The sequence below is a fragment of the Schistocerca serialis genome, chromosome 5 (genome assembly GCF_023864345.2).
Source record: "Schistocerca serialis cubense isolate TAMUIC-IGC-003099 chromosome 5, iqSchSeri2.2, whole genome shotgun sequence".
Classification (NCBI taxonomy): Eukaryota; Metazoa; Arthropoda; class Insecta; order Orthoptera; family Acrididae; genus Schistocerca; species Schistocerca serialis.
The window spans coordinates 398639856-398784034 of record NC_064642.1 but is presented as its reverse complement, the minus strand read 5'-3'; the positions used below and the strand labels follow the sequence as shown (position 1 = coordinate 398784034).

At 40.3% G+C, this 144179-nt stretch overlaps 1 protein-coding gene across 1 annotated transcript; it reads right to left on the bottom strand.

Annotated features, from left to right (window-relative positions):
- Positions 1-48813: 48813 nt before the first annotated feature.
- On the bottom strand, positions 48814-104942 carry LOC126481476 (DDB1- and CUL4-associated factor 13). Its single transcript, XM_050105254.1, has 9 exons — positions 104785-104942; positions 101329-101528; positions 84965-85162; positions 69153-69321; positions 68929-69076; positions 63889-64042; positions 56900-57046; positions 49111-49274; positions 48814-48954 (listed from the first exon to the last, which is right to left on the bottom strand). Exons 1-9 carry the CDS (start codon positions 104852-104854, stop codon positions 48867-48869), a joined length of 1338 nt encoding a protein of 445 aa, XP_049961211.1. The 5' UTR covers positions 104855-104942; the 3' UTR covers positions 48814-48866.
- Positions 104943-144179: the final 39237 nt, after the last annotated feature.

Below are 144179 nucleotides of genomic sequence, written 5' to 3'. Positions count from 1 at the left end.
GCGCCAGGTGGAAATGGCATGGCAAGCCGTTCCACAGGACTACATCCAGCATCTCTACGATCGTCTCCATGGGAGAATAGCAGCCTGCATTGCTGCGAAAGGTGGATATACACTGTACTAGTGCCGACATTGTGCATGCTCTGTTGCCTGTGTCTATGTGCCTGTGGTTCTGTCAGTGTGATCATGTGATGTATCTGACCCCAGGAATGTATCAATAAAGTTTCCCCTTCCTGGGACAATGAATTCACGGTGTTCTTATTTCAATTTCCAGGAGTGTAGTAATAAGCATCCCTGGCGTAGAGAAACAAGTGAAAGATTTAAAAGCAAATAAGTCACCAGGTCCGGGCGGAATCCCAATTCGGTTTTACAGTACTCTACAGCATTGGCCCCTTACCTAGCTTGCATTTATTGTGAATCTCTCGTCCAGGACAAAGTCCCAAGCAACTGGAAAAAAGTGCAGTGACTCCTGTATTTAAGAAGGGTAAAAGAACGGACCCACAGAATTACAGACCACTATCCCTAACTTGGGTTTGCTGCAAAATCCTTGAACACATTCTCAGTTCGAAGATCATAAGATTTCTTGAGACTGAGAAGCTTATGTCTACGAATCAGCACGGTTTCAGAAAGCATCGCTCGTGTGAAGCTCTGCTTGCCCTTTTCTCACGTGATATACTGCGAACTATGGATGAAAGGGAACAGGCAGATTCCATACTTTTAGATTTCCAGAAAGCATTTGACATGGTGTGCCACTGCAGGCTGTTAACTAAGGTTTGAGCATATGGAATAAATTCACAGATATGTGAGTGGCTCGAAGACTTCTCAAGTAATAGAACACAGTACGTTGTCCTCGGCGGTGAGAGTTCATCAGAGACAAACTTATCATGAGGAGTGTCCCAGGGTACGACCGCCGTTGTTCTCTGTACACATAAACGATTTGGCGGTCAGGGTGGGCAGAAATCTGCAGTTGTTTGCTGATGACGCCGTGGCGTAAGGTATTGAAGTTGAGTGACTGTAGGAAGACACAAGACGACTTAAACGTAATTTGTAGCTGGTGTTATGAATGGCAGCTAGCTCCAAATGTGGAAAAATGTAATGCGGATGAGTAACAAGAACAAACCTGTAATGATCGGATACCATTTTACTCGTATCCTGCTTGATACGGTCAAGTCGTTTAAATATCTGGGCGTAAAGTTGCAAGGCAATTTGAAATGAAACAAGCATGTGAGAACTGCGGTAGGGAAGGCGAATGGTGAACTTCAGTTTATTGGGAGAATTTTAGGAAAGTATGGTTCACCTGCAAAGGAGGCCGGATATAGAAAACTGGTGAGACCTATACTTGAGTACTGCTCCAGAGTTTGGAATCCATACCAGATCGGAATGAAGGAAGACATCGAAGCGATTCAGAGGTGGGCAGCTAGATTTGTTACCGGCAGGTTCGAACAATGCGTAAGAATTATGGAGATGCTCCGGCAACTCAAATGGGTATCCCTGCAGGGAAGGCGCCGTTCTATTCGAGAAACACTATTAGAAACTTTAGAGAACCGGCTTTTGAATCTGACTGCCGACGATTCTACTGCTGGAAACATACAATGTGCGTAAGCACCACGAAGATGAGATTCGAGAAATTAGAGCTCGTCTGGAGTCATACAGACAGTCATTTTACCCTCCTCTATTTGCGAGTAAAACAGGAAAGTAGTGGTACAGGGTACCCTCCTCCACGCACCGTACGTGGCCTGCGGGGTATCTACACTACTGGCCATTAAAATTGCTACACCACGAAGATTTCGCGTCTGTAGCACGCGAAATTTAACCGACAGGAAGAAGATGCTGTGATATGCAAATGATTAGCTTGTCAGAGCATTCACACAAGGTTGGCGCCGGTGGCGACACCTACAACTTGCTGACATGAGGAAAGTTTCCAACCGATTTCTCATACACAAACAGCAGTTGACCGGCATTGCCTGGTGAAACGTTGTTGTGATGCCTCTTATAAGGAGGACAAATGCCTACCATCACGTTTCCAACTTTGATAAAGGTCGGATTGTAGCCTATCGTGATTACAGTTTATCGTATCGCGCCATTGCTGCTCGCGTTGGTCGAGATCCAATGACCGTTAGCAGAATAAGGAATCGGTGGGTTCAGGAGGGTAATGCGGAACGCTGTGCTGGATCCCAACGGCCTCGAATCACTAGCAGTCGAGATGACAGGCATCTTATCCGCATGGCTGTAACGGATCGCAGCCACGTCTCGATCCCTGATTCAACATATGTGGACGTTTGCAAGACAACAACCATCTGCACGAACAGCTCGACGACGTTTGCAGCAACATGGAGACCATGGCTGCGGTTACCCTTGACGCTCCACCACAGACAGGAGCGCCTGCGATAGTGTACTGAACGACGAACCTGGGTGCACGAATGGCAAAACGTCATTTTTTCGGATGAATCCAGGTTCTGTTTACAGCATTATGATGCTCGCATCCGTGTTTGGCGACACCGTAGTGAACGCACATTGGAAGCGTGTATTCGTCATCGCCATACTGGCGTATCACCCGGCGTGATGGTATGGGGTGCCATTGGTTACACGTCTCGGTCACCTCTTGTTCGCATTGACGGCACTTTGAACAGTGGACGTTACATTTCAGATGTTACGACCCGTGACTCTACCCTTCATTCGATCCCTACGGGCCTTTCTGGATACAGAAAATGTTCTACTGCTGCCCTGGCCAGCACATTCTCCAGATCTCTCACCAATTGAAAACGTCTGGTCAATGGTGGCCGAGCATCTGGCTCGTAACAAGACGCCAGTCACTACTCTTGATGAACTGTGGTATCGTGTTGAAGCTGCATGGGCAGCTGTACCTGTACACGCCATCCAAGCTCTGTTTGACTCAATGCCCAGGCGTATCAAGACCAGAGGTGGTGGTTCTGGGTACTGACTTTTCAGGATCTATGCACCCAAATTGCGTGAAAATGTAACCACATGCCAGTTCTAGTATAATATATTTGTCCAATGAATACACGTTTATCATCTGCATTTCTTTTTGGTGCAGCAATTTTAATGGCCAGTAGTGTAGGTAGGTGCAGATGTAGATGAATTCGGTTAATCGTTGCTGTTAACCCAGGTCCACGGAAAAGTAGTTGTAGAAACTAGCATTTTACTATGTGTTTATCAGTTCTTGGTTCAGTAACATGTGTCTCCTGGCACAGTAAGTCAGCTTGATGACGGATTGTCGCAGATCGCTCACAAACCGAACTTGCAAAACATCGGCTAGCGCCGGACAACCGTGCTTCTGTCATGTCACCGGCGAACAGCCTTAGGAAGACGGCCACCTGGCTCACAGAGCACGTGATTCAGTTGCCCGCACGCTGGCTCTTCTTAGCTAATTTAAAACCTGCCGCTCTGCGGCCATCGCGGGAACGTGTCTGCCTTCAATCCAATGAACAATTGCAGGTACTGAAGGGCCTAGTCTGCAGGTAATTTCGCTACCTATTGAGGCGCCTCCGTGCAGACAACGGGCCGCTGATTGCTTCTTCTCCGTGGCGCCGTCGAACGCCCTTGACCGCTGCCAGGCTCCTTGTCCTCCTCACGGCCCGCAGCTCGCCTGCCCTAAGCGCACAAACACCACACACGCTACCGAACCCAGAGCTGCGGCAGTAATTTTAACGCAACAAAGTCCGCGTGAAGCGTGGAATGCGTCTTCATTGTCGCATATAACTTTCGGGACCCGAACAGACGTCCTCCACCTCTCCAGAATATCTAACTGTCTGTGTGCTCTCTTCTAGCATAATTTCCTTTTATTATTCAATTGAAGATGCCTGCACAATATGGTTCCTATTCGTGGGTGATTTTCCTTTACTTTTAAGTCATTAACCAGGTCCAGATTTACTGTAAGAGATGGTCCGAGGGCGAAAAGAGACTTCGATCGGCTCTTGTATTTTCCATTTTACGTAGGCTTGGTTTTAAAAAATGCATGTAATTTGAAGATATTGTTAGGCCATGTGATGACCAGAACCACACGCAAACAGGTAGTGCATCTACTGTACGCAAAAAAGTGAGTCACTTACAAGATAGTGATCGACAGGTGATGGAAAATATACTGCTACGATTCATAGATTTAATACAAATGATCCGTTACCAGCAAAGGGTCTTAGACCCACCGATGTTAACAGTTCAGTCTATTGGAAACCATTCAGTGTACCATGGCATCTTCAGCCGTTAATGGAGGAATTCACTGGGTAGCAATTAGCATAGGGAATAGTGGAACATAGTGATAGACCACGAGCTGCAGTTGTAGTCTTTCTCCCCATGAAATCAGTAGGGGGCACTAAAACATGCATATTCTATTGCGACTTACGTTCTCGTGAACACAAAAAAACCATCACTGACGTATGTGCCATTCCAAATATTACTGAGACATTTGACAACTTAAGTCAACAATGGACCTGATGAGCGGATGTATCAGCTTGCAGTAGTTCCAGAACACTTCTGCATTCACACTCAAGAAAAAGCCTAAGAAATGTATGGTATACATGGACGACATGGAAGGCAAGCTAGCGCCAGTGACGTCAGCGTAGCTTTTGACTCATTATTGATTTCAGTTGGTGGGCGATTTTTAATGTCGCTGGCCACAACCGCTGAACAGTAGTGTTTCGCTTCGATTCGACAATTGCCGACGGCAGAACGCGGAATTAAGCTTTGTTTACATACTGATGGGGCCGAAGGCAACCGATAACACTCGATACTACACAAAATACGCACGTGGGTCGCCATTGTACAGTCACTTTATTGTCAAAGAGCATCACTACTGCTGTGTATTCTTAGTGTCTGCTGAAATGGACAGTGATCGCGCAAATATGCGTTATCGAGGAGTACGCTCAGACAGAAAAGTCTTTATTAAGAATGTAGTTCATTTCTGACAAGAAGAAAAATGGAAAGGTTTGCTAATACCGTTAGAGACAACTGTAGAGAGAGCAGCAGCCACAGTAAGGAAGAGTATAAGGACAGTGCATAATGCTGTGAACGGTGTTAAGAAAGATACACGGAGTGTTCAGAAAATTGTGACACCAAGGAAGAAGTGACCGAGGAAGGAAACGAAGTGTCTCGACGACTTTGATAAGTGTTTACTGAAAAGAAATTTCTTGGAATATTACGACGTTAAAAGAGAAATACCCACCCTTCGAAAGCTTCACAGTTGGGTGAAGGAGGATAAAGACATTAATTTCACCGAAAAACGAACCACTTTCTGGAAAATTTTGAAGAATATGTGGTTTCGTTTTAAAAAATATAAAAATAGACGAATACTTCTGGTTGAGAGGGAGGGCATTGCAGCATGGCATGTATGGTTTCATAGAACTTTGAGAGAAAACGAGAAAGGTGCGAAGAAAGCCGTCGTGAATACTGATGAAACGTATGCATACACGCTATATTGAGTATAGACTGGCACCACAGTGACGCACCAGCTGTCCAGAAAAATGAAAGTTCTGGACAAGGAGCAATAGTGGTTCGTGCGGGAGGAGAATTGGGGGTTCATTGAGGGTGCAGAGCTCATCTATGATTCGAGATCAACATCGGAAGATTATCGCGATGAAATGAACAGTGAAAATTATATAAAATGATTGCAAGACCACCTAATACCAAATATTGCCCGCCCGGTTAGCAATGCGGTCTAACGCACGGCTTTCCGGGCTGGGAAGGAGCGCCTGGTCCCCGGCACGAATCCGTCCGGTGGAGTTGTGTCGAGGTCCGGTGAGCCGGCCAGCCTGTGGATGGTTTTTAGGCGATTTTCCATCTGCCTCGGCGAATGCGGGCTGGTTCCCGTTATTCCCCCTCAGCTATACTATGTCGGCGAGTGCTGCACAAACAGGTTCTCCACGTACGCGTACACCACCATTACTCTACCACGCAAACATAAGGGTTGCACTCGTCTGGTGTGAGACTTTCCCTGGAAGGGAGGAGGAGGGGGGGGGGGGGAGGGGTCCACCGGGGGTCGAACCACACAATAGCCCTGAAAGCGTGGTTCGGTGTGGGGCGGCGGAGGGGTGAAGTGGACTGCGGTAGCCGTCGTGGGGTTGTCGACCACTGCGGCTGCGGCGGGGATGGAGCCTCTCCGTCGTTTCTAGGCCCCCGATTAACATACAACAATACCAAATATTCTTGGTGAAAGTATTGTGGTATTAGACAATGCACCCTAGCATTGTGTTCACATAAATAAAGCGCTTAACACATCTTCTCGTAAAGCAGATACACAATCATGGCTGACTAAGCATAAAATTCTGTTCGGTGCGGATTTAACACGCAACGCGGTTTTAGAAGGTAAAATGTTACAAGTCCGAGCCGGAATAAGCAGTAGATGGAGTACTGAAAGAATCTGAGAAATTACTTAGTGTTCCAATCTTACAACTACGATTTGAACCCTATCGAACTCATATGGAATTTAATGAAACAGAAAGTTTCATCGAATAATGTCAGCAGTGTTACCCTTTTCCAACTTAAACAAATGACTACGGTTGCAATACAGAGCATTACGAAAGATGACTGGAAGAAGGCACGTGATAAAGCGAAAATTATTTTGGACGAATAATGGCATAGAGACGCACTGTTGGACTGAGTAATTAAGAGCGTTATTAATCAACTTCAGCCAGTGACAGTGAAATTTCGTTACGCGGTTCTGGGGATATATCGGACGAGGCAGATTCAGGGTCGACAGAGAGAGCTGCTTCGAACATCAGCAACAGCGCTACAGAGTCAGCAGATGAGGCAGAATCGAGTGTTCAGCTCTTCCAATTTTTCAATATTTCACGTTTTTTGTTCCTAGCCTTTTTCCATTGGGAATCCTTGTGTATCCGATATTTTAATTATTTTTATTTATCCATCATCATATTTGAATGTTTGAATATGCTGATTTATTTAGTATAGAATAATCTGATTCTATGGGTTGCGCAGCGCCGTCAAAAATGTATTTTTCGCTACAAGATTTAATAATATATTGATAAAAGTATTTTCGATACAGATATGAAAATAAAAAAAATGTTACAGCACCTGATAAGACTACCCATAACCTCTTGCACAGTAGGCAGACGTGTTATCCAATGCACTACTCCGGCTGACAGTATGTGCTCTCTATTTAATGGTATAGATTCTCGCACGAAATTCCGATTTTTTCTTTTCTTTTTTAGTCCATTACTTGCAAACAAGGGCCACTAGGGTGAATCGCTCCAGCATGTGATACATGGAAACCTAACCTAGACCACTGTACATATCTTTTCTAAAGTCGATGCCTCCATTGGGGACTTCTCTTGGTTAGTTATCAAATTGTACGTCAAACTTTATATTTCATTTTCATTTCTTATGCTTTCCTGTAGAATAATGTATTAACACCAAACATATTTTTATCTGCTGCACACCCAGCTCAAGTTATAAGATCCAAAAACCACATTTTTATTTTTATTTCTCTGTAGAAGAATGTGTTGATGGCAAATGCATTACGATTCCGTTTCAGTTATTAGATCGTAAGACACTTTTTTACTTTCTTACATTTTACTGTAGAAGAATGCATTAAAAGCGAATGTACCATTGTCTCCTAAACGCACACATTGCTGCATTCTTTGACCATAAAACAACCATTTCATTGTATTATTGTTCATTTCGATTGTTTTTCTGTACAAGAATGTGTTAACAGGGTGTGTGTATGTCTCATCTGCTGCACTTATACTAGTACATTTCACGAACCGTGTTACATTTTCATTGAGCGCTCGTTCGTACCAGGACTGTTGATATTTTTAAAAATACCGAGAACCCGATATATCAATATTCATAAAAACGTCACTGTCGGTGGTCACTATATGTAAGTCCGTTGTCGATATATCGACGGGAGAACATCGACGTAGCGGCCAAAACAAATATATCGGCTGCACACTGTAAATATACTGCCAGTTTTAGACCTGTATATCTAAATATTGATTTATTATTAGATATTCTGTACATCTACAAGCTAGTAACCTGCTTATCCCCCCTCAGAGCGAGAACCGAAAGTAAAACGATGCACGTTCACGCTTGGCGATAACCACTTGTTAACAACGGTAACTGCAGGTAAGTGGCACAATAAAAATGTCTGATGGGTCCGTCGTTCGGTTTCGTCACATATCGGATTTGTCCGGATCATTTCATGTCGACTACTCTGTCTTTTCATTTCTGCAAACGCAGCGACCTAGCAGTTGTAGTGTCAAAACTGCGTGGTGAACTTAAACGTTGCAATTTCTGTTGGTAGCACCGATCGCCGATTACGTCAGCATTTCCCCTCACTCGTCTCCGCCCACCACAAAGACCAATCTTGTCATTTTTCATCAGTTTCAGCAACTATTTCCGAAGAATGCTGATGTCAAAAAAAAGCACACTAGTTGCGCTAAAAACTGTTTTTTAACGCAGCTGGTGTGCTACTTCTTAACATCAGAAATCTTGTTATTCCATTCACACCGCCATCCCCAATGAATTGGACTTCTTCTTTGTGTCATCTATACTTGCTTCAGACAGCCAAAGAGAAAGAACGGATGTGATGAAATCTCAAAAAGTAGTAAGACTCCCTTACACAATGAAAGTAAAAATTGTGTTCTACTACAATTTCAAAAGAACAACTTCAAATATTCATCGAAAATTGCGAAAAAAGCGTAATATAAAATATCGGCGCTCTTTATTGTTAATTTGATATCAATATATCGGCGGAGAAATTATAGCCAATATATATCGTTATTTTTTGGGGGAACAATACCGATATTCTATCAATAGCCCTAGCTCGTGGGTCATCCAGTAGCAGCACACGTCAATAGTTCGCAGCGCGCCCAGCTAAAGCTGAAATTGCTTTTGTTGTCATTTGTAATCACTCCACATTCAGGCTACTATTCTTTTTAAAACAGTAATCTATCCTATACGTTGACTGGCGTGAAGAAGCTAAGCGGTGCACAACATAGGTGATCTACTATTGTACGAGGAAAAGAACATGTCGATCAAACTAAAAACAAAGGCATTTTTTTTTCTAACTGTGAAATTTTCATCCGGACGATCAGTAGTAACATTTACAGTCAAGTCAATTAAACATGTAGCACCGAGAGAGGTGGCGTAGTGGTTGGCACACTGGACTCGCATTTGGGAGGGCGACGGTTCAAACCTGCGTCCGGCCATCTTGATTTAAGTTTTCCATGATCTTCCTAAATCGCTTTAGGCATATGCCGGAATGGTTCCTTTAAAAGAGCAGGGCCCACTTCCTTTCCCAATCCGCTGGTACCGATGACGTCGCTGTTTGTTCCCCTCCCCGAAATCAACCCACCAACCGCATGTTAATATGTAGCTACACACGCTGAGTAGCACTGTTAACTGCAATAGGCAGAAGAAGTGCTTTGTTGGTGCTGCACATCTATCTAAATTTGACTGAGGTAAACCACGCTGCAGTGTTCTTCTTCGGTACGCCAGTGTACAACTTGGCACAGAAACAGCTAGGAAAAAAAATCGTGTAATTCGCATGTATATTTACATGCAAAAATCCGAATTCGGAATTTTCCTTTGTGTGAGACCCCGTGTACAAAATTCGTGTGTCGATTTGAAATTCTAGATTTGCGTATTTTACAGTCGCGTCTCTCCTGTATCACTTTCATTGACTGTATCAAAACTCATTTGTACTATGATAAACTGAGATTTGGAACACTCGCGAATACCGCGATAAAGTCCTACTGTTATCAATTCTACGCTAAAACTTATTTGTGCCCTTTCCAAATTTTTGAGAACAGTAGGCCTATCCTCGTTCAAAATAATCGTTCTCTAATTTCACAGTGTAATTACATGAGAAATAGGTTATTTTTTTAGGTTTTAGAAGGCTTACAAAACTATATTTTCGTAAGTTACCCGTAATAGCAGTTTTGGATAAATTATTTCGTAGAATATCAGCGTTTTTGGTTCACAGTTACTGCCAAAGAATACATCACCGCGAATTCCATTGTATATCATCACAAATAAACGTGCATTCTTGAGAAGTTTCAAAAGTTACCGTTGTCCTGTGCATAATCTAATTTGTAGTAAATCGGCGTTTGTGATTTAATTATGGCAGCAGATAATCTAACTAACATATTGTTTTACATCTAGTTTTCCCTTAAGAAGGAGTATATAGGGTGAAGCGAAATTCGCACACTCGGGCTTCGAAGCACGATTCCTCACATACCAGCGATAAAAAAATGTCTCTCACAAAATTTCGTCCGGCGAGTACATCAGCAGAAAAAGGACGTTAAAGAGTAGCAATCTGGCAACACTGTAAACTAATGTATGGTAAGTACCTCTGTCAGAAAACACTAGTTTGCTGTACAATTTGTGCAATGGTTAAAGTTTTGAGTTAGCATGCAGGAGGTCGAGGGTTGAATCCTAGATTGAGGTATATGTTTTTTATTTGGTAAATGTAGTTCAGGTGATACGGTACCTAGTATCTTAATCATTAACAGCGATTGCGGCGGGTCCTCTAGAAAACATTTGCACTTACATACTACAAGCATAGAAATGGAAGATTGGTCAGCTTTGAAAGAAGTGAATTTATTCGCACCACTTCATCTACAAGATGCGAAACCTGTTTTCTTTGTACCCTCCTCCAATGGTCCCATAGATTAGTACCAACTATTAATCTTGCCTCGGTCGGGTCCATTATATTTCGTTAGTGTCTTACGTTACCAGTAGGTCTGGGAACGTGCTTTGTGAACAAACTCGGTTACTATTTGTATGTGTTATCAACATGGTCCCACTAATTATGCCTTTCAACATTGAGACTGGTAACCACATGCTGTTTAGGATGTATCTCAATGTATTATTATTATTATTATTATTATTTATATTGATGGGATTGTGGAAACATCATGTCTGTTACCGTTAGGAAAACAGTGTAATTCGAAACCGAACATTTCACAATTAGTGGTGTCGGGATGAATCATGCAGAGCAACATTTGTCAAAGGTGTAATGCATGTTAGGTGGAACAGCATGCAGGACTGACGGCGTATTTATACTATATACACTGTCCGCCAGACAGGGACTAGTTGCGAGCGAAGTAATGCGCCTGTGACAGATTCCAATGTACACTCTTTGACATAAAACTCGACTGGCGGCCGGCCGCTGCAGAGGCTAAGTCCGCGCCGATCGCTAATTCTGGAAGTCCAGCAATCTGCACAATCTGGCAACGCTGTAGACCGCGGCACTTCCTGGAGGAAGTCTTGTCCCACATAAGAGGAACTGTACACCGTTTACGCCCGTGGTATAACGGTACCGTGCGTTGTTTCTGCCTAAAATGTCTGTGGATCAAAGCTAGCTGGTGCAAAAAATTTTTATAGCTTCTTCCAACTGAATGCTGAAGACATGAATGTAATGGTAATGCAGATTCAATCTATTTCACTTTCTATCACACCGATAACAAACTTTTATCCAGTAACCATTTTGCGGCAGATTTCTTGCAGAAAAGAAAAAAAAACGTCCTCTGGACGTCGCATGCGGCAAAGCTCCGGGATCCATTTGCTGGCTACTGGCAGCGGCCGTGGCGACAGCAGCGGCGCAGCACTCCCCCGTTCTTTATCGAAAGCGCCTGCTACCGCTCATCGCTTTTGATAATTTAAAACGCCTTATTGTTATTAAATGTTGCTCCATAGAAGATTTCTACGATTTCCATTCACGCTCGAAAGCAACATAGATCGATGCCCTACTGTATTACACTCAAAAATGTTCAAATGTGTGTGAAATCTTATGGGACATAGTTGCTACGGTCATCAGTCCCTAAGCTGACACACTACGCAATCTAAATTATCCTAAGGACAAACACACACACCCATGCCCTAGGGAGGACTCGAACCTCCGCCGGGACCAGCCGCACAGTCCATGACTGTATTACATTAATCGGCAAGAGCTGCGTATGGTCCGAATTTAATTTGACAGACTTAGACGAAATTAAACCACCTCACTACATTTGATGAATTTATAAATGCTTCATACCCTTTCTTTTCCTTTCAAAGTCCATTATTTCTACATCTACATCTACATCCATACTCCGCAAGCCACCTGACGGTGTGTGGCGGAGGGTACCCTGAGTACCTCTATCGGTTCTCCCTTCTATTCCAGTCTCGTATTGTTCGTGGAAAGAAGGATTGTCGGTATGCTTCTGTGTGGGCTCTAATCTCTCTGATTTTATCCTCATGGTCTCTTCGCGAGATGTACGTAGGACGGAGCAATATACTGCTTGACTCCTCGGTGAAGGTATGTTCTCGAAACTTTAACAAAAGCCCGTACCGAGCTACTGAGCGTCTCTCCTCCAGAGTCTTCCACTGGAGTTTATCTATCATCTCCGTAACGCCTTCGCGATTACTAAATGATCCTGTAACGAAGCGCGCTGCTCTCCGTTGGATCTCCTCTATCTCTTCTATCAACCCTATCTGGTACGGATCCCACACTGCTGAGCAGTATTCAAGCAGTGGGAGAACAAGCGTACTGTAACCTACTTCCTTTGTTTTCGGATTCTTCCAATGAATCTCAGTCTGGCATCTGCTTTACCAACGATCAACTTTATATGATCATTCCATTTTAAATCACTCCTAATGCGTACTCCCAGATAATTTATGGAATTAACTGCTTCCAGTTGCTGACCCGCTATTCTGTAGCTAAATGATAAGGGATCTATCTTTCTATGTATTCGCAGCACATTACACTTGTCTACATTGAGATTCAATTGCCATTCCCTGCACCATGCGTCATTTCGCCGCAGATCCTCCTGCATTTCAGTACAATTTTCCATTGTTACAACCTCTCAATACACCACAGCATCATCTGCAAAAAGCCTCAGTGAACTTCCGATGTCATCCACAAGGTCATTTATGTATATTGTGATAGCAACGGTCCTATGACACTCTCCTGCGGCACACCTGAAATCACTCCAACTTCGGAAGACTTCTCCCCATTGAGAATGACACGCTGCGTTCTGTTATCTAGGAACTCTTCAATCCAATCGCACAACTGGTCTGATAGTCCATATGCTCTTACTTTGTTCATTAAACGACTGTGGGGAACTGTATCGAACGCCTTGCCAAAGTCAAGAAACACGGCATGTACCTCTGAACCCGTGTCTATGGCCCTCTGAGTCTCGTGGACGAATAGCGCGAACTGGGTTTCACACGACCGTCTTTTTCGAAACCCATGCTGATTCCTACAGAGTAGATTTCTAGTCTCCAGAAAAGTCATTATACTCGAACACAATACGTGTTCCAAAATTCTACAACTGATCGACGTTAGAGATATAGGTCTATAGTTCTGCACATCTGTTCGACGTCCCTTCTTGAAAACGGGGATGACCTGTGCCCTTCTCCAATCCTTTGGAACGCTACGCTCTTCTAGAGACCTACGGTACACCGCTGCAAGAAGGGGGGCAAGTTCCTTCGCGTACTCTGTGTAAAATCGAACTGGTATCCCATCAGGTCCAGCGGCCTTTCCTCTTTTGAGCGATTTTAATTGTTTCTCTATCCCTCTGTCGTCTATTTCGATATCTACCATTTTGTCATCTGTGCAACAATCTAGAGAAGGAACTACAGTGTAGTCTTCCTCTGTGAAACAGCTTTGGAAAAAGACATTTAGTATTTCGGCCTTTAGTCTGTCATCCTCTGTTTCAGTACCATTTTGGTCACAGAGTGTCTGGACATTTTGTTTTGATCCATCTACCGCTTTGACATAAGACCAAAATTCCTTAGGATTTTCTGCCAAGTCAGTACATAGAACTTTACTTTCGAATTCATTGAACGGCTCTCGCATAGCCCTCCTCACACTACATTTCGCTTCGCGTAATTTTTGTTTGTCTGCAAGGCTTTGGCTATGTTTATATTTGCTGCGAAGTTCCCTTTGCTTCCGCAGCAGTTTCCTAACTCGGTTGTTGTACCACGGTGGCTCTTTTCCATCTCTTACGATCTTGCTTGGCACATACTCATCTAACGCATATTGTACGATGGTTTTGAACTTTGTCCACTGATCCTCAACACTATCTGTACTTGAGACAAAACTTTTGTGTTGAGCCGTCAGGTACTCTGTAATCTACTTTTTGTCACTTTTGCTACACAAAAAAATGTTCCTACCTTTTTAAATATTTCTATTTACGGCTGAAATCATCGATGCAGTAACCGCTTTATGATCGCTGATTCCCTGTTCTGCGTTAACTGTTTCAAATGTTCGGGTCTGTTTGTCACCAGAAGGTCTAATATGTTATCGCCACGAGTCGGTTCTCTGTTTAACTGCTCAAGGTAGTTTTCAGATAAAGCACTTAAAAAAATTTCACTGGATTCTTTGTCCCTGCCACCCGTTATGAACGTTTGAGTCTCCCAGTCTATATCCGGCAAATTAAAATCTCTACCCAGAACTATAACATGGTGGGGAAATCTACTTGAAATATTTTCCAAATTATCCTTCAGGTGCTCAGCCACAACAGCTGCTGAGCCAGGGGGCCTATAGAGACATCCAATTACTGTGACCTTGACCCAAATTATTTCACATTTCGGATCTCCATCAATTTCCTTCGATACTACTGCACTTCGTATCGCTGTAAACACGCCTCACCCTTCACTGTCCAGCCTGTCTCTGCGGTATACATTCCAATCTGAGTTCAAGATTTCATTACTGTTTACGTCTGGTTTCATCCAACTTTCTGTCCCTAGTACTATATGGGCATTGTGACCGTTTATTAAATAGAGCAGTTCTGGGACCTTTCTATAGACGCTCCTGCAGTTTACTATTAGCACATTAATATTGTTATTCCCTTTTGCATTTTGCCTACTCCTACCTTGCCGTGTCTCAGGAGGCGTCTTGTTGGGCCTAGGGAGGGAATCCTCTAACCTAAAAAACCCCCATGTGCACTCCACACGTCCTCCGCTTCCCTTGTAGCCGCTTCCGGCGTGTAGTGCAAGCCTGACCTATTCAGGGGGGTATGCTCTATTATATACTAAGTAGCCTGATCATTGTTTCCGTGATGTTATCCTCTTGTTTGGCCCCTAAACGATGAACAGATTCCAAATGCATGTCTCTGCATGAAAATAGTTGTTCGAATCCTTCCTGAGTTGTTTTTGTGTATTTGCTTGGAATTCATTAAGCAGACGCCCTCGTGGGTTAGGTCTCAAAACTAAACTGTCTTTTATCCACTGGCATAATTTATTGAGACAGCATCAGCACAAGACATCAAACAAAGCCTTTCATTTAAAGGTGCAACACTCTTACCAGCAGCTGACGCAAGAGTAATTCACGGTCATGGTCCGAAATTAGCAGTTCTCTGCTAATGTGGCATAGTCTGTACTACATTTTTGATTCCGCCGTACCAGTTTATCTGGTAACACTGTTAAATCAACAGGAGTAGTTGTCGAGTTCTGCCAGCGTATCTGTTGTCCTATTGACATCTTCATGTATCTCACTTCTCCTGAAGCGTTGATCACGAGGTAACGAAGTAAATAAGTGTATTCTGCATGACGTAACATTCATTATTCCCTTCCTTCATAGCCAGTCTTCATGTGCATCGATACCAAATAGGGATGTGAAAACTCTTGCGAATGGGAGAATGACAATAATAATCGTAACAAGAACAAGCAAGAAAAGAATGAAATTCATTGCAATGGAGAACGAGAATAGCTGTGAAAATAAAAATCTATAAAAATAGGCTGATCGTTGAGCTGGCACAATGCAAATATCTTCTTAGTATTTTGTTACTGAATTTAGTTCTGGATATTTGCAGAGAAAAAGGAAAATTCGGTACTTCTCGCTAGTGTAATATAATGTGAACCAGCAACTACCTTTTTCTTAGAACACGACTCAAGCAGGTCCCCAAGTAGTTACCAAGGTACTGCTGCGTTCTGCTCCCTAACACTGTTCTGATGACGATTAATGTAGATAGTTCTGATTATGAAATACAAAACATATTGCAGGTTAGTTCCTAGGATCGTAATATTAAATTTGCGTTGTAGATGGCACTTGAACATGACGACTAACCAGATGACTCATCAATATAAAAAGACAATATTATGACAATTTAGCAGGATTACTCAACATGAATTCTGAAATTGGGTGACTGACCGCAAAGGTGCTAAACGTCGTCAAGAATATACGAAGTCTCAATCGCACTAACAATATGAAGATCGCCTTCGACAGCTCGCCACTTTCACATTGCTATATCCACCCCATTCTAGACAGCCCTCGGTGGAGCTGCACTAAGTTGCCGATGTAATTGAAGGCCTTCAAACCGACAACAGACCACAGATTGAAAAATACAAGCGAATTCTCTTGCAGCGTAAGCTTATTTTAACTAAACCTCAAATGATTGTCCTATGCAAAAAAGGAAAATGTTACACACTGTAGACGTCAAACGGACATTATCTATATTCTGTCTTGTGTCCTACTCATCTATATTATCAGATGTACTATCTAAATGGTTAGATATAATGGTTGCTAATGTAAAGCGTTGATACCAGATGGTGGGTTCACAACAATATTGATGCAAAAATAGAACACAAGTTCGCAAAAGGGCAGTTGTGCATTTTCACCTCCAGATCTACCACAGATAATGCATACTAACGAACTTGGTCATTGTCCCTGTAATTTTTGCCGTCTTATTTCAGACCGAGTTGATGAACAAAGTAAAATTCGTGACTCTCATTGATGCTTTGAATCTGTTCAGTAATTTTATCAGTAATTTTGATGTGACTTAAGATTAGTGAGGTCTACGATCATGGCAACTCCTGCCAGTTTGCTAGGACACACTTACATGTGACAGGTAGCACCTAGTTTAAAACTTACCGAAAGGAATTGATAAGACACATCTTTTGCAGCAAACCTGGAACTGCTTTCGGAGGCAACTACCGTTTTATATTGTCTACTTTACAACTATGATGCCAAAGGAATTCCTGCATAAACTCACTCATTCGCGGCCGCAGGTAGATAACTGATAACTCACAATGTGAAGGATGAGACAAGGGATAGATTCTGCATGAAATGGCCGTGTACTCACAAAATATTACTAACTCAATAAGATATCATCAGAAGGAATATTCACAGTATTTCATACAGATCACAAGAAAATGTCAGGCGAATTTAGCAGGATAAATCAGTCCCACAGCTGCAAATCATTGTTATGCCAACAGGGTTGCCAAAGGATGCCTACAACATTGCAGTCTGGACCACGCTGACAGCAAGAAGAACGTGTTTTCGTAGCCTGACTATTTCATGATGGGATCCAGACATCCAATCTATCGCGAGAGAGTCTGCTCTCCAAATTTTAGATATGTGGTGTGGCCATGTGCCTACAATTTAGTAATAACCCTCTGACTGTTATTCCCATTTATGTGATTCGGATGACGAGAAAGCTCTACCATGGGTTATCTATATGTTTACTGAAAGCAAGCGACATAACGTAATAGCAGGAAGCCTGTCATATACATTCAGATAAGGTTTCCTGAGCGTCAGATATATGACATTAGCATCCTTACCCCATAAAAAGGATTTCTTGTTATTGAATTTTACATACATTTTACTACTGAAGGCCTCAGGTTTCTTGCTTCCCACATAGCAAACAATGGCTGCCACTCTCGCTGCCGCATGTCATAACCTAATTCCTTCAGTATCATCTGGTTTAACTTTGACTACAGTTCGTTATCCTTAAACATATGCCTTTACTTCAAAAACTACAAGTATCATCTCTAGGTAATGTTCAATGCGGGATTACTCAAGAAGCTTTACGAATAGAAGCGAAAATCGTTTAGCGGATGAGAATTTTATTTCGTGGTACACCTCAGAACGAAAGAAACAAAATAACAGTAAGAGCAGCAGGCTCATCATATCGATCGTGGGCACCGTCAACGCAGCGCCCTGAATTTGGCCATATTCCTCCGAATTTACTTCTTGATAGCCCAAAGGCGCTGTACTTCATAAATATCAGCCTATTCGCACGGGAATCACTATTCACATGTAATTGCTAGAATATCTTGCTACGTCAGGTATCTGTTATCAGACGCTCGATCTGAGCTGTTGATTTTTATTGAACCAACCTGCTGTGTTTAGGAAATTGATCAGAGCAACAGGATGAGTTTATTATTTTGGTATAATGTATGAAAACCCGCTTTTCCCACTTATCTTACCCTAAATAGTCCACGATTGGGTTGAGAGCAAGGTAAATAGTATGCATTGTGGATAGAATGGGAGTGAATATTGAAACGAAATTATTAGAATCATGGGAAGGTAATGATGTATCGATATGCAGTGACATGAGAGTTTTCTGTGTTAAACGTGTGTCTCTTACATTAGAGAGAAGGGGGCTAGGTTTGTCTGTATTCTTACGTTAAGTTCATTGAGTAGAAAAGCGCGGGCAGATTTCATTGTGTGCTGGGAAGAAGACAGCCGGGAATTTCAAATGCTTGAAATTCTGGAGCCTTGATTGGCCTGGGTGCACGCCACCCTCTCCGTAGGCAGGGAGAGAGCGGTGGCATGGCAAGAGAAAGGCACTTGCCTGGGGACGACTGAAGCAGCCGGATGGACTGAGGAAGTGGCGGAGCAAAATGCTCTCCACAAAGGGAAAGGAAATGAGTTATTTAAGTCTCTAATGTTCCACCTTACGTGGTAACATTCTCTTTCAGAGTATATTTAATTTAATATAATATTTTGAGGAAACCAAATTGTTTATAGACAGGTAAAAGATTGGCAAATGTGAGAATACTATGTCGCGACCGCGAAGAGTAACTTGAAAGTTAACGGAATTTGATATTTCGATTGAGTAATTCGGTGAACAGTTAAGTGTTAGAATTCAATTGTAAAGCAGCTACGATACAAATAAGATACATGTGACGAGCTATTATAGTCTAAAGACCTGGCACTCACCACATGGGGATGATGAAGAAAATGATGAAGAGTGGATGACTGAGTGCTAGGAACCATTAGTTTATAAGTAGGAATGTGTTGATTTACCATAATTCTTTTTAGTAATGGTCAATTTAAACTGAGGATTCTGGTTAGTTTGTTTCAAACTCTGATGTGGAAGTGTAGGAAAATATTATCTCGTGGCTTTAACTAATCAAGTTGCTAACAGAAATTCATGGTAGAAAGTAATGCTCTTAGTTTTGATCTGAAAGAATTAGTTTTCAAAGAAGCCATTTGTAGCTTGAGTGTGTTTTATTTGTAATTTGACGAGTGTCTGAAATTCATGGATAAAGGCAAGGTTGCTAATTTAATATGAAAGAATAAGAAGTCACCTTTTGTGGAATGAGTCAGCAGAAATTTACGTGTGAAGCTGATTTTTAGAACAACTGGATTTGAAAGATACGTGAGAATCACTGAAATCGCTTTCCTGAATTAAAAAAAGGGGAAACAGCATAATATTAATTCGTGTTGACATGCTATCCACGCTATACACGAATTGTAAGTACTGTGAAAAGTTCTGTGTGTGTATTTATGTATCTTTTGGAGGGGAGGCTTTGGATGGTATATTATTTCATGGTGCCGATATATAATTAGGAAATAGGTCTAGGTAACCTGTGGAGGGCATTTTTTCAGTTGAAAAAACGTGCCGCGCACGAATATGAAGGAAACGTAAATTTCGGAATCGCGACCGCGTGAACTTTCCAGCCACGCAGGACTTAGTTAACATTCGAGGCACGTCAATAAATGAGAGGTTTGATTGAAGAAGTTAGACTTTTTCTAGTACTGGTCCGCGTAGAGATATGATCATTGCTTTGCCCAATGGTAATCAGAGTGATAGTGTGTTGCTGTCACGTTATGAATCAATCATTGTGGGCTATCCTCCATTCCTTCCCGTGGGTGAGAAACCATAGGAAATAAAATATCTTTAAATGTGCTGTTACAAGATCAGCTGTTAGGAAATTTTTTCCTGTATGTTACTGGTAATACCGTTATTATGTTTTGAGAGATGGAAGTAAGACAGAATGAAAAGAAATAGCTTACAGAACGGAGGAGGAATTATTATGCAGGCCCAGTTACGATTTCTGTTACTTACGTATTTTCTTTAAACACAGTCGGGTGATTAACAGTGTACAAAATTTGGGGTTAATACTGAAAAATTAAACATTTATCCGTTGCGCGTGCATTTGTTTATTTATTTCTTTGAGTAAATAATTAAATTAGTAGTTATGTGTAAGAATCACATAGTGACACATTTAATGAGAATACACATGGACCATTTAGCATTAGTAGGTTTGCGGAACACTTTAGGACCTCGCAACTGGTTCATCTTTTATTTTTCTTTCAGTACCCTACACATCCTCCCTCGTTGTCTATGATTGCTCGAAGGTGTCGGGGAAATGATAAGGCTAAATTCATCGAGAGATTGTGATGATCGTTTATCTCCCACCATGTATACTCTATATTTTTCCACAGAGTTTCTGAATTCCTTGACCCAGGTGGTAACGACCTCGTAACCTCCGCCCACATATTTCCGCCGGCCGTTGTGGCCGAGCGTTTCTAGGCGCTTCAGTCTGGAACCGCGCGACCGCTACGGTCGCAGGTTCGAATCCTGCCTCGGGCATGGGTGTTTGTGATGTCCTTAGGTTAGTTAGGTTTAAGTAGTTCCAAGTTCTAGGGGATTGATGACCTCAGATGTTAACCCCCATAGTGCTCAGAGCCATTTTTGAACCACACATTTTCAGTGGGGTTGAGGTATGGTGATTTTGGGGCGAAAGGAAGAAGTTTTATTCTCTGCTGACCTTGGAACCAGTTCTGGACGGCTCTGCTATTATGAATCGGACTATGGTCCTGTAAAGAAATGATCATCCACTAACTTAGAAATTAAATACTTCTGACTAATATTGTGAATTTCCATACTGTGAAAAAATTCGACAACTGCATTGGGTGTGTAGTCTAAGCTACAGTTTTATAAATTATTCGGAGGATTCCACATTGCACAATCCTTTGCTGATAGCTGTTGACAAAAACCTAGATTGACAATGGTAGGGTGCTGGGACAGAGATCAGAATACAGTTTAAGGCGTGAGTCATAAGACGCAGGTACGACTTCTTTCAGAATATGCCGTCCTCCTATGCTTTGGTAATGATGAGGTGGGGTGTAAGTTGTTCAATACAGTGCAGCAGTCTGTTGAACTGTTGGACTCTGTTGCATGGTTGTAAAGCTAATCTGTTTCGCTTATTCAAAACGATTGCTAGCCTTCACTATACAATTCTTTTTTCTATCTCTCCACTGACAAAGATATATAGAAGAAAGAAATCCGTTTTATAGCGAGATATTCTCTACGGACTTTACACGTGCTCGTTCGCTCAATGTGTTGCATTTACTGTAGGAGAGCGTGGCCGCTGACGTCGCCTGTTCACACCTCGTGTCAACGGGGCCCGCGCTCGGAGTAAACGCCTACAGCTGATTTCATGAATGTTAGTGAAATAAGTCATCCCTTCATATTAGTGAGAACTAAATACCACTACGAGTACGTATCTTTATGTAATACTCATTGCTCAAGAGCAATTCGTGTATTCAGCGTTGCTGTTATGACTAACGTCATAAAATTTGTAAATCGTAATCCAATTCATATATTTGCATGCGCCTACGGAATATTAAACATGAAAACAATTTGTTTCTTTGTCATATCATTTTTAATCAAGGCAATGCAGGCAGTTGTCAGCTGATATCAAAATTGAATGTAAAGGAGGAATAATGAAAAAGATTTACGAGAAACAAATCTCGTGAACAACTGTGTACTATCTTTGAAACGTGCTGATGCGGTTATCTCACGATTTCAAAGGATGAGAAATCCATCCTGTCCACTTTCCGAGGACGATATTTCCTGACAGAAAGCACACTAGGGTGAACGGCTTTAGGCTGAGACACCAGGAACCACAAACTACCGTCACCAGTACGTTGACTCTCCGATTCCTAGCCCCCTCATCAGTCACTTCCCATGTCAAAGTGGATGGCAGAAACAAGCGCGAACGACCTGGCATTAGGTGATACAGACCTCGTCTCTCCTGTTTGACAGATTTGCTATCATTCACCCAAGCCAGGACGCGAGGAAATGCACTTACGAAACATTGAACACATTTTAATTTTACATGAGGGCATTACTGCGCAATTATATTCTAAGTTTCGAGAAGTGACCTGGAGAAAAAGAGTGTATACCTTGGGGGATATATTATAGTTCATGATTGCAATGTTAGTAAAGTATATTTTATCTTATGCTTAACTTTAAAAGAAAAATCAGCCAAGGCATTCAACAGTGAAAAGTACATCATGCCGCCAAGAAAAAAAAGAATATCGTACAATTTTAATAAAAGGAAATATAGATCGGTTTATTAGGGCAGGCCTATTAGGGAACAAAATAAGAATAACTAAATCAGTTACAGGTTTGTATGTGCTGCTAGTTAAAAGAGAAGAAATGAACCGATAAAGAAATAATTCCTTCATTGATATAGGAATGGTTCAAAATGGAAGGTATAATTTTACTGTTATAAAAAACTGGCATGGACTGAGTTGGTGCAGGCCGGGGTGGCGGAGCAGTTCTAGGCGCTACAGTCTGGAATCGCGCGACCGCTACGGTCGCAGGTTCGAATCCTGCCTCGGGCATGGATGTGTGTGGTGTTCTTAGGTTAGTTAGGTTCAAGTAGTTCTAAGTTCTAGGGGACTGATGACCTCAGATGTTAAGTCCCATAGTGCTCAGAGCCATTTGAACCATTTTGAACTGAATAGATTGGTTCCAATTTTTGAATACATTAGAGCCCAACAACAAATACAAATGGAATAAAATAGGAATATAAAGTCTGGGAATGAGTATGGGCGTCCTTTGTCTACATATCTGCTCCGAATACAGGGTATTAAAACAAGTAATCCACATTTCGAGAGCTGATAGGATGGACAGAAACAAGACAAAAAATCCACTACACAAGAGAAATGAGTCTGAAATCAATATCTTATGAGCAATGAGCACTTCTTCATTTTTCCCACTGTGAAACACATCTGTTGTTCTACTTAAAACACTTATCTTGTACTGAAGAAGTGCGTGTATCTCCTACAATATGCAGGTTGTCTTCTTTTAGTCCATACTACCGACTCGCAAAGTATGGAATACCAGAAGCAATACAAGCAACGGAACAGGAAATATTAACAGTTAAATTCAATTGTGAAAAGATACGCTGAATCACATTTGTTAACAATTTTCTAATAGTTCCAGATTTAGACGGAATAAACAACATTTTGCGGGTATTATCCGAAAATCGAGAAAACAATAACACTCGAATGTGAGAACAACAACAAATGGTAATGGCAATGAGAAAAAGTAATAAACATAAGAACACAGCAATAAAAACTGATGGCATTAAAAGTACAGCACTTCAGGACCAGAATGAGAGAGGAATAGATGCTTAACAAAAGTAAAGCGGAGAACAGCGATAGCAAACCATTTATGTTTACGAATAATATTCTTTGAAGTAAACATGCAAGTGATAGAAATATAGAAACACACTGCAAAATGGATGATGTGGAGTACTCTTTTCTTTGGAAGTGATAGATGGAATCTGAAAAAATAAAGTGTGGTCAACCTACAGGTCACAGGATACTGAATGTAGCGGAAAATGACCAAAACAAGGTAGAAGGAGATAGAAACGAATCGCAGGGTCGTATAAGAATTAACTGTGGAGAGAAGCCTAAGAAGAGAAAATGTAATGGCTGGAAGCATTGTCCTCGTGGGCGGTATACCAAACGCTAAAAACATTTGCGTGTTAATGCAAATATTCACAAATTCAAGTGTCACATTTATTTATCAGATGAGGGATGAACTACTAAAATCATGATATTATATTTATTATTTTGTGCCTACTACAAATGTATATTGTCTCTCTTGAACAGGGGCGTCGCTACAGGAAGAAAATAATTTATCATCCGAAAAGATTACTCTACTCCAGTCAAAGTCGATATATTCTGCTGAAAAAGCCATGCGGTCAGCCCTCTGATAATCGGTTAATTGCTGCTTTATAACAGCTCACCGACAATATAATCTGACGTCTTTTAGTCTCCTCGTAAGTCTTTCCGCTGCCGGGAAACTGAGATAGCTCTTTCAGGGCACGGCTACTGAGGAATGGATTAGCACGTATATTCGCCAGAACACGCTGATCATCTGCTGCGGTAGACACACGGAGCCGTCCACTTCCTCTTTTCCGCCCCATAGAGTCCCTTTCCTTGTATCCTTTCCAACAGCGTCTAGCTGATCTTGCCGGTACTCCACACTTTTCTCCAGGTTCTGATGCCGAATAGCTGCCATGCTCAATCAGTGCAACCACACGCACCCTGCTGTCTCGATTCCACTGCGACTGCATTGCGACAGTTGCCCTTGTGACGCTACTACACGTTTTATAAAGAGAACCATTTACATCTCAGTGGAGAAAGGAAGATTGACAAAATAAAAGAATATAAACTTCGTTAAAATGCTTTGTCAAGGATCACTATTAAGAAAGAAACGACAGTCATTAGGCAAGATATTAAACGAAGGCTTTTTTTCATAGGCTTGTGCTGATGCTGTCTCAATAAATTATGCCAGTGGATAGAAAACGGTTTAGTTTTGAGACTTAACCCTCGAGATGGGGAGGCACAGCGGTCTGCATCATGAATTCCAAGCAAATACACAAAAAATAACTCAGGAAGAGTTTGAACAACTACTTACATGCAGAGACGTGCATTTGGAATCTGTTCATCGTTTAGGGGCCAAACAAGAGGATAACATCACGGAAACAATGATCAGGCTACTTAGTATATAATACAGCATACACATTTCAAGGAGGAAACTTATAGAGACAGATTTCCTCGTTGTCCGTATGTGCGGCATATCTTTCGTGTTAACGAAAGTAATATCCTGCTTTACCTTTTCTTAAATCTCAAATGAAATGAATGCCATGTGGAATCGAATATTTGTTGATTGCTTCTCTTCTTACTTCCATCCATACTAACATATTTCCTCATTCTCGTGGTAATCATGACATTCTATATGTATGCTGCAAAAGATTGCACATGGACACATCGACATCGAGGTGCCAAGTGTTTGATATCTTACATTGTATTCAATTAAAATAAGCTTTCGATGTATTTTTAGTTCGTTTGTATTTTTAGTTCGTTTGTATTTTGAAATGATTATGAACGTTACGGAAAATTATCTCACATGTTTTATACTGAATGAGAAACACTGAATCATCCGATTTGCTTTCCCTGCGTTGTAATGATATAATTTCGGCGTCAACAGCCTTGTTCCTCGCCGGAAGCTGAAACTTAATTCATTCTGGATTAATGATAATTGAATGCCTCAAATGTATACATAGCCCACAAGGCGACGTCATAAACTATCAGGGGAGAACGCCGCATGAAAACCAAACGTGCGCGCGCGTCTCCCCTCTGAAGAACCGTATCGGACAATCACGACAGGTATTTCGCTAAAGAGCTGTCTCGTAAGAGAGCTGAGAATTGGCAGCGTCGTAGCAAGTATTTGTCAACACCGTGAGAGTGCATTTACTTCCGGGTGTAGCCCGGCATTACGTCGCTAAATTCATGTGAATTCGTTTTGGAAAGTATATTTAATTTCTGGACTCCCAGAACGGCATTCTTCACATAAGTAACACCTGTTTGTGTGTTTAATGTTGCGTTTTGAGGCTCAGGCAATGTCGCAATGACTATAGTCCGCCTGTTGGCGCCATTGTGTCGTTAGCTCAGCGATTCCCTTATGCGTTGCGATACTGGTGCTATATGAAATGGCAGTTCCAATCTCGGTGAAGGCGGCTGAACACAACGTTTTATTTTCCATTTTAACTATTGGAGTTGCAAACTACTAAATCTGAAGAATGCCTTTACACATAAATCTTCTTGCAATTTCGACTTAGTAAATTATGTTAATATGAATGTATGTTTTGCAAATGCCAAGGTGCTTCACTGTAAAATAGTTTGCGAAGAGATTCAAACCTGTCAACGATTCGAATTTGAGTTTTATTCGTCATATAGGTCTAACATGTCAGGAGGTTGTTTATGAAGTGAACGTGTAGATAAATATAGTTCCACTCTTCTAAATTTTGCAATAGCGTTTAACTGTAGACGTTTTCTGACGCTGGCGTTAGCAATTCCTTTCCGTTCTCTGAAACCTCCAAAACAATAACTTTTTCTGGTTTAAATCTGATGACCTTAACTATCACTTCTGATCAACGTTAAATACTTCCTGAATCCATTCATGGAACTCCAAATGTGCAGTGTTCCTGGACTGCTACACAGCATGTATTGCAAGGTATTTACACAGTTTATCGCATACACTTACCATAAGGAATGAAACAAAAACTGTAATACACTTTACACCACAGACGCTCACTCTGGCTTGACGAAAACATCCGAGTATTGGCCAAAAGTTGCACAAATGTGGATGTGCGACTGCTGTGTACGGACGCAGGAGGAGCTGGCCACTGTTCGCGAACAGATGAACATGTTGATGGCCGCGGTCAGCCGTCTTCAGGCTGCTGCCTCGGAGTGTAGCGGCAGTGGGGAGTCTGCTGCGTCGCATGGTACAGCCCAGGTGTTACATGCTTCACCCACTGTCCCTGCTGTCGAGACATCTTCGCGGGTACCGGGCGCGATTGGGCCCCCCTCTCCCCAAGGGGAGTGGCGGGTTCAGCGGCGTTCGCGGTAAATGTGGAGGCTGGCCGTGTGGCATCGCCCGCTCTGCCTGTGAGTGGACATGTGGCCCCTCCTTCAGCAAGGTCCAAGCAGTCACACGGGGGGAGGGGTTTATTAGTTATTGGGAGCTCCAACGTTAGGTTAGGTTAGGTTAGGTTAGTTTCCCCTTGCTTTCAGCCGTTGACAGTACCAGCACAGCAAGGCCGTTTTGGTTATTGTTACAAGGCCAGATCAGTCAATCATACAGACTGTTGCCCTTGCAACTACTGAAAAGGCTGTTGCCCCTCTTCAGGAACCACACATTTGTCTGGCCTCTCAACAGATACCCCTCCGTTGTGGTTGCACCTACGGTATGGCTATCTGTATCACTGAGGCACGCATCCTCCCCACCCACGGCAAGGTCCATGGTTCATGGGGGGAGGTTCCCAAGGATATGATGGATAAATTAGATTAGACTCAATTTTCGTTCCATAGACCCAAAAATGAGACGATACTCGTGTGTTTGGAACAAGTCAGGAAGTATAACATAAAAAACATAAATCATTTGAATATAACAACACTATCCTGGTCAATTGTCAGGAGATTGTCAAAAATAGGTGAACACATTACAGTAAACAGAAACTGCTAATATTTACAGAATTATTATGCTGTCAAAATGAAACATTGTTACACAATTTAAATAAATTTATCATACATAAAATACCTAATCTTGACTATTGTGACCAAATGGTGTCAAAACTTAAATCTAACAGACATTTTTATTTCAGCTGATCTAACAGCCATTCAACTATAGAGTAGAAGGAACTGACTATCAAAAAGTCTTTCAAACTGAAACCAAGTTTTTGATGGCTGCTGGTAATGTATTGAAAATGTATGTTCCTTCTATACTGGACCCCTTTTTGGACCAAATTAAGTGATTTTAGGTGTTTATGTAGATTGTTCTTATTCCGAGTATTTAAACTATGTATTGAGCTACTGGTTGGAAATAGAGATACATTACTTGCAGCAAATTTCATAAAGGAGTAAATATACTGAGAAGCAATGGTTAGAATACCAAGTTCCTTGAGCAGTTTTTCTACATGATGTTCTTGAATTTACACCACAAATGTGTCTTATTACACACTTCTGCACACTAAAAACTTTTGATCGGTTTGACGAGTTACCCCAGAATATGATCCCATATGACATAACAGAGTGAAAGTAATTTCAGCAAATCTGAATTTATTATCAAGGTGTAATACCAGATATTTAACACTATCAACGTCTTCGATCTGCATGTTTTCATATGTTATACACATGCTGGAAGGAAATCTCTTACAGGTTCTGAATTGCATATGATGGATGTTTTCAAAGTTTAATGACAGTGAATTAGCTTTAAACCATTTATTTACATCAGTGAAAACTTGATTAGCAGCCATTTCTAAATCTGTACTTGACTTGCTATTTAGTGCAATGTTTGTATCATCTGCAAACAAAACAAACTTAGCATCTGGCAATGTAACAGATGAGGGGTCATTGATGTACACAAGAAAAAGCAATGACCCCAAGGTGGAAACTTGAGGAATGCCTCATGTAATTAATTCCCAATCAGGTGAAGACTGAATGCTTGTTGCACAGGTATTTCACAATACCCTTAGTTTCCTGTTAGTTAGGTAAGTAACCTCCAAATCAGTCAAAGTGGCTGTACAAGGTTATTTACCAAAGGAAAAGTAAAAAAAAAAAAGTGACTGGCTTCTTTAGATTAATGAAACATTTCTTTTACTGCATTTGGTTCAAGAACAGTATTGAGTTCTTTCTAACAAGTATAATGAAAAATACTACTTTGAACTGATTCTTTTTTTAATTATTTGATTTCTCACACTGGAGGAGGTCAGTAGAGGCAATAAGAAACTGTTGTATAGGGTTATCAGAAGTAAAGGAAACCAACGAATACCATAAAAGCACTTGAAGATGAAAATGGAAATCTGGTTATGACAGAAAGTGACATGAGAGAAGTCCTGAAAAACCATTTTGACCACTTATTAAATAGATCAGTTGAAAAACCAAATACAAAACTGGAAATCCACACTTACAATGAGGAAACTCCCATTGCCTGGACAGAAACAGAGACAGAGACAGCCTTAAAATCTATGCTTAAAGGAAAATCTTCAGGTGCAGATTAAGTGAAAGCAGACATGATAAAGGCAGCAGGTATCCAAAGCATACAATGGCTGCACCAAGTACTCAGTGCCACATGTGCAGATAACAAAATACCTGCAGATTGGAGCAAGGATGTAATAATTCCCCTGTTTAAGAAAGGTAGCAGGTGGAAACCCACCAACTATAGAGGAATAATCCTATTGTCATGGGCTGGAAATACTTGAGAAGATCATAGAAAAGAGACTGAGAACTATCATAGAACCACAGCTGGAGGAGGAACAATAAGGTTTCAGAAGTAACAGATCAACAATAGCTCTAATTTTTAGCACCTGCATGTTGATGGAAAAGTATCGGGAGAAAGGCAAGAACCTGGTCATTTTATTCCTGGATATAGAAAAAGCCTATGATAGTGTTATAAGAGATAAGATCTTGGAATGCCTGAGGAAAAAGAATGTGCCTGAAGGACTAATGAGAAAAATTCAGATGTTGTACAAAAACTGTACTAGCTGTGTACAAATTGGGGAAGGATGATCATTATTGGTTTGAGACCAAGAGTGGAGTTCAGCAAGGAAGTGCACTGTCTCCACTACTATTCGTCACTGTTATGGATACTATAATGAAGAATCTCAAGGAGAAGTCAGGTGAACTGAATGCATTTGCCTTTTCTGATGACATCATGATATGGGGTGAAACTGAAGAGGAAGTACAGATCAGACTCGATGACTGGAAATTTTAGTTCCAGAAATATAACCTGAACATAAGCAAGACCAAGACAGTGGTGATGGCAGTCAACAGAAATGGACAACCAGCAAATGTAAAACTAGGATACCACCAACTAGAGTGTGGACAGTTTCCCTTGCCTTGGAAGTGTGATCTCCAGTGATAATTTGGTCAGAAATGAAATCACCGACACAGTGCAAAAAGGATCTGAATTCTTCCAACAAGTAAGATCATCAAGGCTGCAAGCATCAGAGATGAAATTTCTTACATCCACCATCCAGAAGACCATGAAGGACAAGTTAAGGAATGAGGAAGTGAGGAATGAAGCCAGAATAAAGAAATCCATATTAGATCAAATTGGCGCATCTAGACTTCGATGGTATGGGCATGTGATGAAAATGGAGCCAAGTAGAACAGCCAAAATAAATTTGGAAATACAGGAGGATGGGAGAAGACCTCAAGGAAGACCTCGAACCCGATGGATGGACTTGATTAAGGCTAATCTAGTGACCAGAGGATGGACAGTGAATGATGTTCTCCGTGAACAGGAGCATTTGGACAGAACGAAGTGGGTGAGGCTCATTACCAGTACCTGGAAAACTGGAACTGTTAAATGATGATGAATGTAATCACCTTCAATGATTACACACTATATCTTGTGAGCTTTTTTCTATAAAAAGAGATGAAGTTTGTCAAAAGACTCTGTTGTGAAGGAGATGGCTCAGACATTTGACAAAAAGTTCTTTCACCAAGCCAAATCTTCAAAGCTACATAATAGAGATGAATCAGAAAACTAACAAAGAATCAGTTTGAATTGTGAATGACATTGTGTTGGCTGGAGCACTGTCCTGCTTAAAAGTATGTTCTAGTGTGCCAGTTTGGTTGCTTTTCAACCAGCTGCTATTCCAGAAGATAGATTAATGAAGCACAGTGGGGGTTAGTACTTTTAATAATCCTTCTGCGACCATGTTTAAATTCATTGATTCATAAATATATCCCCCCCCCCCCCCCCCCCCCCCATGAACCATGGACCTTGCCGTTGGTGGGGAGGCTTGCGTGCCTCAGCAATACAGATAGCCGTACCGTAGGTGCAACCACAACGGAGGGGTATCTGTTGAGAGGCCAGACAAACGTGTGGTTCCTGAAGAGGGTCAGCAGCCTTTTCAGTAGTTGCAGGGGCAACAGTCTGGATGATTGACTGATCTGGCCTTGTAACATTAACCAAAACGGCCTTGCTGTGCTGGTACTGCGAACGGTTCAAAGCAAGGGGAAACTACAGCCGTTATTCTTCCCGAGGGCATGCAGCTTTACTATATGGTTAATGATAATGGCGACCTCTTGGGTAAAATATAGTGGGCATTAGTGAAGTTCAGTGGCTGGAGGAACAAGACTTTTGGTCAGGTGAGTACAGGGTTATAAATACAAAATCAAATAGGGGTAATGCAGGAGTCGGTATAATAATGAATAAAAAAATAGGAGTGTGGGTAAGCTACTACAAACAGCATAGTGAACGCATTATTGTGGCTAAGATAGATACGAAGCCCACACCTACTACAGTAGTACAAGTTTATATGCCAACTAGCTCTGCAGATGACGAAGAAATTGAAGAAATGTATGATGAAATAAAAGAAATTATTCAGATTGTGAAGGGAGACGAAAATTTAATAGTCATGTGTGACTGGAATTCGGTAGTAGGAAAAGGGAGAGAAGGAAACGTAGTAGGTGAATATGGATTGGGGGTAAGAAATGAAAGAGGAAGCCGCCTGGTAGAATTTTGCACAGAGCACAACTTAATCATAGCTAACACTTGGTTCAAGAATCATAAAAGAAGGTTGTATACATGGAAGAAGCCTGGAGATACTAAAAGATATCAGATAGATTATATAATGGTAAGACAGAGATTAGGGATCCAGGTTTTAAATTGTAAGACATTTCCAGGGGCAGATGTGGACTCTGACCACAATCTATTGGTTATGAACTGTAGATTAAAACTGAAGAAACTGCAAAAAGGTGGGAATTTAAGGAGATGGGACCTGGATAAACTGACTAAACCAGAGGTTGTACAGAGTTTCAGGGAGAGCGTAAGGGAGCAAATGGCAGGAATGAGGGAAATAAATACAGTAGAACAAGAGTGGGTAGCTTTGAGGGATAAAATAGTGAAGGCAGCAGAGGATCAAGTAGGTAAAAAGACGAGGGCTAGTAGAAATCCTTGGGTAACAGAAGAAATATTGAATTTAATTGATGAAAGGAGAAAATATAAAAATACAGTAAATGAAGCAGGTGAAAAGGAAAACAAACATCTCAAAAATGAGATCAACAGGAAGTGCAAAATGGCTAAGCAGGGATGGCTAGAGGATAAATGTAAGGATGTAGAGTCTTATCTCACTAGGGGTAAGATAGATACTGCCTACAGGAAAATTAAAGAGACCTTTGGAGAAAAGAAAACCACTTGTATGAATATCAAGGGCTCAGATGGAAACCCAGTTCTAAGCAAAGAAGGGAAAGCAGAAAGGTGGAAGGAGTATATAGAGAGTGTATACAAGGGCGATGTACTTGAGGACAATATTATGGAAATGGAAGAGGATGTAGATGAAGATGAAATGGGGGATATGATACTGCGTGAAGAGTTTGACAGAGTACTGAAAGACCTGAGTCGAAACAAGGCCCCGGGAGTAGACAACATTCCATTAGAACAACTGACGGCCTTGGGAGAGCCAGTCCTGACAAAACTCTACCATCTGGTGAGCAAGATGTATGAGACACGTGAAGTACCCTCAGACTTCAAGAAGAATATAATAATTCCAATCCCAACGAAAGCAGGTGTTGACAGATGTGAAAATTACCGAACTATCAGTTTAATAAGTCACGGCTGCAAAATACTAACGCGAATTATTTACAGACGAATGGAAAAACTAGTAGAAGCCGACCTCGGGGAAGATCAGTTTGGATTCCGTAGAAATATTGGAACACGTGAGGCAACACTGACCCTACGGCTTATCTTAGAAGGTAGATTAAGGAAAGGCAAACCTACGTTTCTAGCATTTGTAGACTTACAGAAAGCTTTTGACAATGTTGACTGGAATACTCTCTTTCAAATTCTAAACGTGGCAGGGGTAAAATATAGGGAGTGAAATGCTATTTACAATTTGTATAGAAACCAAATGGCAGTTATAAGAGTTGAGGGACATGAAAGGGAAGCAGTGGTTGGGAAGGGAGTGAGACATGGTTGTAGCCTCTCCCTGATGTTATTCAATCTGTATATTGAGCATGCAGTGAAGGAAACAAAAGAAAAATTCGGAGTACGTATTAAAATCCATGGAGAAGAAATAAAAACTTTGAGGTGCGCAGATGACATTGTAATTCTGTCAGAGACAGCAAAGGACTTGGAAGAGCAGTTGAACGGAAAGGATAGTGTCTTGAAGGGAGGATATAAGATGAAAATCAACAAAAGCAAAATGAGGATAACGGAATGTAGTCGAATTAAGTTGGGTAATGCTGAGGGAATTTGATTAGGAAATGAGACACTTAAAGTAGTAAAGGAGTTTTGCTATCTGGGGAGCAAAATAACTGATGATGGTCGAAGTAGAGAGGATATAAAATGTAGACTAGTAATGGCAAGGAAAGCGTTTCTGAAGAAGAGAAATTTGTTAACATCGAGTATAGATTTAAATGTCAAGAAGTCGTTTCTGAAAGTATTTGTATGCAGTGTAGCCATGTATGGAAGTGAAACATAGACGATAAATAGTTTAGATAAGAAGAGAATAGAAGCTTTCGAAATGTGGTGCTACAGAAGAATGCTGAAAATTAGATGCGTAGATCACATAACTAATTAGGAGGTGTTGAATAGGATTGGGGAGAAGAGAAGTTTGTGGCACAACTTGACTAGAAGAAGGGATCGGTTGGTAGGACATGTTCTGTGGTATCAAGGGATCACCAATTTAGTATTGGAGGGCAGCGTGGAGGGTAAAAATTGTAGAGGGAGACCAAGAGATGAATACACCAAGCAGATTCAGAAGGATGTAGGTTGCAGTAGGTACTGGGAGATGAAGAAGCTTGCACAGGATAGAGTAGCATGGAGAGCTGCATCAAACCAGTCTCAAGACTGAAGACCACCACCACAACAACAACAACAACAACAACCATAAATATATAGTCTTAAATGTAGTTTAAGGCCCACATTAACTTAATACAATTTGGATTTCATTTGTGCATCTGTTTAACTCTTCTAATGGATAATATTTAATAACATAAAAAATCATGTTTCTTATCTTCTGCACCATACTCTCATCAACCACATAAGATGGTTGAAATTAATAATATTCAAGGCAAAAAATTCATACAATATTAGCTCATACCAAAGAATACTGCAATTCAACACACCAGGTAAATCGTTTCATGCTTGAAGAGTCCAAAGACAGTTTTACTTTGCATGAACTAACAATCCCTGAGATGTGTACACAGAGTATGGTCTTCTATATTTTCCCTTACTTTGCTCCAATTTAAATACTGGACACAGCCAAATCTCTCGCATTTCAATTCTCTTGTACATACTGTGAAACTAGCCACAAATTTACACTAGCATCACGCACAAGAAAGCACAACAATAATATGTCTTTTACTTATGGTTACACTTTTTTGAATGCCTTTTTACTCCCTTCTGATTCTATTTGCTATTTTTATATCTACATAGTGCTCAGTGAGCCTCCATCAATGGCACTAGAGATCACTCCCACAAGTGGCATAGTTGTTCTATATTTGTCAACCAAATATCACGAACTCAATAAACTCCTCTTATAGCCATTCGTAGTAATTTAGAAAGAGATTTTTCCATCAAAATGCACAACAGCATTACATTTCTAGTAAACTCCCCATTTGTGAGAACAGATATTTGAAAGATCAGTTTCCTGACTATTAACACTTTTCACTTCAATGGCGAGTGGCGCTCAACATCGCGAATTTTGTTTCCCACTCTGACGTTGAGCATCATTTGACATAATTTTTCATAGCACCTGCCCCATTCTTGAATGCGACAGTACTACGCATCAATGCTGCATAGTACTGCCAGAATTAACTTGGTGTCGAACTTTAGCAGTTGCAGTGAAAGAAAGATTGTAATTATTAAGTTCAAGTTAGTAGGTGCAAAATGACTAGTTCTTTACACAAAGTCCTTTCTGAGGAAGAGATTGTAGAGCTTTTACAGGAATGTCTAAGTGATAACGAGAATGTCAGTAGTTTTGATGATGACAGTGATTCATACACAAACAATTCAAATGAAATGACTATAGAAACTGCATTTTTTATATCAATGTAAACCCTACGAATTAGTCAGCAGCCTTAGAAGTTCCACAAAAAAACTCATGCAATTCTCTGCAATGATTTAAATAAGAATGCAATGACCTGTGTCTGCATTACAGAGTGCAAAGGGTTAATGTTCTCTCAACTTTCAGATACGTGAACAATTACATCCATAAGGAAACCTCCGAATTAAGTGTCATGCGAGACAGAATAAGGGGGGTCATAATCTCTGATACACAATAAACTGATGTTCAGTTGAATATACACATAACAAGCAGTATGTGGTCCTCACTTTCAAAGTCCAATGACAATCTTACTGTGCCTATGCTATTCTTTGTAGCTTATGAGATGCAATGAGCAAAGGTATGCGCATGTGGGGAAGAGGCTTATGAATCTTGTAGCAAGGAAGTGGTTCTTAATTATATGGCTGCTCACTGGTTATTTTTGTCCAGCAATGAAATGGGGCCAGCGATTTGTTGCACTGAGATCCGCACTTCTGCTGAGGCAATATTGCATCCTGCAGGTTGTGTTCAATTTCACTGGATATGTTTTCTTCAAGAACAGATCAAGTAAATCTGCAGATTATGGGATAAAGTATACAGCTTGCAGGCAATTAACTGATGTGGTAGCTATGTGAGGTCATGAATTGTCTTTGTAAACATTGCCCTACCAGAATGAGATTTTCACTCTGCAGTGGAGTGTGCACTGGTATGAAACTTCCTGGCAGATTAAAACTGTGTGCCGGACCGAGACTCGAACTCGGGACCTTTGCCTTTCACAGGCAAGTGCTCTACCAACTGAGCTACCCAAGCACGACTCATGCCCCGTTCTCACAGCTTACTGGCAGAAGTAAAGCTGTGAGGACGGGGCGTGAGTTGTGTTTGGGTAGCTCAGTTGGTAGAGCACTTGCCTGCAAAAGGCAAAGGTCCCGAGTTCGAATCTCGGTCCGGCACACAGTTTTAATCTGCCAGGAAGTTTCATTGCCCTACCAGTCGAAGCATGGCAAAAACAAATGACTCAAGGACCTCCTTAACATTATAGCACACTGTTATGGTGCATTGAACAAATATTACTGGAAAATTTGCATTTTAGGCAATTACTTCCTCAAAAGGACAACAAGTCTTCAAGTAGTGGTCACTCGACTAAACGATGTGTCACTTGGTGTTGGCAGATCTGTCTCCACACACAGATGTTACCATCATGTCTAGAGACCCAAAATGTAGCATCTATTCTTTGCAAAATTAACTTTTTTTTTTTTTAATTTAAAGAGTTGTCTTGCTATGTGTCTGAAGATGAAACTGATCATAAAAAAGGGATTGTAAATAAAATAATAATACCAGAGAATAAACAGTTTTTATTCCCTATAATAAATTGAATATTTGTTTTCGCAAAAACTTCAACAGATTTTTTCCAAAATGCTCTTTGGTTTACTTCTTCTTTTGGCTCTGTTTAAGCTTTCAACAAATGATTGTTCCTGTTGAGAAGCAGTATTTTCTCCTCAGCCTGGTCGAAACAGATTGACCAGTTTTGTTTTCCAGTTGCTATAAGTGTGGACACTATAACATGACAGTCAGCCATGTGTGTAAACAAGTGTGCATTTTGGCTGCCTGATGGATAAGGAGTGGTGTGGAGGAACAAACCCCGCCACCATCTCACAGGGCAACTGAACTACACCTATTTTCTGTTTCTGTGAAAGCAGAACTGATAAACGGCTGCCACTTCCTTTTTGTAAGAGTCATACTTCAAATAAGAAATGAAAACAGCAAACACTCCAAAGAAAAGCAGAGTGCACAAAGCGTTTGGTAATGTTTACTTTGTGACTGCTTGCTTTGCTTCCCACCCCCTTCCCATTCTAAAACTGCCACTTTTTCTTCACACTAGCAAACAAAGAAACGTATTTCTTTGTTCTAAAATGCTATACCTGGATCAGAATAACGAAGTGACAGACAGTTGCTTGTTTACATGACAGCTACTATAGCAACAACCAACCAAGAAACAAGCTTCATCAGGTCATCTGTCTGCCTGTTGTCGCATCACTCTGCGGATGACAATTACAGCCACTAACTTAACTGTTGTGATATGTTTTCAGCATGCACTTTGTTTCTTGTAGCTATTTTTTTTATAAGACACAAAATAATGTATCTAGCTAATTGCAAAAATGAACAACAAAGTTATAAGGCTCTTAAGAATCTGCAAGGCGGAATCATCGATGGATGGATTTATTACTGAACTGCACAACTGTTACTGCCACGGCTATTTTGGCATGCAGGTAGCAGTGAACTGCAACATTGCTCTTTTCCATATCTATCTTAAGAATCTGCAAGGCGGAATCATCAATGGATGGATTTATTACTGAACTGCACAACTGTTACTGCCATGGCTATTTTGGCATGCAGGTAGCAGTGAACTGCAACATTGCTCTTTTCCATATCTATCAGTCACTTTGTCATCCTGATCCAGGCATAGGTCTGGTGGCCGAGTCCTACATAGCTATAAGTGGCATGTATCTCATAGACCATTCAATAGTCCACAGTTGATATGATGCCAGAAAGTAACTTATGACCATGCTGATACATCATTACATTTATGCACAGGTTCGCTATTTATTTTGCAAACTTACATATATTCTCTTTCCAAATTGGGCTTCCCCAGATGTGTTGCAATACAAGTAACCAAAAACTGGCCACCTTCTCGATATTTATATGCAGAGAATAAAGGTATTTCAAAACCCGTTTATCGCAAATGTGAATTTTTCAGATCCCAATCATGTCCAACTCATCAGAAGTATCACAGCCTCGGCTTGCCAATAATTACGAGGGTTATCTGATAAGTCAGGTAAATTTCCATGAAAGGATGGAACATTTTTGTTGCACCTTCCTAGTTGGTAAGCTTGGTTATTCCAAGGATACAAAAATTCCACAATGTACAGCAAACAGTTCTTTGTTGACAGCCATCTGAACTGTTCAGTGAATTAACTGCAATTGCAAATGGAAAAACTAAAAAACCAAGTTTCGCACTAATCAAACATTTTCATTTACAAGATTGGACTGCCACACAAATCAAAACAGAATTGGATGAAGTTCCCGAGGACTCTGCACCACCACTGATGACCATCTACCTATGGATTAACGAATTTCAATGTGGTCGGACAAGGGCAAAAACGGAGCACATGCCAATCATTCAAATAAGGTCGCCACAAGGAAACCACTGACAAAAATCCATGATTGGTAATGCAAGACCTCAAATAAAAATTAATGACTGCTGAGACTGTAGGCATCTCAACTGAGCAAGTGAATAATCTCCTGCATGGAGAATTCACTGTGAGGAAGCTGTGGGCAAGGTGGATGCCGCAACTGCTTACAGTCTACCATAAGTGCTCTCGACACAACATTACAGCACAATGTTTGAGATTCTTTTAATGGCAATCCGAGAGACTTTTGTGCCAATTTGTGACTGTTGATGAAATCTAGATCCATCATTACACACCACAGTCAAAATGGCAGTCGAAACAATGGACAAAGGCTGGTTAAAGTGTTCCCTGCCATCGTTGGATAAGCAGCAGCCAGTAGCAAGTTGTACTCTTAGCTCACTTATTTGTTTCATAGTTTAATTTTTAATTTCTCTGCATGTTGTTGGGTACTTGCATAGTTTAATTCCCAAATTTCGCACGTATTATACTATTTGAGAGTTGTAGCATCGCGTTTTAGTACCTGTGCAGTGTAAATTTGCATAGTCGTCGGTCATCTGTTTGTTTTGAATGGCTTGTGAGATAAAAGGCAGGAAAAAAAATTGTTAGGGATGGATAGGGACTGTGCCTGTTGTGTACGGATTCAGGGGGAATTGGCCACCATCCGTAAACAGCCGGAAGCTCTGTTGGCCATGGTCGACAGGCTCCAGGCTGTTGCCCTCTGCCGTGGTGACACTGGGACACCCAAGGCAAGCGCTTTGACACCTCTGGAAACTGTAGCATTGCCTGGTTGCCTGACGGTGATTGGCAAACCGTGGCGGGGTCGCGAGTCCCTGGGCGGAAGGCGAAAGTTGGTGCTGGCCGCAAGACTGTAACCTTACGCCTCCGTAACAGGTTTGAGGTACTGCCCATTGCTGAAAGTACTTCTGAGCCAGCAAGGGTGGCCTTGCCGGTTGCGGCAGTGGCCAGTCTTCCTGAGACGTCCGGACAAGCGCAGAGGGTGGGATTGCTTGTCACTGGGAGCTCCAATGTTAGGTGGGTGATGGAGCCCCTTAGGGATATGGCAGCTAAGGATGGGAAGAAAGCTAATGTGCACTTAGTGTGCATACTGGGGGGAGTCATCTAAGATGTGGAAAGGGTCCTTCCGGATGCCATGATGTGTACAGAGTGCAGCCAACTGCAGGTGATTGCTCATGTTGGCACTAATGACGTGTGTTGCTATGGATCGGAAGAGATTCTCTCTGGTCTCCGGCGGCTATCTAAGTTGGTGAAGACTGCAAGTCTTGCTAGCAAGATGAAGGCAGGGCTCACCATCTGCAGCATTGTCGCAGGACTGATTGCGGACCTTTGGTACAGAGCCGAGTGGAGGGTCCGAATCATAGGCTCAGACGGTTGCGACCGTGTAGGCTGCAGATTCCTGGACTTGCGCCATTAGGGTGGTGGGGTTCCAGGTTCCGCTAAAAAGGTCAGGTGTCCACTACACACAGGAGGCAGCTACATGGATAGCAGGGGCTGTGTGGTGTGGACTGAGCAGTTTTTTAGGTTAGACAGTCTAGGAAAAGAACAAAAAGGGCTCCAGTCTCAAAGGGTACAGGGCAAAGAAACGATGAGAATCAACCACGCAACAGTCGGTATTGTAGTTGTAAATTGTCGTAGCTGTGTTGCAAAAGTACCAGAGCTTCAAGCGCTGATAGAAAGCACTGAAGTTGAAATCATTACAGGAATAGAAAGCTGGCTAAAGCTGGAGATAAATTCTGCCGAAATTTTTACAGAGGCACAAACTGTGTTCAGAAAGGATAGATTAAATAAATGTTGTTGTGGTCTTCAGTCCTGGGACTGGTTTGATGCAGCTCTCCATGCTAATCTATCCTGTGCAAGCTTCTTCATCTCCCAGTACCTACTGCAACCTACATCCTTCTGAATCTGCTTAATGTATTCACCTCTTGGTCTCCCTCTACGATTTTTACCCTCCACGCTGCCCTCCAATGCTAAATTTGTGATCCCTTGATGCCTCAGGACATGTCCTACCAACCGATCCCTTCTTCTAGTCAAGTTCGGCCACAAACTTCTCCTCTCCCCAATCCTATTCAATACCTCCTCATTAGTTACGTGATCTACCCACCTAATCTTCAACATTCTTCTGCAGCACCACATTTCAAAAGCTTCTATTCTCTCCTTGTCCAAACTATTTATTGTCCATGTTTCACTTCCATACATGGCTACACTCCATACAAATACTTTCAGAAATGACTTCTTGACACTTAAATCTATACTCGATGTTAACAAATTTCTCTTCTTCAGAAACGCTTTCCTTGCCATTGCCAGTCTACATTTTATATCTTCTCTACTTTGACCATCATCAGATATTTTGCTCCCCAAATAGCAAAACTCCTTTACTACTTTAAGTGTCTCATTTCCTAATCTAATTCCCTCAGCATCACCCGACTTAATTCGACTACATTCCATTATCCTTGTTTTACTTTTGTTGATGTTCATCTTATATCCTCCTTTCAAGACACTGTCCATTCCGTTCAACTGCTCTTCCAAGTCCTTTGCTGTCTCTGACAGATTTACAATGTCATCTGCGAACCTCAAAGTTTTTATTTCTTCTTCCTGGATTTTAATACGTACTCCAAATTTTTCTTTTGTTTCCTTTACTGCTTGCTCAATATACAGATTGAATAACATCGGGGAGAGGCTACAATTCTGTCTCACTCCCTTCCCAACCGCTGCTTCCCCTATCGTGCCCCTCGACTCTTATAACTGCCATCTGGTTTCTGTACAAATTGTAAATAGCCTTTCACTCCCTGTATTTTACCCCGACCACCTTTAGAATTTGAAAGAGAGTATTCCAGTCAACATTGTCAAAAGCTTTCTCTAAGTCTACAAATGCTAGAAACGTAGGTTTGCCTTTCCTTAATCTTTCTTCTAAGATAAGTCTTAAGGTCAGTATTACCTCACGTGTTCCAGTATTTCTACGGAATCCAAACTGATCTACCCCGAGGTCGGCTTCTACTAGTTTTTCCATTCGTCTGTAAATAATTCGCGTTAGTATTTTGCAGCCGTGGCTTATTAAACTGATAGTTCAGTAATTTTCACATCTGTCAACACCTGCTTTCTTTGGGATTGGAATTATTATATTCTTCTTGAAGTCTGAGGGTATTTCGCCTGTCTCGTACATCTTGCTCACCAGATGGTAGAGTTTTGTCAGGACTGACTCTCCCAAGGCCGTCAGTAGTTCTAATGGAATGTTGTCTACTCCCGGGGCCTTGTTTCGACTCAGGTCTTTCAGTGCTCTGTCAAACTCTTCACGCAGTATCGTATCTCCCATTTCATCTTCATCTACATTCTCTTCCATTTCTATAATATTGTCCTCAAGTACATCGCCCTTGTATAGACCCTCTATATACTCCTTCCACCTTTCTGATTTCCCTTCTTTGCTTAGAACCGGGTTTCCATCTGAGCTCTTGATATTCATACTAATGGTTCTCTTTTCTCCAATGGTCTCTTTAATTTTCCTGTAGGCTGTATCTATCTTACCCCTAGTGAGATAAGCCTCTACATCCTTACACTTGTCCTCTAGCCATGCCTGCTTAGCCATTTTGCATATTGTGTCTGTTGGTAGTAGTTTATCTTGTAGTGAAGCTGAAATAGATAGTTCCTGTGAATTACTATGGGTAGAGGTTACACTCAACGGCCGTACCAAAATAATAATTGGCTCCTTCTACCAATCCCCTAGCACAGATGATATAATAGCTGAGCGGTTCAAAGAAAACTTGAATCTCATCACATATAAGTATCCCACTCATACAGTTATAATTGGTGGCGAAAACACATGTTCAAAGCCAGTGGTAGACACAAAGCATCTTCCGAATTTGTACTAAATGCTTTCTCTGAGAATTACTTTGAACAATTAGTTCATGAGCCCAAACAAATTGTAAATGGTTGCAAAAACACACTCGACCACTTAGCCACGAATAATCCTGATCTAATAGAGAGCGTCATGATGGATACAGGGATTAGTGAACACAATTGTAGCGAGGCTAAAAACCATATCAACCAAAACCACTAAAAATAAATGCAAAATGTATCTATTTAAAACAGTAGATAAAAATTTGCTTGATGCCTTCCTAAGAAAGAGTCTCCATTACTTCCAAGCTAATTATGTAAGTGTGGACCAGATATGGCTCAAATTCAAAGATACAGTGTCGACAGCAATAGATAGATTCATACCACATACGGGACTGATCCACCATTGTACACAAAACACATCAAAACACTGTTGCAGAAGCAATGAAAAAAGCATGCCGAATTCAGAACAACACGAAATCCTCAAGACTGGCTAAGTTTCACGGAAGCTTAAAATTTAGTGTGGATGTCAATGAGAGATGATTTTAATAGCTTACACAATGAAACATTATCTCAAAATATGGTTGAAAACCCAAAGAGATTATGGTCGTGTGTAAAGTACACCAGTGGCAAAAAAACAATCAATACCATCACTGCGCGATAGTGATGGAAATGTTACCGATGATGGTGCCACTAAAGCGGAGTTACTAAATACAGTTTTCCATAACTCCTTCACAAAAGAAGATGTAGTAAATATTCCGGAATTCGAAACCAGAACAGCTGTTAGCACGAGTGACGTAAAAGTAGATATCTTAGGTGTTGCGAAATAACCCAGATCATTTAAGAAAGGCAAGTCTTCTGGTCCAGATGGTATACCAATCAGGTTCCTTTCAGAGTAAGAAGACACAATAGCACCTTTCTTAGCAATCATATACAACAGCTCACTTAACAAAAGGTCTCTTCCTAAAGACTGGAAAGTAGCACAAGTCACACCAATATACAAGGAAGGAAATAGGAGTAACCCATTGGATTACAGACCTCAATTTGCAGTAGGATTTTGGAGCATATATTGCACTTGAACATTATGAATGACCTTGAAGAAAATGACTTATCGATACATAACCAGATTCAGAAAATATAGTTCTTGTGCAATACAGTTAGCTCTTACTTCCCATGAAGTAATGAGTGCTGTCGACAAGGGATCTCAGATCGATTCCATATTCCTAGATTTCCAGAAGGCTTTTGACACTGTTCCTCAGAAGCAACTATTAATAAAATTGTGTGCATATGGAGTATCGTCTCAGTTGTGTGACTGGATTCGTGATTTCCTCTCAGAGATGTCACAGTTCGTAGTGACAGATGGTAAATCAGCGAGTAGTACAGATCTGATATCTGGTGTTCCGCAAGATAGTGTCATAGGCCCACTGCTGTTCCTGATTTACATAAATGATCTAGGTGATGATCTGAGCAGCCCCCTTAGGTTGTTTGCAGATGACACTGTATAAACCATCTAGGAAAATCATCAGACGATCAATTACAAAATGATCTAGAGAGAATTTCTGTATGGTGCAAAAAGTGGCAATTGGCACTAAACAAAGAAAAGTGCGAGGTCATCCACAAGGGTACTAAAAGAAATCTAATAAATTTTGGGTATATGATATATCGCACAAGCCTAAGGGCTGTCAATTCGACGAAATACCTAGGAATTACAATCACGAGCAACTTAAAAGTGGAAAGACCACATAGATAATATTGTGGGGAAGGCAAAACAAAGACTGCACTTTGTTGGCAGAACACTTAGAAGATGCGACAAACCCACGAAAGAGACAGCCTACATTACACTTGTCCATCCTCCGCTGGAATATTGCTGCACAGTATAGATCCTTACCAGGTAGGATTGACAGAGGACATCGAAAAAGTGCAAAGAAGAGCAGCTCGTTTCATGTTATTGTGCAATAAGTGTGAGAGTGTCACTGATATGGTACGCGGGTTGGGGTGGCAGTCACTGAAACAAAGGCGGTTGTCTTTGTGGCGGGTCCCGGCAGAGGTTCGAGTCCTCCCTTGGGCATGGGTGTGTGTTTGTCCTTAGTATAATTTAGGTTAAGTAGTGTGTAAGCTTAGGGACTGATGGCCTTAGCAGTTAAGTCCCATAAGATTTCAAACACATTTGAACATTTTCTTTGCGGCGAGATCTATTTATGAAATTTCAATCACCAACTTCCTCCTCGGAACGCAAAAACATTTTGTTGACGCCGATCTACAAAGGGAGAAACAATTATCATAATAAAATAATGGAACACAGAGCTCGCACGGAAAGATATAGGTGTTCGTTTTTTCCGCACATTGTTCGGGGTTGGAACAAGAGATAATAATGAGAAAGTGTTCAATGAATCCTCTGCCAGGCACGTAAGTGTGACTTGCAGAGAAGGCATGTAGATGAAAATGTACTTTTACAATGTATTTTACAACGATACAATTACAGAATTACTGTGTACAATGTTTCTCATCAATATAATTTAAGTAATATTTTTTAATTATGCTTCATTTTAATAAACCTATTTACAAAATTGGGTAAATCTATGTGCAAAAGAATAAGAGAAAATTAGTATGCAAATGGGGGTGGGAGGGCGAGTGGTGGGTTCAGCTTTGGCAGTTCTGGCAGGGGTGCACGATCACCTTAGTACAGTTGTGATTGGAAGCGTACCATATCTTTTGGAGAAAAAATTCTTTCGGAAGCGTACATTCTTTGTCCTGTCCACACAATGCGAGTTTTCGATAAATACGAGCGTGCTTTTTGTAGTAGACGAGTCTGTGATGAGTTAACCAGTAGGCTGGGTTGCATTGCGAACGGAGGTAACTAGAAGCAGGAGTGGAACAAAGTTACACTTAATATTAGAGAAGATTTAAATGAAACAAGTATGGAGCAGGAATACTATGAGAGGAAGAAAATGAATTAGAGATCAGAGAAAAAAAGCAAGTAAGACGTTACAATGGAAGCGCGCTCTTGAGTCCTATTCCTAAAAACTATGACTAAAACAGCTGTCGAAGTTTCGAGGATTTTATTCGAAATGCCGTGGTTTGAATATGGAGAAGATTTTATTCATTGAGAAGAACAACAGTATCTTAAATAACCGAGTACGGAACCTCATTATATGATTAGTGATGCATACGAGTATTCCAACTTCCACAGTCTGGAGAAGCGTAGTTGCTACAAATAATTCGACGGAGGACATCGAAAAAAATGCAAAGAAGGGCAGCTCGTTTCGTGTTATTGCGCAATATGGGTGAGAGTGTCACTGATATGATACGCGAGTTGGGGTGGCAGTCACTGAAACAAAGGCGGTTTTCATTGCAGCGAGATCTATTTACTAAATTTCAATCACCAACTTTCTCTTCCGAATGTGAAAATATTTTGTTGACACCCACCTATGTAGGGAGAAATGCTCATCATAATAAAATAAGAGAAATCAGAGCTCGAACGGAAAGATTTAGGTGTTCCTTTTTCCCACGTGCCATTCGAGAGTGGAATGGTAGAGAAGTAGTATGAAAATGGTTCGATGAACCCTCTGCCAGGCACTTAAGTGTGAATTGCAGAGTAACCATGTAGATGTAGATAGACGTCAAAGGCCCTTTTTGTCAACTGATATGTGGTGGCCACTGTTTTTTGGGATTCCCAAGGAATAATGCTCACATCTTACTCGAAAAAAGGCAGAACCATGACTGGACCCTACTATGCCTCAATTGTTGGATCATTTGAACCTTGCATTAGCTAAAAAAGACTAAGGTTAGCACACAAAAAAGTGCTCTTTTACCAGAATAGTGCAGCATTCCACACATCAGCATCAATGCAAAAGTGTATGAAGTGGGTTTTGAATTGAACCCTCATCCATTCTATTCATAGACTTAGCCCAAGGAACTTCTTCCTGTTCCCTAACTTGAAACTTTGGTTGGGAAGAAATTTTCATCAAATGAGGACATGACATTTGCAGTCAACAAGTATTTTACAGAGACTGACAAAACCTGTTTTTTCAATGGGAAGAAAAAGCTGGAGGATAACTGGACCAAACATATATGCCTCGAGAGAGATTGTTGAGAAGTAAGGTGGGGTTGGGTTGGGTGGATTTGGGGGTGGAGACCAAACTGCAAGGTCGTCGGTCTCATCAGATTAGTGAAGGATGGGGAAGGAAGTCAGCCATGTCCTTTCAAAGGAACCATCCCAGCATTTGCCCAAAGCGATTTTCGGGAAATCAAGGATGGCCGGACGAGGGATTGAACTGTCTTCCTCCCAAATGCAAGTCCAGTGTACTACCCACTGCGCCACCCTGCTCGGTGAGAAGTAAGGTGAGTTGTTTATTTGTTTATGACACAGAAATTTTTCTTACTTTTTTACTAGACTTACCAAATCGCCCTCATATGGATAAGCAACTGAAACTTGATTTATGCACATTCCAGTCATTCAGGGTTTCTGGAGTGAGATGGACAGCACCAGCAATGTTAATTCGATACTAAATTTTGCAGTTTCCATGTGCTGACAGCAGTCCACTCAATGACATCACTGAACAAAGAGGTGGCACCACATACTCTTTTTGGATGAGTCTAGGCTCTGTACACAACATGATGGGGGTGCATCCATGTGTGGAGTCCCTAGAGAACAAAGGTTGCTGGACTGTATTGACTGTCATCCAACAGGTGCAGCACCTTACATGACAGTATAGGGTGCTGTAAAATTTGAAATTTTCCCAGCGAATCAACTGTTCAAAAAGATTTCGGGCCTGCAGCCGGTCGTCGTAAACTTCATTGCATGATATTTCATCTGGACAACTGCTAGCTATCTTCAGGTGAGCTGAATGAGGACTGACGAAGATGTTCTCCACTCTGTCTTATATAGTGCACTGATGGTACTGCCACGCATGCGTTGCAGTCACGGTGACAGAAGGACCACACCGCCCAGCGACAGTGCGCTCACTGGTGGAACTGCAAGACTCAGCTGCCATCAGTATTGTCGCGGGCCGCACCTATCGAAGTATTCTGGTATCTTCATCTCAAGCAAATTTTGGAGATGACGGGATTCCACGCGTTATTCAATTGGTAACCACTGTCACGGTTCATCAGATTTCCCGCGATGTGTATTTCAACGGATTTTTTGATAATGGAGTCCCAAAAAGTTGTTACTGTGGCCAAAATCAAAGTTTTGTCATACTCGATTGAATGTCCATTGGAAATACAATGTTCTGCAACTGCAGACTTACTGAGTTGCAGTATGCGAGTGCAACGTTGATGTTCTGTACAATGCTCTTTCACTGTACGCGTTGTCTGTTCTATATAGGCTCTACCACATTGACATGGTATTTTGTTGACTCCCATCTTCTGCAGTAACAAATCATCCTTCACCAATCCCAGCAAATCCGAAATCTTAGAAAGTGGACAAAAAACCATTTTCACATGAAAATTATTAAGAATGTTCACTTTTTTGAAGGAGATATTTCCAATGAAGGGAAGAAAAGCTAGGGACTTGGCTGGCGCGTTCTCTTTTTTATACACTTCCCAGTTCTGGCACTATTTGAGAAGGCCCTCTTAATTTGTCGGGTCAAGTATCCATTGTCTCTGAACACCGTCCTTAAATGTGGAAGTTCCTTAGGCAAATTCTCTGCTTCCAACACCATATGCACCCTGTGCACAAGGGTTTTAAGTACAATCAAGGTTTGGGATGGGTGATGGCAACTTGAAGAATGCAAGTACAAGTCAGTGTGAGTGGGCTTATGATAAACAGAATGTCCCACCGAGCTGTCACTCTTCCATTTAACCAAATAATCCAGGAATGGAAGGCAACCATCTTTCTCTAGTTCCATAGTAAATCGAATATTCTCATGGATGGAGTTTAGATTATGAAAAAACTCCATTAACTTTTCTTCTCTGTGGGGCCACACTATGAAAGTACATTGACATATCTCTAAAAAAACAGTTGGTTTACAAACCACTGATTCAAGTGCTCTCTCCTCAAAATCCTCCATAAAAAGGTTAGCCACCAGAGGAGACAGAGGGCTGCCCATGGCGACACCGTCAGACTGTTCAAAATATTCCTGGTTGTCCAGCCGAAATATCGTGCAATGAAGTTTACGACGACCGGCTTCAAGCCTGAAATCTTTTTGAACAGTATAGGGTGCTATTGGGCACACAACACTATCATCTCTGATTTGTATACATGGTAATTTGGACAGCAACATTTTCAATTTTGATGCGTTAAGTCTGGTGGGCATACCATATCTTTGAGGTTTCCATGGTGTTACCTTTCAACAAGATAATAAAAGTCCACTTGTTTCCCAACCTGTCTTGACATACTTCAATGCAGAAGTGTATGACTGTTGCCCTGGACAACACATTTTCTAACATACTAAAATTATCTGGCCATAGGTTGCCGAGAATCTGGCATGCTACCACTCCACCAGCTGCTACAATTTATGAACTGTAGCAAAGAGTGAAGCAGCATGGAATGGCATACCTGTGTCTGTCATCCAAGATCAATTTGACTTGTTGTCCAGCTGGGTTAGAGCCATTGCTGTCCCGAATGTGAAACTGCATGTTGCAACCACTGAGCCATAGGACACGGGATGCTTACTCAGCTTTTTAACTGGTATTCATACTTAACACAGACCAAAACATTTTAAGAAAAATTAATAGAGACTGCAAGTTCATAAGATTTATCATGTGATTGATATTGAAATAACTGCCTGTGAATGACCACACTTTCAGTTGATCTGCATAGTTACACTTCTCCACAGTATTTAGTACAAGGCTCTTGCAAATAAAATGTGCATAAACACATTTCAAACTTGGATTTCTGCAGATCCTGCACAATCTTGAAAATATTAATCATCACTCACACTAAAAACATTTAAGGCAAACAAAATCCAGTAACAAGAAAGATGCCAGGTTATTTACAAGAATAAAGTCATTACCTTCAACAAAAGAAGTTTTATTCTGACATGTAGTATACAAAAATGTAAATTATTCTTGTTCTTTGACAATATGCTTTTTCTTTTCGGAAATGAATGGAACAGATCCAGGTTTGGAGTGTGCTCGTCTGCGGGCTTCCCTGAAAAACAGAAGCAGCATTTTAAGACCATAACTACAATGAAGTGGTGATAACACAGAGCTAAGGAAGAGCTACTGATTGGTAACTAATTCTCCAGACATTCAACATAAATAAATTAAACATGAAAACCTTAGAATGATGTGATATAAAACTCACTTTTTCTTTTGTTTCTCTTTGATGATACGATGTTCCTTCTGAGCATTATAAATGTGCTTTGGTACTTGTCTGTGATGTGCTATGCGACGGATATGTGGGTGTGCTGCAAATTTTGCTTTGAGCGATTCATTGTAGTTGAAAGCTGCTTTTTCTCGAGGTCGAAGCTATCGGTAAATGAAGAAGATAGTTATAATTGTCTCAATAAGCATGCATGGAATAATGTTACCTTCCACAGAGGCTACAGTGAAATGCTCTAATTTTGAGATTCTCACAAATTACAGCACATTTGTTGAGATAGGTATAAGCAAAACAACATGTGCATCAAAGCCTGCAGGATCAGATCATCCTTAAAGACCTACACATAATGAAGACGTTTTCCACATAAATAACTTTAATAATATTGAATATTTAACATCTACACAAAAACAACCAAAAATAATTAGGTAATAAGCACAGTTCATAATACAATGCAAATACCAAGGCCACTCTGTTTAGGCAGAGGCATAGATTAATATATTACTTACAGTTTATATCAGTACGTGATAGTAATATCATGCTAACATCTCTCAAATTCATTTTGTTTTTGTTACCCTTAGCATTATACATTTGTTATTATTAAAGATTGTCACCTGTTTTAACCTGTATGTGATGCCTAATGCGAACAAAGTATATCTTTGCTATGTAGTGTCTCCGTGTGCAATCAGTACACATTAAAACACAAAGTGTTCCCGTGACATCAAGTTGGTAAGAGTCCAAATGCACAGAATAGAGTGAAAGTGTATCAATGCCACATTTTACACTACACAATATAATGCAGGTTTTAATAAATAATTTGGACACTTTCACCGCATGTAGACGAGCCATGCAGTTATCCTGTTGTTTTTTAACTTTACCCTTGATTTTCATTCCATTTACAATATTTCTCCATTCTAAATTGTTTTTCATTGCAGGACACTTGAAACATTAAAGAGCTGTAAATGCAATGCAGCTACACTGAAGAGCCAAAGAAACTGGTACACCTGCCAAATATCGTGTAGGGCGCCTGCGAGCACGCAGAAGTGCCACAACACGACATGGTATGGTCTTGACAAATGTCTGAAGTAGTGCTGGACCGAACTGACACTGTGAATCCTGCAGAGCTGTTCATAAATCCGTAAAAGTACAAGAGGGTGGAGATCTCTTCTGAACAGACATTCCAAGGCATCCCAGCTTTGTTCAATAATGTTCATGTCAGGGGAGTCTGGTGGCCAGGGGAAGTGTTTAAACTCAGAAGTGTGTTCCTGGAGCCATTCTATAGCAATTCTGGACATGAGGGGTGTAACATTGTCCTGCTAAAAACGCAAGTCCATTGGAATGCACAATGGACATGAATGGATACAGGTGATCAGACAGGATGCTTACATATGTGTCACCTGTCAGAGTCGTATCTATATATGTCAGGAGACCCAGATCACTCCAACTGCACACACCCCACACCATTATACAGGGCCTCCTCACCTTGAACAGTCCCCTGCTGACATGCAGGGTCCATGGGTTGATGAGGTTGTCTCCATACCCGTACACGCACATCCACTCGATACAATTCGAAACGAGACTTGTCCAACCAGGCAACACGTTTCCAGTCATCAACAGTACAATGTTGGCGTTGAAGGGCCCGGGCAAGGTGTAAAGCTTTGTGTCATGCAGTCATCAAGAGTACACAAGTGGGCCTTCAGCTCCGAAAGCCCATATTAATGATGTTTTGTTGAATGGTTTGCACGCTGGCACTTGTTGATGGCCCAACATAGAAATCTACAGTAATCTGCGGAAGGGCTGCACTTCTGTCACACTGAATAATTCTCTTCAGTCATTGTTGGTCCTGTTCTTGCAGGATCTTTTCCCAGCCACAGCAATGTCAGAGATTTGATGTATTACCGAATTCCTGATATTCACGGAACACTCGTGAAATGGTCATATGGGAAACTCCCCACTTCATCACTACCCAGGAGATGCTGTGACCCATTGCTCATGCACCGAATATAACACCACATTCAAATTCACTTAAATCTTGATAACCTGCCATTGTAGCAGCAGTAACCAATCTAACAACTGCGCCACTAGTTATCTTATATAGGTGCTGCTGACCACAGCACTGCATTCTGCATGTTTACATGTCTCTGTATTTGAATACGCATGCCTATACCAGTTTGAGCGAGGTGGCGCAGTGGTTAGCACACTGGACTCGCATTCGGGAGGACGACGGTTCAATCCCGTCTCCAGCCATCCTGATTTAGGTTTTCCATGATTTCCCTAAATCGTTTCAGGCAAATGCTGGGATGGTTCCTTTGAAAGGGCACGGCCGATTTCCTTCCCAATTCTTCCCTAACCCGAGCTTGCGCTCCATCTCTAATGACCTTGTTGTCAACGGGACGTTAAACACTAACCACCACCACCACCACCACCACCACCAGTTTCTTTGGCACTGCAGTGTATTAGATGATGAACAAAAGGCTGAAAACTGACAATGGCAAAAAACAACAAAGTTTTTACAATTGTGTCATCAATTTAGTGTTTGCCAACTGTTTTAATAGGTAGCTCATTAGGAGGATTCCTGAGAAAGGTGGGAGGTACTCAGTTGTTACTGTAATCCAAAATTGAAGTGTCTAGATCCGTCCTCATGAAATAGGGCAGAAAGTAACAGAACACATTGCTCAGGTACCACAACTAGCAGTCAAAGATCCAGCTTTCTGGTATAACAGAGTGGGTAGCTGGGAGGCCCAACTGGGACGTAGGTTCCACAAGTGGTGAAGAACACAATACCTCCTCTACATGTAGCAACCAGATTCTGCATTGTCCATAGCACAAATGACATCATTTGGTCGCAATAAGATCCACAACAGCACATTGTAACTCCTTATAGGGAGAAGTAAAGAAATCCTAGCCTATCAGGCTGAAGCACTAAGAAAATGTAGCCACACATGTGTTTGTTTTGTATTAACAACCTAATGAAATGAATAGACTGCTACTTAATATAAAGGTGACACACTGAGTTACAGACAGGCATAATGAAAAGACTGCTACATATAAACTTTGTGCCAAAGCTTTCTTTGAATTGCGCACACATTCACACAAGCAAGTGCACCAGAGGTGTGGCCAAAAGTTTGTATGCAACAGCCTTTCATCATGCCTGTTTGCAACTCAATGTGTCATCTTTACAGTGAGTAGGAATATCTCCTTTTCATAATATTGTTAATATTTCAAACTGGATTTTCCATTGTTTGTGTTTTGTATTAGTTAGGACTGAAAAGAACACTGTCTGAAAATTCAGCTATGTTTCCAATCATGTACACTACAGCACCACAAGCACATGCCCTATCCATGTAGAGTTAACTCGGCTTTGGTGCATGTGACAGAAGGTACATACACTTGTCACAGCCTGACAGTAGTTGATCAAGATGTTTGACACTACCTCACCTAATTATAAGGCAAACTGTGTGGCTAGTATAGCCACAAGAATAGCACAAAGATGCACAAAGTCCCCATTGCAGCGTGCACAGGCTCGATGCTCTTCTGTAGGCCTTGCATTGGGTTGTGGCATGGCCGACCACCATCTTTCCTTCGCTGCATGGAAGAGGCCATGTGTCTGTCTGCTCACACTGGGCAAGTGCTTGCCTGCTGAAAGTGAGTGATGCCATAAACCACTTGGACAGTGAGTGATGAGAACCAACTGCCACTCACTATACTGTGCTCTGGTGTATACCAACTGCTCAACGCATCAAATACACAGGGAGTGGTTGCCTTTACTACTTGGGTTATTATAAATCCAAATCAACCATTTTACTTATACCTGAGTGACAGGGCAATTTCTCAAAGCACAGATGTAATACTCATGGTATTTTGGTATGAGTGTGTGGTAGCAAGGTCTTTCGTGTCTGTACCAAAATTTTATGAGAAAAGTGTGGATAAAGGGTGCAATGTTATTAAAAACTACAGCTATAAGATAAAAATGCAAACAAACAGGCACGCATATGCACACGCACACATGCCCCTACAATAATCATACATGTTGTCAGATTGAAACCTTGCAGGAAAAAGTAATACTGCAGATAGCTGTGGCTGGCTGATTGCTGGAATAACAAGGATGAGCCACGAACTCGGCAACACACTAAAATCTCCAGCCTAAATGCTTATGCTGGAGGCCAGACACTTCACAAAACTTTAGAACCTTCACCAGTCTTATCTTGTCAAAAGCTAAAATAGAGGGCAGCTCATCACCAAAATTCATTTCCACCTTCTCATCGCAATATAAAATGCATTCCATTAAAATGTTATGTACAGTGAGTTGCACGCCACAGGCATAACGGACTGGGGGATCCTCTTTCCACAGTATGAATCCATGTATTAGGGAATAGTGCCCAATTCAGATGCATGTCAGGCTCACTGCATCTCTTCTGCGTGACTGACATGAGGAATGCCATAACCAGATAGCTGACTTCACCAACTGCAGCTTATTGTACCTCACTGGCAATCACCCCCTTCTCCCCCCCCCCCCCCCCCCCCATCCTGCTGCCACCAATTGCATGGATAACTGAAGCAACAGTGAACTGACAGCCTGCAGGCAAATGGCACACTGATCCCGTGTTCCCTGCAGCCTTCCTTGGTGGTTTGGTTCACTTGTTAATTTCCCCAAATTCCCACATGGCCCAGAGAATGATACCTGCCTCTTCTGCTGTTGAAGTACAATTGGTCATGTATTAGATGGACCACCTTCTCTGCTGGGCACATGTGTTGCAATGATTGTAGGGCACTTAGGGAATCAAGGGAATCATAGCAGATGAGAAATTTTGGCCCTGAAGACCTCTTATCTGCTCAAGAGCCTTAAGGATCATATGGAGCTGTGTGGTAAATACAGTATATTCATGGGGAAGATGAATCCTAAGACATGGTTGAGGGACACTAGTGAACAGACAAGGAAGTCCCCCTTTTTGGAACCAGCAGTGAACATAACTTTAAAACTGTGATACCTATCTAAAATGTTAAAAAAAAGAGATAAAACTATAATATCAGCCACACCCATCTCCAAATGGAAATCCTTTGTGTGATTCCCACAGGGCCTCATTGCTTCTTGTTGTTGATGACAAAAAAACCAGTGTGATCAAAGAATGATATGGTATGCAAATGTGTTTGGCATGGACTTTGTTTTGTAGGCCTGTTGCACCATGAGGAGATGTCTTCTGAAGTGAAGTTGCAGCTCACTAGCCTCAGCATGAAAACTTAGTATGGGGATGGTTTCAAAGGCCCCAGTGGCCACTGAAACTTTCATGGTGCATCATGTCCACCTTGAACCATGTAAGGAGCTCCCAACTGAAGCCTAGGAATGCCATTACATGCCCAAATAGTATCACAGCGTTCCCAGAATCAGTACTCCTGGACTACTCTCAAGACTGAATGGTCACTAGTGGCTTGCATCAACCTCAAAATGCCAATAGCACTTTCTGGAGATTAATATACAACAGGCTACTCGGCATTTTCCCCATGACAGTGAGCAGACCTTCTAAACTATTCAGAGGCATGATATCGACACACAAGGCTTCGAAGAATGTTACACATGTTTATACACACCTTTCTCTCAGCACTTCGTGTTTAACTTATTTAGATCCATTTAAAGATATCTATCTGACCACTTTGAACTAGAGAAGACTGTCCCTCAGCTCATAATGTAAAGTGTGGCTGTCTTAGTTATTGCAATTGACAATACAATGTCCACAGTGAGGAATCCTGTCTTGTGCCCTTTTTAGCTTTTCGTGTGGTGAATTAATTTTGTTAGATTGGGGATGAAGTACAATGTTTTAATTTTTCGGGTTATTAATGTTTCTGGGTCTCACATTTGATTTTAAATTTATAGATTCCACATCATATTAGGATCCTGAAAGCACAGTCCATAAAAATGTTGAATATTTTAACATGTTTTATCATAGCGATAAAACATAAAGCCCATCTGGTCCAGTTTTACAGACTTTATATAATCCTGTCTTGGTTATGAATACATGAGCTATGGATCTGCCAAACCATCTGGTTTAAAACTGTTAGTTATGGTGCACCTTAGGAAATTAAGCTGGTCACTGGAAGTTTTAAGCTTGATGAGACCTTTTGGGAGATGAGTGATGGGATGCCTTTTAGATACAGCTGTGGCTCATATTGAGAATGAAGCATCTTAAGAGACTCAAAATTACTTTGGATCTGACAAATTCAAAATTCTGAGTGAACACTTAGTGCACAATATTTTAGATACATGGCACTATGAATGTTCAAAGTAAGAGAACAATTCAGCTGTTTACTTGTTTTCCATGACAATGTCTTCATGATCCTCCTTCCTAATAAATTCATTGTTTATACCACAGAGCTTTAAGTATATAAGATCCTGAACACATTCAAGCTGGTGTAATAAGAGTAAAACATTTCTCATGTGCTCCCTGTCTCTTATGGCCCCACAAGCACTACAAGAAATATATCCAGACGATAAAGTGACCAAAAATATTCAAAAGACATTTCCACTGCTTCAACAGCAGAGGAAGAAAATATCACTGTGCTAGGTATCGGAAGGAGGTATTTACTATCAGCTCGGAAAAATAAAGGTACATAATTAATTTTCTGTTTGTTTTCAAGCATGTATTCAGTCTCGGTACACAATGAAATCCCCACGACAGAGTCCCATAGCACACCGCTAGAGTGGCTAAAACAAAATGGCACTGCCCATTTGTACTTTACCAAAGGGCTGTGGGATTTTGTTTTGCAGTGCGTTATGTTGCTGGGTCATGAGCATTTCAGTGTGTAGCAGGACTGCAAACATCTAGCTGCAGAGAAACAAAAAATTAATTACATAACTCTATTTTTTTGAGCTGATAATTGAAAGTTTAGGACCAACCCCCACAGACATGGAATTCTGCGGAAAGGAGACAGCTGTCACATCAGTGACACAGGCCTGCAGGGATCACAAACTGCCATTCCTCCATAGCCTAGGAGATATGGCTAATTGTCAAGTACAATAAAATGCAACTGTCCCACCAAGGCAAACCCCTCACTTACGTCTCTGACAGAACAAAGTTAATACGAATAGCTTCTGAACTGGGCATTATCTTTTATGCATGGCTTCATATCCCAGTGGAAGCGACTCCTAATGTATGGTACTCCTGGCATACATATCACCAAACACCATATTTTAAATTTCTACAAGACAACAGAAGCTAATTTAGGTGGAAATCTGGCCTCCACTGTAGCTAACAACAAGAATCAAGGTAAAGTCTGTGGTGCAAATCCTGACTGGGCTATTGGCCTGACTGTAAGTATAGGGCGGCCTTTCTTCGCCATGGCACTAGGAGGGGAGAATGGTGGACCCATCACCTAGGCTGCCTTCTCCCCCCCCCCTCCCCCCTCCCCCTCACAGAGAGGTCCCCAGTACTCATTTAATAGCAGATTGAGTGGAGCTGGAACTGTCCTGAAGGGACTAGAACAAAGATAAATCACTGTCTCTATCTGAGACTGAACCTGGGACCTTCACAGGTGGGGTCTAGTGCTCTACCTGCTAGACCATCACAGACCCCCTACAACAAGAACGATGAGGCGTGTGTATGCTCTGAGGGGGGATGGATGGATGAACGGATGCCAAGAAGTTAAAATCAAATAATGGAAGTGAAAATGGAGAGAAATTCAAAATATTTTAATGTTTACCTTACTTACTACTTATATAAAATGAGGCCTTAGCAACAAAAATGTATGTACTGTAATATCAATATAGTGCTACAAAGCTTACCACTCCCAGTTTTTCAGATGCCCGTGCTTTCCATATTCGAATATTCATTTCATCTGAGCCGCTTAGAATGTATTTGTTATCAAGAGACCAAGCAACTGATGTCAGTCTTTGCATTCGTTTTGTGTGGTAGATGTCTCTTGAATGCCCCTGAAGAAAAATTGTACAAGCATGTTTATTTGACATACAGAATGTTACCATTAAAAAAATAAAAATATTGAATACAGAATTTTATTTACAGAACCATTCTCAATTGCCACACAGGATAAAGTCACAGTTAAAACTTTACACTTTGCCCTCTTAGTTTATGGTTAATGAGACATCACCTTCAATCACAAATTAGTCCATTATGTAACCTCCAGATTACTTATAAAATCAAACTCATTATACATTCTTCTCAGTCTCAGGAGAAGACACATTCACCAAGATTCTAGAGCTGGTGCCTGTTTGAGAGTTACAAGCACAGCACAGCAGTAGATCGTATGGCATACCTGTCCAGTGCCGCACCATCTCACTTCTGTTTATGACATTATGAAATAAACCATCTGCTCCCTTAACTTTGCTCTTAATTTTTAGTTGTTCTTGGTTTATGTTAGCGAAATGGAGTATGCTTACTTTATGGATAACCTACAATTTCAGACATGAAATGCAAGTAATAATTATCTGGCAGTTTTCTTTTCACTTACACTGACTCAGCAAATGAATGAACAAACACACAAGTGAAGGTCTAGATTGCAAAAGTGGGGAAATTCATGTTTCTTTAGGACAATGCACCTACCAATGAAGTGGAAAAACTGAGAGATTTGAAATACATATTGTTGGGCCAGCCATCCTGTTCATGATTGGTAATATCTAGACCACTGTTACAGAGAAGTTGTTTCCACATGTTTCAGAACACACTCTCTATTTAAGACTGTTATGATGAACATACATGTGTTATAACAGTCATTTGTTATTTCAGTATTCTAGATTAGAACACAGGGACTTCAGGACGTAAGTTACACATCATCCCACACTAAAGTTGGGTTCACAGACATAATTAATGTGATGCCACAATTTTTGGCTTTCAGTAGTGCCACCATGAGCTACCATTCACACAGGATGCCACAAACTTTATGTAGTTCCACTGCTTGCAATATGACGTCAACTGAAATCATACGGGTGAGTGTCAATGTTATAGTGCAGTTTATGGCATTAGAACTGTGACAAGAGTTAAATACAAAGCACACGAAACCCATTTGTTGGATCTGAAAATAGATGTGCCCACACAATAACAGTAGAAACATATTTGGTTTCCTAATGTCCCCAATGAAGACACAATGCAAAATGAACAAACTTTGTGAGTACTTCCTACACCCTCTGAGAAGAGAGGGATATTTATTTTTTGAGAAGATGTGCTTTAGACTCTTAGGCCATCTAACTTCATGGTCAATGTTTGATGTGTTTGCAATTTAATTTTGAATGCTGAGTGAGAAAAATGATTTTGGTCTTTTAGTAAAATTTCTTCGTTTTGTCCCAATTTTTATACTTTAATTTAGAACTTTAAAAATTCGCAATTTAATTTATTAGCAAATAAGAATTGGCCTTTAATATATAAATTTTACTACCTCAATCCTTAACACTTACTTGTAATGATGGACATCCTTAAAATGTGTTAAAAGTCACTAAAATGAAAAAGGAGGAACAGAGAATTTAAAAAAAAATGCTAATTTATGTCCAAATTTCCCACCACATAATTTGCTACTTCAGACAGAGATTTTAAAAAAGACAGCTGTCCAAAATCACCCAAATCCATAGGGTTCCTTCTAACACTAGTTATCTTTCTGGCATAAATTTTCTGTTTTTAGCAACAATTTTGTTGATATTCCTACCTGGAGTTTCCATTGTTTGATATTCTCATTTTAGGCTATTTTGTTCATTAAACATATACCCCACTACATTTGTTACACACAATGTAACGTAACAATCCTATCCAAGTTACAATGAAAATAACCTCAAAACAATCTGAAATCACCCCATTTGAAGGTAACTGATGTTTTGAACCTGATGTTGGCATATCACATCATTACTGATATCAGTACTGAGCATTTTGAGTTCACATATTGTTTTTCTCATAAGAGATGTGGACATCAGTTTTGAGTGAGGTTTAATGAAGCTGTTCTACGCCATGTAGTGGTCCTAGTAATTATTACCAGGTCATCAGCAAAGATGAAATTTCTGATATTGTTTCATTTACTTTTTGTCCTCATATTTATTCCAGGTACTTCTTTCTGTCAAGTTCTGATAACTGGATACAGTAACAAATTGAAAATGAGTGGAAGTAATCCATTACCTTTGCTTTACACCCATTTTTGTTTCAAAAGATCAAGAGATTGTGTTTCTTCCAGCAGCTGGAGGAGCATTCCAGACAACACCTCCATAAGTTATCCAACTTGCTGACATCCTACTGCTGCCTCAGGGCACCACTATCCAATCCCTATCTTACCCACAGTGTTCCTCCTTGTACACCTCTCATAGCAATAAAACCCTGCCTAGCTGACCTTTTCAACTTGCCACATCCCCCAAAACTCCCTATCAACACTCCACCAAATCCAGAACTGAAACATTCCCATAACACTGTTGTTAACCTTTCCACCAAAATCATCAACTCCATACAAGTTTCAGTCCTATCCCAAGGCCGCACCTTAAGACCTACACTGAAATTTAATCATGCTGGAATTGTCGAAAATCTACTCTCCTTCTTCCGATCCCTGCAATGGAAGCATTTCTTTGCCACCAATCTCTCCAACCAAAACCAACCTAACTCCAACACTGAACCCAGCCTCTTCTATTTCATACCACCGTCTGTGATCCTCCCTGGTTCCACCTAACCACCCGCTGGAATTCCTTACCTCAAACTTAGCCTCACCATCCTTCCCCAGGTCCGTTCCTCTGAACAACTGTCTTTATGCAGAGGAGACAATAACCATACACAAACTCAAAACAAATCCTGACCTAATCATTCTACCTGCAGACAAAAATTCCACCACTGTTGTAGTGAATCGCAGAAGGATCTATCTGATTCCTCCACCTATAAACTCATCCAGAGTTATCCCATCCAAGAAGTCCACCACAATCTCCAATCCCTCCTTAGAGTCGTAGGCCCTTTTCAGAACCTTTCCCCTGACTCCATTTCCCTACTCACACATATGAAACCTGGAAACCTACCTACATGTCCCTCAAAATCCATGAACCCAACAATCCTGAATGCCCCATTGTGGCTTGTTATTGAAAGAATTTGGGCCCGCATTGACCAAAACCCCCATCAAACTGCCCGTAATCTAGTCTCCCGCGTCAAAAATACCAACCACTTCCTTCATTAACTCTCCACCATCCCCACCCCTTTACCTCCTGGATCCCTACTCATCATTGTTGATGCCACCTCCCTATACAGCAACAAGCCCCATACCAATGGTCTTACCACTACTGAACTCTATCTTTTGCAATGTCCTTCAGATTCCAAACCCACTACCTCATTCCTCATACACTGTACTAACTTTATCCTAACCCATGACTACTTCTGTTTTCAAGGGAATGTCTAGAACCAAATCTGTGGCACAGCTATGGGCACCCGCATTGTACCCCCTTATGCCAACCTGTTTATGGGCCATCTAGGGGAGATCTTCCTAGCCTCCCAAACTGCCAAACCTCTAGTATGGTTCAGGTTCATTGATGATATCTTCATGATCTGGACTCAGGACCAAGACACCCTATCTTCATAACTTCATGACCTCAACACCTTCTCTCCCATCCACTTCACCTGCTCCTTGTCAACCCAGCATGCCACCTTCCTTGATGACCACCTCCTCCTCCTCCTCCTCTCTTATGGCTCCACCCACATCTCTGTCCACATTAAACTCAACAAACACCACAGTACCTGCATTTCGATAGCACACATCAAAAAGTCCCTCCCATACAGCCTGGCCACCCGAGGACAGTGTGTCTGCAGTAAAAAGAACTCCCTTGTCCAGTATGCTGAGGCCTCACCAAGGTCTTCACAGACAGGCACTATCCCCCAGACCTAGTGCACAAACAGATTTCCCATGTCATTTGCCCTCACACCTCCAATCCGCCCATCTTTCCCCTCTCCTCTCCTTTCTCGCTCCTTTTCTCATCATCTCCCTGCCCCACAACCTCCTGACACTGTATCTGTAGGCATTCTACTCACTGCAGACTCTGCCAGACAGCAGTTCTCTCTCCCCCTACCTGTGCACTACTATCCCTTCCCCTTCCCCGCCCCCTCCAGATTGCTGTTGCCATCCCATATGATGGATGCATTCTGACCCGAGCTGCTAGAGTTGGCGGTCGTGTGTGTGTGAGGTGTGCTTCCTTGTGTGTATCAATGGTGTGTGTGTGGAGGGGGGGGGGGTGTTTTACTGATGAAGGCTGTGGCCAAAAGCTTTGTGTAAGTGTCTTAATTCTGCCTGTCTGCAACTTAATATGCCATCTTTATGGTAAGTAGAAATCTATCTTTTCCTACTTTGTTGTTTCTTAAAGTCCGTCACATAAAGTGGTACTTTTGTTATCCAACACCATATTAATGTGATACATTGAAGATGATGGTTGGTCAATCAAGTCAGAGCCTTTTTTGAAATCTATAAATGTGACCATTGTGGAAATTCACTCACGGTATCGTATATCTTGAGGTTTCAGATCTGTACTTGAAAAGATCAGCTAGATCAAAATTCCACCTGACATCCAACTACCTTCCTCTTCATCTGTTGCTCTAATCAGTTAAGAATACCATGGGAGGAGTACTTTGTGAGTGACTGGCAGAAAATAAATACCTCGTGCCTAGTGTTGCCTTTTTTTGTGAGACAGTAAATCCAAGCAGTTTTAAAATCAGTATGTATAACTTTGTTCCCCCATTTACTCATAATGATGACATGTAGTCTGTCAATCATGAGTTTTCCTTTGATCTTGAGAGTCTCAGCAATTCTTCCTCCAGTGTGTTATTGTTTTTAAGATATATGCATAGTATGCCTGTGAAGCTGGGTCTTGGTTCGGCATCGATCTGTGATGTTATAATTTTTCTGTAGCAGAGTCACAGCTGTGTAGTTTCACATATATGTCACAGTTAGCTTGTGTGTTCATCCTCAAGTGTTCCCTCTGTGCAATGGAAACAAATTCTGGGCAATTTCTAATGTGTTTGTTCTTCCGTAAAAGTCACGCAGAAATTTTTGTCGTTCTGACATCGTCACAAACTTCATCCACTCTATTGAAATGGTATTGCTTTTAATTTAACCAATTGTTTTGGATGTTTTCTTCCTATTTCTATGAAGTCCTGTCAATTATGTGGAATTTTGTGGCTATTCCAATTTTTCTATGCTTGGATGCAGACTTCCAAGGCTCTACAGTATTCTAAGATCAACAAATGCTTATGTCTAGTGGAGGTATACCAAGTTTCCTTGCTGATCCTTGAATGGGCCCAAAAAGTGTATCTCATATTTGTGTGCAGTGACTGTATAAATTCAAATGTATTTCTTTTAAGTATTCTGGGTTAATGTGTAATATTCTAGGTTTGTGACAGTTTTTCTGGTTAGGTCTGAAGCAGACTTTCAGTTGCAAGAAATGATGATATGAACCTTTGATAACCCTTGTATACTAGCAAATGTTTGATTTCCAGAAAGAATTTTATAATGATCGCTACACAGTCAATTTGGTGTTCATGTAAGTGATAAGTAATTTCCATGTGGTCACTTTCTGTGGAAGTTTCTTAAAATGTGTGGACATTAGCTAAAGGGTATACCTTTATTAAGCACTGTCAATTAGCATTTGTCTTCTTGCGTGGTGAGAAATTTCTGACGGTGAGGCTGTTTTTCCATTTTCTACCAATTTGTGTATTAAAACCTGCAAATAGGATGTTAACATGGTGTCCAGACATCTTCTACAGTGTTCGTTCAAGCTGTGATCAGAACTGCTTTTGTCAGGTTCATTGTTTGCTGGAGCATGTGTGTTCACCAACGTATAGGTCTTGTTAACACATTTAACTGTGAAAAAGAGACTCATGGAGGCAATGTGAAATTTACCATCTACCACTGGACCGTAGTATGTATATGCAGATGCCAATATATGTAAATTACTGTTTATGTGTTTAACCACAAGTTTTCTTTTGCATATGATGAAGTATAAAAATTCCGAATAGGCTGCAGGTATCCATCAGTATTCTGAGTTTCCAGTTTTGATAAAGTCTCAATACTGAGGGTGCCAATTAATGTTGTTTTGTGGGGTTTGAGAAGCTTCGGGAACCCTCAGTTCTTTTCAGTGATTTCTTAGTATCCAGAATCCAAATGATCAGGTCTGCATTTGCTGTAACTGACTTAGCCCTTGAGTAATTGCTCTATTGCTTGTCTTTCCATCATGCTGTGTTTACTGCTGTTTTTAGTCAGTGGGCATGAGACTGGGCTGTTGACCCACTCTCATCGTATGGGTTGCTAATCCATATGGAAGGGTCTCAAGGCATTTTCTGGCCATAGGTAGGCATTTCCTCTTACCCCAAATAAGTTTAGCTTTGTAATCAATATTTTGGTGACAGATTGCAGTGGTTTCCTACGAAGCCATAAGACTGCCACAACCTTATGCTCTTATTTTGTTTTTAAACAATTGGTCTTGTTTCAATGACACAGTTGTTTGTCTACAGTGACTTGGAAAACCAGAATTGGGGTGATTGGATTAGGTAAACAAAGCTGAACTCTCTTTGTACCTATAGCACAAAAATTTATAAATATTTCCACAACTTATCATAATTTCTTAAAATGTATTATTAATATCTTACAATTTTCTAGGACTTAAGTACTTACAACAACTTTTCCTGTATTTGCAATATGAAATTCCCCATTTTAGCTGTATATAAAATCACCAGCCTAAAATATGTTATGAAGTCACACACACATGTATGCATGCACATGCCCCCCCCCCCCCCACACACACACACACACAAACATGAAACATACCTTTGCAGCTTCAAAAATTCTTATTGATTTGTCATAGCTTCCGCTAACAAACTCCTTTCCTGTAGGAGAATAGTCGACTGTGATCACAGCTGATGTGTGGTCACAATGAACTTGAAATGGTGCATTTAACTTTCTCATGTCAAAACTGTAGAGGCTGTAAAAGACCATTTTTAATTAATCTCAACAATTACTATACAATGAAAATAGCTGTAAATATTATCACACACAGACACTAGCCTAAGCCACTATGGAATGGAGGGAAAATGTGAGTGTAATATGTAACAATAGGTTTTTGATCCTTTCTGACGTCATACACAGGAGTATGTACATCCAAATATAGCTTAACACACCTGAACTTTCTTATGTTGTTTCTGACGGTGAGGCTGCAAAACAACCAAAATGTTTGTTCCCAGATATGGTGAACACTGTCATAATCAACACTGCACTGCACTTGTGTATCAAGTCAGTAAGATTGTTTTTGAGTTCCTGAGGGATAATCTGTCATTCCTCAACACAAGAAATCCTTAACATAACAACTGTCATGGGAGGTACGAATATAGCTGTAATAATACTTCTAAGTGAATTCCAGAGAATTAATGAACAAATAAAATTTATTTTGAAGATTGTGATTTTGATTTCAGAAGCAGACCCTGTATGCCAAGTTCTTGCTAATTACAGGGTGTTTAAAAATTAGTTACATAAAAGCAACCTTTAATTGTGAAAAGAGTAAATAACTTACAGAAATATTTGATACAATAATGATTAAGTTTTACAATGTTTAAGTTTTACTCACACCTAATACTTAGTTACTAAGGTTCCTGCTAGTAGCATGCGCAAATGAGTTATTCCAACAGTTGCCATGGAGTCATACAATGGTGCAGAGCATGTGCAGTGTTGTTTATGGTTTCATGAATCCAAATATGCTACTACAGTTCAGACACAATTCAAGACTAAATATCACACACACACACCAACACCTCAAAGATAAACTGTTATTAATTGGTAATCGTTTCACCAAATTAAAAATTAGTTACATAAAAGCAACCTTTAATTGTGAAAAGAGTAAATAACTTACAGAAATATTTGATACAATAATGATTAAGTTTTACAATGTTTAAGTTTTACTCACACCTAATACTTAGTTACTAAGGTTCCTGCTAGTAGCATGCGCAAATGAGTTATTCCAACAGTTGCCATGGAGTCATACAATGGTGCAGAGCATGTGCAGTGTTGTTTATGGTTTCATGAATTCAAATATGCTACTACAGTTCAGACACAATTCAAGACTAAATATCACACACACACACCAACACCTCAAAGATAAACTGTTATTAATTGGTAATCGTTTCACCAAAACTGGCTGTATATCACATAGGATGCCGGGACAGGGTCATCCAGCAGCTTTTGATGCAGAAATTGAAAAAATTTGGCAGTCTTAACACTCATAGTCTGGGTAAATCAAAGAGACATGCCAGCTTAGAATTGAATATGCCTAGTGTTACAATGTGGAGTGTATTACAGAAATGCCGGTCATTCAAACCTTACAAACTGCAACTGTCGCAAGTTTTAAGAGAAAGTGTCAAAGAAAAATGAGCTGAGATTTATGTAGAAATGTTTATGAAAATGCAGAGTGAAGACAATTTTCTTAACGGTTTTCAGTGTTGATGGCGCCTTCCATACCTGCAGTAAAGTAAATCAGTATAATGTTCAGATATGGAGTGACGAGAAGCCACGTCACATAATCGAACATGTATGGGACTCACCTAAGATTGCTTTTTGCACTGGAAGTTGAAACAAGGTTTACGGTCCTTTCTTTTTTGCCAAGTCAACTGTAACTGGCATATCGTACCTGGACATTCTTGAACATTATCTAATGCCTCAATAACAACAAGTTTAGGCACAGAATTTATTTTCCAACAAGGTGACATGCCACCACATCATCATTGTGTAGTTGTCACATATCTCCATAGGGACGTGCCAGGACACCACAATCACCTGATTTAACTCCAATAGATTTCTATGTATGGTGTTCCATTAAAAACAGTGTGTCTGTTCCTGTGCTGCCAGCAAACATCGACAAACTGTGACAATGGATAACACAAGTAGTTGCCATTGTACTTGCTTCTTAGGATTTGGCAAGAAACTTATTACAGATGTGACATTTGTCATGTTACAAAAGGCAGCCACACAGAACATTTGTAAATAAAACTTGGAAGATAAACTGCATTCAGTGTTGTATCAAACAAAGAGGGTGACAATTATTGAACTATTGCTTTAGAATGTTCAAACTGCACAGTTGGCCATGGGGCATGATGGAAATTATTATGCGCATGTGTACATGCCTTGTTGTCAGCCATTTGCATGTGAAAATGTCATGGTACAGCACGCCTGAGCATCTAGCACTTGTGAAGGCCTACTATACAATCAATAACAGCCCAACTGAGGCTCAAAGGAAGTTTGAGACCGAGTTCAAGCTGAAGACAACTGGTCCAAGTGTGCTCACAATCAAGAATTTGATTTGCAAGTTTGAGAGGATGGGTTGTGTTCATGATGACTGTGTCTTCTAACCAAACTGCGTGCCTATGGAATATCGCTTCAGTTGTGCGACGATTCGTGATGTCCCGTCAGAAGGGTCACAAAGTCATCGAGAAAAACAGAAGTAATATCTGACATTCCCCAAGGAAGTGTTATAGGCCCTCTATTGTTCCTGATCGATATTAACGACATAGGAGACAATCTGAGTAGCCCCCTTGGATTGTCTGCAGATGATGCTGCCATTTACCATCTTGTCAAGTTATAAGATGACCAAAATGAATTGCAAAATGATTTAGATGCGATATCTGTATGCTGCAAAAATTGGCAATTGACCCTGAATAAAGTAAAATGTGAAGTTATTCACGAGTACTAAAAGATATCCGCTAAATTTCAAATACACGATAAGTCATTCAAACCTGAAGGCTGTAAATTCAACTTAATACTTAGGGATTACAATTACAAATAACCTAAATTAGAATGATCACACATATAGTGTTGTGGGGAGAGAAAACAAAGACTGTGATTCATTGGTAGAACACTTAAAAGGTGCAATAGGTCTACTAAAGAGACTGCTTGCACCACGCTTGTCTGCCCTATTCTGGAGTATTGCTGTGTGGTGTGGGATCAGCTTCAGGTGGGACTGATGGATGACATCAAAAAAGTTCAAAGAAGTGCAGGTCTTTTTGTATTATCACAAAATAAGGAATATAGTGCCACTGACATGATACATGAATTGGAGTGGCAATCATAAAAACAAAGGTGTTTTTCGTTGTGACAGGATCTTCTCATGAAATTTCAATCACCAATTTTCTCCTCCAATTCCAAAAACATTCTGTTGGCACCTACCTACATAGGGAGAAATTATCACCATGATAAAATACGAGAAATTAGGGCTCGACAGAAAAATTAAAGTGCTTGTTTTTCCTGCATGCCATTCAAGAGTGGAAAAGTAGAGAGACAGCTTGAAGGTGGTCCACTGAACCCCCTGCCAGGCACTTTATTGTGAATAGCAGAGTAATCACATAGATGTAAATGTAGATGTAGATGTTAGCAATGTCGATTGTCCAAAATGGGTGAGAGCGCCTGAAAACATCGAGAAGACATGCACTGTGTTTCAAACCAGCCCCGGGAAATCAATCAAACGAGCTGCGTAACAGGTGAGAATCAACCGGGAGAAACTGCAACAAATTGTTGTTAAAGATCTGCATCTCTTCCCATACAAAATTCAAACTCATCAGCCATTAAGCCCCAGGATCATGGAGCAGCAGTTGTGTTTTGCCAACACTATCATCCACAGAATAGATGAACAGGACTTTGATGTGAATGTGTTTTGGTTTGGCAACGGAGCCCTCTTGCATTTGGATGGGTTCATCAATAAGCAAAATTGGCACATGTGGGGGACTGATAATCCGTATTTTGCGGTCAAGAAATCTCTTCAGTCTCAACGGGTGACTGTGTGTTGTGCAATGTCCAGCCATGGAATAATCAGTTCGATATTCCTGGACGGCACGGTGACTGCCGAATGGTACGTGATTGTTTTGGAAGATGATTTCATCCCTATTATCCAAAGTGACCCTGAGTTTGACAAGATGTGATTTGTGCAAGACTGAGCTTGACTCCATCAAAGCATGAGTGTGTTTGATGTCCTAGAGGAACACTTTGAGGACCACATTCTGGGTCTGGGAAACCCTTGAGGCCAATGGCATGCGCCTCGATTGACCGCCACATTCTCCAGATCTGAATACATGCAACTCCTTTTTGTGAGACTATACTAAAGGCAAGGTGTACAGCAACAACCTCAAAACCATTGCTGAGATGAAAACAGCCATTCAGGAGGCCATCGACAGCATCAACGTTCCAGCCCATCAGTGGGTCTTGCAAAATTTTGCTATTCGTCTGCGCCACATCATCACCAATGATGGCAGGCATATTGAACATGTCATAATCTAAGTCACAATATCTGAAGTGACGTTTACATGTTGAATAAAGTGTATGCATGCTGTAGTTTGTAACTAATTTATGTTTTTTTTCCTATAGTTCAGTAATTGTCACCCTGTATCAGTAAGCTATTTGCCGTTCTCCCAATGACGGTTACTTTTGTATAACTAATTAATAAACACCCTTTTATAAACCTGGATATCATTAACTCAGTGGTTTATATGTATTTAAGATAAAACAAAATTGGGTGGACCATTCCAACACTAGTTTTCACAGGAATTATTCAAAATCTAATTTCATGTGGTCAACATAATAACTGCTGCTATGTATACAGAAGATGATTACATAAAATAAACATTAATTATAATGAAAAACAGCTAAGTAAAACCCTTAAAGTGAAACAACAATAGTAAAGCACATAATTATATCACAGGATTGGACTTACAAACAAAACAAGATGAAAACATTTATGTTTTCTTATATGCTTCTGTTTTTCATTTATTTCATTAGTATGAAAAGAAACAGCAACGATAGAATTACTTTGTTAGGTACGAACAGTGCACTCACTTGTAATCCTCATTTGCTGTAGTAAAAACAAATGGCTCCATCGGGTTCCAACTAATTTGATTTGTACGTAAGGTCATAACAAGTTTTCGCATTGGTCCAGTATCACGTGTATCATACAAAATGATACTTCTATCACTTGCACACGTCACTGCAATCATTTCCACTGTTCATGAACATGTCAGGCATCAGAATAGTACTTAGTTTATGTATAAAAAATAACTTACCTAACAAGTCACTTTCTACAGGATTAAATGCAATGGTATGTAAGCTGTCAACTCCCCACTGATACGAATGAATGGGCTCATTGCGAGAATGTTCCCAAATCTGGCACAGTTCACCACAAGTAGCAAAGACATCTTTTCTGTAATTATGGCTCACTCCCATAAGTACAGTCTGAAAAATACAAATACATTGTTTTTCACATCTCAGCAATGCAACATATAAAAAGTCATGTATGAGAGGTGTTCAATAAGTAATGCAACAACTTTTTTCTGAAAGCAGGTTGGTTTCACTTAGGATTCCAATACACCATATTATTCCACACTCTTTTGGCTACAAAATTCTGTTTTTCAACATAATCTCTGTTCAGTGGGAGGCCTTACACCGCCTTACTGGGAGGACCTGTATGCCTGCATGGTACCACTATACCGGTCCACGTTGGAACCAAGATTTTGCTACATCAATAACATCTCCATCATATATATACAGCCTTCCAGTGGAGTGCATCCTTCATTGAGTCAAACAGATGGAAATCTGAAACTGCGAGATGGATGAGGAAGAACAGTCCAATGTAGTTTTGTGAGCTCCTCTCAGGTCCGCAGATTTGTGTAAATCCTTGCATTGTCATGGAGGGGGAGAAGTTCGTTCGCATTTTTGTGATGGCACACTAATTGATGTCATTCTTCAGTTTCCTGACGGTAGCACAGTGCACTTCGGAGTAGACCATTGTATCATGAGGGAGGATATCGAACAGAATAACCCCTTTAGAATCCCTGATGACTGTCACCATGACTTTACCCGCTTAGGGTGTAGCATTGAACTTTTTCTTCGATGGAGAGGTGGTTTGGAGTCACTCCACTGATCGCCGTTTTGTTTCCAGTTCAAAGTGGTGAATCCATGTTTCATGATGACTGATAAAAAACTGTCACGACCCGCCTCATAATGCACAACCATCTCCATACAGATAGTCATTCGCTGCTCTTTATTGCCTTCTGTTGGATGGCAAGGAACCCAGTGGGCATATATCTATATATATATTTAAACTGGTGGACAAATGTTTCAGCACTACCAACAGAGATGTCCAGTTGAGCAGCAAGGTGTCTGATTACGATCCATTGATCATCTTGAATGAGTGTCCACACATTCCAACATTGCAGGTGTCACAGCTGTGTGCAGCCGGCCAGCGTATTGGCAGATTTGTGCAACCTTGTTGTGATTCTGACAGACACTTCACCAATGACTCACTCTTCTTTTGTTCACTGCCGGATCTCTGTAGACATTCTGCAAATGTCTATGAATATCTGCGATGCTCTGGATTTATGGTAGAAGAAACCCAATGATAGCTCTCTGCCTGGAATGCATGTCCATTATAGATGTCATTCTGAGGGCTACATATAGCTTCAAGCAACTACAGGGGTTGAAGTCGGAATATGTGGGTATACCCAAAAAGAACAACAGAATAACATTGCAGTGGGTGGAGTTTGTGTAGTACGCTTTTCTGCTGCTAGGGGTGTATAGCGTAACTCACTGCCAGTTCAGTGCTGCCAGTGTTGCCGACCTGGCTTGTTCTGTTCATCTGCAGCGACTGTTTTTGTTAGTGCTGTTTTGTTCTTTTTTCATTTTTTATGATTGCAAGTTTAAGTGAACAACTTGCAGCTGCGAAATTTTGTTTTCCACTTGGTAAAAATGCTGCTGAAACTGTTTTAATGTTGGAAACAGCTTACTATGATGATGCTATGGGAAAAACTGAAGTGTATGAGTGGCGTGCTCGATCTAAAAATGGCAACATGTCAACTGATGACAGATCTCAAAAATGGTTCAAATGGCTCTGAGCACTATGGGACTCAACTGCTGAGGTCATTAGTCCCCTAGAGCTTAGAACTAGTTAAACCTAACTAACCTAAGGACATCACAAACATCCATGCCCGAGGCAGGATTCGAACCTGCGACCGTAGCGGTCTTGCGGTTCCAGACTGCAGCGCCTAGAACCGCACGGCCACTTCGGCCGGCTTGACAGATCTCACTCTGTACATCCATCAGCTGCCCGAACTGATGGAAATATTGAGAAAATTCGAGAGCTTATGCTCACAGACAATTAATCAACTGTCAGAAATTAGTGTGTTATCTTGGAGCTTGGTTCAGAGAATTTTAACAGACGACCTGGAAATGAAAAGCGCTGCTGACAAGTTTGTTCCTTGGATTCTGACTGACAATCAAAATGAACATCAAGTTGAAACATGTCGTGCTTTGAAACAACAGCTGGAAACTGATCCAGGGTTTTCGTCAAAGTCATTACTGGTGATGAGTCATGGTGGTGTAGTTACGACTCAAAAACAAAGCAACAGTCAAGCTAATTGATGACGTCATCGTCAAGCTATCCAAAAACCAAACATCAGAACAATGCTGATTTGCTTTTTTGATGCCAAGGGGGTGGTTCATTCAGAGTTTTTTCCCCTCAGATCAGAACATCAATCAAAACTTTTATTTGGAATTTTGAGAAGATTGTGCAACAGCGTTTGTCAAAAAAGATCGGATTTTTGGCATGTGGGAGACTGGTTCTTCCACCACAACAATTCAACTGCACACAAAGCCATTTCTGTTAGACAGTTTTTGGCAAAAATAGCAGGGTTCAGCTGCCCCATGCAGCTTACTCGCCTGACTTGGTTCCATTCAACTTTTTTTTATTTCCACACATGAAAAGGGACATGAAAAGACACTAATTTGAAACGCTGAAGAAGTATAGGAACAAAAAAAAATCCCAACAAACAAACATGGCAGGAGCTGTCAGCCATTTTTAAAGATGGCTACTAAAAATGTTCTGCACAGTGGGGCAAATGTATTAGTTGTAATGGAGAGTATCTTGAAGGGGATAAGGTTGTTTTGTAAACAATTTGCAAATACATAGCTTTTAAAAAATAATTCCAGTTTTTTGGGTACCACCTCTTTTTTCGTATTCCACAATGTCCCACATAAAATCCACATTTTTTTTCACCCAAAAAGAAGTGTGGCATTGCTTAATGAACACCACTTGTATAAAGGAAAATAATACTCAATTAGCTACCCCCCCCCCCCCCCTCTCTCCCTCCCTCCATGTGTGTGTACACATTTTTAAGCTTCAAGATAATGGCACAGAATAACCTCACTTTTACATTCCCTGAATTAACATTTTACCACCATTTACGACATTTTTTATAGGTCTCATCATATTTCCTATTCCCACAAAGTTAATTTTCACCTGATTTTGCATCAACATATTTATAATTTTCCCAAGATTTACGCATTACGAAAAAATGTTTGTGGAGAAAAAATGATGCTGGCATGATGTTGCTCATCATTTACAAATATTACGTGGTAAAGTTTCTTGACACCATGGAACTCTACTTAGCGGATTTGAACCAGTAAACGTGTAAAAGTTGGAACAATTCAATCTCCCGCTGCTGCCAAGCTTTACTTGGCGTGGTGTCTGATGGGAGTAACTAGGTTCATTCAAATGAAGATATCATGGCCAATCACAACCAGTTCCAAACTGTCCCTACTGCACAAACACAGTTTCGTGATTGTTATCACCATTGTGACATCTTTCTCGAACCATATTTAGCATGTTTTGGAGAGCCAGTTAATACCGTCATTCACTTTGTGTTGCTCAAATGTTTTTAGTTTAAACACAGCATCGGTTACGTATTTTATTCATGCTGAGCAAAACGTGTTTCAAGAAATTATTCTCATTGTCAAGTGCAGTATTTATGTATGTATTTGTTGTGATGTTACACAAACAAACAATGAGAGTCACAGTTTGGGTGTGTGTGTGGTGAGCTACATATCTGATGATGCACAGTACCTGATAACCTTAAAAAGACGACTACAGTGCAAGAGATGCAGAATAACACATATTCAAACACCACATAATATACTTATGTACATATTTGCACTTGACAATGAGAAAAATTCTTGAAACACGTCACGCTAAGCATGAAAAAATACATAGCTAGTGCAGTATTTCATTATTTAAGTAACAAACGGCAGCTGCAGGCTTTCAAAAACATCGATTATGACATAGGAAACTGAGTGAAATGTTCCTACTTCCCAGACAGTTATCAGTTCCAGTTACATCAGTAGTTTTTATTAGATAATAAATCTTCATTAGCTAATAAACAAGTGCCTGACAAGTCTTTTGATACCTGTTACATACATATATCATACATAAAGTGCAAGGGGATACCCTACACACAACTTTTACAGCTTTAATGTTATTTCCCTCATTTTACACCATTTTCTGAAGTCCCTTGAAAAGTGTAATAGCGGAGTTTCACTGTATCTTCCAAAACTTGTACTGCACAACCACAATAAGATGGTGGCAGTTTAAACAAGAAACGATAAATAAAAACGTTTACTTTTCAAAACAAAACAAAATAGAATAAGGAACCCCAGACATCATTGTGGCCAGGATTTCTCAAGGAGATTATGACAGGAGGGGAGAAAAGAGGAGAGGAGGATAGAAGGTTGAGCCACTCGTAATTGTGAAAAGTGTATAAAGAAGATTGGAGCAATATATTATTAAGGCAAAAAGAAAAGTAAAACACGAGAAGCTGGTGGCTTTCTGTTATGTGCCTTAATCTTAAGTATCAAATGATTAGTCCTTATTTTCTTTCACTTTTTTTTAGAGTAAGTTATATTGATTATGTGTGGAAAGCATTTATTACTAAAAGTATGAGCATATGGGGTACCAAGCAGCATTTATTACTAAAAGTATGAGCATATGGGGTATCAAGCAAATTTTTTAAACGACTGAGGATTTCTTGTTAGATAAGTTATCTGTTTCATCTTCTATGGACAATCATTGACACTTGTATAAATAACCTCAGGTGTTTCCCAGGCAAGTGTGTTAGGACCCTTGTTATTCACATTGTATATTAATGACCTAGCACACAATATTAATAGTAACCCTTGACTTCTCACAGATAATGCAGTTATCCATAATGAAGTACCTGTCTGGAAAAAGCTGCGCAAATATAATATAAAACCGTTAACTTAACAAAACAAAAAAAAATATCGTATCCTATGACTACAATCTCAATGAGTCACAACTACAACCAGACAACACATTCAAATATTTGGCTTAACAGTTTGTAGAAATATGGAATGGAATGAACAGATAGGCTCAGTTGCAAGTAAAGAAGGTGACAGACTTCAGTTCATTGGTATAATAATACGAAAATGCAAGCAGTTTACAAAGTAGACTGTTTACAAAACACTCATGAATATTGCTCAACAATGAAGAACCTGTGCCAAATTGGAATACATGAAATACTGAAATATACAAAAAAAGGCAGCAGGAATGGACACAGCTTCATTTCATCCAAGAAAGGATGCCACAGAGATGCTAAAATAAACTGAACTGGTAAATGTTTGACGACAGACACAAACCATCCTACAAAGTTCCAGAAACAAGCTTTCAGAGTGGAATATAAGAATATACAACTACCTAATATTTTAGGCCTAGAAACAGGCTTGATCTTACCAACAGTACCAGTATAGAAACAGGGATTAGTGATCATGATGTCATCAGAGCAACAATCTGTCCAGAAGGCCAGGAGAGTATTTATGCTAGAAAAAGCAGATAACCAGTTGTTACTGTTCCACTTGCACACAACGAATAGCCATAATTTACCTTCCATATGATGACCATAGAGGGACTAAGGGTAAAGTTTAAATCACACTCTGGAGACTTAAGAGCTAAGAAAGCAGATTGAGGATGGAAAGGATACTCCATGGTTTAATAACCAAATTTGGAAAATGCTGAGGAAACAAAGGTTGTAGTACTCTTGGTTCAAAAATGAGAGCGCAAATGTTACCAGACAAATTGTAGTAGAAATTCATGTGCCCACACAAACACTAATGTGCATAGCACGTAACAACTTCCACCACTCTACCTCAGTCTAACTTCGTCGAGAACCCAAGAAAACTATGATCGTACCTAAAATCACTCAGCAGGTCAAAGTCCTCTATCCACTTACTCGTTGATCAGTCTGGGGTGGCAATAGAAGACAGCTAAAGGAAAGCTGATGTTTTAAATTTCATGTTTAAAAAAGCATACATGCACGAGGATTGTACAAACATATCATGGTTTGGCTGTTGTGCAAACTTCCACATCATGGGCATAGAAACTGATATCCATGGCATGCAGAAGTACCTAAAAAAAAGTTGCTAAGTTCAGATGGAATCAAAGTTCGGTTTTACAAAGGGCACTCTGCAGTATTTGCCTCTTGCTTAGCCTGCATTTATCATGAATCTCTCGCACAGCAAAACATCTCAACTGAATGGGAAAAAGTGCAGATGGCTCCTGTAAATAGGAAAGGTAAAAGATCTGGTGCCATCACTGATTTATGGCAGTCTGCAAAAGTTAGCTATTCAGGCTGAGTCTCAGCCTGACAGAGAGTTATAACTTCTGCATCTTCATCTAAATTCTGGACATCACTGTGAAGTGCTTGGCAGAGCGCACTTCCCATTGTATCAGTTATAAGGGCATCTTTGCATTCCATTTACATATGGATTGCAGAAAAAATGGCTGCTTAAACAACTCTGTTCATGCTGTAACTAGTCTGATCTTGTTTTCGCAGTCTCTACAGCAGCAATACATCTACATACATACTCCTCAAAGCATTGTACACAACATGATGGAGGGTATGCTGTGCCACTATTGTCACATAATTACAGAAAAATGTCCTTAACATTGGTTTGCTGCAGAATTCTTGAACACATTCTCAGTTTGAATGTAATAAATTACCTTGAGAAAGAAAAGCTGAGAAAGAAAAGCTAAGAAAGAAAAGCTTTTGTCCACAAATCACCACGGATTTAGGAAGCATCGCTCCTGCATAACTCAGCTTGCCCTTTCCTCATATGATATCCTACAAACCAAGGATGAGGGAAAACAGGCAGATTCCATATTCCTAGATTTTCAGAAAGTATTTGACATGGTGCCCCCCTACAGACTGCTGACAAAAAGTCCAAACATGACATGCGAGTGGTTCAAAGACTCTTTAAGTATTAGAACATGGTCCTTGATGGCAAGTGTTCATCAGACACAAGGATATCATCAGGAGTACCCTAGGGAAGTGTGACAGGACCACTTTTATTCTCTATATACATAAATGCCCTGATGGACAGGGTGAGCAGTAATTTACAGCTGTTCCCAGATGATGCTGCAGTGTGTGATGTATGGGAAGGTGTCGTCACTGAGTGGCTGTAGGATTAACGTGAAAACTTAGACAAAAATTCTAGCTGGTGTGATGAATTGCAGCTCGCTCTAAATATAGAAAAATGTAATTTAATGTGGATAAGTAGAAAATCAGTTCTCTAACACTCAAATATAGCATTAGTAGGATGCAGCTTGACATAGTCATGTCAAATATCTGTGTGTAACATTGCAAATTGATATGAAATGGAATGAGGGCATCAGGTTGGTATTAGGGAAGGTGAATCCCCGACTTCATGTTATTGAGAGAATTTTGGAAAAATGTAGCTTATCCATCCATGTAGAATACTAGTGTTACCCATCTTTGAATACTGTTCCAATTTTTGAGAACCCCACAAGGTCAGATTAAAGGAAGACATCAAACAAATTCAGAGGCATCCTGTTAGATTTGTTACCGGTAGGTTTTTTCGGCACCCAAGTATTACGGAGATGCTTTGTGACCTCAAACGGGATCCCTGGTGAGAAAATGATGCTCTTTCTGAAAGGCATTATTGCACAAATTTAGAGAACCAGCATTTGGAGCCAACTGCAGAATAATTCTACTGCCATCAACATACCTTTTGTATAAAGACCATGGCGATAAGAAGTGACAAAATAGGGCTTGTATGGAGCTTTTTGGGCTGTTGTTTTTCCCTCGCTCTATTTGCGAGTGCAACAGCAAAAGAAATTACTAGTAGTGGTACAACATACCTCCATCATGCAGTGTACAGTGCTTTGCTAAGTATGTATGTAGATGTATTGTTGCTGTAGAGACTGCGAAAACAAGATCAGACTAGTTAAAGCACGCACAGAGTTGTTTAAGCTGCCATTCTTTCTGCAATCCATATGTAAATGGAACGCAAAGAACCCCTGTAACTAGTGAAATGGTAAGTGCCCTATGCCAAGGACTTCACAGTGATCTCCAGAGCATAGATGAAGATGCCATTAAGTGCCTCTGAAAGGTAATGTTGGGAAATGGGTGAGCTGACCAAACAAGAAAACTGGAGCAAATGAAATCATTGCTCCCCAACAGCAATCCCTTTCCGCATCAACCTGCTATGAGTTCTGGAGGGGGACTGCTGCTGTTGGAGGGATACTAACCAGCCAGCTCACATATATATTCCTCAAATCACACCTTCATTCTCAGATGTTTGTTATATCCATTAGTATCCACGTGCATATGGTACACCGTGCAATGCAGTGTACACCAACTGATGATTACGAGACAGAAACTACTTGCAGCGCAACCGTCTGCCATCCACGGACTCTACTGCCAGTAGCCACTGGTTCCTGTCAGAGCTGCATGCAGTAAACTCCATGCCTCTGCTCCACTGTGTCACCTGTTGGGTGACTATCTACTGTTACCGGTTACCTCCCTGGAGGGCTACTACATTGATCCTGGGCCGGCTTACTTCCCAGCTTGAACTTCGCTGTCAACTGGCCTGTAAGGGCCTACATTACTATCTCATACAATAGGTGCTTGCCATCATCTTCAGTCACACCAGGCACTATAGTTTTATCACTGTCTGTCTACCTTGGCGTGTTGTTGCTGCAGCCATGAAGCAGCAGTGCTATGAAGAACGGCCATTGTCATCCCTCACTGACAGGATGGCAATTGCGTCAAGACTCCACAGCAGGGGGAATGTCAGCAGCAGTGGCCTCTTGCACACGATGCTTGTCATTTGAGTGAAGTGCTCATGCCGGAATACCGTATGCCCACAGCCACCTATGTCACCAAGGACAATAACCTCCTCTCTGGCTACAGCTATATCCTTGTAAATGACATGAATAAAGGACAGTTACAACAAGGTAAGTTTTACTGATTGTTTACCGTAAGATTCCAGCTATCAGCCTACCCGTAGCCCACACCAGATGGGGAGACAGCAATCCAACTTAGGTGTCCATATGCCGATCCACCCGCTACTGTAGAGGTTATGTCTCAAATTCAACATACAAGTGTCAGAAGTTCTTGATCATCAATGGCTACCATTTATTGAGAGGTTGCTCCAGCTGTGTTGTCATCAGCAGGATCTGGTTTTCATCTCCAATGGTTTGAATGTGGTAAGTGAACTTGTTGCTTCTTTTGCTCCATTGTACAAACATGGTAGGGGAAACTGATTGCCGGATTCTGCAGGTGTGATTTTTGAGAACAGAAGGACATGCGAATTTGCTTCAGTTTAAAAGTAACACTAGGGAGGATTATTTTGGCCAATGAGATGCTAGATGTGTCAAACTAGTGGGCATGAAGCCCATGAGTGTTCAAACAAAGCCAGCTGGCTGAACATCATCCAGTTAGACCTGCTGACCATCCATTTTGGTGGCTTCTGTCCCTGTAATGCTCCTTCCAGAAGCTGGATCCACAATGGAAAGTGGTCATTGGAATGGAGGTCACCACTTACTTCCAACTGAGCAGAGTCTGCAAGGGTTCGAGATGAGCGAGTTCAATGGCTGAGGACAAACTATTAGCAGCCGAGAAATGAGTAGGACTGTCTGTGTTGAGGATGCACAGCTCCAGAGACATCATGAGGTCCTCCAAGACTCAACCCCTAGGACAAGTATAGTTTGAGCCCCATAATACATTATGGGCACTGAAATCACCCAGTACAAGAAATGGTGGGGGGAGTTGTTCTATAAGGTGTGTGACAGCCTCACTGTCTATCATATCTTGTACATGTAAGTACAGTGAGCAGATAGTGATCTTCTGGCCCATATGAACTGCAATGGCTACGGCTTGTTGGTCAGTAACCAAGGAGAGAGCAGAGGAGTGGTGTGTGTGTTATTGACAAACACAGGAACCCCTCCCTTGGCACTTTCTCCAGTCAGACCATCCTTGCAATGAAGGGTATAGCCCTATAGTACAGAGGCACCAGAGGCTTTGGAATGTGTTTCATCCAAACACAAGCACAGAATATGTCTCTATGCTAAGAGTTTCTGTTCTTCCACATGTGTACTGAACCCATTAATGTTCCACTGTAGTATGGGAGCTGTTTGCCATGTGTGCTGCAATTTCACTTGGTCTTTCTGGAGGGAAGGAGAGCCCACAGTGGATGGAGGCTCAATCTTGGGGTGAGCTGAGTGCCCTAAGTCAACATCAAGGTCCATCGGCTCTGAAGACGAACCATGAGAGATGTCAGAGAGAGCAATGAAATCATGATCAGACTACTTACTTCTCGTCTCCATCAGTGGCTGGTTCTTTGTCTTGGACTTCGGTTTTCTTTGCCTGGGAAGGTGGTAGTGCTATTGCTGGACAGTGAACAAGACTAAATTTTTGGAGGAGCAGAGATCTCCACAACATCAGTATCCAGGCCTTTTCTGATGTTCTGGGAGGAGATAAGGGCATAAAAGTAACTGCAGCAGCACAGGCTCATTGACAAATGCAGGTACTGGTGCTAACACTAGCAACCTCCATCCATGTAGCAGCATCAGTCTTCTGAACTGCTGTTTAAGAACAGAAGCAAAGGAGGTAGCAAAAGTAAGGGACTGCATGCCCTTTTAGATCTTTTTGGGCTCACCATATGGGATGCACTGCACTAGTTTAATTTCCTGTGTCTTTCTTTCTTCAAGGAAGCAGCAGTGTTTAAACAAAGCCAGCTGGTTGAACATCACCCAGTTAGACCTGCTGACCATCCATTTTGGTGGCTTCTGTTCATGTAATGCTCCTTCCAGAAGCTGGATAACGGAAAGTGGTCACTGGAATGGAGGTCACCACTTGCTTCCCACTGAGAAGAGTCTGCAAGGGCTGGAGATGAGCGAGTTCAATGGCTGAGGACAAACTATTAGCAGCCAAGAAATGAGTGGGACTCCCTGTGTTGAGGACGCACAGCTCCTGAGACATCATGAAGTCCTCCAAGACTCAACCACTAGGTCAAGTATAGTTTGAGCCCCACCACACATTATGGGCACTGAAGTCACTACTTCAGACAGGGTGATCCCAAGAGCAATTAACACACTTCGGAGGAGATGAATAACTGACTCTGTTGCGGGCAGCCTGACCACATAAGTGGCTTCTCCCTTACAACCAATAGTGTGCCCAAAGTGCTAGCATTTAAAACAACGCATTGTGTTAGGGACATAAATCAGCCTTGACGTGCTCTGAAAGTTTCTTACTGTTGAAAGTCGGTATAAACAAGTCTGAATTCAGTAAATCGCCATCCTCCCTTTTCATAATGTTTTGCACGTCAACAATGCCTTCTTGGATCCACTCAACTTTCAGTTCTTCTCTGGGAATGTTAACTGGATCCCTGCAAGCCACAACATCTTTGCTGTAATTCAGTGTGTTCTGTAGCAGTTCCTATCACATACTCCCCACGGCATTGAGCTTTCTGAAGGCTTTTTACTTGTTGGGAACTAGACATTTCTACCAACAGCATTCCATTGTGCAACTGCTTGATAGATTTTAAACATACAGTAATTCCCTCTAAACAATTCTGAATGTAAAAAGGGGAGACCTCATAAAGCTGTTGCCTTTCCTTTTAACTGTTACAAACACATTCTGACCAGCAGCATGCATTCTATTACTATTACCATAAGCACTCCAGCTGAGTCAGGACGACGAGCCCTCTTGTTGGATTGAGTGTTGACACCCACCACTGGCCCACCCATCCTGCTAGGAGGAAGAAGAGGAAATTCTGAGGGTTCCATCTCAGTCCCATGAGCAGCTGGAGAAATAAAAGTCCACCTAGACAGAGCCCCATATGCCTAGGTAAGCCTTACACTACTGAAGTGCAGTATGTCTCCCAGAGGTTGCCCACTGATGAATGTTCCACCTCAGCAGCCATGCATCTCATTAAGTTTTTTTATAGAGGTGTTACCATCCCCACAATCCAGGTGATCAACCCAAGATCCCCGTTCCCTGTGACACACAATGTTCCACCACTGAGCTGTGCAGTGGTCATCAAGAATGTCCAGAGCTTATCATGACAGAGCACTGGTGGCACTCAGGAACCTCGGGGTTGCCAAGCCCATACCCAGCAAACGAATGGTGAGCCTCCGAGGGCAAGGGTGAGCTGCCCTCAACAAATAGACACAGGAAACCTCCCTTCTCATTGCAATCCTAGCTATTGATCACATTCCTCTGTTTAGTAGTGTTTAAAGCTTTGTACAATAGCTATGGAAAATAGGAAGAAAGCATTTTCAATGAGTCAAAAACTGCAAATCACATAGAGGTACCACAAAAACAAGATGCTGCCATAAAAAGAATTTGCATACTCTCTCTGGATGTCATGTTTGGGATTGTGAGGCATTGATAACCAATGGAAGGAACTTGAAAAATTGCTTGTAAAGGGGCAACAAACTTCCAGAAAGATTTTGTTGGGAGACAATCTGAGCTGGAAAAAATTTAATTCAGCTAGGGCTGTGTCAGTCTTTCTAAGTGGACTAGTAATTCATGTAACATCTATCGAAATTGGAAAGAAAATGAAACCAGAAAATGCTGACTTGATAGGTTTAAGCTGGAATTGTTTACCAAAAATCAATGGTGAGGTGAAATCTACAAATGAAATGATATTCTGGGCTCGAAAAATTGTGTCTCAGCGGGCTTGACAACATGATTTGAAATGCGTGATTTGGTTAATTCAGATGGATTCAGACTGTTCTTGAAACTCATGTATGACAAGTCTTACAAAATATAAACTGAAACTTGCCAGGATGGGAACCACAGTATACACAGAATAATGGTACTCGCTTGTGCCAATGCTGTTGGGACAGAGAAATTGGCATTGCTCGATACTGGTAAAGCTGCAAATCTCTGTTGCTTCAAGAACATATGACTTCACAAATAAGTGACAAGCCTAGATGTCAGAAATACAATTTGTCACATGGTTAAAATGTTTGATCACAAAACAACCAAAAAAACTGCAAGACTATGCTTCTTATAAACAACTGTATTGCTAAACCAAAAGATGTTTCACTGCAAAACAATGAATTTGTTTTCTTTCCTTTCCTAGTGTTGGTAGAAAACCAGCAAACTTCTATGGATGGAGCATCTCATTCAGTGGTATCAACAACACATTAACATGCCAGACTCTGTGAATCTTCTGCATGCACTGATCTTTATATCAGCTGTGTGGCATAATGTGGCACCTCAAATCATCGGAAACTGTTTCCAGGAGGCCTGAGTTATTGAGATGAGTTTATGAAGTTCTTGGAATTTTTAGAGGAATTTTTCTGTAGTCTACATGAATAACTGGATAAATTTTATGTCACAAACATGTGGAGAGGCAAATGTTGTTGTTAAACAATACTAGCAGCATAGAACTGCATGCAGTATGTGAGAAACTCAGCAATGTCCAGTTCCAATACTTTGTATTGGTTGATAATAATGCGCAGTTTCACTCTCAATTAAAAAAAAGACACAACATATTATGTTTTGTAGATCTAGAGGTCCCTATACTAATGATAAGGGTAACATAAAGTGAGAAAATAATAAACAGAGAGGAAGCTTCAGAGTCTTTATTTGTTCATACTGATGAGAATTTAAACTGGAAGAAGCACTTTTGGAACCTCTAAAACAACTTATTTGCAGTGAGAATCATTGCAAATCTTTGGGAGAGACAAATGAGTATGCTGACATATTTTCATTCAATAGTGTCATATGGAATAATGTTCTGGGGCAATACATTTTTAGGAAAAAAAGTGTTCATTATTCAAAAACAAGCTGTAAGAAGGATATATGGCGCACACCCAAGATCATCTTGTAGACATTTGTTTCAGGAGTTAGGCATTTTGGCTACTGGTTCACAATGTATTTATTCACTCGTGAAGTTTGTTGTAAAAAATCCATTGCACTTCAAAAGAGGCAACGATGTACGTAATTACAATGACATAGGAAAAATTATATTCATTATGCCACATTAAAGTTGTCTTTAGCACAAAAAGGAATATAAAATGTGTAGCAAACAGCAACATACAATTTGAAAACAAACTGGATAAGTTTCTCCTTAGCAATTCCTATTCTACAGCAGAATTTCTATTATTGTAATGTGCACAGGTGGTGGGTAGAAATTATTTACTCAAATCTGCAATTTTTTTTCAAAAAAAGGTTAGCATCTAGACATATTTACAAAGTTATTTATTATTTGAATGTAAAATGAATCATTCCACGTCATTATAATTTATCATGCAAATGATCCATGGAACATTAGAACTAGCTACCCAACCAACCCAAGAAAGCATTTTGTACTTTACTGCATGGGTTAATTAAATTTAGATTATAATACTGCAAATATTTTTATAACATCTGGAATCACTTTTGTACGAACATATTTATGTTAAGTTCTCAAAGAAGCAGCTGCTATGGAATTTTCCATTTAAGATATTTTCCTGTTTAATGCATGCTTTACCTTTGGACCCATGGAAAGTGTCTTCATGAGATTTTAGTGTACAATTCTCTTTCTATCCTACTAATGTTCAAGGCTTCACGGTTGCCTCAGAAACACTGAGTCTTGTCAGTCCCTCGTCAAGCATTTGAACCTAATTATCTCTACTGTACCTAACCTACTCAGTATTCTATGACTGTTCATGTCTTGACACAGCATGAGTCTTCATAAGTCCATGAGTGTTACCACTGTTCTAATCCCAGTATTAAATTCTACATATCATTTGTATACCACTGGAAAAAAAGAAAAAAAAACTGACCAAATGCATCTTGATAATATCCAAATATGAACTAACATATACCACTGCACAAAGGTCAAGCAAGAAGGAAGTTACAAAGCTCTAGATGCTCTGTGTGCAGTTGTGTCCACTGATTAACATAATTCTGGGTCCCTCAGAAGGTTATAGAAATCTTCAGATGGTATGTACTGCCTAACATATGCCATAAGTGGAAAAAATTAATGCCATGTCCTCATGAGACTTATCTATCCACAGTAACACATTGCTGAGTGCACATTCTGAATTTTAAACAAATATTGCGGGTAGGGACTACAAACACTTGTGAACGTCCATAACCTCACTTTGCTTTAATTCATTCAATTTTAGTAGTTCATAAATACCAGGTAATACACCATGAACACATTTAGTTTTCTGTACATCTGTCTTATCTATGCTGCCTTTTGTTTATCTTCCACAGTTTTATACTGCATTTGTCAGAGATTCTGCACCCTGCAATTTCATAGCCCCTGTTTATGGTTCTCACCATAGCCTGTATAAAGCTGACATACACCCCACAGTTACATCAACCGGAATACTCCAAGAATAAGGACTTTAGCTGGTGTAGTTCTGAAAATTCTGATGAGACTTTGGTGTACACTACATGGTGCTCACCTCAGTATGTTTCTGTAGATTTTTAGTCACTATCAGTGTGATATACATTCAACCCATAGATGACTATTGCACTCAAGATAGATGGTATTGTGTCTGACACACACACACACACACACACACACACACACACATCGCGCAGAAGTAACTTTTTTTATTTTATTTTTTTATTTGGAGTACTCGCATGGACCTCTTGCAGAGCAACAGAATGCTGATAAATAGTATAGTCATTCTCATAACTGCAATGCACTTTTGCTCTGAAAATAAGAAACCAGTGAAAAACTGCCAGCCTGACTTTGACAGTTCAGCATGAGAGTAACTCACCCTACTAAGGATAGTATTCAGAGGCTCCACATCTGCTCCAAGTTTTGGGGCATTTGATGGCCACATCTTTATCGTTTTGTCATCACCAACTGTAATAAGTTTTTGCCCATCAGAGTGGAAGGTAATTCCTCGCAAGAATCCATCATGAGCTTGGAAAGAGTGAATGCAGGCCTGCTGCGGCAGATCCCAAATGCGAACCTGCAATCAAACACAGTATGTTTCACTACAATTCTAAAGCAAAAATAACAAGTACATTGATCCAATATTAAAATGCTACCCTTTTTTTAAAAAACTTCCACGTAAAAACAGTACGCAGTGGAATAAAAAACATTTTTTCACCAGTACTCCCAAAAACTATACAAGCAGGAGTAGGATATCCTGCATCCTAATTTCTTGGCAATAGCCTATTTGGTTGAACTGCATGCCAATGTTGACAATTCACTGACATTAGTTTCAGTCATTCGGCTGATAGTTTAGGTAGCCAATGAAAACGGCTGACTCTAATGACTTCTTTTGGTGGCATATACAAATTGAATGCATCTGTTTTCCATATAGAGTATGGGAAGAAAACTAGGTGTGCTGACAGACTAGGTTGTAGAGAAGCCTGAGGCCTACATTATGTTGGGCAGTGACAATTTGGTTGAGAGTCAGCAAAGCTAACAAATGTGAATGGAAGAAAACTTGATGTGCTAATAGACTTACATGTACTGAAGCCTGAAGTCTACATTAGGCTGGAGTTTCACAATCTGGTCAAGAGTTGGTGAAGCTAACAAATTTCAACACAAAAATATGATTGCAGTAATAGACTGATGTGTCACAGAGTCCCAGATACACAGTCATCATCACAATAACCTACTTGTATGTCTTATTTCCCATTTTGCTGAAAATTATGACAATGTGATTAAACGCTAACTTAATAGAACAAAATTACAGTCACCTTTATTTACAATCCATGGGAAATTATGAATGGGCATTTTGACTGGTTACTGACAATTGTCTCACAATTTGTCATATTCAATTCCCATTGTTTAACATGCAAGTTGTTTGCAACATCAGCATACAAAGCAACAAGCCTGTGTGTGTGTGTGTGTGTGTGTGTGTGTGTGTGTGTGTGTGTGTGTGTGTGTGTGTGCACACGCGCACACACATGTGTGGAGGGGGAGGGGAGGTTTTAGGTGCACTCGCACTCAATCATGAGGTCATCAGCACCCTTATGAAATTAGTAGAAACAAATTTGGTTAAAATGCAGAAAATATGAAAAAAGAGATAAAAAGAAATCTGAGATAAACTCACAATCACACGAGCTCACATCATGGAAGATAAAATTAAAGGAGCTCATATGTTCTAAAACAGTTAAGTAAACCTAAGAGAGGCAAGAGGAAAATTAAAACAGACTCACAGGAGTATATGGCTGACTTATCACTTATCAAAAACATGGATGACCCAGCCAGCATAACAACATACGAGGCATGTTCAGAAAGTAATTGTGCTGTGACCATAATGGGCTGTGGTTTCTTTGTTTTTTGAGTGTTGGCAACACCTAGTGGTAAAGGGGGATCCTCTGACCAGAGCGAGCACTGCAGGAACAGTGGTACATAAACTCACACTGTAGTGTCCAGTTGCGTGAAAGATGACAGTAAGAAATTCCCCCCCCCCCCCCACCACCACCACCACCACCACCACCACCACCACCACAACCACCCCCACCCCTCAAGTCCGAGCTACGTGCTATGATCTGCTTTCTATTTGTGTAAGAAATAACACCACTAAAATTTTTCCATGAATCGAATGGTGTACAGTGAAGGTGTTATGAACAGAAGGAGTGTGTTTAAGTGGTGTATGGAGTTTAGTGGAGGCATGAGTTGGTGTAAAACATCGACATAACTGTGGAGGCCACCGATTGACAGTAGATGATGTTTCTACAACTCCCCAAAACTGTCTTATACAGAACACTTACAGAAACAATCCAGCACATGGTGTAAGAATGCCCAGATAGAACTTACATGGGAACCTTTGTCGATTTCCTGGCTGCAACAGAGGAGGTCATAGATCATATTCAGTGTCTGGATGTCAATTTGTAATTAAATTGTATATTAAGTGTGTAAGAATAGCAATGTATGCCATATGATAAATAAAATTAAAATAAAACCTCAAAGAAACATTGGGATACCAGAAAATGTGTGGAAGATTGGTCCCAAAAAAGCTGACCGAGCAGCATAAGGAAAATCGGATCAATAGCGCATGCGAGTCAAGGCACTCTTGGACTCATCTGGTTGTGATGTTTTGAACCACCCCCATATTCTCATGACTTAGCACTTTCAGATTATCATTTTTTCAACCCTCTGAAGGCACGCATGAGATCAATTAAATTTTACACCGACAAGCAAGTGCAGATAGAGATTTTCAAGTGGGGAGAGGAGTTGGCGGAAGACTTCTTTGAGGAGTGTATAAAGGAGCTTGTGCCACAGCTCACCACATTCATTGAATGGGATGGCAAATGTATGGAAAAATAGTCAACTATATCCCGTCATTTTTTCAAATACACTTTTCCTAAAAAAAATTATTAAAATCTAGTACACTTACTATCTGAGCATGCCTTATATTAAAAACATCATCCTAAAATTTTAACGAACAAGTTGGACAATTCATAAAGCCATATCATATTTTTCTGGTTTTCAACTAAACTAGACGGTACACCTGTTGGCAAATGAGCTGCTGCCCTCTGGCTGGAAAATAAAATACAGTCTAGTAAAATGTGGCATACTGTGCTCTTTATGCTAAGGGCACTACACACTCAAGGATCCTCTCACTGGAGCATGAAGCTATGTATGTGCCTTATGGCTGTGGCTTATGTGTAGATGTGTAAGGAGGACCTCATCACACCTGCATGGCTGGAAGGGGGTACGCCATGGCCGTATTGTGGACTTTGCTAGATGCAGCTTATTATCTGTTCACTTCCATTCTTATTCCCAATGATGCACAACTCTGTTCAACAGCAACACAATAGCTTGCAGGAGGATGACACACTGAACTAAGATCATGACACGCTTACTTAGTCACTACATGTGCCCTTTTGTTCCATGCGATACCCGTGTGCCCTGCCGTTCAGCAGAAAGACATCTCATCCCCAGCCTTTGTTGTTGGAGGAGGGCGTCCTGGATATGCTAGATTACTTTATATGCTGGGTACAAGCATTGTAGAGTGTGAAGGGCATTCAGGGAATCTGAACAGACATGTCTCATCTGCTCCAGTTCTAGCTAGATTGCATAAATTTTGCATTGAAGATAGTAAAGTCCTTAGGCAGTCAAATCTTGGAGACACAATGAGGGAAAACAACAGAGCAACCAATGGCATTTGTTTAGACCCATGCATAAATAGAGCTACAGAGTTTGGTGCATAGTTAAAATGTTCTAAAACAATGCATTAAAAACATATGCAGGAGTGCAATCTCTCCTGTACTACACCAAATCTAAAATTACTGTGGGCTTCTGTAATAACCATGGTGGCATGGAGTTAAAAGCCTGGATTTAGGATTGTACATGCTCCGGCACACACTGCACGCATATCCCAAACAGCTTCATTGCTTGTGGACAATTGGAAAAGAAAAAGTACGGTATGCAGATCAGTTTGGAGCGGCAAGAAACTTAACACGCCTGACACTCCATGAGAAGCTGCCACCAGAGTAGCGGTTCTACAGCATCAGCACCGAGACAATATCGGGCCGGTCCTGTAAGCACACATGGCCAGTCTAATCCCATCATGTAGTGGAAGCCCATCATTTTCACAAGTGTGGAACAGCAGCTACATAGCATGCTTTCCTGTGCTATCACCACCTAACAGATGTATGTTTGGACATCAAGAAAGCCTAAAATGCTATTTGGAGCCACAATATCTTAAGAAGTTCCATCAACTGATGACTTCTCTGTCTTCTGTTCCTCCTTAGGCCTCACAATTATAACTAATCAGTTGCAAATGGAGGAATTTATGAGACGAGCAGTTTTAAATTCTAAAACATGAAATGTGTGTGTGTTTTTCTTTTTAACTGTTCACATTCTGTTTTGAATTTCCCTGAGTTGAGGATGGTGGACATAGTTCTTATTTTTAAGTACACAGTGAGATTTCTAGGCCTCACATCTGACTCTAGTTGCCACACCTTAAGGACCTGAAAAAACAGTCACTCAACACACTCAGTATTTTAAAATACATGAGATTTCAGCTTGATTGTAAGAGCACAATGTATGGATTTGCAAGACCCCCTGATTTTAAAACATCAGACACGGAGCAGCATGAAGGAAACAAACTGGTCAGTGGGGCCTTTAGAATGAGCCCTGCATTGAGCTTCTATGCTGTGACTTGTGAGCTGCTGCTCCATGTTAGAGGTGAGTGTGGCTGATTTTAAAGTTTTACACTAAGCTTGGAACAGAACCCAATCTTGGCTCCTAAAGAGGCCCAGAACTATTTTAGACTAGATGAATCACAGGAAAGATTGTGCCTTTCGGTCTCTGCTTTTTAACATTTTAAATAAGTTTTAAAGTTGTCTGCACTGCTGGTTACAAACAAGGCAACTCTCGTGGCTGTTCAGTGGTTGTCCCCAGTGATGTCTTCAGGATTCACCTTCTGTGTGAATATACTGTAGTCCCTACTCAACGCAAAGCTCCATGTAATCCTGAAGGCACTCAGGCAGATAAGACATCTACAAGGCAAGCAGTTTCTCATCTGCTCTGATTCCCTTACTGTCCCACAATCATTACAAGACATGTAGCCTACAGGGAAAATGGTTCAGGTAATATATGACCCAACATACTTTCTTCAACAGAGGGGGAAACGGGCATCATTCTGCTGGATACTGGAACATATAAGAATCAAGGGAAATGAATAAGCAGACCAAGCCACCACGCAGCCCTGCAGGAAACATGAGGTGATACAATGTGGCATTTCCCTGCAGTCTGTCAATTTGCTTCCATGCAGTTGTAGCAGAAGATCAGCTGGCAGTGAGGGACAATAACCTGAAGTTGGTAAAACCAACTATATGACAGTGCCATTTCTCATACTGATCAGTCAGGTAGGATGAAGTGACCCTGATCTGCCATGAATTGGGCACTGTTCCCTAAGGCCGGTATTACACTATCAAATTTCTTTGTCAAATATCTTTGTCCAATATCTTTGTCAAGGATATTTGATGGTGTAATAGGGAACTTTGTCAAATGTTGTCCAATATTTGATCAAATCTAGGACCTCACTGTAGATTTGATCAAAGAAGTCGCTTGTCTTCTGTTCACCGCAATGTGACATGTTACCACATGGAGCACTAGCATCGCTGCATTCTGTCGTCTGTAGTGTTTTTATAAACACTGCTGGTAAAAATAATTGGTGTTTGCTGACAACTACAAAATTAATAGAGATGTATGAAGCTGATGTGCTTTACAACGTGAGGCACGCTGAATACAAAAATAGATTCCGAAGATTGGAGACCTGACCTGACCTGACCTGACCTGACCTGACCTGACCTGACCTAACCTAACCCAACCCAACCCTCTCCTGTAGCAAGGAATCGGAGTGTTACAATGAGCCTGTCTTCTGCAGATGTAGCAGTTCTTAAGTGAATATTTTGCTTTGTGATATGAGGATACACCTCACTGAGCACATACAGAAATGTATGCTCATCCATTCTTAAGTAATTGATGTACAACTTGACGTCCTCCACTATAAGCTCACGTAACAAGCTTTGTTGAATGCTTTTATCGTGTCATTGTAAAACCCATGGCTTCACCCAGGTATGTTTCCTTTTTTCCCTCCGCTTCTCTTCCGCATGTGCACACAGTACAATTGTGGCACATGCAACTACTGCGGTTAATAACAAGTTGTTGTTGTCAGCCATCTTGAACTTTGACGAAAAATTTGATGACAGTGTAATATCCCTTCCAGCACAACATCAAAGATCTTTGTCAAATATATTTGACAGAATATTTGATATGGCTTCTTACTCAAGGAAGAGAAAGCCTCCCACCTCCACAGTCTGTGGAACCTGTGGCATGCAAATCACTGTATGCCACATATTAACTTAGCACATTTTATATTATTATAAGCAGGCAGAAACAAATTTATGTTTTTCTTTTCAATTCTCATTTTAATAATTTTGCATCCTATAGTCACATTGGTCTTATAGAATTTTGTGCTGCAGCTGCCCGTCTGGCTGGCCTGTCGAGCATGCCCTTGAGGTCGCATAATGCGTTTACCTGCACTGGTAGCCATCTCCACGGACTACTGCCTGTGCCTGAGCTCTTCCCTCATCGTACCTCGCCCTTTGTTGAGTTTTTCGGGAGCCAGGGTGGTCACAACTGTCTGGCAGTCTGAGTGTGATTATCGACGTTACAAATAAACACTGTGTATCTGGATACTTATTCTTTAGCTTTGAATCTGGAGATGAATTGCTCAACAGATATAATGTTCACTGAAACTGCTGATTCTGCTAACTTCTCATCAAGGGCTTCCTTCATTTGCAATTAGTTCTTGTGAATCATCATAAGGTCTCTGTATACATCTGAGTTTTATTTCACATACTGATACTTAATTATCAGCTTTTTGTATGTAACTTACGATGTAAATGCTGGGGAATCCATAACAATCAGACGTTGGCTTTCATTTGTACTCGCACAATAATTTGCCCACAAACAACTTTCGAGCAAAGCGTCTGGATGCCGACACACACTTTCAAAGACCTCATTGACCCAACAAATTATCACCAGGGAAACTTCAAAATCAAAAAGTTTACAATTCTGAGTTCATTTTATACAGCACACAAATGTTATTATACAGCATAAATAAATTATGATGCATTTGTTTAAGAATTCAATAAAGAAATGCTAAAGTTTCTTTGTTACCTAATTAAATGTCACTTTTAATTCGTAATGACCTCTTGTGCCTCAGAAACGGGCGAGTATGTGCAACTGACCATCATCTAATGTATTTAACCTTCATTTATGTACATATTGTACATAATATCTCTATATACAAAAATGAAATGCTGTGTGTTAGTCCCACTAAATCACAAAAATGGCTTAACCAATGTGGGTGATGCTTTTTTTGTTGAATTTTGTATGAAAGAAAAGTTTGGAGAAACCTGGAAAACTCTGGAAATACTGGAAGAGCTTTTTTCTATGGGATTTTCGTCATTCACGACTGAAATAATCAATATGAATAATTAATTTTTTTGTTTTGTTCATTATGGTCTTGGACTTGGAAGCATCCAGTCTGTGTGTCAGCACGGACTGGATGTTTCACACGTTCATACATAATGTGTTTGTTAGAACAGTAATTCATCTGGAGAGCTTCTTCCAGCTCAGATAAGTCTGTGTTTGTATTCATTTATTTTTATTTTGCACTGTTATATTTCCATCCTTCTCCTCATCTACGCCTTGGACCAGCAATGGTAAAGTTAATAATATTTTTTTAATTTTTGTACAATTTCATTTTTTTTATTTTTATTTTTTAAATAATTTTGTCAGAAGTTAGGGCTTAATTTCATCTTCCAAATGTAGAAACTTGGCTAAAAGTTGTTCTTAGTGTGGTACGTTTCAAAACATAGTACAGCACACAAGGATACAGTGCATATTTTGCATTCATATTTCTCTGCGCTCATTCTGTTTCAAGTAGACTGTATGTCTACGCCACAGTCTGCGTTTCTTGAACCAATCACTTGGGATGACATTTGGAAAGCGCCTTCCAGTAAAGTGCACAGGATTCACATCATCAAACATCTTCCTTTCCTATCTCTTCTCTGTTCTGAAGCAAATTTTTCCAAGAATTTCTCATACCAGACATGAATGAAAATCTGCTAATGGTATTTTTCCCCATGTCAACGATCTGTGAAAAGTGTGAGCATTCAAAACACAAGATCCACACCACGAAAAAAAAAAAGAAAAAAAAAAATACTTTTTGTGTCATTTAACAGATTTATGTATAGATCCAACTGAGCTTAATAGCATGTCAGGGCGGTCTACTGCACCCATACTTGCACTGTACTCATAGTCGACAACTCACTGCGGCTTCATTACTTTCTTGCCAGCCTTCCCGTTTGTCTTTCCCGGGTCACACAATTCTATAGTGTTACAGAACAGTCAACACTTCTCTTTTGTTGCAGAACTCGATGACAAGCACTTTGACAGTTGACATAAAATCAACTTCTCCTCATTTAAATTTCCTCTGTAGATTCGGAAAATTGCGCCTGTTGCTACATGCAGTACCACATGCTGCTGTTCTATGGCTGTGAAGCCAGAGGAACAGATCTGGACTTGTACACCAATTGTCAACATACAGGTTATGTCCACTTTCACAGTATGGTTCATTAGTGTTGCCACTATATTGCCAGATTTCCCCAAATTATGGATTTCAACTTCTGTTGTTGTGCCTGCATATACAATGAAATCAAAGACATTTTCACTTTTACAAATCATACAACACAAATGTCTTGATTCTAAATCTACTTCATTTCGAAGGAATGAATTGTTTAAAAGATAAGCAACCTTTGAACAATAATGGAGTTTCATCGACGCAGAGCTTTTTGTATGGATTAAATGCACTGCAAAACAAACAGTATCAATTATTTTGCTAATTTCAAACAAACTGTCATCTCTATGATTCAGACATAACTTCATTGAAAAATGGAGTGCTCAGAAGTACATCTCTGGACCAATATTCCTTATTCTCAACTTTTTAATGCGGGCCATGAGAAGCCACATACCAATGAATCAATACAGTTCCTCAAGACCAGTATCTTTCCAGGTGGATGGTCGAGAATGATTCTAACGTATTTGCAATGGTGAAAGCGTAAGATCAGTTCATTTCAAATGCTATAAATTTCATCCGATTTTCTGACTGAAATAGCACGAAAAAGGATAGAACGCTTGAATCAGGCGCTAGTTGGCAATTATGTCCTGCAGATGAGTAATAAAATGCATGCAGTGCTGGACTGAAATCATGCTTTTGCCAATCAAATCTGTCAATAAGGCATGGCCTTTTACAGATCGATTGGTCTTCACTTTCAGAATCTGAAGAGGGTCGGGGGTTGATTTGAGTGGAAGAGACCGGACTGCGAGGTCATCGGTCTCATCAGATTAGGGAAGACTGGGTAAGGAAGTCAGCCATGTCCTTTCAAAGGAACCATCCCAGCATTTGCCTGAAGCGATTTAGGGGAATCACGGAAAACCTAAATCAGGATCGCCGGATGCGGGATTGAAACATTGTCCTCCCGAATGAGAGTCTAGTGTGCTAAACCACTGCGCCACCTCGCTCAGTCAGAATCTGGAGAAGAGCTATCCTGGTGAGCTCTATTAGGTGAAGTATGTAGATTCATTACAACAGGTTTCTTCTGAAGAATCATCATCATCACTACAGTTATTGAAAATGCCTCACAGACTGTCACTATCATTCCTCATGAGTATCTCCAGTATCTCTTCGTCAGTGCATCCATGCCAATTTGCCATTTGTTTGCACAACAAAAAAGTGATAGCACTCTAAAAATCCAGATGAATAGGCAGAAAGCTAAAAGACACCACAGAAGCAGAATGCAAATGATCACACAAATCAGCTACCATGAATGTCGAACAGCAATTGTGAAATCTGACGGAAACACTGCTGATAGTGCAACCGGCTGATGGTAAAAGCCATCATTAGGACTCAGGTACTAGCCAGGCTGCAATGATGAATGCCATCTGCAGTGCCCACGGGAAATACCACTGCAGCGGCTAATGAGGTCCACAGCCCCCAAGGAAAGGTGGAGTGTGGCCGGATATCACATCTGCAGCATTCAAAGGGTTAATGACCTTGCTCCTGTGTGCCCACATCACCATTTTATCATGTCCTCAAGATTACAATGTCTGTTGGATTCTACTCACTGTCTCCAACTTCTGTTTGCTGAATATAGTCCTCCTTTACCATATTGCCTCTCCCCTACCAGTTTTCATTCCTACCTAACCACTATCTGACTCAGTACGAATAAACGTATGATCACCACTACAAAATTCCCTCCCCCCCCCCCCCCCTTCCTCTCTGATTCCTAAACTCTCTACCTACATATATGCATCCTTTCCATTTATAGCTCCCCACACAGCCTTAGCACCCAACATTCCACATGTTCACCCTGATTAGCATTTTAATTTTGTCTAATAACTCTTTCTAAATAAATTCACCTACAGATGCAAATGGGGCTATTGTACCTCCAGGATACTTTACCCATGAGGAAGCCTTCATAATATCTTTAGCTGAGAGGTGCATGTACTACATAAAGATAATGGGATTCCGCTTTCAGTACTGTGTCCTATTAAGTTGTCCTGACCATGGCTGCAGGTAGCATCACAGTTGTTATACCAATCACTTCGGTTTTTGCAGACGGGTTGGAGCTTCTCCAAGTACCAACTCAACAGACAGGACTGTTACTTCTGCTCTGTGAGCTAACACCCAAACCTCCAGATGTCAGACACTCAGATCAGTACCAAACGTTATCAATCATTAGAGTATCGACTCAAAGCCTGATTCAGTTCATATTATGTGCAGTTGTCCAGTGGAATGGGCATAAACGTTAATTTAAAGTAATATCAGAACTATGGAGCACAGAAAAAGCATAATTTTGAGTAACTATTACATATAGCCTCCTCTTTACAAGAAGGGGGATAAGGAGATACAATCAAACTATCAACCAATCTCACTTTTGCTGGCTTTCTCAAACCATTTGAAATGGTTGTGTTCAAGCTTCTCCTTAAGCATCGCACTGCAAATAACATATTGTCCAAGTCACTGTTTGGATTTCTTAAGGGTTCTGATATAGATAAAGCTATTTGCACTTACAGTGAGAATGTACTTAATTCGTTAGATAATAAATTAGAGGCTACTGGCATTTTCTACGACCTGTCAAAAGCCTTTGACTATGTGAATCACAGCATTCTCGTAAGTAAATTAGAATATTATGGTGTCACCAGCAATGCTGCGAAATGGTTTGAGTTTTTTCTTTCTAACAGGAAGCAAAGAGTGTCATTCCAAAATACCTGTGCAGTAAGCAGTCAGTCTTCATCTGACTGGGAATCAATTACACGTGGTGTTGCTCAAGGCTCCACCTAGAGTCCATTGCTTTTCCCTGTGTACATTAATGAGCTCTCATCTGTTACATTGCCAGATGCTAATGTTGTTTTGTTTGCAGATGATACAAAAACATTGCAATAAGTAGCAAGTCACGTACAGATTTAGAAATAGCTGCTAATCAAATTTTCACTGACGTTAACAAATGGTTTAAAGCTAATTCATTGTCATTAAACTTTGAGAAGACCCACAATATGCAGTTCAGAACCTATAAGAGATTTCCTTCCAGCATGTGTATAACATATGAAAACATGCAGATCGAAGATGTTAACCATGTCAAATTTCTGGGATTACAACTAGATAATAAATTCAGTTGGGAAGGACATACCACAGAATTGCTCAAGTGCCTAAACAAGCTTGTATTTGCAGTGAGAATGATGTCAGATGTAGGAGATATAAATGTAAAAAAACTTGCATACTTTGCTTACTTTCATTCTATTATGACATACAGGATCATATTCTGGGGTAAATCATCAAACCGAGCAAAAGTTTTTAGGGTGCAAAAGCATATGATAAAAATCATTTGTGGTGTAAATTCCAGTACATCCTATAGAAACCTGTTCAAGGAACTTGTATTCTCACCACTGTTTCTCAGTATATTTATTCCTTAACGAAATTTGTTGCAAGTAATATATCTCCATATCCAACCAGTAGCTCAATACATAGTTTCAATACTCAGAATAAGAACAATCAACATAAACACCTAAAGTCACTCACCTTGGTCCAAAACGGGGTCCAATAGTCAGGAATACACATTTTCAATAAATTTCCAGTAGCCATTAAAAACTTGTTGTTTCAGAAAAAGCAAGGTTTAAAGAGAGTTCAAAAGACTTTTTGATAGGCAAATCCTTCTACTCTATAGAAGAATTTCTTAACAGACACCGTTAAGCCAACTTAAGTAAAAATGTCTGTTAGATTTCAGTTTTGACAGCACTCAGTCACAACAGTCAAGATTAGGTATTTCTGTGTATGGTAAATTTATTAATAGTGCACAACAATGTTTCATTCTGGCAGCATGTTAATTCTGTAACTATTAGCTGTTCCAGTTTACCGCATTGTACTCACCTATTTCGACAATCTCCTGACAAATGATCAGGGTAGTAAGTATTATATTCAAATGTTTTATATTTTTATGTTATACTTTATGACATGTTCCACACCCACGAAAATCATCTCATTTTTTGGGTCTATAGAACAAAAACTGAATTTAATCCTATCTAATTTCGCGGGGAAATTGGTAGAGCATTAGATTGTTGTACCTAGGGTCATAGATTCATATCCCAATGACGACAAATTTTTACTGCATTATGCACGAAAGTGTTATATGGGACTATTAATACTTCTGCACGTGGGATGCAATTGTTTCTTTATTCTACTATTCAGATTGTTTATGTTTATTCAGTGAAACTACAAATACATTAGCTGCTTCATCACGAGCGGTGCCTGTTCTAACGGACATGAGCAACAGAACACAATACCTATCTATACAAATGTACTCTATAGGTTTGCTACTTTCACCCTAACAAAGCAAAAGCAGACTGCCAAAAGAATATTGCTACAGACTCCGAAAAGTCCTTTTACATGTCAGAAAAATGTTCTCCACTGTGACAGTTTCACATATAAACAGTTACAGCAAAGTCATCAGTTAGATCTGAACACAGGACGTTTAGTACGACGGCCTCACACTATCAACTTACACACATGAGATTTACAAAACCACCGTTCATGCATACACCTTTCACGTGCTTTGTAGTTCTGGTGTCACTTTCAATCACCATTTACGCATGTTCTACAGGACAACAGAACATAGCATGAACAAAATCGGTGTTTTGGTTGATACTCTATCGATATACATTTGGCACTGATCTGAGTGTACGACATCTGTAGGTTTTGGTGTAAGATACTTTACAATAAAGAAAGTCTTAATAAGACTTTCATTACAGTTGCAAAAGACATTGATTAACCTATACAACTTGCATATCTGCAATGGCAAAAAAAAGACAACATGTAATACATTTCTGTTTGGTCACATTAACAACTATAAACAGTGAGAATTCAGTAAGTAATATTTTTTCCTTCAAAGAACTGAAATGTATCCAAATGGCAATAACACGGTACACAAATGGAAAATGGGGTCAGGTGAACATTGTGAACTGTCTGTATTTTTTTGAAGTATGACTTCAAATGTCATGTAGATGACATTTGTGATGTATCTGTTTGTTTCAATAGCAGATGCCATTGGTGTGTTTTGTTCATTTGGTTCTTGCATCAGGTTATTTACTATACCATGTTGAACTAGTGTAGATAATGAGCGAATTGAAGAGCACAATACTGTCATTCTGTTTTGACCAGTAACGGTCATATTACTGGAGGCCAACCGAAGATGAAGGTATCACGTGTCTGTTTTGACCTATGACGTAACTGTGAGGTGTGACATATTTGAAATGGATCGTATCTGTAGAGGGTGTGTTGCAGTATATGGTGGTGAGCTGTAGTGTGGGATGTTTGTTTCTAAATTTTTTGTGACTGCTGTCGGTGATTCATTGGACTTCTTGAGTGCTGTTTGCGAAAATAATATTGGACGAGTTTGCAGCAGTTCGTTAGTGAGTTATTTTAATGCTGGTGGTTTGGGCAATACATTTATTTTTAGGTTTAGAATTATTAGTGCTGTCTGTTGTTTATATTTGGAGACTTAAATTTATGTTTCATCTTTTGATAGTTATGGATATGAGAATTAAGTACACAAGTATGTCCCTGCATGCCACAATGGGGACAACATGTTGACCATGATAAAATTCCTACAGTTATTTGGTTTAACTGCCAAGTATGTGAAGTGTTACATTTGTGGAGGAGGTACGAGACTGACCGAAGGTGGTATATGTGGTGCTGTCAGCATTCTATGTGGAGGGGTTCCTAGTTTGAGAAGTTTAGATTGGCCATTTTAGAGATTGTATTGATGATACATTACTTTTGCTACCATTGGTTTTCTAGATTTACATGTTGGCTGATTTGGATGGTTTGCCGTCTTATTTTTATTGAAGTATGTGTCAGATGTGTGTTCACGTGCATTTATTGTGTTAACAAAATTGGTGTATTGTGTTGTTAGCTGCTTGTAATTATGTTTGATTGTGATTGGGAGGTATTGTGGAGTTGATTTTATGTACATTACTGGTCTAAAACTTTCAGTTTTAATTATGTGAGCGAGTTTTGGTTTTGTGGCATTGTGGACTTCGCTTTAGCTATATAAGCCAACTGACCTACCTACATAGCCAGACAGTTAATGTCATTGGCTTCGGTGCGGAAGGACCTGATTTCAATGCCTGATACCTCCTCAGATTTTTTCTGAGATGTAAGAAGGTCTGGTACAGGGTCTACTCAGATCTTCTGAGGTCAAATTTGGAGCTGCTTGACTAAAGAAGCACCAACATTATCAGGATTAATCTATTTGTAATAATGGCTGTCGGGATTGCAACATGCTGATCACGTCACACAATCATGGAACTGCTTTGGAGACACAGTCAGCCAGTCAGAACAGGCCTAATACACAACCCATCAGTGGTATTTACTTACTTTACTAGACCAACTAAAGTGTTAGATAACAGACTTGTCAAATTGTGTAGGGTTTTGTGAGTTCATGGATTTCTTTGGAGCTACTACATAAGTCAAGCAAAATTACCGACACCAGTTTTTGTTCAGGTTTTTTCATTGTAGTTTTGTTGATTGCTGAGGATTTTATTTGCTTATTCTTTGAGTTAGTATTTGTTTTGGTATGTTTTTATTATTAGGACTGTCATATATTTAGTTTATCCACACCCAAAACCACCCAATTCCTGTGGTTGTTCCATTAGTTTAATGATTTTTCTGCAATTAAATACTGTTTGTATTATATGTTCAAACGGCTCTAAGCACTATGGGTCTTAACGGAAATACGGAAGCGTCCGATCCCGCCCGTCTGCTTTGACCCATGACGTCATAAATATGGCGGAAACAAAAACAAACACACACACTTTCCACAAGAAGCCTAATGACACTAACGGGACAAGCGCGGGAAATGGGGTGTTTTGGGTGGGGGGCAAACTAAATATAAACAAATTTAGACGCATTGCGTAGCTACAACGTGTAAGTGAAGACAGCCATGCATGAATACCCACCCACCTCCCCAGCGGTCGTAACCCCTGCAACCCATAAAAGATAAAGATGTTTCAGTAGCTGATTAGTGTTTTTTGTCTTTTTAAAAAAAAAATCTCACGGGATAGAACGAACAGATCAGAAAGATAAATATAATAAACTAAAACAGAAATTGGAGGAAACAGATAATTAAAATAAGTAATAAGTGTTTTTAAATTTTAAAAAAAATATCTCACGAGATAGAATGAACAGATCAGAAAAGTTAATAAAATAAGATAAAACAGAACTGGAGACAGCCACACTCAAACCAAACTCCGCGCCGTCATGACGTCACACATGACAACAACCTTACGTCACGGGTCAAAGCCGACGCGTTGGATCGGACGCTTCTGTCGACCCGGTCTTAACATCTGAGGTCATCAATCCCCTAGAATTAGAACTACTTAAACCTAACTAATCTAAGGACGTCGCACACATCCATGCCTGAGGCAGGAATCAAACCTGCAACCGTAGCAGCAGCACGGTTCTGGACTGAAGTGCCTAGAACCTCTTGGCCACAGCAGCCAGCATATTATTTGTGTCTGCTTGTATATGTAATGAGCAACGTCATGGTCATCATATTGTATAAGCTCAAAATAGAGGTTTTAACCATCTTTATCAAGGGTTAAAGCCGACAGGTGGTACTGCATTCTCCAGTTTGGCCTTTTATAGTTACACTGACGCCCACAATGAAAACCTTTATTTTCAAAGTGTGGTCTGACATTTTCTGCTTTTTAATATGTTGGAAGGCATCAACAACAAGAAAATCACTTAAAACCTCGCATTTCCAATGAGGTCTTGTTAGTTCACTGGTTTTCGTTATGTTTTCGTGTTGATCATTTCTTGAGGCTCATATTTTCACCAGGCTGAGTGTGTCACATCTACATAGGCGCAATGTTGCATTGTTTACTACTTATAGAAAATGAACCTAAACCGAGTTCATTAAGGTTCTATGGGCAGATGCTTGGGAATGTAAACATCTTAATCACCATAAATCACAAAAAGTGATATAGGCTACTGAAACTTACCTCTCCATAAATCACAAAAAGTGATATACTGAAACTTACCTCTCCATCATACGAACCACTAGCTACTGATGAAAGCCGAGCAGGATGTTTTACAATGCAACTGACTCCTTCTTTATGACCTTCTAAATTTCCAATAAATGGTTTTGCAAAGACTCGCTCAAGCTTCACTGCATTGAGTGCACGTATATATTCTCGAGGTGCTTCAAATGGATGAAGATTTGGATCATAGTTTCTAGGAACTGAAATCAAACAGACAAAGCATTGCAGGCAATGATAAGTTTGTCGCAGTCCAACATTTCTGAAAATGTAGAAAAAATATTAGTTTGTCAAATATGCTCATTTTTACAGCCATTCTGATAACAACTTATTACATGTTACACACTATTAATCTCACTTATAGAAAAATGGGTTTGATTGATAATGAAAGACATTACAATATTTACCTTTCAAAATTTTCGTTCCATTAGAGGCTTAATTGGATTGGCATTGGAGTATTTGCAGTAGGCCTAATAGACAAGAATTTTAAATCAACTGAGATAGAAACTGAGTCTGTACGTGAAATAACTGTGGCATTAACTGTAACAACTGGAATCGAAGTTACAGAAGCAAATGATTACTAAAAAAGTAAAAAATGAATTATGTTACCTAGTACGTAAGTATACAAGCCATGTTATACTGGTTGGAGGAGATTTCCATAAGCCCACACTTGACAGGCAGCATTGATACTTCACAGGTGGCAGACAATATAAAACTTCCGGCAAAACAGTCCTAAAAGATTTCTCAGAAAATTATTGACATCAGATGGGTTCGCATTCAATCCATGATGGAAATATATACGACTTGTTGGTGACAAATAGATCTTACTCCTTTGACTGTGTCCACAGAGAGATAGGAGTCAGTGATCACAAAGAAATTGTAGCAACAATGAACACCAATATAAAAAGTACTAGAAAAGCCTATATGTGCAGTAAAATTCATAAGGAGGTGTGTATCTTACTTCTCAGGCATGTGTAAGTGGCAGTCAAACGAAAACTCAAGATCCAATACAATGGGAACATGGAATGGTCGGGCTAACCGCAGCTGACGATACCAAAACACCAATACCTACGCATAAAACTACGAAAATTAGAATCCGTCATTTACCTTGACCTACCAACACCCACAACTACGAAAAATGAAACCAAAACCACAACACCTCAAAAATTCAAAAGGCAAATATCCCTACATAAATTAAAATACATTCAAAGCACAATAAATACACAAAGCATTACATAAACTCCACGCCTTAATGACGTCACACACCATGACACCCTTAAGTCATGAGTCAAAGCAGACGGGTGGAATCGGACGCTTCGTTGATCTGACTCGGAAGTGTCCGATTCCACCCATCTGCTTTGACCCATGACTTAATGGTGCCATGGTGTGCGACATCATTAAGGCATGGAGTTTATGAGTTGGTTGTTGCTTTTGACGGCGCCATGTGTGTGTGTGTGTGTGTGTGTGTTTGGGATGACCGACATACTCTGCAGCGCCCAAATTTGTTGGTGGTAAGTAATTGTTTTGTAGTGTCTTTTTTTATCGAGTTGTAATGTTTTGTGTATTTATTGTGCATTGAATGCATTTCAATTTAAGTAGGGATGTTTGACTTTTGAATTTTTGAGGTGGTGGTGTTTTGGTTTCGTTTTACGTAGTTGTGGGTGTTGGTAGGTCAAGGGAAATGACAAATTCTAATTTTCGTAGTTTTATGTATAGGTATTGGTGTTTTGGAATCTTCAGCAGCGGTTGACCTATATAGATCAACGGAAGTGTCCAATTCCTGTAGATTTTGTAATTTTTTTTCTTTTGTTCGTCATTTTGTGTGTTTTGGGATCATGGTGGTGTTTTTTTTTTTTCTTTTTTTTTCTATTATATTTAGCTTGTCCCCTCCCTAAAGTCACATTGCACAGTAATCCTGTTGAACAGAATCTTACTGTTGCAGGATAATGCCCTCCCCTACACTGCCAATTGGACAAAGGCTACAACTTTTTGGTTGGGAAACACTGCAAAACCCCTGTACAGCCCAGATCTTTCACCATATGGTTTTCACATCTTTGGCGACATAAAGAAACACGAGTGGGTGTCGGTTTTAGTCAGATGAAGAAGTGCAAGAAAGAGCGTGGTTTTGGATTTGTCAGCAGTCACTTGAATTCAACGAAACAGGAATTGCTCATCTCGTCTCCCAGTGGGATAATGTCTTAATGAACGATGAAATTACTTTTTAATGGAACCATTCTATGGTCTCACTATGGTGAGTGCTCAGTTTATATTTGACTGCCCCTCATAAATGAGTTGTCTGAAGTTACAACAAACAGTCAACCAAGCTCTAGAAAACATGCACAAAGCAGAACAATCAGAGAGCTGCAACAGCAAATTATTATCACATGAGCCGTAACAAAACTAAAAAAAAAAAAATACAATCATGTGATAAGGCTGCCAATGTCACATAACAGTGCCCAGACACCTGAAAGGATCTCTATTAAGTTCTGCTCCACACTAGATCCATTGAGTAGAGGCACGTTACTTGTCACTGGCAAAGAGCACAAGTCACATCTACATAAAAAGGAAGCAGAACTGAATGACAGAACTAAAATTTAATATTACTTATTCATTTGCAGCAGATTCCTAGAATATATCTTGATGTCAAACATTATAACCTATCTCATTCAAAACAGCCTTCTCCATGGAAACCAATCAGGGTCAGGAAACTTATTAAGATACTAAGCTTGAATCTTCCCACGATACCATTGGTGCTATGGATATAGTAATCCAAGTTGAGTCGTCGTTTCTACGCTTTTGATTAAATGCAACAATAGCTTTTGAAGAAAAAGAAAACCTTGATGTAGGGTAACTAACCAGCTTTGTGACTGAAGCAAAAGTCCTGTCAGGCAGGATACAGCACATTACCCTGGATGGAGATTCACCTATATTGAAGCAGTTATCTGATGTACCCCAGTGGAAGGTAATAGGGCTGTTAATGTTCATGTAACACATCAACGATTTAAAAATTTAGAACATTGCATTTGTTGCAATCGCAGGCTTTAAAATGAGGAAAATTCTATCTGACAAAATTGTAGTAAACAGTCAAGTTGGATATCGACAGGACAGTAGCCTGGTGGAAAGACTGGCAACTTACTCTTAATACAAGGTTGTGCACTTCACGAAAAGTAAAAGGTCATAGCTCTAACAGTTGACTTCAAATCGTTTCATTCAGGGTTGATCATGGAACTCACCTTCTGCTACCATCCATTGTTATGATACTGTGTACTTAGGGGAGAGCATAAATTATATTATAGTCTTCTAAATGATTGCATGTCAAGTACGATTTTCAGTTAAAATTAACTGTAAAATCCACATGCCGTATGACTGATTGCGTCTCAGTTGGCGTTTGTGTCACAGCAACTCACAGCGCAAATCACATCACACAAATTTGGCACAAAACAAGAATAATAAACTCACCTTTGTACAAATCACGTTTCGTTTCACGCAGATAATCGTCTGGATTCCGACAGAGAACTTTAACTTTCATTGTCACTTACAAACAAACACAAACACATCTCAAGTAAACATTACAACCACGCTTTACTATCCGTATTGCAAAGACATTTGCTACTTTACACCAAAGTACACATTGTCATTTTGAAGTGATCACCACAGTCTTATGTCAGGTTGTTGTGACCACTACATTAAATTCTCGGCAAGTAATAATTTAATAATTGTTTTTTGTGTACAAGATATTTAAAAAACAGCACATATTTATATAGGACGTAGTGTTGGTTAGAAATAGAAGAAAAGATCCCCAAACTTATGTCTGACAACCAGATGTGAGTCGTTTTGTTTGTAATGAGTAACTGGTGGTTGAAGTCATTGTGCGATAAATTACTAGCACTATCGAAAAATTTTACTCTTGTTGGTAGTCAGTGACTATGATTTATGAACGATGGGACATCAGCCCATCGTGCGACAGTACCTCGTCGCAACATTATAAGGGCGATGAAATGGTCGGGGAGATCCAATACCATGAGCCCCCACCCTCACACAATAATCTGCTTTGCTTTGGTAGTTTAGTTTTTCAGTTTCTTTGTGTCAATTTTATATTTACTAGACACAGTTTCTCGCGTTTTCGTTTGTGTCAGAAAGTAACCAAACTCGCGACATTTTACAAGTTCCTAACCAGGGGCGAATTATATAGTCTGACTGTGTGCTTTGTTAGGTTACTTTTTGAATTTCTGCATGTTAATTTAATTTACTAGACACTGCTCTTTCCGTCAGTGTTTACAGTAAAGTTCTGCCGCACATATTTGTCCATATAGTGTAGTTTTCCACCGTCTTTAGTATAGATAGGTACTGTGACTGCTGTGTGCGGATGCGAACTGAGTTGGTGACATTTTGCTCTCAGGCCCAGGCTGTGTTGGATTCGGCTACATAGCTAGAGGCTGCAGTGGATGGGATTCAGCAGACGTATAGCACGAATCATGAGTCTGCCGATTGGTCGGCACCATTGGCCAGACAACTTACTGCTTGTATTGTGATTGATCACTCACCCATGGTCGAGTGGGAGATCGCCTCGGGACATGACAGGCTGTGAAAGATTTCCCATGAGGCAGAATGTAGGGCCTCCCCAGTTAGTCTGACAAGCAGGTTCCAAGTGCTAACTGTAGCTGACAATGTCACTCAGCCACATGCAATCACTTGTCCTGTTTCAGAGGAAACCTCTCAGCCTGCAATATCTGGGCAGACAGAGAGGGTGAGTTTGTTAGTAGTTCGGAGCTCCAATGTAAGGCAGGCTATGAGGCCCCATAGGGACTTGGTTGCCAAGGAGGAGAAGAAAGCCAGTGTGCACTTCTGTGAGTGTTGCTTTGGACTGGAAAAGATTCTCTCTGGTTTTGTCCAGCTATCTGAAGTGGTGAAGACTGCCACTCATGCTTGCAAGATGAAAGCAGAGCTCATCACTTGCAGCGCAATCAACAGGACTGACTGAAGACCTCTGGTACAGAGTCAAGTGGAGGATCTGAATCTGAGGCTCAAGTGGTTCTGTAACTTTGTAGGTTGCAAGTTCCTCGACTTGTGTCACAGAATGGTGGAGTTTCAGGATCTACTAAATCAGTCAGGAGCCCATTACATGCAGGAGGCAGCTACACCGGTAGCAGGGGCTGTGTGGGGTGGACTGGGCAGTTCTTTAGGATAGAAGGTCTTGGGGAGACACAAAAAGGACTTCAGTCTCAAAGGGTGTAGTCGAACATATGAAGAATGTAGATCTAGGAATCATCGGTATAACAGCCGTAAATTGTCATACCGGTGTTGGGAAAGCATGAGAGCTCCAAGCACTGATAGAAAGCATTGATGCTCAAATCGTTGTAGGCACTGAAAGCTGGCTAAAGCCATAGATAAGTTCAGTGGAAATATTTGTGAATGACCTAATGGTGTTCAGAAAGAATAACATAAGTACATTGGACAGTGACGTGTTTGTTGCTGTTAGAAGTAGTTCATCGTGTAGCAAAACTGAAATAGACATTTCCTGTGAGATGGTATGGGCAGAGATCATTCTTGACTACCAGAATAAAATAATATTTGGATCCTATTATCGCTCTCCCAACTCAGATGATACAGTTGCTGAAAGGTTCAAAGAAAAGATTTAAAATACTTACAAGACTCATACAATTATAGTTGGTGATATATTCAATTTACCTTCAATATGTTGGCGATAATATATGTTTAAATCTGAAGGTATGATAAAACATCATCCAAAACTGTGTTGAACGCATTCTCTGAAAATTATTTCAAGCAGTTAGTTCATGAGCCCACTTGAATAGTAAACGGTTGTGGAAACGCACATGACCTCTTAGCAGCAAATAACCCTAGCTAATAATGAGCATCAAAATGGGTAAAGAGATTAGTGAACACAGGGTGGTCATAGTGTGACTGAATACAATAACTCCCAAATTCAACAAAAATAAACGAAAAATATATCTATTCAAAATAACAGATAAAAATTCGCTTGATACCTTGCTGAAAGACAATCTCCACTCTTTCCAACTTAATAATGTAACTGTAGACTAGATGTGGCTTGATTTCAGAGACATAGTATCGGCAGCAATCGAGAGATTTATACTAAATAAATTAACAAAAAGCGGCGCTGAGCCCCCATGGTACACAAAATAGGTCAGAACATTGTTGCATAAACAATGAAAAAAGCATTCCAAATTTAAGTGAACACAAAATCGCCAAGAATAGTGATCTTTTACAGAACCTAGAAATTTAGCATGGACTTCAATGCAAGATGGTTATTATAGTTCCCACAACGAAACTTTGTCTCGAAAACTGGTTGTATGTAAAGCATACTAGTGCCAATACACAATCAGTGCCTTCTCTGCATGATAGCAATGGAAATACACTCCTGGAAATGGAAAAAAGAACACATTGACACCGGTGTGTCAGACCTACCATACTTGCTCTGGACACTGCGAGAGGGCTGTACAAGCAATGATCACACGCACAGCACAGCGGACACACCAGGAACCGCGGTGTTGGCCGTCGAATGGCGCTAGCTGCGCAGCATTTGTGCACCGCCGCCGTCAGTGTCAGCCAGTTTGCCGTGGCATACGGAGCTCCATCACAGTCTTTAACACTGGTAGCATGCCGCGACAGCGTGGACGTGAACCGTATGTGCAGTTGACGGACTTTGAGCGAGGGCGTATAGTGGGCATGCGGGAGGCCGGGTGGACGTACCGCCGAATTGCTCAACACGTGGGGCGTGAGGTCTCCACAGTACATCGATGTTGTCGCCAGTGATCGGCGGAAGGTGCACGTGCCCGTCGACCTGGGACCGGACCGCAGCGACGCACGGATGCACGCCAAGACCGTAGGATCCTACGCAGTGCCGTAGGGGACCGCACCGCCACTTCCCAGCAAATTAGGGACACTGTTGCTCCTGGGGTATCGGCGAGGACCATTCGCAACCGTCTCCATGAAGCTGGGCTACGGTCCCGCACACCGTTAGGCCGTCTTCCGCTCACGCCCCAACATCGCGCAGCCCGCCTCCAGTGGTGTCGCGACAGGCGTGAATGGAGGGACGAATGGAGACGTGTCGTCTTCAGCGATGAGAGTCGCTTCTGCCTTGGTGCCAATGATGGTCGTATGCGTGTTTGGCGCCGTGCAGGTGAGCGCCACAATCAGGACTGCATACGACCGAGGCACACAGGGCCAACACTCGGCATCATGGTGTGGGGAGCGATCTCCTACACTGGCCGTACACCACTGGTGATCGTCGAGGGGACACTGAATAGTGCACGGTACATCCAAACCGTCATTGAACCCATCGTTCTACCATTCCTAGACCGGCAAGGGAACTTGCTGTTCCAACAGGACAATGCACGTCCGCATGTATCCCGTGCCACCCAACGTGCTCTAGAAGATGTAAGTCAACTACCCTGGCCAGCAAGATCTCCGGATCTGTCCCCCATTGAGCATGTTTGGGACTGGATGAAGCGTCGTCTCACGCGGTCTGCACGTCCAGCACGAACGCTGATCCAACTGAGGCGGCAGGTGGAAATGGCATGGCAAGCCGTTCCACAGGACTACATCCAGCATCTCTACGATCGTCTCCATGGGAGAATAGCAGCCTGCATTGCTGCGAAAGGTGGATATACACTGTACTAGTGCCGACATTGTGCATGCTCTGTTGCCTGTGTCTATGTGCCTGTGGTTCTGTCAGTGTGATCATGTGATGTATCTGACCCCAGGAATGTGTCAATAAAGTTTCCCCTTCCTGGGACAATGAATTGACGGTGTTCTTATTTCAATTTCCAGGAGTGTACTATCGATGACAGTGTTGCTAAAGCAGTGTTACTAACACAGCCTTCCAAAATTCCTTCACCAAAGAAGATGAAGTAAATATTTCAGAATTTGAATCACGAGCAGCTGCTAATCTGAGTAACTTATAAGTAGATATCCTCAGATTAGTGAACCAACCTAAATCACTTAGTAAAAGCTAGTCTTCGGGTCCAAATTGTATACCAGTTAGGCTCCTTTCATAGTACACTGATGCAATAGCTTCATACTTAACGATCATATACAGCCACCTACACGATGATGGATCTAGTTCAAAGACTGCAAAGTTGCGCAGATCATACCAGTATTCAAGAAAGGCAGTAGGATTAATCCAGTAAATTACATGTCCTTTTCATTAATGACAATATGCAGCAGGATTTTGTAACACATATTGTGTTTGAACATTATGAATGACCTCAAAGAGAATGGTCTATTGACATACAGACAACACTGATCTAGAAAACGTCATTCTTGTGAAACACAACTAACTATATACTCAAATGAGGTGTTGAGTGCCATCGACAAGGAATTTCAAATTGTATTTGTAGATTTCCAAAACGGTTCAAATGGCTCTGAGCACTATGCGACTTAACTTCTAAGGTCATCTGTCGCCTAGAACTTTGAACTAATTAAACCTAACTAACCTAAGGACATCACACACATCCATGCCCAAGGCAGGATTCGAACCTGCGACCGTTGCGGTCGCTCGGCTCCAGACTGTAGCGCCCAGAACCGCACGGCCACTCCGGCCGGCTGTAGATTTCCAGAAGGCTTTTGATACAATACCTCATAAGTGGCTTGCAACCAACTTGTGTGCTTATAGAATATCATCTCAGTTATTTGATTGGATTCATGATTTCCTGTCAGAGAAGTCACAGTTCGTAGTAAGCGATAGAAATTCGTTGAATAAAACACAAGTGATTTCTTTCAATACCCATGGTAGTGTTACAGTCCCTCTGCTGTTCCTTAGCTGTATAAACCATTTAGGAGACAGTCTGAGCAACAGTCTTACATTTTTTGCAGATCATATTGTCGTTTATCGTCTAGTAAACTCGTCAGTAGATCAAAAACAATTTAAGTAAGATATCTGTATGGTCAAAAATTAACATTTGATTCTAAAAAATGAAAAATTTCAGGTTATCCACATGAGTACTAACAGAAATCCATTAAACTTCAGTTACATGATAAATCAATAAAATATAAAGGGTTTAAATTCAAATAAGCACCTGGAAATTACAATTACAAACAACTTAAATTAAGAAGAATGTTGGGCAGTAGACAAACCAAAGACTGCATTTTATTACTGCAACACTTAGAGGATCTGCTAAAGAGACTACCCACACTATGATTGTCTATCTTATTTTGTAGTACCGTTGTATGGTGTGGGATCCTTACCAGATAAGATTAACAGAGTACATTGAGAAAGTTGAAAGGCGGCCTGAACGTTTTATATTACTGAGAAATAGAGGAGAGAGTGTCATGGACGTGATACAGGATTTGAGGTGGAAATCATTAAAACAAAGGCGTTTTTCATTGCAGCAGGATCTTGTCACAAAATTTAAATCACCAACTTTCGCCTCCAAATGCGAAAATATTTAGTTGATACCGACTTACATGAGGAGGAACATTCATCATAATGCAATAACAGAAATCAGAGCTCTTGTGGAAGGATATAGGTGTTTTCTGTTGGCTGTTTGACTGTGGAATAATGGAAACTTTATGTAAAGGTGGTTCAACGAACCCTGTGCCAGGCCCATAAGCATGATTTGCAGAGTATCCATGTAGATGTAGATATCGATGCTGTAATAGTGGGACGTTTGGTGAGCTATATTCTTCTGAATATGTTACTTTACCTTTTTATTAACATAACTTATGATTATCTTCTGTTTAGAATGTTATTTTAAATTGTGGGCAACTGCAGCCAAATTTTCAAATTTTCAATGAAATGATCCACACTGGCTGTAAAATACATTTTATTAAAACTTATGATTGGTTTCACACCTTCAATTGATGCAAAACTAGACGTGACTTTTAATAAAAAATATGTTACAGGCAGCATGGATCATTTCATTTTAAATCTATTTATAAGGTTAATGTTTACTGTAATGCACTCATCAAAAAAAGTTTTGCGTCACCTCGGTTCCAAGAGTTCCGGAATCTGTACAGAAAATTGGAATAGAGACCAACATAAACATCATTTCCACCTTTTTTATTGCTTATGAAAATCACACATACATGTTGTACCACCCTACAGTGAGACCTTCAGAGGTGGTGGTCCAGATTGCTGTACACACCAGTACCTCTAATACCTAGTACCACATCCTCTTGCATCGATGCATGCCTGTAATCGTCGTGGCATACTATCCACAAGTTCATCAAGGCACTGTTGGTCCACATTGTCCCATTCCTCAACGGCGATTCGAGTGGTTGGTGGGTCACATCGTCCATAAACGGCCCTTTCCAATCTATCCCAACCATTGTCGACAGGGTTCGTGTCTGGAGAAAATGCTGGTCACTCTAGTCGGGCGATGTCGTTATTCTGAAGGAAGTCATTCACAAGATGTGCACGATGGCGACGCAAATTGTTGTCCATGAAGACGAGTGCCTCGCCAATAAGCTGTCGATATAGTTACACTATTGGTCAGAGGATGGAATTCACATATCGTATAGCCATTATGGCGCCTTCCATGTCCACCAGTGGCGTACGTCGGCTCCACATAATGCCACCCCAAAAAGTAGGGTATCTCCACGTTGCTCCACTCGCTGGACAGTGCGTCTAAGGCGTTCAGTGTAGCCAGGTTGCCTCCAAACACATCTCCAACGATTGTCTGGCTGAAGGCATATGCAACACTCATTGGTGAAGAGAACTTGATGCCAATCCTGAGTGATCCATTCAGCATGTTGTTGTGCCCATCTGTACTGCACTGCACGGTGTTGTGGTTGCAAGGATGGACCCCACCATGGACGTCGGTAGTAAGGTTTCGTCTCATGCAGCCTATTATGCATACTTTGAGTCGTAACACGACGTCCTGAGGCTGCATGAAAAGCGTTATTCAACATGGTGGTGTTGCTGTCAGGGTTCCTCCGAGCCATAATCCGTAGGTAGCGGTCATCCACTGCAGTAGTAGCCTTTGGGCTGCCTGAGCGAGGCATGTCATCGACAGTTCCTGTCTCTCTGTATCTCCTCCATGTCTGAACAACATCGCTTTGGTTCACTCCTAGATGCCTGGAGATTTCCTTGGCTCAGAACCCTTCCTGGCACAAAGTAAAAATGCGGACTCGATCGAACAGCGGTATTGACCATCTAGGCATGAGTGAACCACAGACAACACGAGCCGTGTACCTCCTTCCTGGTAGAAAGACTGAAACTGATCGGCTGTCGGACGCCCTTCGTCTAATAGGCGCTGCTCATGCACGGTTGTTTACATCTTTTGGGAGGTTTAATGACATCTCTGAACAGTCAAAGGGACTGTGTCTGTGATACAATATCCACAGTCAACGTCTATCTTCAGGAGTTCTGGGAACCAGGGTGACGCAAAACATTTTTTGATGTGTGTACATACAGCCAAGATGAATATGTTACAGTATTTTACATCAAATATGCACATTTAACTATACACTGGCCATATTCAGTTATTTATATATGTGGATTAAAAATCATAACTAATTTTTTTTAGTTTATGGTGTCTTTAGTACACAGTGGAACACTTGTATACAGAACTCAATGAAACAGTGTATAGACTTCTGGATGCCGAGAAAGTTGGGCCTACAGCAATTCATTAAGATTGGTAATGTGTTGGCGAAAGCTTTCCTAAGACAGTGACACAAATTATGTAACTTGGTTCTAGAAAACGTGGAATGTATCCATTTTACGTCAGCATCTTCAAAGAGTCGGATTTCTTTGTGTCGGCACTTTCAGACATTCTACATTGTGGTGTGGCTAATCCAGTAGAACTTTTGCATTCAGATAGATGTATGACCCCTCAAAACGCTATGGAAGATAATATACAAAATGTTGAGGCAGCCAGTTGCTGTCTATACACTGATAACACTGTCTATACACTGATAACATAGCACCAGCAAATCATATATCGCACCGAAGGAGTTTTGTGATTTCCCAAAACTTCCTCCTAGAAAAGGGAGAAGCATCATACTGACTACAACATTAGAGAAAGAGGCTACTGAAGAAAAAATATTTGAGGAAAGAGCCAAGAACAAAAAAAGTAATCAATGTAAAAATAAAATAGCTCTAAGCGAAAGCCATTACAAACAAAGCGATAAAGATATGTGCCATCTAATGAATCAGAGGGGTTTCATCTTTAGATATTTTTACTTTGAACTGTGATTGGCTATTATATTTTGGTAAAGTATCCAAGTGATATCTTTTTGTAGCATAAGTATTGAAGCTGTCAGATGGTGATGATGCAGATGAGATGTCATATATTCGTAAAAGTAAAATAAAAATAGGTTTTGTATTCAAAGAAGTGGAAGACAGTTTGTATATCACATAAGGATATCATGATGATTATGTGTTGCCTGTGGCTACTAAGAGGCTGCCAAATTATGCTCTATGTTCAATCAGTTTTGGTAAACCTGATGTTCATTGAGCAAAGCCTATGGTATGTCAATGATGTAATTGTATTTAACTTATATAATAATTTTTCTGTGATCTAAGCTGGTCAGGCATTAATAATGTAAAAAATCATAGCTGCATCACTATGTACTATAAATGAAACGTCTATAAATGATACTAAGAGATAACATACCACTTTGGAGAGAGTGGTGTGTTACTCCCACTGTCTCTCTAGCCGATGAAGGATAGTAGCATGCATTTATTTATTTTAGTAAGTAAGTGTTTGTTTTTCGACTGCATAAGATACAGGAAATTTTTTACTTCTTTTGTGGATGTCTTGAGACCAAAAGAGGACACAGTATATCTGCAAGGCAGGAGCGAATAGCACCTGAACTCCTATGCTTGGAGACACTGCAGTTATTCCATTAAAACGTCGTCCCACGTCAGATATTTGCTGGTGACAACACAACGAGGACATACAGAGTGAAAATGACAAGGGTAATATGTGTTTTGACTTTGTTAAAGTCATATGCTGTAGCGTGAAATGTAATAACAGAGGTGAAATACATGTGCAATAAAGAAGCAGCACGCTAATTTATTTTGTAGTGATTAGTGTTTGACATTTACAGCTGTCATAAACTTGGCATCTTCGAGAAAGCTGTATGCTGCCTCGAGATATGGCAACACAGTTCCATCAAACAGTTGATACAGATAAGTAATGGTCACCACAAAGTACTTTTATGTAATCCACCTCCATACAATGGCTGAAAAGTGGTAGGTACGTTATCTTCCATTCTGGCGCACTTTGAAACAAGGTGTCTGGACGCGTTTGTGCCAGCAAATAGGCAGATTTAATTGAGAAAAAGAAATAAGTTTAATTTAAAGCATAAATATAGCGAAGGCCTTAAATATGCTATCAATACAGCTGCTGTGTAGATGGTCAGACTTTCACAATGGACGTCTAATTGCACATTAATAACAAAGGCTTTACTCTCTAGTATGTGCTGCTGTACTTTTAACACTGACATCTTCCCATTTTATCAGCCACAATGGAATTTTAACAAGTGTTATAAATTATGGATCACGAAAACAGAACATTCTGCAGAAGTCAAGTACATGGCACTATGTGTCATATGCAAACATTTAAGCACTGTACTACAATTAACACATTTGTACAAGACCGAAATAGTAATATTATTTCTATTCAGCAGTTCAAGAACGCAATTTCAAGAAATGACAGAAGCTACAATACGTGAAAATAACACATTGTGTAACTGTCAAGCATTGGACGATTCATATGGTATGCACATACATAACACTTTAAAATTTTGTGTATGTGCAGTTCAGATACACACCATAGACTTTTCATGAAAATGGCAGTATTAAATCACATCAAGTGTTTCATATTAATATATAAATTAATTATCAATCTCCTTAAGGGGAGCCGGAACGATCCATTTCATCCATGTTAATTTTAGCAAATAGAAGGAACATTTTTTCTAAATCCATTAAACATATTACTCTGAAATTTGGACTGCATGTTCAGTGAACATTTCTCTACAAAGTTATAATGTCATGTTAAGAAAAATTTATTGGTTTTTGTTTCACAATTTTTTAAAAATATGCTCACTTTTTTATCCAAAATTTTGCGCTTTTCTTTCATAACTCTTGAATTATACAATATTTTTTTACAATTTGTTATAAAAATGAAGGAAAAGAAGTAAACAATATTCTATACAAATGTCATAGATATACTATCAGCAGTTTTTGAGAAAATGTTCCTCAAAGATGAAAATTTTAAAGTTACTGGAAATGGCTTCCAAAGTTTTCTAGTACATTCCTGCCCTATATGATGGATTATCAGCACTCTCTTCTTTTTTTCCAGTATTAGTTTCCTTTTCACTGGTCTTTTCTTCCCTTTTGCTGCATATTGTAGGCTTTTTTTCTCTTCCTACTGCACCTCTTAGTCTTTCTTCATCAATTAGGTGCATTGTGGAAATGGTGTTGTGTCCTGGTTGGAAACCTAAACGTTTCAGCACATCACATTTGATAATGTTTCCTTCATTGTACGTTGCCACTGCATCATACACTCCAAAATACAATGTTTTTATCTTTACAAACACACTTTTGGGAATCATAGTCCAAATTAAATTATTTACACTTTTATTTGGATTTTGTGTTTTCCCATGTAAACACTTTTCCAGTAAACTTGGCTGTGATAAATCTCTGAATATGGGCTTCATTACATCAATTACAGCATTTGGCAAACTATTTTTATGGGCATATTCCTTTCCTGATTGGTACTTACACCGTGAGTCATCACCTGTGGGGCACAGTGCATGTTTTAGGTGCTCATTTGTTGATGCAGTATGAAAAAACAATGCCCATACTGCTCTCCTCATATGCTCAATGCTTCTTGTATTTTGCCTAATTGCACACCCATAATACCTCTGCAATCTGTCAATTGCTTCATCTGTCAATCTTCCTCTTCCTCCAAGGGTGTTACCACCACTAAGTTTCTGGGATCCTAATGTCTGCTTTAGTTTGTGCAAGCGAGCCCCCATGCGTTTCTGCACATGTCCAGTGCACTCCTGATTTTTAATGTGAACTTCAGAGCCATTTGGTTTGAGTTCCTCTACAGCTTTATATCCCTTAGAATCACCATCTCCTAGATTGTTATTGTATCATACTTTATACCACTCCAGTGATCTGGAAAAAATTGCTTTCATTCTCACTACTTCCGTCACTCCACGCATGCCATGAAAATTTTCTTCACAACTTTCACTATGTTCGTCCTTGGTATTACCCTTACATTTACAATAGCAACATCAATTACTTTGCAACTGTCTTCACTGGTAGCTATCACAACTCCATTTATAGATTTATGACCTCTACGTTGCCATGATCCATCTAAAGCGATAGTTAAATCTCTACAATTCTCATTATCTGTTACAGCTTCTTCAACTGCTTGCTTCATTGTTGCTTGAGCAATATCTTCAGCAGAAGATCCCACCAATTCATTATAAAATCCAAACTTGGTTGGCAGTTTTGGCAAGCTCATAATTCCACATAACATTGTCCCTGCAGCACTGCCTTTGCCAATGCAATACAAGCCATACACTAGCCTAACATTTATATAATGCATCTTCTTTCCACTATTACCATTATGAGGAATACTTTTAGAATTAGAAAACGAAATTTCTGCAGCAAATTTGTTACACTTCAATAACATTTTACATGCCAAACTAATGTGTGAAGTTATTTTCAATTCCAGTCCTCTTTCTTTGCAAACTTGGCATAATACGTTATGTTTCAAAATATTAGAGAGCAAAGAAATGTTAATTATTTCATTCACATCATTACTGTCACTTTCATAATTTTCAAATTTTTCTTTACCATCACAAATTTTCGTGATGGAAGAAGTTCTATCACATTCATTTGGAGTAGTCGGTGAAGCAGTCTGACCAGCATCTCCCTTCGAAACAACAAAAGATTTCTTCTTCCAGTCATTGTGCCTTTTCTTAAACACTCGATTGCTGAAACGGGGCATATTGATACCACAAGCCAAAATGTAAAACAGGTACAAGCAAAATTCGTCAACTACGCAAAATTGAACACCTAAACAATAGAAAGCAAACTCCACAAGTCAACACACATGGTATAGCATTTATGTTTACCGATATGAACAGTCACTTGTCACAGTGATAAAACCAAACAACGTTGGAAAACAAAACACTGTCTAATTCCGCGAAGATACCCTGCTTGGAGCCAGCGAGCGGCGACGTCAGAGGTGATACACCAAGTCGCTGCAACTGTTTGTGCAGTGTGTCAACTTTGCAGCGATAAAAAATACACTTAGAATTCACTTAGAAGGATGAAACTTGATTTGTTTTATTCAGAAAACTACAAAAAAATTTATAATGAAAAAACCAAAAAACGTTAATTTTGTCATTTTGATCGTTCTGGCTGCCCTTAATACAGTGGTTACACAGAGTAGTACAACGGCTTCAGAAAAAATAACTGTCAAGTACACACTGTTGCTGATCTCTGTATGCCCGATAGGCCATCTAAATGATGGTATTGTATCATTTTTGCATTTCTTTTCTGACACTGTCGTAGGCCTTGCATTTACTGAGTAATGGAATTTATCGCTTTTATTTCTTTCGACATTAGCTTTCCTCTGACAGGCACTTTCTATGAATCTGAGCACATCTGACAGTTTTATGAGATGACAAATTTCATTATTTTGTAATTTTCAGTTTTACACAGTTTTCCTTTTATATCCTGGTGGCATGCATATCCTATAATTCTGAGCATATCTGTCAGCCAAATGAGATGACAGCTTTAATTCTTTTGCAATTTTCAGTTTTATACAGTTTTTCACTTATATTCTAGTGAGTACTTTTATTGTCTCATTTGCGTCCTAGTAGTGATGCACAAGCTCTTCACAATGATGCACAAATCAATGTCCTAGTTTAATTCTGAATTTCTGCATATATTTGCCAGATTCATAAAATGACATCTTTCATTATTTTGTAATTTTCAGTTTCATACCATTTTACACTCATATTCTGGCGAATATTTTTATTGTCTCACTTTGAAGCCTAGTAGTGCACCACACACTCTTCACAATGACACCTGAATCAATGTCTTAGTTTAAAAATATGTTTCCACACTATACTAACAAATAACTTTACCATAAGCTAATACATAACAATCATGCACATGTGTGTACAATTAGATGATACCATAGGCAAAACAAAACTGTGCAACAAACATGTACAGACATGATTTAGTCATTGTGGGCTCAACTACTGTTTATGCATTACTAACCTCATAGTTATTAGTGTTTCAAATCTGATAGTATGTTGTCATGCAATAAAGTTCAACTGATGTATGAACAAACATTTTCACATCAAAAGCCATTGTTCCATAGCAACAAATGGAGAACATAATGGCAACTTGTTATCATTTATTAAATATAAGATGCACCACCGAGCAAGGTGGCGCAGTGGTTAGACACTGGACTCGCATTCGGGAGGATGACGGTTCAATCCCGCGTCTGGCCATCCTGATTTAGGTTTTCCGTGATTTCCCTAAATCACTCCAGGCAAATGCTGGGATGGTTCCTCTGAAAGGGCACGGCCGACTTCCCTCCCTAATCCGATGAGACCGATGACCACGCTGTCTGGTCTCCTTCCCCAAACCAACCAACCAAGATGCACCAAGTGGTTTGTGATGTTATTGTACGTTTACTTAACTCCATGTATCCAAAAGCAATTACACAAGGGGATATCTGAAAAATTATGGAAACCAGGAAAGAACATACTTTGTGAACAGAGCTCCCATTTAGATACTGTTTTCTAAGTTTGTGGTGGAATAAGGTTTTTTGCAGTATTGTCTGAAAGTGCTATTTTCCTTACTAGATTTACAACCACAGTTTCTTAATCAGAAAAACTGTTAAAACCACAATTTCTTAATCATAAAAACCAAAAGGTAAACTTGATTGAAACATAAGAAAACATCTTATGAGATTACTTGGATATTGGTTTATTTGACTTATTTTTAGCTGAACAGTGTAAGGAGCTGTAAGTTTATAACTAGCAATGTTTCCGTACTTCGAATTTTTTGAATTCCTTGACACATATCTTATAGAAACATACAGCTTGTCATTTCCTACAATAACACACAATGTTCCAAACTTATTTTTACTGCTAGTATACATCACCTAGTATTAATTAATGTCTTCAACCACAGCAGCTGCTTAAGACTCAGAATCATATTGTAGGATGCACTTCTGCTTTTCATTTATTTAATGTTACAGAACACGAATTTACTCTGTCTTCTTCTGTCTATTGGGTATCAGCATTATGCATATTAGAGCTAGGTGGCAAGTGTGATTGCTGTGATAATTATTGCACATAGATCTCATATTCAGTGACACATAGCAACATTCTGATCTATACATATACACTCAGTGACTTTGTAACTGGCATATTTTGATGTCAAGGACAAATATTTACTCAATAAAAGTATTTAACGTAACTAATTTTCCAGCATTCATTATATGTGTTATTATACCTTCACACCACATTATTCATTGTCGTACTCTGCCCAGTATGTGCTTAAGATAGTGCCCACTCAATTTTATTGTGTTGATGTCTGATTTATATGAAGACAAAGTGAGAATGCTACAAGGTAGACGCTTTCTTTCCTCACTGATCATCATGAATAACATTAAGAGAGAGAACCAGCTGCAGATGGTCACAATTGATATTACATTACATTTCGCTGAAATACTTAAGGTACTTTGTGAGTTTCATTAATATTAATTTTAACACTGCATGTATTAAATTCTAGCCATTGCATACTTAAATGTCTGTGAACACCACACTGGTGACACATTTTTTGGACTTTCTTTGCTGTCTATTAATACACAATTTTCAGTTTTGTTCATCAAGTGTAATTATAATCGACTGCAGTGCATATAAACCAAACCATATGAAAAACAGATAATTCCGCAGAAATACTGAGGATTACTGTTTCTGTTGCTGGAAAAAGAATTAAAGTCAGAGTTTCCCTTTTTATTAAAAGCCAGAAACCTACACAAGGTAGTGCATAGCTATAATTTATTCACCCGGGAATGATGGTCTGATGTGTCATTTCATTTCATTGCAGGAGTCCTTTGATTGTCATGCACAACTCTCTTACAGCACAGCAGTATGTCGACGATATTATACGCCACATTATGATGCCCTTCATGGCGGGCCATCCTCAGCTAACATTTCAGCAAAATAATGTCCGTCCAAACATGGCGAGAGAGAGAGAGACAGAGAGAGAGCCAAATCTCTCCCCAGTCGCCAGCCGGTATGGTCAAGCGGTTCTAGGCGCTTCAGTCTGGAACCATGCTACTGCTACGGTCACAGGTTCGAATCCTGCCTCGGACATGGATGTGTGTGATGTCCTTAGGTTAGTTGGGTTTAAGTAGTTCTAAGTTCTAGGGGACTGTTGACCTCAGATGTTAAGTCTCATAGTGCTTAGAGCTATTTGAACCATTTGAACCATCTCCCCAGTCGAGAATGTTTGGAGAATTATGGGCAGGGCTCTCCAAACAGCTTGGGACTGTGATGATCTAATGCATGAATTGGACAGAATTTGGCACGGTATCCCTCAGGAGGACATTCCACAACTCTGTCAATCAATGCCAAGCTGAAAAACTGCTTGCATAAGAGCCAGAGGTGGTCAATACGTTATTGACTTGCTGAATTTGTGAAGCTCTTTCTCTTGAATGGATAATCAGATTTTTCTGAAACTGTAATCATTTGATTGACTGCACATCTACTGATTTGCGTCCTATTTGGGTAATTCGTTCGTGATACGTCGTTCTTTTTCTTATAGTGTATATACAGATGAAAACTTTTCCTGTTCAGTATAATGTATGCACAAAAGATGAGAGTGTAGAACACACAACACTCATGAGGTGATAATTTAACACCATCCAGCAGTCCTTAGGTCCAAGTTTAAAAATAAAAATCAGCAGAGCAGTACTGTTCTAATGCGCTGTAGGCGCACTTGGACTAAGATGACAGAGCTCATGGGGTACCTCCTAACATCGTGATGGGCGTCCTTTTGCCTTGCGTAGAGAGCAATTCAATGTGGTATGGACTCAACAAGTTACTGGAAGTCCCCTGAAGAAATATTGATACATGTTGCCTCTGTAGCCATCTACAATTTCGAAAGTGTTACCGGTGCAGGATTTTGTATATGATCTCTCAATTATGCCCCATAAATGTTCTATGGGATTCATGTCGGGCAGTCTGAGTGGTCAGACCTCTCGCTCAACTTTCCAGAAAGTTCTTCAAAGCAATAGTGAATAACTGTGGCTCAGTGAAACAGCATACTGTCAGCCACAAAAATTCCATTATTTTTCGGGAACAAGACGTCCACGAATGGCTGCAAATGGTCTCCAAGTAGCCAAACATCCAAAAAGACCTAGTCTACTCCATGTAAACGCCACCCACGTAATTATGGAGCCACCACCAGCGTGCACAATGCCTTGTTGACAACTTGGGTCCATGATTTTGTGGGGTCTGCGCCACACTCGAACATTACCACCAGCTCATACTAACTGAAATCGGGACTCATCTGACCAGGCGACGGGTTTCCAGTCGTCTAGGGTCCAACTGATATGATCATGAGCCCAGGAGAGGTGCTGCAGGCGATATCATGGTGTTAACAATGGCACTCACAATGGTCGTCTGCTGCCATAGCTCATTAACGCCAAATTTCGCCACACAGTCCTCATGTATGCATTCATGGTACATTCCAGATTGACTTTTGCAGTTCTTTCACGCGGTATTGCTTGTCTGTTAGCACTGACCACTCCACGAAAACTCTGCTGCTCTCGGTCGTTAATTGAAGGCCATCGGCCACCGCATTGTCCGTGGTGTGAGGTAATGCCTGAAATTTGAAATCTCAAAACACCGTTGATGCTGTGGGTCTCGGAATAGTGAGTCCTACAACGACATCCGAAATGGAATGTCCCACACGTCTAGCTCCAACTACCTTCCTGCGTTCGCAGTCTATTAATTCCCGTTGTGATGCCATAATCTGGTCGAAACCTTTTCACATGAATCACCTAAGTACAAATGACAGCTCCGTCAATACATTGCCATTTTGTATATTGTGTATCCAATACCACCGCCATCTGAATATGCGCATATCGCTTTCTGTGACTTTTGGCATCTCAGTGTATAAGTTCTGTAAGGCACCAGACATTTTTCTCACAGCATAGACGAAGTTACTTGACAGAGAACATTTAATGTACGAAAGGACGCAATCGCTCTCCAATAGCACCATTTGCGCGTGAAATAGGAAAGGAAATGACCAGTAGTGATGTAATATACATTATAAAATGCGCTGTATGTAGGTTTTTAGAGTATACATGTACACTCGAGTTTTGGAATGAGAAGTGGTAGTGTTGTTGTTGTTGTGGTCTTCAGTCCTGAGACTGGTTTGATGCAGCTCTCCATGCTACTCTATCCTGTGCAAGCTTTTTCATCTCCCAGGACCTACTGCAACCTACATCCTTCTGAATCTGCTTAGTGTATTCATCTCTTGGTCTCCCACTACGATTTTTACCCTCCACGCTCCCCTCCAATACTAAATTGGTGATCCCTTGATGCCTCAGAACATGTCCTACCAACCGATCCCTTCTTCTGGTCAAGTTGTGCCACAAACTTCTCTTCTCCCCAATCCTATTCAATACTTCCTCATTAGTTATGTGATCTACCCATCTAATCTTCAGCATTCTTCTGTAGCACCACATTTCGAAAGCTTCTATTCTCTTCTTGTCCAAACTATTTATCGTCCATGTTTCACTTCCATACATGGCTACACTCCATACGAATACTTTCAGAAATGACTTCCTGACACTTAAATCAATACTGGATGTTAACAAATTTCTCTTCTTCAGAAACGCTTTCCTTGCCATTGCCAGCCTACATTTTATACCCTCTCTACTTCGACCATCATCAGTTATTTTGCTCCCCAAATAGCAAAACTCCTTTACTACTTTAAGTGCCTCATTTCCTAATCTAATTCCCTCAGCATCACCCGACTTAATTAGACTACATTCCATTATCCTTGTTTTGCTTTTGTTGATGTTCATCTTATATCCTTCTTTCAAGACACTGTCCATTCCATTCAACTGCTCTTCCAAGTCCTTTGCTGTCTCTGACAGAATTGCAATGTCATCGGCGAACCTCAAAGTTTTTATTTCTACTCCATGTATTTTAATACCTACTCCGAATTTTTCTTTTGTTTCCTTTACTGCTTGCTCAATATACAGATTGAACAACATCGGGGAGAGGCTACAACCCTGTCTCACTCCCTTCCCAACAACTGCTTCCCTTTCATACCCCTCTAATCTTATAACTGCCATCTGGTTTCTGTACAAACTGTAAATAGCCTTTCGCTCCCTGTATTTTACCCCTGCCACCTTTAGAATTTGAAAGAGAGTATTCCAGTCAACATTGTCAAAAGCTTTCTCTAAGTCTACAAATGCTAGAAACGTAGGTTTGCCTTTCCTTAATCTTTCTTCTAAGATAAGTCGTAAGGTCAGTATTGCCTCACGTGTTCCAGTGTTTCTACGGAATCCAAACTGATCTTCCCCGAGGTTGGCTTCTACTAGTTTTTCCATTCGTCTGTAAAGAATTCGTGTTAGTATTTTGCAGCTGTGACTTATTAAGCTGATAGTTCGGTAATTTTCACATCTGTCAACACCTGCTTTCTTTGGGATTGGAATTATTATATTCTTCTTGAAGTCTGTGGGTATTTCGCCTGTTTCATACATCTTGCTCACCAGATGGTAGAGTTTTGTCAGGACTGGCTCTCCTACGGCCGTCAGTAGTTCCAATGGAATATTGTCTACTCCAGGGGCCTTGTTTCGACTCAGGTCTTTCAGTGCTCTGTCAAACTCTTCACGCAGTATCATATCTCCCATTTCATCTTCATGTACATCCTCTTCCATTTCCATAATATTGTCCTCAAGTACATCGCCCTTGTAGAGACCCTCTATATACTCCTTCCACCTTTCTGCTTTCCCTTCTTTGCTTAGAACTGGATTTCCATCTGAGCTCTTGATATTCATACAAGTCATTCTCTTATCTCCAAAGGTCTCTTTAATTTTCCTGTAGGCGGTATCTATCTTACCCCTAGTGAGATAGGCCTCTACATCCTTACATTTGTCCTCTACCCATCCCTGCTTAGTCATTTTGCACTTCCTGTCGATCTCATTTTTGAGACGTTTGTATTCCTTTTTGCCTGTTTCACTTACTGCATTTTTATATTTTCTCCTTTCATCAATTAAATTCAATATTTCTTCTGTTACCCAAGGATTTCTACTAGCCCTCGTCTTTTTACCTACTTGATCCACTGCTGCCTTCACTACTTCATCCCTCAAAGCTACCCATTCTTCTTCTACTGTATTTATTTCCCCCATTCCTGTCAATTGCTCCCTTATGCTCTCCCTGAATCTCTGTACAACCTCTGGTTCTTTTAGTTTATCCAGGTCCCATCTCCTTAAATTCCCACCTTTTTGCAGTTTCTTCAGTTTTAATCTACAGGTCATAACCAATAGATTGTGGTCAGAGTCCACATCTGCCCCTGGAAATGTCTTACAATTTAAAACCTGGTTCCTAAATCTCTGTCTTACCATTATATAATCTATCTGATACCTTTTAGTATCTCCAGGGTTCTTCCATGTATACAACCTTCTTTCATGATTCTTAAACCAAGTGTTAGTTATGATTATGTTGTGCTCTGTGCAAAATTCGACCAGGCGGCTTCCTCTTTCATTTCTGTCCCCCAATTCATATTCACCTACTATGTTTCCTTCTCTCCCTTTTCCTACACTCGAATTCCAGTCACCCATGACTATTAAATTTTCGTCTCCCTTCACAATCTGAATAATTTCTTTTATTTCATCATACATTTCTTCAATTTCTTCGTCATCTGCAGAGCTAGTTAGCATATAAACTTGTACTACTGTAGTAGGTGTGGGCTTCGTATCTATCTTGGCCACAATAATGCGTTCACTATGCTGTTTGTAGTAGCTTACCCGCATTCCTATTTTCCTATTCATTATTAAACCTACTCCTGCATGACCCCTATTTGATTTTGTGTTTATAACCAGAAGTCTTGTTCCTCCTGCCACCGAACTTCACTAATTCCCACTATATCTAACTTCAACCTATCCATTTCCCTTTTTAAATTTTCTAACCTACCTGCCCGATTAAGGGATCTGACATTCCACGCTCCGATCCGTAGAACGCCAGTTTTCTTTCTCCTGATAACGACATCCTCTTGAGTAGTCCCCGCCCGGAGATCCGAATGGGGGACTATTTTACCTCCGGAATAGTTTACCCAAGAGGACGCCATCATCATGTAATCATACAGTAAACCTGCATGCCCTCGGGAAAAATTATGGCTGTAGTTTCCCCTTGCTTTCAGCCGTTCGCAGTACCAGCACAGCAAGGCCGTTTTGGTTAATGTTACAAGGGCAGATCAGTCAATCATCCAGACTGTTGCCCTTGCAACTACTGAAAAGGCTGCTGCCCCTCTTCAGGAACCACACGTTTGTCTGGCCTCTCAACAGATACCCCTCCGTTGTGGTTGCACCTACGGTACGGCTATCTGTATCGCTGAGGCACGCAAGCCTCCCCACCAACGGCAAGGTCCATGGTTCATGGGGGGGACCTTAAAACATAGGTCAGAGCACTTTAAGGAAGAAACTAAGTCAGATATCGAAATATCTCGTGCAAAGCGAAATCTCTTGCACAGAAATCCGAAAACCCACATTCAGTCAACGACACTCAGAAAAATGTAAGAAATTGCGTTATCATTCTAAACACATGAGCGAAATAGAAAAAAAAGCCTCTGCACAAGCGGGAGTAGGACTGGCAATCTCAGGGTTCTGTACAAATTTAATTATGTTTATAGATAGTTCATGTACAGGTTTTGATGAGTGTGTTCGCCAGCATCAATATATGTGACAAACGGGCGTCACATATTTCAACTTGATACCTATCTCCATTGCTGAGAGAAGGGGTCTTAACTGATGGATGGACAGATGGACAATTAAATAATCTTATAAGGATTCCATTCTTACCGATCGAGGTACAGAACACTAAAAATGGTTGTGAAACCACACACGCAGAAGAACTAAATACTTATGGGAATAGCTTGGAATAATATAGCAATTTAACATGTTTAGTGGTATGGTAATCTCCAGTCATAACTGCTATAAGCGGGAAGCTGTCTAATATTCAGGCTAGAATCGTAATTTTTAAGCGGTTTCTTAGACAAATTGTAAGTGTTTTACATTGTATACACCATATCTAACATATTCAACGGATTTCTAATAGTACTATCTTCTAAGGTTGAACATCGGTTGGACTGGTGACCATGGAACTCTATATCACCTTAAGCAAAATGAACGTAAGTACTTTACAGACATTCCTCATGAGAGTATATCTGTTGTAGCATCTTGTTTATAACAGTGGAAACATTGAAATAGAATGCGCTATTCGTGATTTTGGTCACTAGATATTTCTATGATCACCGTTTGTAGCTTAACAGAAGTAGCATGAAAGTCTTGCACCAAAAACGCTACAACTCAAGAAAGATACTATGCACAGTGCCCACACATTTCAAACCTGCTATTGGTTTTAACCTGTGTCTATGGTGGGACGCCAGTTTTTCACAGTTTGTCATCAGTCATACTTACAAAAAAACGATTATTATCAATATGTATCTCACCCTCCAGTGTAATAAAAAAGGAACTCCTTCGCGGAAACCGACAAATACAAGATTTGAGGACCAAACTTAACAGATATCTATTGATACGTACTAATGTTGTGAACAAGAACAGTGCAGAACACCAGATCACATCAATCTCTTTGACACACACTGTAACTGTCAAGCAAATATTAAGAGAAATGTGCACATAGTGCTGACATAAGCTTACCAGTTGGTGTCACTGTTTCAGAATCGATTTACTTATGGAAGTGAATGACTCAATTTATATCCACTTATATATGGTATATCAGATATAGTATATGTATAGTATACTAGATACAACAGAGAACTGTAATGAAGTTCAACACATATTTACAATGAAGATTGGTGTTATTACTTTGGTCTGCTGGATATACATCTATAAGTGCAGTATAGACATAGCATATTTCCACAAAACGTCTGAATAATTACTGAAGAATGAAGGTGCGTTTCCTCAGAAAAGATGCTTTTATGGGAAATCTTTTGCTGACTAAAGTTGCAGATGATGGTGATGATAGAGGGGCTGGTGTTATAACTTACCCCACACTCCACATGTAGTCTTACAGTTGTCAGCAGATCGAGCATGCAGACAAATCAGTTCTACAACAGTTTCTTCGAGATGTATCGCGTTTTTACACACAACTTCAGTAAATTGTGAGTGTAGAGTTGACAACCAAAACCGTTCAGGATGCATTCTGACCAGACGAATCTGATGGCTAAAACACCAACACGAGTGTTCCTCAGAGCACAGTGGTATGATTGAGTTTTATACCACAGTCAATTATAGAGGTACTTGTTTGGGAAATTGCACTGTAATAACTCTTAAGGATGTATTGTCAGTGTGATGCAGTTGGTGGAGCTGATTGTTGTTGTAGTAGCAGATCCACTCCATAGATTCAAATAGTAGGTCCCATATCGAATTCAGTATGGGAGTAGCAATAGATTCATGCTATAAATTCAGATAGGTTCCCAACTAGCTGCAGTAATATAGATTCATACCATAGATTCTCAACTACCGGTAATGCAACGACAATACTCGTTATCATAGATGAATGTGTTGTTCTTTAACTAACACTAACTTTTTATTTGATGGAAATTTGATATTGATGTCGGTGGAACTCCACTCATTTCTATTATAGACAGAAAATGTTTTAATTTCCTGGCTAGTATTACATCTTTAGTCATTTTTAAGCGTGTCTTCACATGAATTGTAAGCTTTTTACGTTATACATTAGAGACATAACATTTACAGAGGATTTCTAAATGGTGACAGTTGGGGAATCTAAAGGAGTATGTGATATGTGAAACTTTTTTATGATCGCAATCAGCTGTTGGGAAAGTCGGATTCTATTTGTGAATTTAAATGCTTCCATACGCTTTCTAAACAATTTTGAAAATAGCACAGGTATAATTCTTTCAACAATGGCACTTGTGCAGGAGGTCTTTTTCTGATCGTGATACCAGGTGTCAAAAGATGTGATGTGGGAAGACGCTGTCTGTGGACTTGGTGAAATTCTAGAAACCTGTTAGGTATAGGAAATTGAGATACTTACAGCTGTGATTAAATATTTCTGGCAGTCATCGAACTTGGAGTTATTCAAGGTTGTCTGTTTTTATAAAGGCTACTCTGAAATATTTTGTGCGAAATTTGGATTTTGATTGTTTTATATGAAGTGGGAATATTACACGGAAATTAAACAAGTCATACTCTGTACAGTGGAGGCTACATAAATCTTCACCCCATACATATACATGTTATAGCAAAATTCTAACAAAATACCCCCAAAACTGTAACAGTTTGCCCCTAAACTGTAACAAATTACCCAATCTTTCAGCAAAAATTGTAACAAAATGCCCTCAAAACTAAAAAATTGTCCCAAAACTGTAAGAGTGCTACTCATGAATGGCAGTCTTCCTCACTCTCACAGACATCTTTTATGGTTCACCTGTTCATATTTTATTTTTTGAGCAATCACATTCCACACATTCTTTGTCTGTTCTAGTAATGAACATTGCTTCAGTTGAATTACTAAGTTTAATTTTATGTAATATGTGCTAATTCCCATCACCATAACAACAGCTTGGACTGTGAAGTCCCTTTATACACATACTCTTAAGCTATTACATCTATTATGCAAGAATTATCTGAGGTAATCAGTTATGAGAGTTATCTACAAAAATATTTTTGTGTATAGGGGCAAAATATTTCTGCTGTAACATAGAGTATTTTGCTATGACTTTAACGCAGGCTATTTTTTTTCTACAACTGTTAAGTCTCTCCCACACTCTGACACTGCAACAGCTGAACTACAAAGTTTCATCTCATGTAAAAAAAAAGTCTATTCAGCACAGCAATAACTGGACTTTAAAGTCATGGTCCCTCACATCAAGAACTGTTTCTTTACATATGTTCATATCAAGTGTGTGAACAGCTATTTGTTTGAACTTGCGCTACAGTTCTTCTACATGCTGCTGCCCATAGGTGAGTGTTTCCAGTTTCTCCTTGATATGTGTGTGCCCAGTCTCTTTATTTAGATTACTGAACATGTGAATCATTCTAGTTGTTATTTGTACTTTAGTAATCTTAACTGCATATTTTTTCAACTTATTTGAAGTTTTCGATGAAATGAAACACAGTTCAGGGAGACAAATACTCATTTATTTTCACTAGAATGTACAGAACACGTCTGCCGAATTCACATGATGAGTGGATGTGTGAGGGAGGAAGCGACTGTGGCACCATGGAACTTGTAATGATTATTTTGGGCTGTGCCCATATCTTCAGGTCTGCCATCATTGATCGCCATCTTGGATCGTTTTCACAGACTGTGACATCATAGATATGCCATCTCGGATTGTATGTAAGGTTGTTTTGTGTAATCTCTAATGACATTCGCTGTTGTAGGCACCAAAAGACCCTCCACAGAAGTGCCCTTCTTGGAGGAATTATACCAATATTACTCCGAAAATGATTTGCAAATCCTGCTGAAGCATCTAACCTCACAAGTAGAAGTCTCTCTTTCCCACCATTCGGATATGGTTATGAAAAACTTTCAGATAGCGCTCATACCTTTAGATTCCTCAATGGTCACAATTTTGAAACCTGTCAGAATTATTAGATGAGCTATTTTCAAAGTAAAACACTTTCATTTTATGTGTACTAGATTCAAGTCGTGCTACAGTAGTTCGAGGAACACTCATGTTGTTTTGTCTGCCCTGACAGCATCATAGATACTATTGGACGTCAGTTCTATACTCATGACTTACAGGAACTGTGTGTAAATGGCATTTAATTTGGGTAATGATTTGTAGAATAAAACTGTGAATGCTACAGATTTATTGCAGTCAGTTTACTCTCTCAGTGACAAATACTGAATCGAAATTTGCGTATGTACATTTACGATTCTCAGTGAACATGTTTTCTCTGACTGCATTTCATACTTGGTTAGAAAATTGATCTTTAACCTAATTAACTAAGTGTGAAAGATAATAGACAGAGTTATTTAGACACTTTTGTTCAATGGAAAGGCTTATCAGAAGTATTATCATTATAGATATATATTAAAGATGAAATTGCAAGCAGAGCTTAACAAACTGATTGGCTATTAATTTATTGGGACTCCATTTGTTTCACAAAATTGCAGATTTAATGCTCTTGAACGGAACTCGGAATTCTATGTCCAAAATACTCTTGGTGCTACGTCTTGTTAGCAAAAAGGGTCTGCTATTCAAGAACTAAAGTTAATAGAAGGAGAATTGATTGCAAGAAGATAAATGGAGGTTCATTTTGTTCCTGGTTCGACTACACTTGTGCACCTAAGCTGCATGATCACAACATCAACTACATAAGAAATAAAAATTCCCTATCCATTAAAGAATTTTGTGGTGTAGCTGACATCAGGAGCAAGTCGGAACTGTGCAGATGGGCCTGGTGAAAGAGTTTCTTTATATCACATGCACCGATGGCTATTAAACTGAACTATATACCTGAGCTAATCTGTGCACTATATCCTGTATGTATAGGGAACTATATACAGCGATTGTTCTGCAATGATAGAGCTAATCAAAATAAACAGCATTTAATTTTTCACCTGTAGCAGCAGTCTCTCTCAGTCCAACATCACTCATCCTGCTTAGCTATATAAGATGTCTCTTTTATCTATTTTATGGCACGGATATTTCAGTTACTTAGTAACTTCGCCCAAAATTGTTCAAGACTTCTTCTGATATTCATCTTTTATGCACAGTAGTCAAATAGATTAGTTTGCTGTGTGCTACTAATGGCTGCGACACATGTAGCATTCCCCATCTTCAAACTGCTCAAAATTCACACACTTATTGTTCAAAAAATTTCTTACTATTTAGTTACAGACATGACTCCTTATCAGTTTCAAATTCATTGTAATTTCATTAAACTTCTGTCTGCACTTCTGGACCACAGCCTGATCATCACCCTTGACGAGTGAACATCCACTGACTCATTCCAACACCTTGAAAGTGCCCGGGGTCTGTCTGTGATTCTCCACCGACTGGCCCAAAACTGTAACTTCGAAAACTTGTAGAACATAAGCTATAACGCAGCCACTGAAAATACAACACGTTGGGGTCTGATTAGGGTTGCCAGCCATCCCATGATGCATGTCTGCGGGATGCTAATTTGCCCACTCATTATGGTAAACCTGGTCTGCGTTAGAAGGAAACCCCTTTCAAATGAAGTACGGGTGGCATGTCGCATACATGAAATGGCGATGGGCGCGGAGACAATGACAGCGACCTCTGGCACCCGTGCCGCCCTTGGGAAGATACAAATAAACGTCGTTGCGTTTGGTTGCTCACTCACTCGCTCGCTCTCTCGCTCCCTTCCCCCACTGCTTTGCTGCCTTGTGTTACACTGGCGCTATTCAGTTAGTACTCAGTACTTGTCACAGAGTTTTGGTTTTTATGCAATTCATAAAGTAAATAGTGTTTGATGTGTTGTTTACACTTTGCTATTGTTATTTTTGAACAGTTTGTTTGGATTTGAGTCATGACTAATGCAGAAACGATTGACAGTGACAGGGAAAAAGTAAAACACAAAAAGTGTAAACTGATGTGTTGACGTGTTCTGCCAGGAAGAATAGAAGAATTGATAGTATTTTTTGAAAAAAGTTGATACAAATGTGTATAAGACTTTGCAACCTGTGCATGAAATCATTTATGACATCCCATGGAGATCTGAATGATGTTAAACGGCGTTTAGTGTCTCGGAACACTAGCCGGGTGAAAGAGCTCGGAAGAGTACTCAGACTTTACAACAGTTTTCAAAGTACGATGTGTTGACGCAAACAAGGAAAAAACAATAGCTACAGAGTTCATAAAAGTTTATCATGGCATAAAACATAACATGCCATACAGTTCTATGGACTCGGATTCAAAGTTGTGCCCTGTAAACTTTAATGATTTCTAAATCGCGTCAAAAATATTGCTTGGTAGAACTAAGGTATCCTCTTTAATTTATAATGTTCTCGCCCCAGCATCAATCGAAGATCATGTTGAAAAATTAAGGTGAAGCATGTTTTATAGCATTTCAATGGATGTGACAAATCACAGACATATAAAACTATTTCCAATAATTAACAGATTTTACTATTCAGAGAATGGAATCTGCACCCACCTGCTTAATTTTTATGAGGACCTGGTTAAAAAATCGATCGATATTTATGATACTATAAAAAACAGACTCCAAGCGCTGGATTTAGATTTCACAAATGTATCTGCTCATTCAGATAACAACCTCAATGTTAATTCTGGTGAAAATAATTCAGTTTACAAACTAATTTCTCAAGTTAATGCCAACATCTTGCTGCAAGGTGTTCAGCGCACATGGTATGCAGTGATGTCTGTCATACTACGGAGAAGTGCGAGTTTGATATGGAGAATTTGTGTGGGCACTTATCCCATTACCCCCAGAGAGTCCAAACCTTAAAAGAATACTTTGCTGGTTTTGGGACAGAATATGAAAATATTATAAGAACATCGAAACAAGGGGGCTGTCATTGGATCCCATTATTAGGAAAATACTATGTCAGTTTCCAGTGTTGAAGTATTATTTTATGACTCTTATAGATAACTGTCCTGTTGTATTAGGAAAATATTTTGATGACAGACATGCAAATAAAAGAGAATGTTTTCTTGGGTTTCTACATAATACTCTACAAATGTTTCAGAACGCCATCATGTTTTTTGAACAAGATAATGTTTTATCCTATGAAGCCTACAACATCCTAACACATCTACACCTAAAAATAGAGCAACGGATTAATGGCAGATACTTTATATTTATTTGCTTAAATGCCCTCACCAGTTTCACAATTGATGAACAAGAGTGTATGTAAATTGTTTTGATTACATGGTATAAAAATGCATTGAAGTACCTGAACAACCGCTTTGATTTTTCCAGGAGATAATAAGTTGGCAATAATGTGCATATTTGCTTTTGAGAATACATTTATTTACAAGGACTTGTCATTGTACTACAAAAAATTATCATTCACCAAACTTATAGATGTGGACAGACTTTATAATGAGTTACATTGTGTTAAGGAAATTGGAAATAAAATTACTGAGGAACGTATGCAAACTGCACTGTCAAATGAAAAAATCTAACTTTGTTACTTGGCATGAACTATTTCAGCAGTCGAATAAAACAAATTTATTAACAATTTTCCAGTTTACTGTGTCTCTTTCATGTTCTAATGCCACTGTTGAGAGGGTATTTCCACTTTATTGAAACACCTGGAGTGATTCAAAAAATAGGCTGAGTGTGGAACATGCAGAGGCAGAAGTGCAAGTAAATATTAACTTTCAGTACAGTTGCAAAGATTTACATAATTATGTTTTGAAAAATAAAAAATTGCTCAAATGTGCCAAGTACTCCTTCAAGAAGAAAAACTAATTGATTGAGTAAAGTGCTTTATTTACAGATTTGTGTTAAAAAATTTTAAGATGATTAATTTGTAATAGGATGAGTTAATTTTGTTTCAGATTTTAAATAAAACTGAGAAAAAATGGTTACAATTGTTTTTCTCTCGTCTCTGCACATTTGGAGGCAGGTCACACTTTTTTTTGGCCGAGTCCCACATATAAATGTCTAATTTCTTGCATATCTGTGATTTACCATTGTCAGGCGTATGGCTGTTGCATTCCTCTCAGAAAGAGGTGTATATTTCCCCAAATCGTCTTTGCTGTGCTTGTATCTTCGCCGACTTTGAAGAGGCCATGACAAGGAAGAATATGAATGTCATTGCTGCTCGTTTCACTTGCAACGATCTAAGCCATTCTCTTAGGTTCCTGCCTAACCACACACTAGTAAACTATCACATATTCGGAAATAAACAGTCGAATACTTATTTCATCAGATTAAAATGTAAATGACAATGAATATTCCAGAATATACTTGTATTACATTCACAAGGACCCCAGAACGTGTTAAAAACGCTAAGAGGAAAAAAAAAGGTTATAGCAGGACACGAATCTACTTTCTTCAGCTCTGTAAATCGCGACTTTATCCATTATGGCACTGCAAGACAAGAGTTTTTCGTCTTTTGTGTCAACTCTTATAGTATCTCTTGAAGGCTTATATCATTGATGTATCATTAACTAATGTTTAATTAAAGGAAGATACGGCTGCAATAAATTTTCAGTGTCTTGCTACCTCAAAACAGCATACAAGTGGACACTGGGGCCATAGTACAGTACATCTAGTTACACCCATATTCAACTGGTCTACTGAATGAGTCACGTTACAATTATTATACCTAACACTGATAAGCTTAAAATTCCATCATGGGTTCTTTGAACAATGTCAAATTTAATCAGAAGACTGGAACTGTCATATTGTGATTGCAGAAAGCAACAACACAATAACAACACTGTGCTGGTTTGTCAACCTCAGAAACAAGCAATGGGCATCATACTTCAAAAGTTGCTAAATATGGAATACAGTGATTCTCACAGCATAACAACTTTTCTGTCTAGTGCTATTGACCTTTATTACTGAAGAGGGTGTGAGATTATGACAATGAAGCGTATAAAATATCTGTGATGGATTATGCATAAGAGCTACAAGATTATGAATTATGATGTGAGAATGTCGATGAATAAGCAGGGAAAAAGTGTGGTTGCTGGATGAAACTTAGGTGAATTCATGCTGTCCGCAGTTCGTGGTCATGCGGTAGCGTTCTCGCTTCCCACGCCCGTGTTCCCAGGCTCGATTCCCGACGGGGTCAGGGACTTTCTCTGCCTCATGATGACTGGGTGTTGTGTGACGTCCTTAGGTTAGTTAGGTTTAAGTAGTTCTAAGTTCTAGGGGACTGATGAGCATAGCTGTTAAGTCCCATAGTGCTCAGAGCCATTTTTGAATTCATGCTGTAAACAATAGAGATAATTAAAAAATGGTTCAAATGGCTCTGAGCTCTACTGGACTTAACTTCTGAGGTCATCACTCCCCTAGAACTTAGAACTACTTAAACCTAACTAACCTAAGGACATCACACACATCCATGCCCGAGGCAGGATTCGAACCAGCCACCGTGGTGGTTGTGTGGCTCCACACTGTAGCGCCTAGAACCACTCGGCCACTCAGGCCGGCGATAATTAAAGACCTTGGCAGTAAACAATGGTTAGGGACAAGTTTGTTGTTTTGAAAAACTGGGCAGAAAAAATTCAATAAAAACTCACAGATATTTCAAGAAAATTCAGTGTATTTTTTTCGGGTAAGTTATTATTTTTAGATACTTCTAGCGAGCCAACATATTTTTAAAATCTTAAATTCAGTTCAATGTTTAATCTTGAAGACATGTCAGTGGTTACTTGACATTGTTTACTTGCAACTGACTGCACTAAAATGTGTTAGCACTGAGTTACTACTATTTACTTGCTAGGCAAGTTAATGAAACTGTTGCTTTGAAACTTCACAAAAATACTAGTTTAAAAGGTCTGAATTGTTTTGGATTATGATACGAAGATCTGCATTACGAATCTTTGCAATAATAAAGCATAAAAACATCAAATATTAACCTATGATCCATTTCAGTATCACATTAATTTTATTGCCACCTTACTACAGAACACAAACAATATCAAGCATTGCCCTTAACATTTCTGCCATCACACTGTCACATAAATTCACATAAACTATAGTAATGTACTGAATGTAACATCGTTTACTTGTATAAATAATTATTCAAATATATCTGATTAGCAACGACTTTTGCAGCACATTTGCGCCCAGAATCATATTCGGGATCTTTATCTGGGCTGTGGTTATCCACATCGTCTTCAGATATGTACGAATTGTCCCTGAAAAACATTTTCCTAGCACAAGCACTGCAGAAGTTGCTATTATTGGCACCTATGTTTTGCACTAACCACTGTTTACATGCACATATCCTGACAAAGTTAGTGAAAATCTGAGATTATGGGTGGAGCTGCCATTTCTCAGTTTACCATGGATCTGTCAACTAATATGAATAAAGTACATTACATACTATGTTTTACATGCAATAATAGTGTTTCTTATGGCCTGTCATGTGCCACTGTTTACAGCCAAGGTCTTCAGTTAATTGTATGATGTCGGACATTTCTGTATGGTAGTCAAAAGAAAAGTTCCACTAACCAGTGGCTCGTGGAAAACCAGATGCTTTTTCCCATCTTCATTAATCATCGAAATATCGGAATTCTCTTTTATATCTGTGTAGCAGAGCTGTCGAAGACAAATTCAGTGACTAACGCTTTTGCTGGCCTGCCACGAAATTAGGTAGTTAAACTACACTGAATATGGGGATTGCTGTACTATTGTTGTGGCCATTTGAACCATTCAAAACCGAGAAAATTATAGCGCTCTACATAGAAACTTGCACCTTTGAGGAAACTGATACGTGATGTTTACGCTACCTTCAGCACATACTTACATGGTAAGAAAGGAAATTTTTTTATTAAATTCTTCTGTTTGTTACAAATTCCTTTGAAATTTCCCGTAAACGAAGATCATGCAACTAATTCTTCTTTAGTAATGAGCAGTGGGTGCCTTAAAAACGATTTATGCGTTACTAAGGATTAGAATATTTAGATGTTTCACTAGCAACAAAGCGTAAAGGGATTGTAGCATTCTTCGTAACCAGTCTGATCTAGACAGACACTGGCTGCACTATACTTCAGTTAACTTCCCCAAAGGTTAACACAAAACTGATGTATTATTCCTTTCTCAACGACACAAGCATCAGTCAATAACGGCGGAAACTTATCAACTCTTAAATATCCCTTACAATTTCTTACAACCTCAGGCTGACACTTACAGCCCAGCCACCAAGTGCACAGTGATATACTGCTGGTTGCTGTGCTTCCAAGGCGCCTGTAACATAACCGATGGACTTCATGCCTACAACAGCCTATGTGGTACCTAGTGGCGCCACATTCACCGGATACAACGCTATTATGGAGAGTACTATAGTCAAGTCGGCGTAAGCTGATCACTGATAATTGCTATGGGCTGACTGTGGCAGCTTTGCATGCCTAGCTCAACCAATAATGTAACGCGATTTTGTAAATGTGTTTATGGTACTACCTTAGTTTGTCACAGCTCTACAGATGGCGGATTTTTTCGCCTGCAGCCATTAGCCCTTTGTAACTGAAAGCTTGCAACAGCACTACGGGCTGTCACAGATCTTGAGTATAGCTCACCTCTGTGAATCATGTGCTACCACCTCAATTTCCAGGTATTCTTACGCCAGTTCGCTGTAGAGGACGCTAGCCGACCACTCTCCAACGAGTCGACAGTGGCAATTCACAGCTATAGTTCTCTGAGCTCAATGCCAATTGCATAACACACATTGACAAGAGCTTACGTCCTCGCATCATATCCAAGTTCCCACATCATCGTGGATGTATCAACATGGACTTTATTACATCAGTGATACCCTATTAGCATTGACAGTGCACTTAGCTCAGTGACTATATTAGCATAACAATGCTGTTTGTACTTTCAAGAAACTGTCATTGTATTTGGTGTGAAACTCTTATCAGATCAGGACGATGTTTTAGCTGTATTAATTTGGAAGCTGGTTTCTGATATACTTGCTTAAGGCTTGGTGTTAATAAAGTTCCACTGTTGTTTGGCTGCCTGGACAAATTAGCAGTGTTCATCACTTACAAAATGGATTTAACAGTGGCACTGAGAGTAAACTTGTTTTCTTTTTCTTTTCTCTTTTTTCCAATGTATATTTTGGTTCCAGGATTTTGTTCCTAGTGTCTTTGTGCTCAAACAGGTAGCCTCCTTCTCTGCATCCAAGTGCACTCCGCACAGTGTTTTCACTGTTCTGACCAACATTCAGACAGCGACCATTTGTTGTTAGAAATATAGTAAGGAGAGTTCAGCACGAAGTAGTTGACATGACATCACTGGTGAGACATGGGTTTTCCTCATCTCCTACCCCACTGCCCTCTGACAAAGGCCAAGTGATCTATGTATAAATTAAAATTTTCTAAGGAAATTAAAAAATATAGTCGAATAGTGCTAGTGTGCTTCATGTGGAAATAGGGCTGTTGTTCTAACTATGAACTGGGGGAAATGCAAGATGGTGCATTGTCATGCTGGCTGACTTCGTATACTGGACATGACCCCATGACATCAGAATCCGTGGTCTGGAATATGGGCACCAGCCTAACTTTGAAGTCAGAATCCAAGATGGTTGGCCTGGAATACAAGATGGCGATCGAGCATAGCGACCAGGGCATACTGGCGCAGCTCCATGACATCACAATACGGCTCAGACCTATCGGGTTATTCACAACGGTGTAGAATTCTGGCATATTGGCCCAGTCATGAGATACAGGAGCAAGTTCTGTGATGTCAGAATCCATGTTCCAGAATACTGGCACAATGAAGTCCAAGACAAAGGATAGGTGTGTGGGTTTTTCCTGGCTACTACTCACTCAGAGGTGTATGGTCGCTCTTTCTCCCAACACTAAGTTCTAATCCCTCAACATTCATTATTTTAAAAAAAATTCAGAAGGGCAGACCTTCTGGAAATGATCACCCTCAATTTAGTCCCGTAAGTTAAAATTCAAACTAAATATCATTTAGTAGGAACACTTGTGTCTTCATTCAAACAACTACCGCTTCCATGGCCAAGAAGTCTGCCAACACGTTATTATATCTCTTAAAAAAATAATGTAACTATTTATTTAGAGGAAACACTCTCCTAGTAAATTTGTTTGGCCTTTGATTTATTGTGATCTGTTACTGATTTTTAGTGGAGTTAGTTTTTACTTCTAGCTTTCAAAAAAATACAAAAGAGATATAATAAGCAAAATAATGAATTTCGTAGGTTGCCAATTACGTATTATATATGGTTTTATCGAGCGCCAGGCTCCCTACAAATTACTGTAAATGCAATAGCGTAGTATTACTCAGCTCCAGTTCACTATCATAGAAAATGGACAAGTTTTAATAAAATTATTTCACTGGATTACTTCAATTAATCTCACTGAATATTTTTACATAATTTCTTCCGCTCCGGCTATCAGACATTGTGCTGTGAAAAAATAATTTTAAATGTACCGCGTAATGGCGGCTACTTGTTAACAATCAGAGATCACTGTTACTCGCTCCGCAGCAGCTGGAAACATGCTAAATAATTTCCATTAAATATTCTTTTCATAAGATAAATGTGGCGTGGGTTCTTGAAATAACACACGGAGATCACTTTATACTAATATATTCTTACTAGGACACAGTTTACACCATTAAATATTTGCAATTACGTTACGACAGAAACAAATGCTAGCGCAGCACAATAGCTTGCGTACCTTATTCCAGCTAACACCAGAACGAACAGAACAAAATAGACTAGACAGAAGAACGAACATTGCATTGTGTTTTATACCCTTACAGAGATGATAATACTTCTTTTAACTACTTACACATTATAATCTCATACACTAAAAATAATGTCTTTTCTGCATTTATCGATATATATATTGTATATTTTTACAGTTAAATCAATGTTTGCAATTCATTTTGAGTCACATACAGTCATTTTTATTTATGTTTCATCTCGATAATGGTGAATATTGCAAAAGGGACACTACAATGTACCACTGATGCTCCCAAAAATTTGGCCTGAGCTATCAACCGCTGAGCTTGCTTGTCGCCTGAGACATCAGAGCCCATCACCCGGTAGTCAGCTCTATGTCTGTCAGTGAAAACTCAGGACAGAGAAAGAGACACCATATGCGTAGTACCGATTCGATAACGTGACACCAAATGGAGCATAGAACCCCTGAAGTAAAAACAAAATACATGATAAGGTGCCATGATCGTAAAATACGCCACAAAAACAAAGTTTGGGTGGAATGGACGGTGGCTACTTACCATCAGTAACATAAACAACGTCACAGAGCCACCAAACACGTATAATTGTATGTATCAGGCATGTAGCAACAGCATTTGAGAATGAAACATGCTTATACTTATTTACAACTCTGTGGCGATAAAAAAAAACGGCAAATAGATATGAAGGCAAGTGTTATACACTCCTGGAAATTGAAATAAGAACACCGTGAATTCATTGTCCCAGGAAGGGGAAACTTTATTGACACATTCCTGGGGTCAGATACATCACATGATCACACTGACAGAACCACAGGCACATAGACACAGGCAACAGAGCATGCACAATGTCGGCACTAGTACAGTGTATATCCACCTTTCGCAGCAATGCAGGCTGCTATTCTCCCATGGAGACGATCGTAGAGATGCTGGATGTAGTCCTGTGGAACGGCTTGCCATGCCATTTCCACCTGGCGCCTCAGTTGGATCAGCGTTCGTGCTGGACGTGCAGACCGCGTGAGACGACGCTTCATCCAGTCCCAAACATGCTCAATAGGGGACAGATCCGGAGATCTTGCTGGCCAGGGTAGTTGACTTACACCTTCTAGAGCACGTTGGGTGGCACGGGATACATGCGGACGTGCATTGTCCTGTTGGAACAGCAAGTTCCCTTGCCGGTCTAGGAATGGTAGAACGATGGGTTCGATGACGGTTTGGATGTACCGTGCACTATTCAGTGTCCCCTCGACGATCACCAGTGGTGTACGGCCAGTGTAGGAGATCGCTCCCCACACCATGATGCCGGGTGTTGGCCCTGTGTGCCTCGGTCGTATGCAGTCCTGATTGTGGCGCTCACCTGCACGGCGCCAAACACGCATACGACCATCATTGGCACCAAGGCAGAAGCGACTCTCATCGCTGAAGACGACACGTCTCCATTCGTCCCTCCATTCACGCCTGTCGCGACACCACTGGAGGCGGGCTGCGCGATGTTGGGGCGTGAGCGGAAGACGGCCTAACGGTGTGCGGGACCGTAGCCCAGCTTCATGGAGACGGTTGCGAATGGTCCTCGCCGATACCCCAGGAGCAACAGTGTCCCTAATTTGCTGGGAAGTGGCGGTGCGGTCCCCTACGGCACTGCGTAGGATCCTACGGTCTTGGCGTGCATCCGTGCGTCGCTGCGGTCCGGTCCCAGGTCGACGGGCTCGTGCACCTTCCGCCGACCACTGGCGACAACATCGATGTACTGTGGAGACCTCACGCCCCACGTGTTGAGCAGTTCGGCGGTACGTCCACCCGGCCTCCCGCATGCCCACTATACGCCCTCGCTCAAAGTCCGTCAACTGCACATACGGTTCACGTCCACGCTGTCGCGGCATGCTACCAGTGTTAAAGACTGCGATGGAGCTCCGTATGCCACGGCAAACTGGCTGACACTGACGGCGGCGGTGCACAAATGCTGCGCAGCTAGCGCCATTCGACGGCCAACACCGCGGTTCCTGGTGTGTCCGCTGTGCCGTGCGTGTGATCATTGCTTGTACAGCCCTCTCGCAGTGTCCGGAGCAAGTATGGTGGGTCTGACACACCGGTGTCAATGTGTTCTTTTTTCCATTTCCAGGAGTGTATTTTCTACGAGAATATTGATCAATACCGTACTTGTGCATGACATTTCAAGATGACAACTGAACTACAGTTATGGACAGAGTCAGTCGTCACCCAGGATATTGCCTCACTATAACGAAAAATGTTGTTACCATACTCAAAATGTGACTAAAGATACGTGATTCACAGAGTTCGACACGCAGTCAGTCGGTGGTGGACGGCTGCTGCTGGCAGCTCTCACTCCATCAGCCACAGCAGGATACGCTAAGATCTTCTATGTTACTCCCTTTACAGCACGTAACAGCGCAACACTCCACATTAGATAGGAAGACATCAAAACGAACTGTAAGCACCGAATATAGTACCGAAATCAATGAAAATTTATACCTAAATAAGTGTAACACTCTGTCCAGATGTTTATGAAACGAATACTGTACCCACAACACTGAATTTTCTACATCTACATCTAAATCCATACTCCGTAAGCCACCTGACGGTGTGTGGCGGAGGGGACTTTGAGTACCTCTATCGGTTCCCCCAGTCTCGTATTGTTCGTGGAAAGAAAGATTGCTGGTATGCCTCTGTGTGGGCTCTAATCTCTCTGATTTTATGCTCATGGTCTCTTCGCGAGATATACGTAGGAGGGATCAATATACTGCTTGACTCCTCGGTGAACATATGTTCTCGAAACTTCAACAAAAGCCCGTACTGAGCTACTAATCGTCTCTCCTGCAGAGTCTTCCACTGGAGTTTATCATCTCCGTAACGCTTTCACGATTACTAAATGATCCTGTAACGAAGCGCGCTGTTCTCCGTTAGATCTTCTCTCTCTCTTCCATCAACCGTGTTTGGTATGGATCCCACACTGGTGAGCAATATTCAAGCAGTGGGCGAACAAGTGTACTGTAACCTACTTCCTTTGGTTTCGGATTGCATTTCCTTAGGATTCTTCCAATGAATCTCAGTCTGGCATGTGCTGACGATCAACTTCATATGATCATTCCATTTTAAATCACTCCTAATGCCTACTCCCAGATAATTTATGGAATTAACTGCTTCCAGTTGCTGACCTGCTATATTGTAGCTAAATGATAAAGGATCTTTCTTTCTTTGTATTTGCAGCACATTACACTTGTCTACATTGAGATTCAATTGCCATTCCCTGCACCATGCGTCAATTCGTTGCAGATCCTCCTGTATTTCAGTGCAATTTTCCATTGTTACATCCTCTTGATATACTACAGCATCATCCGCAAAAAGCCTCAGTGAACTTACAATGTGATCCACACGGTCATTTATGAGTATTGTGAATAGCAACGTTCTTACGACACTCCCCTGTGGCACACCTGAAATCACTCTTACTTCGGAAGACTTCTCTCCATTGAGAATGACATGCTGCGTTCTATTATCTAGGAACTCTTCAATCCAATCACACAATTAGTCTGATAGTCCATATGCTCTTACTTTGTTCATTAGACGACTGTGGGGAATTGTATCGAACGCCTTACTGAAGTCAAGAAACACGGCATCCACCTGGGAACCCGTGTCTATGGCCCTCTGAGTCTCGTGGACGAATAGCGCGAGCTGGGTTTTACACGATCGTCTTTTTCGAAACCCATGCTGATTCCTACAGAGTAGATTTCTAGTCTCCAGAAAAGTCATTATAATCGAACAAAATTCTACAATTGATCGTCGTTAGAGATATAGGTCTATAGTTCTGCACATCTGTTCGACGTCCCTTCTTGAGCGATTTTAATTGTTTTTCTGTCCCTCTGTCATGTATTTCGATATCTACCATTTTGTCATCTGTGCGACAATCTAGAGAAGGAACTGCAGTGCAGTCTTCCTCTGTGAAACAGCTCTGGAAAAAGACATTTAGTATTTCGGCCTTTAGTCTGTCATCCTCTGTTTCAGTACCATTTTGGTCACAGAGTGTCTGGACATTTTGTTTTGATCCACCTACCACTTTGACATAAGACCAAAATTTCTTAGGATTTTCTGCCAAGTCCGTACATAGAACTTCACTTTCGAATTCATTGAACGCCTCTCGCATAGCTCTCCTCACACTACACTTCGCTTCGCGTAATTTTTGTTTGTCTGCAAGGCTTTGGCTATGTTTATGTTTGCTGTGAAGTTCCCTTT

Coding starts and splice junctions, on each gene's coding strand:
- LOC126481476 (XM_050105254.1), bottom strand. CDS start 104,854: ATGAAAGTTAAAGTTCTCTGTCGGAATCCAGACGATTATCTGCGTGAA. Junction 101,529..104,784: donor GAAACGTGATTTGTACAAAG/GTGAGTTTATTA, acceptor GTTTGATTTCAG/TTCCTAGAAACTATGATCCA. Junction 57,047..63,888: donor GAATTTTTGAAGCTGCAAAG/GTATGTTTCATG, acceptor ATTTTTCTTCAG/GGGCATTCAAGAGACATCTA.